Source organism: Taudactylus pleione, unplaced genomic scaffold, assembly GCF_031769625.1.
Source record: "Taudactylus pleione unplaced genomic scaffold, aTauple2 ptg000547l, whole genome shotgun sequence".
Taxonomy (NCBI): Eukaryota; Metazoa; Chordata; class Amphibia; order Anura; family Myobatrachidae; genus Taudactylus; species Taudactylus pleione.
Window position 1 is genome coordinate 3089644 of NW_028284949.1, and position 144179 is coordinate 3233822.

At 45.9% G+C, this 144179-nt stretch overlaps 2 protein-coding genes across 2 annotated transcripts in view; both read left to right on the forward strand.

Annotated features, from left to right (window-relative positions):
- Positions 1 to 5767: 5767 nt before the first annotated feature.
- On the forward strand, positions 5768 to 120525 carry LOC148500781 (uncharacterized). The gene is made up of 18 exons (XM_088451430.1): positions 5768 to 5942; positions 6654 to 6792; positions 8091 to 8276; positions 9582 to 9705; positions 19189 to 21222; positions 27140 to 28235; positions 30161 to 30320; positions 30433 to 30651; positions 30856 to 31117; positions 31205 to 31433; positions 48478 to 48655; positions 49221 to 49338; positions 49455 to 49552; positions 53870 to 53981; positions 56047 to 56144; positions 56307 to 56418; positions 69570 to 71225; positions 118096 to 120525. Exons 2-18 carry the CDS (start codon positions 6715 to 6717, stop codon positions 118683 to 118685), a joined length of 7350 nt encoding a protein of 2449 aa, XP_088307556.1. The 5' UTR covers positions 5768 to 5942; positions 6654 to 6714; the 3' UTR covers positions 118686 to 120525.
- Positions 120526 to 136866: 16341 nt separating this feature from the next.
- Positions 136867 to 144179, forward strand: part of LOC148500782 (uncharacterized) — a 14157-nt gene continuing 6844 nt past the window's right edge. The window contains exons 1-8 of the mRNA XM_088451350.1: positions 136867 to 136913; positions 139593 to 139716; positions 139833 to 139930; positions 140166 to 140274; positions 141085 to 141182; positions 141351 to 141462; positions 143765 to 143862; positions 144022 to 144133. Coding sequence (XP_088307476.1) covers positions 139632 to 139716; positions 139833 to 139930; positions 140166 to 140274; positions 141085 to 141182; positions 141351 to 141462; positions 143765 to 143862; positions 144022 to 144133 — 712 coding nt within the window. The 5' untranslated portion in view covers positions 136867 to 136913; positions 139593 to 139631. The remainder of the gene's footprint in view (positions 136914 to 139592; positions 139717 to 139832; positions 139931 to 140165; positions 140275 to 141084; positions 141183 to 141350; positions 141463 to 143764; positions 143863 to 144021; positions 144134 to 144179) is intronic.

Here is a 144179-nt window from a genome sequence, read left to right on the forward strand (position 1 = left end):
ACCTACCCTGATGGTTAGTGTTAGGTAGGTTTTCCAGGAGGGATGAGGCCAGGGTCTGCATCGGTGGATGCAGATTTCCTGGTCTCGCAAGTGACCAGGACCCCGTCTGGCTGCAGTAAGCTTCAGCTTCTGTAGCCTGGCCAAAAGGGCAGCTTTCACGACCGACGGACGCGATGGTGATCGCAGATTCAGCAAGGAGGTGTCTATTTCCTACAGACACCTCCTGCATTACCATTTTAGATGGACGGAATTGCACAGTTGCTTGTGTGTGGCTTTGCAGTTCCACCCATCTGTGAATCAGGCCCTATGTACGTCCGTGTAGCCACCACCCAAGGAACGCACAATACATTTTCAATACACTTCTGTGTGCATCTGAAATAGCAACTGCGACTCTGTACAAACACGATGGGGGTAGCATACGCAGTATAAAATAATCACTGAACTACGTCTGACATCGCCATAGCGTGCCACACAGAATCCGGCTCTGAGGTTTTCATCATTGCCTTATATCAGATGCATATGTTGCACATAAAATTAATGGTTCATAACATGGGTGCATATGTGATGTAAGTGTCTGACGGGTGGCTTGCAGGAACCAAACGATGGTTAATGGTGCAGAATTCAACTACTCTATTCTGCCTCCCACATACAACACACTCAGGAGAACAGAGATGTCTGTTTATTAGAAGCACTATATGTATAAATCTGAATAAGAATGTATTTCACAACAATCATGTGCATACTGTTTAAAAGGACCATTATAACTATATGTAAATGTATGGATAAAGCAGCATTTAGAACAGAGATTCTATATTATTATATTATATGGTAATTGTTTGTTCTGCCAATACATGCAACGATCCAAGTACGTTAATGGTGGACCATATGCAGCTCAGAATCACTTTCTTGTTTAGTACTATTTTGCGCATTTACTATTGCAGATATATGCCATCTCTTATGGGATCCAACATTGGTATCTTGCGTATATGTCCCCATTGGCAGGGCCGGCTCTAGGGGTGTTCGACCAGTGCGGTTGCACAGGGGCACCACCCATAGAGGGTGCACCCCTCCCCAACATCCCAATTTCAGTGGGACAGTACTGTTCCGCTGTTCCACCCGTGGGCCAAAGTGGCCCGCGGGTGGTCAAATCGGGAGGTTGGGGACCCTGGAGTCTGAATGGATGCTGCGCGCATGTGCGCGGCATCCATTCAGTGACGGGAGAGGGCTGGGAGAAGCCCAGCTAGTGAGGCTTCCCCCAGCCTGACGTTATATGGAGGCGTGTCATGCGGGCACACCTCCAAATAACGTCACATAGGGGGCATGGCCTATGGTAATTAGGCAGGATCTAAGGGCGCCCTCTTAAAAGCCGGCACAGGGTGCTCTGACCCCTGGAGCCGGCCCTGCCCATTGGTCTCTCGTGATGGGATACTAATGAAACTATCCCCATTGGCCTCTCGTGATGGGATACTAATGAAGCTATCTTTCTACCTTACTAATTATACAATGTACACGTGTGGTGTTCTTAATTGTTTCCACATACCAATTAAGGTGTTTCTCTACTTTGTTACTTATGGAATATAAATATGATATATGCTACATTGACTGAATTGCTTCCACCCGAAATGAAACAATTAAACCCGTGCCCTGTAGCACATAATTATACAACCTATGTTATCCTACCAATTACATTTATAATAATGGATCAGCTTATACAAAGAGAATATTTTCTTTCTTGATATATCTCTTAGCTGCTGTATTTCTAAAATAAACCCTGAGGGTACTTGAAAAAGTTTTAAACTGGATTATATGATCATATTTCACTCCATGTGATCTTTGTATATATTATGTATTAGAGACGTGTGGTTCGGTTCTCATGACATCCAAATCCACCCGAATTTTGTGAATCCGGACAGATCCGTGTCGCGGTCCAGTTCTTTTGAGGAGATCCGGGCAGATCCCAATCACAGTTCTGATCGCCTGAGGAGATCTGGACAAATCCCAGTCACGGTACTGATTGCCTGAGGAGAGACGGACAGATCCCAGTTGCCGTCCTGATTGCCTGAGAAGATCCGGACAGATCCCAGTTGCAGTTCTGATGTTCCCACGGTTCGGAGTTTGGATTATAAATCCAAATTCCAGGTTTTATATTGCAAAAATTACATGATTTTAGCTGTTTTTGAAAACTTTTTATCAATTAAAAAAAAAAAAAAAAACACAAAGATTAATCCAGATCCAAAAAGGGTTTTTCTGTTTCATCTCTTGCACTATGCATTTAATACAGTAGTAGCGACATTGCAAATTTTCCAACGCACCTCTATGCGGTGCGAGGGAGAACTCTCCATGCCGCTGGTCACAATATGCCATTCTGGAACATCACATCACGTCCATTGTGTACAATTGAATCCCCCCCCCCCAATGACTAGTGCATTATTGAGATATGGCCTCTCTTGGATCCGTGCCGCACCCAGGGCCTTACAGTGGGACACAAACCCGATGGTTGCCAATTGGCGTATGCACAGGAACTGGCTTGAGCATGTATCGGTCTATGTCTGCAACCACTAAGCCAGGAGTTCCCAACCACGGTCCTCAAGGCACACTAAGAGTCCAGGTTTTAAGGATAGCCATAGTTGAGCACAGGTGACTTAATTAGTACCTCAGTTATTTTGATTTAACCATCTGTGCTTATGCATGATTATCCCTTAAACAAGGACTGTTAGTGTGCCTTGAGGACCGAGGTTTGGAATACCTGCACTAAGCTGTAGCATAATTGACATGCGGCCATTTGGGAGTGGGGAAGGAGCGGCAATGGCCCCAGAAAACGGTTGTTTCGACCCTGCTTTCTGGGCAAGAAGACTCAACGTTACTTGCACTCTTGGGGCGGATCGCCGGCTTACCGCAGGCAGTAATTGAATAGCTCATAGGCGCTTAACCCGAGAGCTAAAGCTGTGCGGTAAAGTCTGCGGCTAATTGAATTTATCATGAGTTTTGCAATAACATATTCACAGAAAAACCAACGTGTTATGTATGTGGTTTAAGGATCATTCAGTCAAACTCACAAGTACATTACTTGGTGGCAAGTCGTTTGTTTATTGGTTGTGAATTCTCTGCTAAAGGATAAATCATTAAAGTATATGTTTAGATCCTTGGGGAGGGGACAAGCCTGATTACGTGATTATATGATAATCATGTCATTTAGCCCCGTCCCCTATTTAAAAATGTGTGAATTGCAGTATTTTGCCACTAAAGACATGGCCTAAGGGCGCAAATAGTCCAGCCCAATCACTGCCCTCCTGGGCCTCCTCTCCGGTCTTCTCTCGGAGAGGAAATTAATGAGGCAGGCAAGTAGGCCTCACTGCAAACAGCAGGACTGAACCGCTTTTGTGGATATTTCTTTTACAGCAATATTTATTTAGCTTGTCCCCCATGTCCTGAAATTTTTCTTGTTTTGTTTGCACTGTTTATGCTTATGTACCATGTAAGGCGCTGCAGACAACTAGTGGCGCCATATTAGTAAAGAATATATTATATAGAAAATTAATGTCTCTTTGTTTGATTGTCTGTCAGTTTATGCAGACACCCCTCCACCAAATGGGATGAAACCAAGACGAGGTGGTCCAGCTGGATCCTGGACAGGTTTTAGGGGCCCGGTCGCACCTCTTGTTGTTGTACGCTGGCCAGAACTTTGACCCGGGGAGCCTATCTGAACCTTCCACTGGATGGATTTGGAAGAAAACTTCACAGAGGGTGGCAATTGGCCTGAAATGCCTAACGGAGTTATTGTGGTCCAGGTCGGACCACACGGCGTAGTGCACCGGGCAGAACTTTGACCCAGGGAGCCTTCCACTGGATGGAATAGGACAACCTCACATAATTTGGATGAAAACTTCACAGAGTGGTAACATTGGATCCCAGAAGACATTCTAGGGGGTTGAGGTCCCGGTCGGACCTCCCTTTGATGTACGCTGGGCAGAACTTTGACCTGGGGAGCCTGTTCTGGGCCTTCCACTGGATGGGTTTGGACGACATCACATATTAAAACGTAATAACTTGAAAATGTAAACCTGGGCAACGCTGGGTACTTCAGCTACCTAATAATATGTTCAACAACATAAAATTACTTCATGACTTCTATTCAGTGTTGAAACAAGCTGCTTATTCAAAAGTGTGGGTTAGTACTATAAGCTCATCATAGGGTTTTAGGCAATATAGAATTTTTAAAGCAACCAATCGCCTTTCAGAGGTCAAAGAGTTGTCCATCCTTTTTGTAAAGCGGAGCTGGTTTATAGAATGTCCCCCGGCCACCCCCCTATTTGGAATTTTAGTATCTGTCATTTTTTTATATGTCTATGTCTTCTTCAAATAAAACGTGTGAAAGTTTGGTAAATGCTTAATAATGTGAAGCATCTGCTCTGGGCTACCGTAATGAGATCCAAACTAAACAGGAGCAGGTGCTCTTGGGTATAATGGTGACAATGTCTCCTTACAAAGACATGGTGCCAGGTCAGGGGTCAAAGTAGGAATTCAGGGCTGAGGTGGACAGACAGTCAGCACTGATGAGCTCAGAGCATGGCATGGGGCCTATTTATAAAGCCTTTCTGCCCATAAAGCATACCTCCCAACATGACCCTCTCCAGGAGGGACACAATGCTCTGGCCCTGGACTTCCCTGGTAAGAGGTGGGGCTGCAGCGCAGTTCAAAAGTCAAAAAGGAGAGCCACACCAACTGTCATTTCACACACTGCCAAACATCACTGGCTGGGACTCACTGGCAGTTGGTGTGACTCCCCTATTTGAATTTTGGACTGTGCTGCAGCCCCACCTCTAGAGCCACCACCAATCATAAATTAACAGGGAAGTCCAGGACCAGAGCATTGTGTCCCTCCTGGAGAGGGTCATGTTGGGAGGTATGATAAAGCATATGAATTCTGCTGTTTATGTATGTTTATGGGCAGAAGAGCAACCATCTCCATAGTTTTCTGTGTTTTACGTTATTTACTAAGATCCGAGATGCAAGAAGCCAAACAGCTAGTGACGGGTCCAAAATGCAAGTTAATAATAATAATCAAGATGATGACATTAATAATAAAAGTGATGGCCAGAGAGAGCAGCTTACACACAGTCCCCCCAAGGCAGAGGTGTCACATAATAACAATAATGTGATAGGGAGAGGAGCTGCTGGTCAGAAATAATTGATTAGGTTAAGGTGTAACAACAATAATTAATACTACAGCCAAGGGGAGGAGCGACAGTTCAGAAACAAAGGTGTCACATATTTATATTAACAATAATAAAAGTGATGGTCAGGGAAAGGATCTGCAGATCAGAAGTCCAGATGTCACAGTCACTATATTATTATTATTATTATTAATAATAATAATAATAATAATAATAATAATAATAATATTAACAATAATGGTGGTATGAATGAACACGTAGCTGCAGTTCTCTAGATGGTCACAAGATGGCGGAGTAACAATGATTAGGGAAGGGTGCAGTACCGATACGGAGCACAGAGGCACTGTGCTACAGAACCCAATAAAGTAAATGAATCACTGTTAAGGTTACAGTTATACACTGGGTGCCGCCTATCGCAATGCATTCTGGATATTGCAGTCCACCTGATACTATAAGGCAACTGAATTGATTAGAAGCGTAAACTACATCTCCCACAATACACTGCTTTCCTGTAACTAACTCGTTGTGTGCAACGCACATTGCGGAAGTTGTCTGGAACGCACAGACCGGAAGTTAGGTGGAAGAGCCTCAGACCGGAAGTTAGGTGGAACGTACACACAGGAGGCAATTAATTATTTACAATCTACAAGGAAATCGTTTGAGCAGGAGGAAATAAATAAAAGACAGTGGTGTGTCTGGCTGGAAGTGATGCTGTTTACCTTATAATACAGGTGGAGTGGAGTTTGGTGTCATGTCAGCCTGATACAGGTGGAGTAGACTCTTGTGCCTTGTTAGTATAATACATGTGCCCTGCTATTATTATACAGGTTGTTAATATTACATACAAGTGGTGTAGACTCTGTGGTCATGTTATTGTTACGGGTGGAGCAGACTATTATGTGCTGTTATTATAATATGGGATACAGACTATGGGATCGTAATGTTACAATACAGGTGGAGCGTGCTGTATTGTCCGGCTAATATAATACACTTAGGGGAGACTCCGATGTTCCATTACTGTAATACTGGTGGGGTAGCCTCTGGTAGCATGAAGTAGACTCTGGTGTTCTGTTATTAATATACTGGTGGAGCAGAGTTTGTTGTGTCGGGAAAAAGTAACTGCGTGATGTGTCCTATATAAGGTTATGGGAGAGGGAGGATTTGGCGCCTTACCCACTAGCGCTAAAAATCTGAAAGTGCTATCAGGTTGTGAGATCCCATGTAAACGCTAAGCGTGTCGGCATGTGATCGGGTATACACGCGTTTCATGTGCACTGCATTTCAATAGCTCAGTCATTTTTGGGTTTTTTTGCCACCTTTTGTGGTACCTATATAACGGTTTATGAGTCAATTGTTCTAATAGTAATTAACTTCTAACTAAAACACACAATTGTTAAACTTTTATACAGGAAGTCTGCCTGTCTTTGTCCAGAGTGGATGAGAAATCTCAGCCCTTATGTTCTTTTTTTTATTTTTTAGGTCGTGAGTTGAAACTTGACTAGCTATTGACTGTACAAGAGTATCTGATCAACACACTAGGATGAAAAAGGACTGGAGTCACATAACTGAGAGGATTTTAAATCTCACCATGGATATAATCTACCTGCTGACTGGGGAGGTGAGGGAGTCAGGGAGTGTCACAGTGACATCACTCTTATCTCTATTACTAACACAGGGACCTGACTGGGGAGGTGAGGGAGTCTGGGAGTGTCACAGTGACATCACTATTATCTCTATTACTAACACAGGGACCTGACTGGGGAGGTGAGGGAGTCTGGGAGTATCACAGTGACATCACTATTATCTCTATTACTAACACAGGGACCTGACTGGGGAGGTGAGGGATTCTGAGAGTGTCACAGTGACATCACTCTTATCTCTATTACTAACACAGGGACCTGACTGGGGAGGTGAGGGAGTCTGGGAGTGTCACAGTGACATCACTATTATCTCTATTACTAACACAGGGACCTGACTGGGGAGGTGAGGGAGTCTGGGAGTATCACAGTGACATCACTATTATCTCTATTACTAACACAGGGACCTGACTGGGGAGGTGAGGGAGTCTGGGAGTGTCACAGTGACATCACTATTATCTCTATTACTAACACAGGGACCTGACTGGGGAGGTGAGGGAGTCAGGGAGTGTCACAGTGACATCACTCTTATCTCTATTACTAACACAGGGACCTGACTGGGGAGGTGAGGGAGTCTGGGAGTGTCACAGTGACATCACTATTATCTCTATTACTAACACAGGGACCTGACTGGGGAGGTGAGGGAGTCTGGGAGTGTCACAGTGACATCACTATTATCTCTATTACTAACACAGGGACCTGACTGGGGAGGTGAGGGATTCTGAGAGTGTCACAGTGACATCACTCTTATCTCTATTACTAACACAGGGACCTGACCGGGGAGGTGAGGGAGTCTGGGAGTGTCACAGTGACATCACTATTATCTCTATTACTAACACAGGGACCTGACTGGGGAGGTGAGGGAGTCTGGGAGTATCACAGTGACATCACTATTATCTCTATTACTAACACAGGGACCTGACTGGGGAGGTGAGGGATTCTGAGAGTGTCGCAGTGACATCACTATTATCTCTATTACTAACACAGGGACCTGACTGGGGAGGGGAGGGAGTCTGGGAGTGTCACAGTGACATCACTATTATCTCTATTACTAACACAGGGACCTGACTGGGGAGGTGCGGGAGTCTGAGAGTGTCACAGTGACATCACTATTATCTCTATTACTAACACAGGGACCTGACTGGGGAGGTGAGGGGGTCTGGGAGTGTCACAGTGATATCACTGGTATCTCTATTAATAAAACAGATGTTAGACTGGAAATATTATGACTTTTGGGAATGTATATAGTGATATCTGTTATGCCTTTCCCAACACACAGGATTATACAGTAATGAAGAAGACATCTGGTGAGCATGTGACACCCAGCAGCCATGTGTCAGGAGGACTGACCAGGACCCAGAGCCCCATCACGGTGCCTCCACCTCACTCGCTGATACATGAGAAACACAATGACCAGAAGATCCTGGAACTCACCAACAAGATCATTCAGCTGCTGACTGGAGAGGTGACTGCTGGGAATGGGACATTATACAGTAACACCAGGGGATGTGTCTGGGTGATGACTGCTGGGAATGGGACATTATACAGTAACACCAGGGGATGTGTCTGGGTGATGACTGGAGAGGTGACTGCTGGGAATGGGACATTATACAGTAACACCAGGGGATGTGTCTGGGTGATGACTGGAGAGGTGACTGCTGGGAATGGGACATTATACAGTAACCCCAGGGGATGTGTCTGGGTGATGACTGGAGAGGTGACTGCTGGGAATGGGACATTATACAGTAACACCAGGGGATGTGTCTGGGTGATGACTGGAGAGGTGACTGCTGGGAATGGGACATTATACAGTAACCCCAGGGGATGTGTCTGGGTGATGACTGGAGAGGTGACTGCTGGTAATTGGACAATATACAGTTATTATTTTTATAGTATGTTTAAGGTACGACAAGGCTACTCTAGTGCCGTACAAAGGGAAAGCAGAAACAACAAGTAGCATATATAGAAACTGATAAAGACATAACTATACACATAAATACAATGTGCAGTTGACATATTTGCCTAGCGAAAACCATGGCAAGGGGCCCTGATCAAGAGCTAGGGAAGATATCGGTGGACATAAGAAGTAAAGCAGAAGAAGAGGAGAGGAGAGCAGAGCCTTGAGTGTTAGCAGGAGGGGTGGTAGGCTTGAGATGAAAGATAAGGTAAGATGAGCTTTAAGGGAATATAGGGAGGAGAAGAGTGATTTAGGGCTTAGTCAGTGAGCAAGTTTAATCTTGCTTCCGTATGTGACGGAGAGAATTACAGACAGTGCAGATGTGATGGCCAATCTGAGTAGCTTTAGGCTCACTGAGATGACGAATGCTGTAAATCCTATCGTCACGATGTTGATCCGATCCTGCATCTTTGGACTCGGGCATCGGATTTGAGATGCTGGCTGGAGGCGTCTTTATCCTTCGGACGCCTCCTGAAGCATTACATGTATGCACACAGGAGCTGTGACCAGGGACTCCCCTTCTGTGTGCATAGTCTACTTCTATTACTCGTAACCAGAGCCTAGAGGTGCCCAGTGTCTAGTAGTGGTGCATGACCGATTCTTCTCTAGGTTTATTCATTTTTTTTATGTATAAGTTATGATGTTGCCCTGTTTCTATGTTGATTTTTGAGCAGTATGTGCCAATTTAAATGACCATTATAATGCCATATTCCACTTTAGATAGAATTACCCCTTTAAAATCTAGAACAACCACTACAGCAAAACCTGTTGATTTGCCTGAATGATGACTGTATCATTGTGTGTGTATGTCAGGTTCCTATAAGGTGTGAGGACGTCACTGTCTATTTCTCCATGGAGGAGTGGGAGTATATAGAAGGACACAGGGGTCTGTACAAGGACGTGATGATGGAGAATCACCGGCCCCTCACATCACTGGGTAAGAGGAATTGCTATGTGTGTACAGTGTGGTGTATCTGGGAGTCACATTCAGCAACAGAGGAATAATTTAGCAGAGCTGTATGTATGGGCTATTTCTGTTCTGATGTCACCGTACATAGACAGGAATGGTGAGAACAATATATATAACTGTCCAACTACCTTTCCTCTCACACAGTACTTGCGTGTTCTGCTAGTTGGGGGCACACGCACTAATAACTGGGCCAAGATGTGTTCGTCATCCATGCCAAGTTATTATCCTTTATTTATATGGCGCCACAAGGCTTCCTCAGCTCCTAACAAAGTACATAAACATATAATCACACAAGAAAACCGTTATTAACAGTACAAAACAATGCAGGAGAAGGACATGGTTTATACACTTTGCTGCAATAGCAATGATAACACTTACATAAGCAGCAGGGAGTCAGCAACCAAGTGGTAGGTGCCGTTGTGGGGAGTAAGTGATGGTGTAAGTAAGGGAAGGAGAAGCACATGAGGGAAAAGGGCCCTGCTCGTCAGAGCTTACATTCCAAAAATCTAAGACTAATAAGACACCGATCAGTACCTATTCCTGCCCTGAGCAGCGTGGCTCCTGATTTGTGAAGTCATGTAGCGGTTTCCCTATGTTCCTAGGACAGCCAATTTATACAGTAAAATAGTCTGGGCTCTCCGATGACATGCTTGGGTTTTTGAAACTCCAGGGGAAAGTCAATATTTACCACAGTCTGCTAAATGTATGTATAAGAGGACTCAGGCATCGATGTAAGTGCTATGTAATGATTAGCAATATTTATGGTACACGGCCCAATATATGTATGCAGGTGTATTAGCGTTTTAATATTTTCTGTGCAAAACCTTAGGGAGCTGGGGATGGGTGGCACTTTTTAGTGTTGCGTAGGGTCTTTGCTGCTAATTTCTCAAACACTCTCTGACTGTCAATCACACTGCGAATAAATCGTCGCTGTGTACCTTGGCGCATTAGCCGTGCGACTTACACACACGCGCAGATTGCTGATTATGGCTCAACTGCAAAAAAAAATCAGCATAGCGTATCCGGGTCAGTAATCCTACGTAGACATAGATAGAGTACTAAGGCCCTCATTCAGAGCCACTCGCTAGCGGCAGTACGCTCGTTCCGAGCGATGTTCGCACATCTGCGCATGCGTACGGATCGTTATACGCATGCGCGAACCAGTCAGTGCGGCCGAAATTCATGTGCTCGCAATATAGCGAATGCCTGCTATTTTGAGTGACAGAATGAGGCGTATGTGGGTGGTAACAGGGGAAGGTGCTTGAAAATGGGGAGTGGAGATCCGAACGCAGGCGTGCTTAAAGGTCAAAACGGGCGTTTTATGGGTGTGCATAATTAATACAGCAGCGTCATTGACCACGTCACTGGGTTATTTTATAGCCAGAACTGCTCGCAAGATTGTGGTAGCAAAAACCAACCACAAGAATAGCGAGCAGTTCATACGCTGGTCGATGTACTCGATTAATCTAATAAATAGCGGACATGACGTATGGTGCGAGCGGCCAGGGGGCGTTTTTAACAAATAACCGAGCGTATGTTTTGCTCGCTCGTTCAGTCTTAGAGGTGTGAACAGACTGCAATTTGCGAACGGATCATTTGAATAGCCACCCCTTGTTTTTGAACGAACGACCGCAAATAGCGAACGGCTCTGAATCAGGCCCTAAATGCATGGACACAATTAGCAGAACAGGTCACATACAGAAACATTTCTGCATTAGACGTGGAGGACAGGCATGAGACATAGGGCAGAGGGCCCTGCCTGTGAGAACTTACACTCCTAGAGGGAAAGGGCGATGAGAGACAATAGGAGCTAAAGGAGCATTAAGCTTAGTAACCCATGCAGTTGCTGAGGAGGTGGAGACTAAACAGTTGAGGTGGAAGGAGGGTAGGTTGAAGTAGGTGAGGGCAGGGAAGATGGGGTAAATGGGGTATAGGACAGAGAAGTAGGATAAGAGGGAGTAGATGGGGCCTTGGTCATACAGACTAATAACATGGTGATACAGGTGAGTAATGGAGTGGACATTCTGATAAAGGAAAGGAGAGACTAGGCTTACAAGCACCTCATAAATCAGCAGTGACCAAGCTAACTGGTCATTAGGCAGTGTACACACCTGGTGCTTGTGGAGGGTAACAGAACTCACTGGTGGGTGACAGTTTTTTTTTAAGCTGTAACCGTGATATCGGGTAGAATGTTATCTTGTTTTAACTCTGGTATAACTGTGAATTCGGGTGTATTAATCGTGATAACACTTGTAACAGAAAACTCTATCTATGTAGCCACTGATGCACTGACTAAGTATAGGTAAGAAAGATGTGATAAATCGGTCTAATGGAATGGTGAGATTATCAATGTAGTTAATTTATCACCTTCATTACTGTCACGTAATTAATTCACATGTTAATCCGATTGAGCTTTTATATCTTAACAATCCCTGGTTGTGGCATAACCGTGACAAGGAAGCGCAGATATTCCATGTTTCTTCTTCAGGGTCCATAGGGATCCACAGAGAGGTGTGTGTGTGCGCGTGCGTCCGTCTCTCCCTCCCCCCCTCCGTCCAGAAGGACCGGTGCATCCTGGGATGCCAGACAGTTAAACCAGACAGTTTTACGTTTGGTGCCGGCAGGACTGGTCGCACCTTTAGGCAGGGGGACTGCTTAGGCAGCCCCAAGCTTTATTTTTTATGAGGTTTGTAATTTTTTTTGTTTATCTGAGCAAGCAGCATGGCGTCCTAATGAGCGCCTGTGCTGTTGCTCCAACTACCTCTGCTGGCTCTGCTAGTCGCTCCACTGGGGACCCAGGGCTGCAGCCAGACAAACGGAGAAGATCAGGTAAGGCGCTTACCTGCTTGCGGGGTATCGCGTTTTGTGCAGTCCTGGCAGAGGACGCTGCAGTGGTGTGACTGGTTCGTTCACTCCCCCACTAGACTACCGGGGCAGTTAAAAGCTGGTGTCGGGGAACAGGTAGAGGCCGGCGGCTGATGCAGCAGCGAGGAGGCAGGCTCTCCCCCTGCAGCCACTCCCCCAGCCCAGAGAGCAATGTCTCACAAGAGGTTTCCCGCATCTGAGCTGCTCCTCACCCTCCTCCTTATATGAGACGCTCAGAGCCATTAATCAGGGATTTTCTGAAGCTACAGGTCTCGGTTGATTCAGGCCTAGTCTCCCTGAATACCTCTCCCTGGGACCAGGTTATACAACACACAAATCAGCCCTTTGAGGCTTGAGAAGTTGATTTAGTGCCCATTATAAGTGACTTATGCTAGCACTGCTGTTGTCATATACTGTCTTAAATCTTTCATAATTGTCAATTATATGTATCCCTGCTGCTATTGTTTAACCCTCAACTACCAAGCGTGTAGGGGTTCATCATTACTTCATATTTACTTCTATTTGTGAAGGGTGTCACACTGCATTACTAGCCATACACTGATTGTGTGCTGCTGGCTGGTTATTACTATGTCTTCAAAGGGTAAACAGGAGCCTGAGGCCTAGTGCTAGTTACTTGCAGATCCTGTTCAGCGGGCTTGTCCCCTCAGGATTTTGTGCAGGATGGTCTGTGTGCCACTCAGTTCAGAATATAGGTCAAACGTCTGTCGCCTATCAGCAGCATCGTTACAGGCGGACAGACCGTTAGCCACCAAAGCACATAGGTGGACTATATCATCCTCTCAGTCCACCCAGCTTTTGGATTCTGACATATCATCTGAGGAGGTAGATGATGCACAAGGTTCTCTCCCTGGGTCGCCCTCGGGCGAGGAGGACTGTCATTCAACAGTGGATGTCCCTTCTTTAGTGAGGCTGGTTAAATCAATCCTGAATATAGAGGAAGAGGAACTGGTCCCTAAGCCTAAAACCCCAGTGTTTAAATGTCAAAAGGTGAGTAGCTTGGGGTACTCCTGGCAAACTGTTCCAGGTTCCAAAAAGACGTGTCTTTTTACCCTCTCCCTGCTGGTGAGCTTACTAAGTAGCAATTCTCTCCCACTGTTGATTCGCATGTGGCATGCCTAGTTAGAAGCTCTACCCTGCCTTTACCATCTACATCCTCCCTTAAAGAATGCCATGGATAGAAATCTGGAAACTTGTCTCCAATCAGTCTACTCGCTTTCCGGTGTTATTACTTGGCCGGCTATGGCTGCGGCCTGGGTAGCTAAGGCTATCGAAGGTTGGACAGAAGCATTGGAAGACAACCTGCCATCAGATGCTACCAGGGAACGACTGACCTACATTTCCCATATTCAGGTAGTGGCCTCTTAATTGAGAGAAGCTGCGTCGGACACTGAACACCTTGCTTCTAAGGCATCTGCGACCTTGGTAGTCACCCGCCATGTCCTTTGGCTATGGTCCTGGAAAGTGGACACGGAATCCAAGAAGGCCCTCGAATCCTTACCCTTCTCTGCAGACAGGCTGTTCGGCGCAGTTGGACAAAATCGCGGATACCGTGGCGGCCTTAAATTCTACCTTTCTGCCATCAGCAGCTGCCCCTAAGCCTAGGCCATTCTCCTTTCGGTCCGTTCGCCCTTAGGGTGCAGCAAAAGGTCAGTCCTTTCCTAGACAGCCTAGTTTTCACAAGACCACCAAGCCGCAAGCCAAGCAGTCTTGGTCGGCCAGACCTCCAGCTTCCAAGTGTGACGGCAAACCCACCGCCTGATAGGGCGGGCCTCCTCCTGAGGGATCCCAGGGTGGGAGGCCGACTTCTTCGATTTGCTGACTCTTGGCGTCAAACAACACACGCCTGGGTCTGAGAAGTGGTCTCTCAGGGGTACTCTTTCACCTTTCTAAAGCGTCCTCCCCAGCAATTTTTTTGTACAGGTCACCCGTCAGACCCTATCAAGGCCCTGGCCCTCCAGGAAGCCATTCACTCCCTGCTGAGTTCATGTTTGATAATAGAGTTCCTTCGGTTCATCAAGGAACTGGTTTTTATCCCACTCTACTTTTGATTCAGAAGCCCGACGGGTCTCATCAGCCTATTCTGAATCTCAAATCTCTCAACAAATTTATCTGTGTGCCCAAGTTCCGCATAGAAACTCTACGATCAATTGTCCTGGCATTGGAGCCTGGGAATTTCATGGTTACTCTGGACATTCAGGATGCATACCTGCATGTTCTTATTACTCCAACCCACCAACTGTTCCTACGGTTTGCTGTTCTACAGCAACATTACCAGTTTCAGGCGCTGCCCTTTGGTCTTTACCAAAGTAATGGAAGTTATGGCAGCCTACTTAGGTGTCAGGGAGTCAGAATCCTGCCATACCTAGACGACCTCTTAATTTTGACACAGTCACCGGCTGTGTTACAACGCCATCTCCAGCTGACCGTGGACTGCCTGCAAACACATGGCTGGATTGTCAATTGGAAAAAGTCCTTCCTCTCTCCAGCACAGCGAATGGTACATCTGGGTGCACTCCTGGACTCTCGAATACAGAGGATCTTTCTGCCAGCGGACAAAATGTCGGCAATGCAATTGCATGTGTGCAACTTGCTTCACAGTCGGAGGGTATCCATTCACTCAGCGATGCAGGTTCTGGGGTCCATGGTATCCACCTTCAATATGGTGGAATACGCCCAGTTCCACTCCAGGCCACTTCAACAATTGATTCTCTCCCAGTGGAACGGCCAGTATCATCTGATCCGGTCCCAGACGATCCTCTTCTCTCCGGAGGTTCGGCTTTCCCTCTCTTGGTGGCTACAGACGTCCCATCTGGACAAGGGTCGCCCCTTCTGGATTCCAAATTGGGAGCTCCTCACTACACATGCTAATCTTTGCAGATGGGGCAAGGTAACCGACCATCATACCTTTCAGGGATGGTGGACAATCCAGGAAAGTCGCCTGTCCATAAACATTCTGGAGCTTCGAGGAGTGTACAGAGCAGGCCAGTCCAAATCCAGTCCGACAACGCGACTGCGGTAGCCTACCTCAGCCATCAGGGAGGCACGCCATGCGGGAAGTGGCAAACATCCTAGTCTGGGCCGAATTTCATCTCTCGGCAGTGTTCATCCCGGAATCCTCAACTGGGAAGCTGACTTTCTAAGCCGTCGGGACATACACGCCGGAGAGATGTCTTTCAACTCCTGGTGGACAGATGGGGCCTATCAGAAGTAGACCTCATGGCCTCATGTCACAAGCACAAGGTCCCCAGGTACGGGTCCAGGACCAGAGACCCCTCAGCTGCCTTTGTGAATGCTCTGGCGGTGAGTTGGGACTTCAGTCTCGCATACCTCTTTCCTCCGATCTCCCTCCTCCCCAGGGTTCTTGAAAGTTCAAACAAGAAGGCGGCACAGTGATATTAATAGCTCCAGCCTGACCCAGGCACCATTGGTTCACCGATGTACGGAGTCTCTCCACAGACACTCCTTTTCCACTTCCTCGATGGCAGGATCAGTTAGGGCAGGCCCTTGCCTGCAGCCAGACGTACCTTGTCTGTCTTTGACGGCGTGGCTCTCGAGTCATCCCTCTTAAGAGCCATGGGTTTATCTCGCTCTGTGGTCCAGTTAATGCTCAGGGCACGTAAGCCTTCCTCAGCTCACATCTAGTACAGAATTTGGCACTCCTACTTTCAATGGTGCTCCCCCAGAGGATTTGACCCTACAGTTTTTAGGGTTTCCCTGGTGCTTGCCTTTCTCCAGGCTGGGTTAGCCCTCGGCCTCCGCCTGGCCTCCCTTAGAGTTTAGGTTTCTGCACTTTCAGCAAAGGATCGCTCCTCTGTCTTTTAGAATATTCCGGTTCCATTTAAATGAAGAGAATATGGTTCCGGCGTTCCAGTCCTCTGATCTCTCTGCAGGTGAAGCCTCTCTGGATGTGGTTCGTGCTCTTCGGATCTACGTTGATCGTGCCAAATCCTTAAGGAATCCGATTCTCTTTTTGTGTTGTATGGCTTTCACAAGCGAGGCTGACCAGCTAACAGACAGATTTTGGCTCGTTGGCTCTGCATGACAATCTTTCAGGCCTAAACGCAAGCTGGTTGTCCTGTTCCAAATAGGATTACAGCACATTCTACTCTGTCTGTGGGACCCTTGTGGTGGTTCGACGTGGCGCTTCTGCTGAACAATTGTTCAAGGCAGCCACGTGGTCTTCTGTCCACACCTTTCTCAGGTTCAACACCTTTGACTCTCAGGATGCTTCCTTTGGGCATCAGATTCTCCTTTCTGCTCAGGAGCGTCCCCACGCTTAGGGGAAACTGCTTTAGGACATCCCCATGGTATCCCTGTGGACCCTATGGACTTCGAAGAAATAGAGTTGACAAATGTAAGTCTACTATAACTCTTAATTTTCCCTGTAATATCATGGTCGGTGGGAGTAATTCTTCTTCCTAAACCCATTGAACCTGTTAATACCACTACTTGCCCGGGACGCCAGACTCTACAGTTTAGTGGTAAAATTCCTTCTAGTTGCTGGACACTGTCACCATTGAACGTAGTTTTCTCTAACAGGTTTAAGGTACCATTCAGGGCATTCAGGGAACAACTTTAGGGGGTAAGTTTACTAACCATCAGGTTTGACATTGGATTGAAACTAACTGGTATTGACGTCGAATTGCAGTCATAAAGACCATCATTTACAATGGATTGGTTATAACTGTAATAGTCTTCATTCTAGCACCCTGCACCTGTCACAGCCTGTGCAGTTCCTCTTTCCTGCCTGGGGTGTCACTCTCTGCTCTGCTGCTTCTAGCACATTCTGGTCTGTATATCGGAAGTTTATTGCATCAGCTGAGTGTGCAAGAAGCACCAGAGCAGGGAGCGACACCTCAGGCAGGAAAAAGGAACTGCTGTTTTGACAGGTGCAGGGTGCTAGATGAAGACTATGTCATTTAAAATCCGGATCTGACGGTAATCCTGCCGTCAAACTTTTGTGGTGTGAATGCCCTGCACAGATCACTATGCATTTTTTTTTTTTTTTGGGGTGGGATGGGTCCCCCCCAATCCCCTAAGGCTTTTAGCCTTGGGCTGGCTGCCATTGAGGCAGGAGGATCCCACACTGTGTGTCCCACTGCTATATCGTTGGCCCCCCAGCAGCCTAAGCCTAGTGCTGGTTATTTGAAAATAAGGGGGACCCCACGCTGTTCCACCCCCCCCCCCTTATTTTCCAATTCCAGGTATTTTTTCTGCTTGAATTAAGCGACTTACTGTAACTACATCTGCCCCTTGTGTTCTTTCTAATAATCCTCCGCTAATAATTTTCTTGTTGTATGCTTCAATGTTACTATACATTTAATGTTCTTTACTGACTAATCTTTTTTTACCAGTCTTGTGTGTTTTTTAATATGTTTATAGATATGAATCAATTATAACATTAGCCGTGTGATTTATTTTCTGTTCTAATTTATTGTGTATGAATTGGTTTTATGTATATATTGTTTTTAATAAATCTATTAGTGCTGACAGTGCTTCTAATAATATTCTGTTTTCCCATACCAGCCTAGGCTCAGAGGCCCGGGACTGGTTATGGATTTTGGGGTAGGTACCCCAACACTTTTTATTTTAACCTTTTTTATGCTTTTTAATCAAAAAAGCCTGCACGGATCATAGTATTCTGTGCAGTGCTTCACAAACTCGCCTGCCACAGACAGGTCTTATTATTTGGGCGGGTTGGCCAGTTTCTGTCGGTATTTCAAGTCGCTACTTGGTATAACTGCGGTTTGTATACTTGTCTATGTAAAATAATCGCTACTTAGTTCGATGTTCTAAAGTCGCTTGTTTGGTCAGTTTTTCGACAGTTTTGACATTAGTAAATGGCGGATTGTAGAACTGATGGTAAAATTACCAAAACGGCAAAACTTTAGTAAGAACGTAGTAAAAATACCCCATGGTCTCTAAAACCATTATTTATCTGGAACACTCAATTATATATGAGAGATAAACAAGTACAGGTCTGTATACTGGATATTAGTGTTCAAAATTACTTCTGCCCTACTGGTGGATACTGAGGGGTAAGTAACTGCAACACAGATAATTGTCTTTCTGGGATAATATTGCTGTGATTGGAAAACTTAGATATTCAGGTGTCTCTGCTCTTAAAGTAATATTGGAAGAACTGTATTGACACTGCAGAAGATGACATTTAGCTAAGGGGGCGTGCCATGAGCAATTCTACAGTGGTTGAAGCCCCAGAATTCCTCAGTCTTTCTCCCTGCAGGGGTGTTAGAATGAGCTGATCTCTGTAGGGGTCACATGTTCACAACTCAGTTTGCGTTCAGTGACTGACTGGTGTCAGAAATGGCTAGAGAGAATAGCTAGAGAGCCATGAGGTGACCAGAGGACGACGATGACTGAAACTGGAAGTTGTCCTTGTCTTGGCCATAGATTACAGCTCCCCCCTGTGCATATAGCATTGTCAGCTAGGGGAACCATAGACTACAACTTACTCTGTGCAGGAATGTCACTCCCAGAAGCCTTTTCTGCTCTGTATTATCACAGTATTATATCATCTAACCACAATGTTCTTCTCTTCACCAGATTTCACTGAGAAATTATCTGGAGGTTCCTACAACCCTAATACTTCACCGGATTGTATGAATGAGGATCACAGTATGGATTTTCATCTCCAAGCAGATAAATACGCAACAATAGATGAACAAGGCACAACCAACAGTCTGGAGATCGTTACAGATGGAGGGAATCTCCCCAACATCGATATTAATGCACCCACAGATCATACACATTACACATCTGGTCATGCTAAGGAGGAATCAGTCTCACGTGATGGAGGAAACCTCAATTACACTGACTTGTATACACCTACAGATCATCCACAACAGTATACATCTACTCATATTAAGGAGAAATCGGTCTCATGTGATGGAGGAGACCTCACAGACCCTGACATTTATACACCCACAGGTCATACACATTACACATCTGGTCATGCTAAGGAGGAACTAGCCTCACGTGATGAAGGGAACCTCACAGGCACTGATATTTATACACGCACAGGTCATACACATTACACATCTGGTCATGCTAAGGAGGAACTAGTCTCATGTGATGAAGGAACCCTCACAGACACTGACATTTATACACCCACATATAACACACAGTATACATCTACTCATACTAAGGAGGAATCAGTCTCATGTGACGGAGGAACCCTCAAACACACTGACATTTATACACCCACAGGTTATACACAGTATACATCTGGTCATGCCAAGGAGGAACCAGTCTCATGTGATGGAGGAAACCTCACAGACACTGACAATTATACTCCCACATATCATACACAGTATACTTCTACTCATACTAAGGAGGAATCAGTCTCATGTGATGGAGGAAACCTCACAGACACTGACAATTATACTCCCACATATCATACACAGATTATATCTACTCATATTAAGGAGGAATCGGTCTCATGTGATGGAGGAGACCTCACAGACACTGACATTAATACACCTACAGATCATACACAGTATACATGTGCTGACTGTGGCAAATGTTTTACAGATAACTCCCTGCTTGCCCTACATCAGGAAATTCATAAAGGAAAGAAAAGATATTGTTGTCCTCTTTGTGGGAATGGTTTTATAAATATTGCACAGCTTAACACACACTTAAAAATTCACGCAGTAGCAAACCCATATTCCTCTAATGAACATGGAAAGTGTCCCACTAATTACGCCGAGTGCGTTACACATCAGGACGTTCACATGGACGTAAAACCTTCTCCTTCCTTGCATGGTGGTAAATATTTTACACACAAGTCATCAGTAACTGAGCACCAAGGAACTCCCACTGGAGAGAAGACATTTTCTTGCTCTGACTGTGGGAAATGTTTCCAACGTAAAACACTTCTTGCTATGCATCAGAAAACTCACACAGGCAAGAGGCCATTTTGTTGCTTTGACTGTGGGTTATCTTTCAATCGCCAAGGACTTCTTGTTATGCATCAGAGAATTCACACAGGGGAGAGACCATTTTCTTGCTCTGAGTGTGGGAAATGTTTTAACCGTAAAGCAAATCTCACTGTACACTACAGGACTCACATAGGACAGAAGCCATTTTCTCGCTCTGAGTGTGGGAAATTTTTTGCCAGTGAGTCACGTCTTGCTACACATCAGAGGGGTCATGTCCATGTGAATCCTATTCCTTGCACTGACCGCAGCAAACCCTTTACACACAAATTATCTCTTTTTAAACACCAGGTATCTCATAGTGTCACAAAGGAGTTTCCTTGCACGGTCTGTGGGAAAAGTTTCAGCCGTAAAGGACTGCTGGAAATCCATGAACGAATTCACACAGGAGAGAGGCCATACTCTTGTTCTGAATGTGGACAATGTTTTACCCAGAAATCCCATCTCATTGTACACCACCGAACTCATACAGGAGAAAGACCCTATTCATGCTCTGAGTGTGGGAAATGCTTTGCCAGTGCCTCAGACCTCCCTATACATCAGAGAACTCACACCGGAGAGAAACCATATCCATGCTCTGAGTGCGGGAAGCGATTTACGCGTAAGGCCCTCCTTGTAATGCATCAGAGACGTCACACAGGTGAGAAACCATAGTCCTGTTCTGAATGTGGAAAGTGTTTTAACTGTAAAGCACACCTCACTGTACATCAGAGAACTCGCATGGGAGAGAAGCCATTTTGTTGCTCCCGAAGAAAAAAATGTTTTGTCAGTGATACAGCTCCTGTCACACATCAGAAATGTCACATAGGTGTGAGGCCTTTACCATGCCCTGACTGTGGCAAATATTTTATGCACAAATCATTCCTTACTAAACACCAGACAATTCACGTTGAAGAGCAGCCTTTTTGTTGCTCGGAGTGTGGCAAGTGTTTCAGACTTAGAGCTCCTCTTGCTATGCATCAGAGAACTCACACAGGTGAGAAGCCATTTTCTTGTTCTGAGTGTGGGAAATGTTTTAACCGTAAATCAAATCTCATTGCACATCAGATAATTCACACCGGTGAGAAGCCATTTTCTTGTTCTGAGTGTGGGAAATGTTTTAACTGTAAATCAAATCTCATTGTACATCAGAGCATTTATAGATGATATATGGTATATTGCTGTTGGCACCAAATGATAATACAGTATTGTGTATAAAAATGGTACTTTTACTGATTAAACTGTCACATTAATAACAAATGACTCTAATGAGAATGCATCACTGCAATCCAATAACAGTGTTTTCCTTAACACTGCTGGTCACAAGACATAAATAAACAATAAACAGAAATATTAATTAAGGAATGCAAAAATAAATAAATAATAGTAAATATAAATAATAATTAAACTGAAAAAAAGTCAAAATTGCATATATGCCAAGGTGCAAATAGACACTGATGCTGGTCTCAACCTGTGATACCGCCGATCCCGACGGTCTTCTTGTCGGCAACGGTGGCGCGCTTTGCTGATTGCTGTTGTTTCCGGTATTCGCAATGATGTACTGGAACAGCTGGCGGCAGGTTTAGGTTGATAGAGACACTGTTAGGTAGCAAAATCCTACCTAACAGTGTCTCCTATCAACCTTGCCGACAAGAAGACCGTTGCCGACAAGAAGACCGTCGGGATCGGCAGCTGAGCATCCGGGTGAGTACCCTCAGTTGTGGAAGCATCCGCGGCCCCCGGCTCACGCAAGCTAGGACCGTAGGTACCCCCATCTGGTGCGGTCTGATACACATAAACGGACCTGCCCCTGGCAACAGGGACAGTGTCCGTGGTCTCGTCATTCAGGACGCCTGCGACGCAGAGTGATCCCCGGCGCTCGCCGTAGCCAGCCATCCCCACACCACAGGAAGGACAATCCCGGGCAACGCACAGACGTCCACAGGACTTACAATACACCACCTAAGGTACCCCACATCAAGTTAGCGGGACACCGCTATATCTCCATATTAACTATTAACTATATCATCTTTGGATTATTCAGTTAGCGGCATCACAGGTTGAGACCAGCATCAGTGCCTATTTGCACCTTGATTGGCATATATGCTATTTGACTTTTATTCAACTTTTTTTTTCAATTCATTATTATTTATATTTACTATTATTTATTTATTTTGCATTCCTTCATTAATATTTCTGTTTATTGTTTATTTCTTGTGACCAGCAGTGTTAAGGCAAACACTGTTATTGGAATTGCAGTGATGCATTCTCATTAGAGTCATTTGTTATTAATGTGACAGTTTAATCAGTAAAAGTACCATTTTTATACACGATACTGTATTATCATATGGTGCCAACAGCAATATACCATATATCATCTATGCATCATTTTCCATATATTTACAATACACAAGTCAAGCCACTTAATAAGGTAGAGGAATAAGGTTGTGCGCAGCATCTGGGTCCCCTCTTTTTTCTGTATTTATGCACTGGATGAGGTCAGGCATCCTCCAGTGCAGCTGCACACTTGTGGTAAGCAGTACCATTTACACAACTTGCGCAGGACCTACAATCCCCTATCAGAGAAATCATACAGTAGAAAAATAATCCTGGCGCTCTGCATCTGAGAAATGCGTTCTAGAACACCTGTTAGAGTTCAGAATATTTGACTTGTTCTTAGAGCGCACAAAAATTATAACCCAGATCCTCCAATACATTATTGTTTTTCAGAAATATTACACTGGTGGAGTTGCGCTAATGGGACTTGTAATTACAAATAAATACTTAACGTGGCAGAAATTAATTCAAGACACCAAATAAATCTAACATATATTTAATAAACACACAATAAGCATGTCAATAGTGGTATACAAATGACATAACAATCACCTTAATATTATAAAAGTCTGTACAGACTATCATGCATTACCATGGAACTTCTTAGTTCCTAATAAAAACCAGCATAACTGGCAAGTTTACTAAAGGAAGCAAAAAAACATAAAAAATATATATAAAAAATTGTATATTTCATATATAATGTGACCAATCTTGATCTGACAGTTCTCACCCGATCAAAGTCCACATATGAGAGTCCTAATATCCCCTTGATTCTACCTCCGGGTTTTAAACAAGGGGTAACGCTGAAATGATTTCCAAAGATGTAAACAGTATAATGTTATTTAGGAAACATGGACTTCACGCTAATTTGAAGCGTACGTGTAATCCACCTGTATATCCTGAAGAGGTGTAGCGGTTATTGGTATCGCCTACCGCCTGGCCAATGGACAAGGTTATCCTCTGACGGGGAAATCCTGAGGCTGTAATATGGTCAACACATGACCGCCTGATTATCTCTCACCGTCCTGAATCCAGCCAGCGGGCACCGTCACCGCAATATATATAGCGCTTATGGCTCTCCGTGGAAATAAGTGGGTGTCCAGGGTCAGCAAAACGACTGTCACTTGATGAAAATCCTCTAACTAGTTTCGCTTCCACTACATGAAGTTTTATCAAAGAGCATGAATCATTATTGTTTTTCACATTTACATAGCGCCAGCAGTGTCTGTAGCGTTTTACATCTTCGCATCCAGACAGCAGAAAATCCATTTTTTGCCCATAATGTGGAATACAGTTTAAATGTAACGCACTCCTTTGTGTCCGCCAGTGGGCTCACGCATTAGCACGCCATAATCTTTTCTGCTCCGAAATATTCTGTGAACGTAAAATCGACTGTCGCCACAGGGCACATTAATGCCTTATAAAACATGGTTTGAGGTAGAAAAAAAACACAACTTTTTTTTTTGTTATAGTTTAATGAGTTGTGATTATTCGATTTAATTATGTACAGTCCAGAAAACTAATCTTTAATACATCTCCTTTAGTTCCTCGGTCACCTCGTTTCCCGATTCATTGCGTTGGGCCATTCCTCTGATTGTATAGGGCAGCCTGTTACTAAATACAGTATTTTGAGCTTTTATTGTGGTGTACGGGACATTTTTTGTGGTCTTTTTACTGTATCAGTTTAGTACAGTTGTTCATATTTTGGTAAACGCCAACGTTGTAAAACACTGCCAATATAAGGCTTTTTTGTTGTATGGAAAGTCCCCCACAAGTGTACAGTTGGCACTGGAACAAACCTTTTAACAGAATAAACCACTGGTAAGTAGCAGACCACCTGTCTGTATCTTAATTTTGGGTTTCTGGTTTTTCCCTTGTCCCTTAAAATAAAAAATATAAAATGGGTTTCATTGTTCTCTGATTTTTTTGAGATAAAGGAATGCAATTGAAGAACTGTGGTGGTTTGTGAGAGGATTTTGCATATCTGTTATGGTGGGTACACACTACACGATATGCTCCCTGAGCGATATCGCCTAGTGTGTCCCCGGCAGGCTGTGCTCAATGTCGTTCATGACATTGAGCACAGCCGCTGAACGATATCATTAACGATATCGTTCAGCACCAGGCTCTCTCCCCCATTCCCTGACATGCAGCAACCTGACGAGATCGTCAGGTTGGCCTGCATGTCAGCCCGATGAACGATAATGACGAACGACCCGCGGGAACGCGCGTCGTCGTTATCGTTCATCTTTTTGGGGTTAAAAATGGACGATAAAGTGGACGACTTAACGATATCGTTATCGTTCAGTCGTCCACTTTATCGCCCAGTGTGTATGCACCTTTATTGTGCGGGGAAGGATCCTGGCTCCTAATCGGGTGCAGAGCAGCAGCCAGGATTACTAGAACTACCTGAGGGTGGACTGTAGGTATTGTAATCTACAGCTGAGGTAATAGTATGGTGGTATACAGGTAGCAAGCATTATTTATTTTTCAAACATAAGGGATGAACAAGAGCGAAGTATATTATATTTGTCAGCCTCCGGCATGTATGACTGTTGCTCTCAAGTGGAGACTCCAGAGAATGACATGTGATGGCTCCATTTAACACTATAGCTCAACCATATATTTTACATCACTGAGCTTTCCTTACAGAGAATATAGTTATGACTTGAGTGACCAGAATATAAAATGTAGAATATTTTGGATTCCAGGTGGTATCGGGTCCATTGGAAAGGCTAGGGTCCTGAAGAGAGATCTTCGGAAATCCTTTACTATGTAGTTGCCAAAAAAAATATCAGAGGCTATTTTACCTGGTGGGTGTGAATCTTTGCTGCGTCGGCTTGACATTACTTGGAGAATTCCGATTTGCTACCTTAGATTTCTTGACCTGTTTTGACTCATTCTGCTTGCTTGCTCACTGCCCTGACCTTATCCAGGATTATAAACCTGGTTCTGTTTCCTGTCTTCCCTGATCTTTGCTTGGATCCTGTACATTCTGTTATTTACCACCTGCCCTGACCTCTTACCTGGACCCTGGCTATTCTTGCTGCCCTTGTATTGGCCATTCCTTTAGGCCTGAGTTTTTATCTGCATTCTTTCTCAGTGTGCCTAGCCATCAGTGCATGCTTTGCCTACCTACACCTAGACTAACATCAGATCTATTACCACCATAGTGTCTTCAATATTCCCTGTGCTAGAACTTCCCTGAGAACAATCCCTTACTGCTGTGCACTCTAGACCTGGGGACAACTGAATACCAGTGCGCACGTCCAGCTTTAAGGGACAGGGATTTGCAAAAGGGATGGCCAACCGGTGGTCATGTATAGATAGGATTGATACAGGATCGATATTTCTGCATTTAATACAGTGAAAAATCAAATATCAATCTTCTCCAAAAATGTGCAGTTAAAAAAAAAAAAAGAAAAGTCACGCAATCCAATACTTTTATGTGGGATGTGTGTATTTTATTGGATTGCATGTCTTCCCTATGTCATGTCATAGATATACTAAGGAATGCTGTGTATAATTTTTGTTCAATAAAAATATTGTAAAAAGAAATAAAAATAATATAAAGCTACCCACTGTTACCTTCCCCCCCCTTAAAAAAAAAAAAAAGTCACGCATTCATACGCCAGCATCAAGAATTAAGGTACAAAAAAAATAATTACACATCATCAAAGAAAGGTTGATTGAGATAATAAATGGAAATATGCCCTATAATCTGATCCTATAATTCGTTGTACACTACACTGGTGTGTTTCATTTGTCAACGAATAATAAGTATGGGTTGCTTGTTGTCTACAGGACCTATTTCCTCTGAGAATTTTTTTCATTTCGTACTTGTGTTTGATCATGTGTATTTCAAAAGTTGTGGTTGTCAGGGTGGGACCACGTTAATCTTTTGAAAGCGGACTCGATTGGATCGCATAGTTTGAGGTTTCACAGATAGAAATTATGTGGGAAACTGTCTATAATATATGTGAGTTATTGAGCTGTTCGTGTAATGGTTGGGGGTGAGAATAGAGCCAGGAGGTGACCTCTGGAGGATAGTGATTAAGACCTAGAAGTTGTTCTTGTCTTGCCATAGACTACATCTCCTCTGTATGCCTGCAGCTTTGTCAGCCAGGGAAACCAAAGACCACAAACTACCCTGTGCAGGAATGCCACTCCCAGAAGCCATTTCTCCTCTTTATTACCCCAGTGTTTATATAATCTAATCACAATGTTCTTCTCTTCACCAGATTTCTATGAGGATGCACAATTATCTGGAGGTTATCACGCCCCTATTTCATCATCGGTTTGTATGAATGAGGATCACAGTATGGGTTTATATCTCCAAACAGATAAATACACAACAGTGGATGAACAAAACACAACCAACAGTCTGGAGAACATTACAGATGGAGGGTATCTCACCAACACAGACATTTATACACCCACAGATCATACACATTCTACATCTGGTCATACTAAGGAGGAACCGGTCTCATTTAATGGAGGAAACCTCACACACACTGACATGTATACACCCACAGATCACAAACAGTATACATCTACTCATATTATGCAGAGATCAGCCTCAAGTGATGGAGGACACCTCGCAGGCAATGACACTTACACACCCACAGATCATAAACCTTATAGACCTACTCATATTAAGGAGGAACCAATCTCATGTGATGGAGGAAACCTCACTGACATGTACACACCCACATATACACCGTTTAAATGTGCTGACTGTGGCGAATGTTTTACAGATAACGCCCTGCTTGCCCTACATCAGGAAATTCATAAAGGAAAGAAAACCTATTGTTGTCCTCTATGTGGGAATTGTTTTATGAATATTGCACAGTTTAACACACACATGAAATTTCACACGTCAGAAAGCCCATATTCTTCTAATGAACATAAAAATTATCCTGCTAATTACTCCGAGTGTGTTGCACATCAGGACATTCACACGGAAGCAAAACCTCCTTCCAACAGTGGTAAATATGTTAGACGCAAATCGTCAATAACGGAGCACCATGGAACTCCCAGTGGAGAGAAGCCATTTTCTTGCTCTGACTGCGGGAAATGCTTCAGCCGTATAGGACTTCTTAACATGCATATGAAAATTCATACAGGCGTGAGACCGTTTCCTTGCTCGGAGTGTGGGAAAAGTTTCAGCCGTAAAGGACTTCTTGACATGCATCAGAGAATTCACACAGGGGAGAAGCCATTTTCATGCTCTGAGTGTGGGAAATGTTGTAACCGTAAATCAAATCTCCTTAAACATCAGAAAATTCATGCTGCAAAAAAAAATGTAAACTCTGTTTCTGAGCAATGTTTTAACCAGTGAGAGAGGTTTTAGAGTATTGGATAATCTCAATAAATGTGAAACAGATCCTTAATCTTGTTTTCCTTTTTGTGTCCTTTTCATGTCATGATGGAGCAATAAATTACTGCTGTGATACTCTTTCTGGAGGTGTGGTGAATGCTATTCTCAGTGCTACGTTAGTCGATTGGCACACGTGAATGAAAAGGGTGTTCAGGAAAGAGCAGAATTATCTAAAGAGAGTTGCAGGGTTAGCATTACTACAAATTCCTCCTGGACACAGGAGAAGGTATTAGCCACTGTGCTGCTACAGCATTCAGCACACACAGCCGACCTGTCCGTCCTGCAAAAATTAAACTACACTCACTAAAAAAACAAACAATAGACACCTCCTTGAGCAATAATATAATAATTATAAACAAATACATTTAGTATTAGACATCCACTAAACTGCTGAAAAATCTAATACACAGGTTCTCAAACTCGGTCCTCAGGACCCCAAACAGTGCTTTTGTTTCCAGGTCTCACAAAATCACAAGTGAAGTAATTAGCTCCACCAGTGGAACTTTTAAAATGATTCAGTGAGTATTTAGGGATAACTATCACAAAGACATACTGTCACAGCGCCGTCGAATCCAGGTCCCTCTTACCTGGTCCGGCGACGCTGGGGTCCGGGCTGGCATGGGACAGCGGGCGGGAAATCCCTGGTGCCCGCTGTCAATTGTTCTCCCTCTCCTCCGGTGGCTGTGTGCAGGCGGCATCCATAGGAGCGCGCGCCACTCTGCATAGGATTTAAAGGGACATGCAGACAAATTAGTGTAAACCACAGAAGGCGCCAAAATCAAGCCCTGCCTATTAAAGGAATTCTAGGAGAGCATTCCTGTGCCAGAGTATAGGCTCCATTATCATAATCCAGCGTTCCTGTGCATATCCTGACTATTGGTTCTAACCTTGGCTTGTTTGTGACTCCGATTCTGCCTGACTCCTGTTTCCGCGTTGATATCTGCTTCTGACCTCGGCTATTCCGTGACCCGTTTATGTCTGCTCCCTGGTACCATCTTGTCTGTTTGGTTCTGACCCGGCTAGTCGACTACGCTAACGTCTCCTGCATTCCAACCAAGTTCACCAGCTCCTGTATAGGGAAACCTAACCTGAGGGCCGCGACCTGTGTGTCAGACACAGCCAAGTCCATACCTTCTTGCGAGGGTCCCTGGTGAAAACCGCCGGTACATTAGACTCCGCGCGTCAGGAATAGGTCTAGCCAATTCCCTGAATAAGGGAAGCGTCCACAATCTATCTGAGAGTTTGTGGCAGAATACTCTGGCCCAAAAACATGGATGCTGCTGGTAACCCATCGCCTCGAGACTTGCTAGAGTCTAGAAACAAGAACAAGATCAAGCTCAGATTATGCAGTGTCTGTAGACCTTAATGCAACAAGTCTGTTCCGCTCAGCCAGCACCGGTACAATCAGCCCCACCTCCAACAGTGACTGTACAAGCGGCCAGTGCTTCTGCACCATTACGCATTCCGAATCCCACAAAGTTTGATGGGAACTCAAAAGACTGTCGAGGTTTCTTGAACCAGTGCTCAATTCACTTTGAGGTTCAAGCAGCAAATTTCCCGGCAGGACGAAAGTGGCTTATGTGTTCTCGCTGCTGTCCGGTCAGGCTCTGGCTTGGGCTTCTCCATTATGGGAGAGAAATGATCCTCTGGGTAACAATAGCGCAGAGTTCCTGAAGGTTTTCTGAAGGGTCTTTGACGAGCCCGATCGAGTATCCTCTGCGGGATCGGCTATTCTATAGCTGAGAAAAGGCAATCAATCTGCAGGACAGTATGTGGTGCAGTTCTGAACCCTTGCTTCAGAATTGGGATGGAACAACGAAGCCTTAGTTGGCGCATTTATGCAGGGTCTGTCCGATCAGATCAAAGATGTTCTCGCATCCAGGGAGCTGCCAACGTCTTTGGATGACCTAATCTCCCTGTGTATCCAGGTGGATCTTTGCCATAGGGAGAGAGCAAGTGAAAATGAACAGTCTCGTCTGTTTACCTTTAAGCTCGCTCCATGTTTCACGGCACCAGTGGAACCTCCAGAAGAGCCCATGCAGGTCATCTCTCCGGCTGTCCAAAACGTCCGGGAAACGGGAAGGCCTAACTGATCGAGGGGTGATCAGATTAGGTACATTTCAACACACCCCAAAGAATCATGTAGTTTCCCAGTTCTCTATTGATGTGACCCTGGTCCTGGGAAAATTCTCTGAAGTCATTAGGGCTTTCCTGGACTCAGGTGCCGATGGCAACTTCATTACGGCTAAGAAAGTTCAAGAGCTAGGAATTCCTATTATGCCACTTCAAACACCTCTCTGTATCATCGGGGTGGATGGGAATAAACTTCCTACAGCAACCATCCACTCTCAGACAACAGAGATTATCATGCAAGTAGGGGCTTTCCATCGAGAATCAATAGCATTCTACATACTTCCATCAGCCGAGTCCTGTCATCCTGGGTCTTCCTTGACTTCGCAAGCATTCTCCTGTGCTAGATTGGGAGAAACCTCAAATTCTGTCATGGGGTCCTTGATGCCATGGTCATGGGGTCCTTGATGCCATGGCTCCTGTTTGTCATCCGTCAAACCTCCCCAGCGAGCCATTCGGAGTTCAGTCATCTCTCCGGAAGTTCAGCTTCCAGCTTCATACCGGTCCTTCCAAGATGTCTTTAGTAAGAAAGCCGCAGAGACACTTCCTGCTCATAGAGACTGGGATTGCGCTATTGACCTATTGCCTTGGAAAGAGCTACCTCGTGAGAGAACTTTCCCTCTTTCATTTCCCGAGTCCCAATCAGTGTCTGAGTATATTCAGGAGAATCTGGAATGCGGGTTCATCAGGGAGTCCAAATCACCCGCGGGTGCCGGTCTTTTCTTTGTCAAAAAGAAGGACGGAGGTCTGAGACCATGCATTGATTACCGGGTCCTGAATGCTATTACCATCAAAGACCGGTTTCCATTACCTCTGATATCTGAACTTTTCGACCGAATTAAGGGAGCCAAGATTTTTACCAAGCTAGATCTTCGTGGGGCCTATAATCTGATCAGGATTCGGGCTGGAGATGAGTGGAAGACAGCCTTCAATACTCATGATGGTCGCTTCGAGTACCTAGTCATGCCTTTTCGGTTAAGCAACGCTCCAGCTGTCTCCCAAAAATATATGAATCACATCTTCAGGTATTTGCTCTATAAATACATTGTAGTATATCTAGATGACATCCAAATATTCTCAGAAGATGTGACAAGTCATCACCTGCATGTATGTGAAGTGCTGACACGACTTCGGGCCAACCAGCTGTTTTGCAAACTTGAAAAATGTTCCTTCGAGCAAAAAGAGCTAACGTTTCTGGGATACATTATTTCTGGTTCCTGCCTTCAGATGGATCCTGCAAAGCTAGCTGCCATTACTAACTAGCCTCGCCCTGTTGGGTTGAAAGTGATACAACGCTTCCTGGGATTCTGCAATTTCTATCGCCAATTCATCAAGAATTAATCATAGCAGCTCCAATTACTGCACTCACCAAGAAAGGACAAGATACTCGGAGATGGTCTCCTGCAGCTGAAGAGGCCTTTGTTCTTCTAAAACAGTGCTTTATATCTGCTCCTATTCTAAGACAACCTGACTGCGATCTGCCTTTCTTCTTGGAGGTGGACGCCTCCATGGTGGGAGTTGGGGTAGTGCTGTCACAGAAGGATGAATGGGGCAAGTGGTACTCCTGTGGGTTCTTTTCCCGTAAGTTTTCTGCTCCAGAAAAGAATTATGCAGTTGGGGATAAGGAGTTACTAGCTATTAAGCTGGCGTTGCAAGAGTGGAGATATTTGCTGGAGGGGGCAAAATTTCCGGTGACAGTTTAAACAGACCATAAGAACCTCACTTATCTCAAGACTGCTCATTGCCTGAATTATCGGCTGTCCAGGTGGTCGCTGTTTTCTGACCGTTTTAACCTGGTTATTGCCTATCGTCCAGGGTGCAAGAATGTAAAAGCTGATGCCCTGTCTTGAGCATTCAATTTGGCCCAGGAAGATGAAGCAAAGGAAGACAAACCAATTTTAAATCCTGGGTGCTTTGTTGCAGTTACTAAGGTCAAGATCCCGCCAGGGAAAACCTTTGTAGCACCCGTACTCCGATCTAAGTTACTCCAGTGGGCCCATTCTTCACGTTTTTCAGGTCATGCGGTAGTAGGGAGAACTTTGGAACTGATCCTCAGGAGCTATTGGTGGCCAATGGTGCATCGTGATGTCAAGGATTTTGTGGCAGCTTGTACCATCTGTGCTCAGCATAAGGTGCCTCCTCAACTTCCTGCCGGGTCATATATCCAAGGACTTTATAACTGATCTACCCTCCTGCCAGGGGTTCAATACAATCTGGGTAGTGGTGGACAGGTTCTCCAAGGTCGCTCACTTTGTCCCATTCAAAGGTTTACCATCGGCTCCGAAGTTGGCTGAGGCGTTTAAATCTTCAAGCTACATGGGTTTCCCAAAGACATTTTTTCCGACTGTGGGGTACAGTTTACTTCCAGGTTTTGGAGGGCATTATGTAAATGCTTTAATATCAACTTAAGTTTTTCATCTGCATACCATCCACAGACTAATGGTCAAACGGAGCGCGTATATCAAGACTAAAGCTGGCCACACACTAGACCAACTTGCATCCAACCAGCCAACTAGTTGATTGGTTGGAATGAAAATCTGGTAAGGTATGGGAGTAACTGATGATCAGCAATTTGCTCCTAAATGCCAGAAAACAGATGAAAATGGATGTCAGACAAGTTTGTTAAATGTTTGATCTAAACAATTTGTTCAAACAACAGTTTTTGTCCATTTTCCGGCGTTTGGGAGCAAATTGCTGATTGTCATTTGCTTTCATTCCTTACCAGATTTTCATTCCAACCAATCAACAAGTTGGCTGGTTGGACAGATAATCTTTAGATGTGTGGCCAGCTTTAGAGAAGATCATTCGGATATATGTCTCAGCTAATGAAGACGATTGAGTTTCCTTATTGCCATGGGCAGAATTTGCTCACAATTTGTACCATGAGTCATCGGGGTACTCTCCATTCTTCATTCAGTATGGGTTACATCCCGTGATACCAGAAGTACCAGCTCTTCAGTCAGTATCTCTTCCAGCTGTTGGTGGCACAGTGAGTCGGTTCTTCAGGATTTGGAGGGAGGTGAAAGAATTTCTGTAAAGCCTCTTCCACATATAAGCGGGTGGTGGACAGGAAAAGAAGGAGGGGTCCTGTGCTGAACCCCAGTGATAAGGTCTGGTTATCCACTAAGCCAGAGGTTCCCAAATGCGGTCCTCAAGGCTCCCCAACAGTTCAGGTTTTAGAGATATCCATAGCTGAGCACAGGTGGCTTAATTAGTTCCACAGTCAATTTGATTTAACCAACTGTGCTCAACCATGGATATCTCTAAAACCTGAACTGTTGGGGAGCCTTGAGGACCGCGTATGGGAACCTCTGCACTAAGCACTTGCGATTAAAAGTTCCTACCATGAAGTTTGCTCCCAGATTCATTGGTCCCTTCCAGATTCTTCAGGTCATCAATCTGGTGGCTGTTCGCTTAAAACTTCCTGGTACTCTTAGGGTTCCCAATGTATCCAATATCTCTCTTCTGAAACCATTGGTGCCTAATCAATATTCGAGATAATGCAACCCTCCCACTGCAATTCCAGTGGACCACCAAGAGGAGTATGAAGTTAAACAGATTTTAGATTCCAGAATGTCTCAAGGTTCAGTTCAATTTCTGGTGGATTGGAAGGGGTACGGCTGGAGGAACATTGTTGGGTTAAGGCCTCAGATATTCATGCACCTCAACTCCTTCGTAGGTTCCATCAGAAATTTCCTGACAGGCCATTTGTGGCGTGTTCGGTGCCCACCCCTAGAAGGGAGGGTAATGTCACAGCGCCGTCGAATCCAGGTCCCTCTTACCTGGGCTGGCGTGGGACAGCGGGTGGGAGATTCCCGGCGCCCGCTGTCAGCTGTTCTCCCTCTCCTCCGGCGGCTGTGTGCAGGTGGCCGCGGCCTCCGTAGGTGTTCGCGCGCTGCTCTGCATAGGATTTAAAGGGACATGCACTCAAGTTAGTGTAAACCACAGAAGGTGCCAAAATCAAGTTCTGCCTATTTAAGGAAGTCTAGGAGAGCATTCATGTGCCAGAGTATAGGCTCCATTACCATACTCCAGCGTTACTGTGCATTCCAACCAAGTTCGCCAGCTGCTGTATAGGGAAACCTAACCTGAGGTGCCGTGACCTGTGTGTCAGGCGCAGCCAAGTCCATAACTTCTTGCGAGGGTCCCTGGTGAAATCCGCCGGCACATTAGACTCCGCGACTCAGGAGTAGAGCTAGCCAATTTCCTGAATACGGGTAGCATCCACAATTTATCTGAGAGTTTGTGACACATACGACCAGTTAATTGAGGCAAACTACAGCCCCTTACTACATGCGAATCAAGAGGATATACAAAGATGTGCCCCGCTTTGTATTTTATGGACAGGCAAAGTTAATTCGGTGAAGATTAATATTTTACCTAGGTTATTATACCTTTTCCATACGATTCCAATTACGGTCCCGGCCTCTTACCTCTGTAATATCCAGTCACTGTGCGGCTCTTTTATTTGGTCTAATAAAAAGCTAGACAATGCAGAGCTTGCTTGGCCAAATCAATGGTGGTTTGGGGCTTCCCATTTTCAAAATATATTTTTCTGCAACGCAGCTGAGCCACAGTCTTGCCACACAACGGAGGGTAGCAAAAAATGGGTACTTGAAAGTGACCTGATGGGTGACCAATTGGTTGGTTTCCTTCCATGGATTCCCCCAAATATGAGACCAGCCTCGGTCCAGAAAGTCCCTTGCGTGAAGGCCGTTTTACAGGTGTGGGACAAACTAAAAGTTTAGAATTAGCGCCTTACCTGTCCCCCTTGACCCCTCTGTGGCGTCATCCACATTTCTCATTGGGATGCATGTCTTCATATATATATACACGTACCTTGGTGCCATGTGGGATAACCAGAATTATGCATAATCAAGGTGATTTTACTCCTCAAAATTTTACAGAATTATGTGAAAACTATGCTATGCTCAATAGCCTTCAGTTTGCATACATGCAAATCTGTAGTTTTGTCCGTTCACTTTGCAAATCTCACAAAATGCGTCAACCCACTACATTTGAACGTCAGTGCATTTACAATCCTGGTTGCAAGGGCTCTATACCATGTTTTTACTCGCTGCTATTCCCCTCTCCGAATTTAAAGAACCATTTGAGCTATCCTGGGAGCAGGACTTAGATTTTACCTTTAGAGGTTGACGACTGGGTGGACATCAGGCAGTGAGTGGGGTGGCTAGAGCATCCATTAATACCAATATAAAAGAAAATTATTATAAAGTGTACTCACAGTGGTATCTGGGCCCTACCAAGTTGCACCAGATTTTTCCAGGGACATCAGATCTTTGTTGGAGGCAATTTGGCCACAATGGTTCTTCAATGCATATGTGGTGTGACTGCCCCATGATATCAAAATATTGGGATGAAGTCATATCCTTGGTGAATAAGGCGATTGGCGTCTCCCCCTCTCCAAGGAACCGTTACCCATGCTTCTTTGCAAACCCTCTAGATCCCTCTCCAAACCTCAGAACAGATTTTGTGCCCAAGTTTTTAGTACGGCTAGACCAGTGGTTCTCAAACTCGGTCCTCAGGACCCCAAACAGTGCACGTTTTCCAGGTCTCCTCACAGAATCACAAGTGATATAATTAGCTCCACCTGTGGATCTTTTAAAACGTGTCAGTGAGTAATGAATACACCTGTGCACCTGCTGGGTGACCTGCAAAATGTGACCTGTGTGGGGTCCTGAGGACCGAGGGCCTGATTCAGAGCCGGACGCTCTGACCAGAGAGGAGAGAGAATCAGGGCCGGCTTACCTTAAATTGGAGCGTCCTCCTGGTCGCTCGCATAGCTGTGGGTGACCACCCACAGCTTATGCGAGCAGCCAAAAAGATGGTCGCGATGGTCAAGACCATCGCGACCGTCGGGCTTGCAACGAGACCCTTGCGGTAGGGTCTCGTCTGCCGCAGGCCCGGAGTGCTTTTGGCTCTATCAGAGCCAAAAGCACTCCCACTGACATCACTAGTGATGTCAGTGGGGCCGGACCCAGACGGTAGGCGTTCCCATGGGAACACCTCCGTCTGGGCAGGCACTCCCACCAAAGTCGATGGTGATTGACAGCACGCCCCCTTTGGTGCGAGACCCCGAGCGACGGCTTCCCCGTCGCTCGCCGGGTCTCGCGCATGCGCATGAAGGAGCAGCCTCTGTCATGCTCATGCTCATTTGGGAAACATCGACCCGCTTGCGAGCGTACAGCGCTCGCGAGCGGGTCTGAATGAGACCCAGAGTTTGAGAACCGCTGGGCTAGACTATTAACTGTTATGAACTGGAAGCAAATCGCCATCAATGCAAGCTCTTATTAACAAAGTGTGCTTCTTCGCCTCCATGGAATATATAAACGCTCTTCTCAATGATTCTGTATTAAAATTTCACACAATTTGGGACCCTTGGTATTCCATATTTCAAAGGCGGCTACCTGGATTAGAGTGATGCTGGTGTTCACAGTGTGGGTAGTACATTGTTTTTTGTCTCTCCCCTGCTTTTCCCCTTTCCCAATTATCTCTACTTGATTTTTTTACGTTTTTTGTTTTATTTTCAGTTATGTCAGTTTTGACAATCTAGATTTCAAATTTAAAACGAATAGCTGAGTAATAATATTGATGTACATGTAATTTATTAGAAAAAAAAAAGTTTTCTTTGTTTTTGCCTATGGTACGATGGTATGATTTTTTTGTTATTTGCTATGATAAATAAAGAGATTTAAAAAAAAAAAATGTGTCAGAGAGTAATGAATACACCTGTGCACTGTTGGGTGACCTGTGTGGGGTCCTGAGGACCGAGTTTGAGAACATCTGCTCTAATACAACAGAAATCCACATCTTGTCTTTGCTTAAACAAGCACATTCTATGCACGATTGATGAAAAATCCATGTGAGGGGAGCCTTCACAAACTGCTAAACAGCCAATCAGGAAAGGTTCTTTTTTTTTTTCTCTGCTTGTATTCGTAATTGCATTAGGATGTCCTCCTTTCCTGCCCAATATTGGTGGTCCAGGCGGAGGAGGCAGCTTTAAGTGGCATTTGCACCTTGTTCTGGGCAGTGCAATTTCCACGCAAGATACACTAACTGGCATAGTACTCCTATGCATCAGACCTGCTAATTAACACAATAAACAACTTGTCCATAGCAAAATGCCATCTGTATCTTTATACACTTTTCTGTGAATATAGATTTAAATTTTCTGATCTTTCCTGGTCCCTTAACAAACGTAAAAGTAGGTGTGATTGGGGGAGCTGACATGATCAGGTGCAGAGGCGGTAATCATACGTGCTCTGGGTGGGCTGTGGATGGTATGCTTCCATCGGAGGAAACTAATATGATGGAATAGTTGGATGAAGCCGTACGGTTTGTCCAACGCACAATAGATAAGTAAGTGTGAGATATGCACCCGGTAGCTACTTTATTAGGCGCACCTTTCTAGTTATAGTACTAGATAGAATGCACCATTGCCTCCTGGGAACAGCCTGAATTCTTTGTGATGTGAATTCAACAAGGGGCTGGAAACATTCCTTAATTATTCTGGTTCATGGTGATATGATAGCGCCAAAAAGTTTCCACAGATTTGTCCATTGCACATTCATGCTGCAAATCTCCTGTCCTCACACATCCCAAAGGTAATCTATGGAATTCCGATCTGGAGGAATATATACAAAGCAGCGGCTTTTATGAGCCACCACTTCTCAGTGAATTTGACCTCCAATGTTTAAAGTGGAACTAATATTAATTGCAAAAGACACCACTCTAAATTTCGAAGGTCTATCCGGCCACTTTGTAAATATTGATATCTTCCTGATGCCTGTGGAGGCCATTGGAGTACACTGAATTTATGGTCATGCTCATGGTACCAGCTTGAGATGATGTATGACATGGCACGGTATCCTGCTGGAAAAGTAGCCATTAGAAGATGAGTAGACTGTGGCCATAAAGGGATGCACATGGTCAGCAACAATACTCAGACTGTGGCATCTAAATTATCCTCAATAAGTATTAAGGGGCCTAATGTGTGCCAAGAAAACATTACCACACCCCATTACACACCACCTGCCTGAACGGTTGACACAAGGCAGAATGGATCCAAGTATTCATATTGTTTGAACCAAATTCTGACCAATCATCTGCATATGGCAGTATAAATCAAGAGTCATCAGTCCAGGCAACATTTTTACAATCTTCAGCTGCCCAGTGTTGGTGAGCCTGTGCCTGCTGTGGCCTCAATTTGCTGTTTTTAGTTGCCCAGAAACCTGGGCCGTCTTCTGATTGTGTAGCCCACCCACTTCAAGGTTCGATGTACTGTGCTTTCAGAGATGCTCCTCTGCACACCACTGTGTAACACACGATTAGTTGAGTTATTGTATACTTTTTGTCAGCTTAAGCAATTCTTACCCTACTTTTCTGACCAATCTCTTTGAAAAGGTGTATTTACCCACAGAATTGGTGCTGACTGGGTGTTTTTGGTTTTTTGCACTATCCTCTGTAAGCTCTGGAGACACGTGTGTGTGAAAATCAGAAGTGTCTGAGACGGTCCAACCAAACCACCTGTTTGACATCAGCAATCATTGCACAGTCTAGGTCTCTTTGAGACAATAGGTGGCAATAGAGCCACATCTAAGAGTATGTAAAAGTTAAACAAGACACAGTAATATTCCCTTTAATAAAAGTGACACCTCTGTTGAACTCATATAGGTGACATCTCTGTTGAATTCATATAGTAATAAATAACCCCAGTAACCGCTTCATCAGTCTCCATGTATATTTTAGGACAACTGTTCTGTTCTCTCTCTTCAGTGCCTCAGTCCAGACAGTATTTTCTTCTTGGTAATAATTTGTAGATTAAGATTTAATTCTCTTCTTGGCATAATGACCTAAGCTGGTGACTGGTTGCATCATGGCAGTGCAGTGGTCACCCATGGTCACTCACGGCAGTGGTCATATTAGTCTAGTTCCATAGCTTGGTGTCAGATACCACCACGAGTACCTTTTAACAATAGCCTCACCCACTGATGGTCAGATACATTATATGGCCTTTCCGGCTTTCAGCTTCCTTTCCTGTATCCTTGTTGAACTGTTCAAAGTCCTACTTGCGAAGTATGCTGTCATAGGTCAAAGTACCATTACGGATGGCAGAAGATCTTTTGTGAGGAACTGTTCCATGTAGTGTGCATCAGTGGTAAACTAGCCTATCGTGTTTAGTTCTGTGGCTGCATATGTACTGATATATGCTCACACAAGGATGTTTTTGCTGCATACAAATACTCTCATACATCACATCACCAAGACACAAAACATCAAACACAGTATAGAAATGTGTTAGCTGCAAGGACACACTAACAACATAAAACCATGTATAATAATTAGTCAACAGTTTAAGCATATTGTAACACTGATTACAGTAGTCTACATTGGTGCCACCAATTTTGGACTTTGAAACCATATATTAAATCAATAGCCACTAGATTACATTAAAAACCCCAAACAGCCACTACATTGCATGAATAGTGCACACACTATACCAGCAGCATTAATCAAATCCTATATATATATATAGGGGGTCATTTAGAGTTGGACGCAAGCCCCCGCTTTTAGTGTAAAATGCGCTTTATCATACTGCGATGTACGCCAATAGTGTGTATCCCTGCGTCCAAAATGAGGACTGAAAAGTGATGATCAATGATGTTTGTTATTATTATTGCTTGATGCTCTTATATGTTTTATTATAGGAAGCTTTGAGAAAGTTTGAGATACTTAGAAATCGTAACAAACTGTCTCTTACAGTAACTGTGTGTTGTTGACTGTGTATGAATCATCAGCCATAATAACATCATATATCTATAGTGCATGATTTGCCACATGTCTGAGTCAACAGACTTAAAGGTCAACTCAATAAGACTACAGGTGTAAGACTTGTTTACTTGGCTCTATTAAAGGGTCTCCATGTGCCCAAGCCTGTCACTTTTATTGAAGCTGCACAGCACTTAGCCCAAGAGAGATTACTACCTTATTCTATTGACTGCTATTTATCTTCTGTATACTGTTATCTTCAATAAAACCTACTCTGTTTTGAAATCAACATGTGGACTAACCTCCTTGTTCACATCCACTATGCACCTACCAACTTGTAGGCTTCTGCTAATAGTGATCCAAGAACACTGGTTGCAGCAATTGCAGAAAGACGAGAAGCAGGTCCACCTTCAAAAGCTGCAAACCGGGCTATAGTAGGCAGGACTGCCTATGCTACAGCAGCATCTACTGGCACTTTAGTACTAAGTAAAACAATAAAACAATATGATAAAAAATTTTTTTTTATAAAATAAAGTTTCCCCCAATTGCTTTTCACTTTATTAATCGCCTAAATCAACACGGATCCTTCTTTCTTCAGGTCTGAAATCCACCAAGAATGCTGAAGAAAAGCCACATGCACATTGAACAATTGCTCCTTGAAAAGCTGTAACGTGAATAACAGGCGGCAACGCCATTGACCAGTCATCATCATCAAGTTTGGTTCTGAATGGTGCCTTGAGCATGCTGTTGCATCATTATACACCTACAGTGGTCCTGATGATGCTTTGCTCTTCATGTGTATGCGTCCAACTCTACCTGAGATTCATAGTGTGTAAGTAAATGAATGGGAATGATCACCTCCTGGCCATATTGGGGTGGAGTTGTACATGTCTGTTTTGTGGATGCATCCTATGTGTTTCAGTATTGTGTATGCTCCGAAACTGAGCATACGGAGCTAATAGTAATGCTGAGTTCTACAAAACTTTGCATATGGTCGACACTCTAGTTCCGTACATGCAAGGCATGGGTAATTATGGACGATAAGCATTCAATTCTGTATTGCACCCAAACAGAGTGTGAAAGTGAATGACTGGGAAATGTGTATAAAAAGTACATGAGAGGGAGAAGAACTTGAGGGTGTTCAGAGAGAGGAGAACATTAGGGCACTGAGAGGGCGGAGAACATGATGGCACTGAGAGGGAGGAGAACATGACGGTGCTGAGAGGGAAAATCATCTACTCATGCACCGCTGAAGTCAGCCCCGACCCCTGTTGCTTCACTTTCTAAGGGATTCACGTCACTGGCAGACATGGGTCTGGACTTACATACCTCTGCTCTTCTAACTACTCAATCGATGTTCCAGATGTTTGCAGCATTCCGCACGGATATACTTGCGGGAGTGGAATCCTTAGTACAATTGCTCAGAATAGAGCTTTTGAGCCTGGGCGGACGCACGGACCATTTGGAGGGAAAGATGAGCGAACTAGTTTCCTCGCATAATGACCTGCTTACTGCTCATGCTGAGCTGCAAACTGAAGTATCAAACATTTGAGATAAAATGGCGAACCTAGAGGACAGATCGAGACGAAACAACGCAAAATACGCGGCATCCCTGATTCAGTCGCTCCTGCAGAGCTACAGGAATATGTGACCAAGTTATTCCAAAAACTCCTACCTTCGGCTTCTGTACAAGATTTACTCATAGATCGAGTTCACCGTCTGCCTAGGCCAAGAGTGAGTACCAACAATTTCCCTAGATACACACTGATGAGAGTCCACTTCTTCCATATTAAAGAACTTATCATGAAAGCTGCCAGACAAGCAGAGGGATCGGACACCCTAGGAGGTCTACAGATATTTCCGGATCTGTCAGCCCACACATTGGCCAAGAGACGTTCGTTTCATGCTATTACAGCAGCACTTCGGGACTGCGAGATTCCCTACCGTTGGGGATTCCCGGTTAAGCTGCTAGTTCATTACGAATCCTCTTCGTATGTTATTTCTTCAGTGGATGCTGGTGTTAAACTGCTGGCAGAATGGGATATATCTATAACCACAGGCACATCTAGATCTTCAAAAAACGCTGTACCCGATTGATCATATGCACGTGAGATTATGTGTAATTTTTGAAGTATTGATAGATGCAGAGATTAATATGAGGAACATGAGGGTGCTGATAGGGAAAAGAACATAAGGGCGCTAAGACGGAGAAGAACATGAGGGTGCTGAGAGGGAGCAGAACATGAGGATGCTGAGGGGGAGAAGAACATTAGGGCTCCGTGAGGGAAAAGAACATGAGGGCACTGAGAGGAAAAAGAGCACGATCGCGCTGAGAGGGAGAAGAACATGAGAATGCTGTGAGGAAGAAGAACATGAGGGCACTGAGTGGCTTATAAAAATGTATGTGTCAGACATCCTGGAGGGGTAGGAAGACAGGGTGTGTGGTATAAGATTGACAGATTTAAAATAGAATCCGCAGCAATCACCAGGCCAAGCTCTTTTTGTGTGTCAGAATCCTTGTGTAGTGCACTTCTTCGTTAAATCAGCTAATTGAGAGAAATACCACAAGACCGACCATCACTTGTGTGTTCCAATATTTCTCTGAGCTTCAATGCGTGTTATACAGTTTTATAGGTTTTTTTACAAGCAGGATGATCTTACAGTACAACATATGTAATCTTTAAAAAAATATAACATTCATTATTTTGTGACAGTTCATTACTGAGAGCCCATCAATTATACAATTGTTCCTCATTATTTCTTATCTATCTTAGAAAGGAGTAAAGCATAGAACTAAAGGTGGGTACACACCTGACAGATATATCTGCAGATGATGGTCGTTCATACACACTGAATGGCCATCATCTGTGTTTTGCTGCGGGTCCCGGCGACCAGGGTGTGTGTCGGGGGCGTGTCCTGTCCCCCTTCTCGCGGCTGCCGCTGTGTGTGTACGGGCGGTCTGCAGACATATCTGTCCATCGGCTGCAGCACAGCCAATGCGATATGTCGGTGAACGTCGGCGGGTACACACTGCCCGACGGGCAGCAGATACATTGGGTGATCAATTGATCAGCCAATGTATCTGTCAGTGTGTACCCAGCTTAAGGAGTGACCTTGTGTTGTTATCTCTTTGTACATTCCAAACTTTTAAGCCTATGAAGGTCATTATAACCTTTTTTCTCAACTCAATTCACAGCTTACTATACACTTTATGAATAACTCAAAGGCATAGACCATTCTGTTACAAGATGGAGTCTTCATGTGGATAGCTTAAGAATCAGATCTGATTTCTCAAATTAGTCAGTAATTAGATAGACAATGTCTAGGTAGACACTAGATGTTAGACAGACAATAGGTTGACAGGGACAAAATGTCAACATGTACAGTAAGAAGGTCCATTTTTCGTGTCGACCTTTTGACCATGTCGGCCGTTTGTACGTGTCAACCTTCGTACATGTCAACCTTTAGTGTGTTGACCTTTTGTCCCTGTCGACCTATTTACTCTCTAACATCTGGTGTCTATTTAGACATTGTCTATCTAAAGGGGCCTATCCATTAGACGACTTTTTAAACAATCCGACCAAAACCAGGAGGCTTTGGATGCATTGTTCAGAAAGTCGTGTAATGAATAGCCTGCAAGGACCAGCGATGCGCGTACACACTGCGTCCTTGCTGACTCCGACTATCTGCCGAACATGCTGGTCCACCTGACGACGCTCGTCGGGTTCCACATGTTCGCAGATAGGGAGGTCGGTCTCCTGCACTGAATGACGTTCAGTTTTTCAGGTCGTGTAATGGATTGGCCCCTTAACTACTGTCTATCTACAGTCCAGGAACCCAGGAAGACACATGCAGGAGATGTGGGATATTCTACATTTTATATGCAACTCCTTTGGTACATTGTAGATTAAATGTGTAAAAAGATAAATAAACATGGAAACTAAACGTATAAAGTGAATTCAGTTGAAGAAAAAAATGCCAATAACACCACAATGTGCTAATATATATAAGAATGTAATTGCAGTAAAATATATACAAATTATACAAATTGGATACTAACATTGTTATTAAGTATGTGAGGATAAAGATCTAGATAGTATAACAACATGAGTGGTTCCCATGTGACAAAAAATATTTACATGTGCTGAGCAACATAATAAAGAGACATATAACATACAACCTGTATAAAATCATGTATATAATAGTGATATAGTAACATTGTGCTACTGCCATACACTGTAAGAATAGTCACAGGATACTGAGAGTCCCCTCTGTGCTGGGGTCCCTGATCTGTAGAATAGTGATATTAATATACACATCCTAATAGTACCGTGCTGATAGGTATTGTCGGCCATTTTCTTGTAGTGCGGCTTGGTGACTATTTCTATGGAGAGATACTGTACTTTGTTTCCGTGGGATAACACAGACGCTGTCCTGTGACCAGAAGAATGTGCATGTTGTCTGACTGGTAACAATCTTATCACTAGAGTAAAACTGTATGTTCTTATTAGAGTATTGTAATAAGGAAGATGGTGGCGGCCATTTTGTTATAGTCTCACAGGCAGCGTTGATGTTACCTTTTCTACTGTATCTCCCGCCTGAAACACGTGACGCTACGGAGGGGGCGGGGCCACACACAGAGGCAGGTGACTGGGTGGATGGGGTGCCATAGTGTCCACTCCCAGTGACCGTGAGTTGCTGCTCATGTTGTTTACATCCTCGACTCCCCACGACAGAGATTTCCCCCCCGATAATGGAAGTGAGACGGGAGCTAGGCAGAGGTAATATTGCGTAATACATGTTATTGCTATATAGGGGGAGAGGGGATTGTGCAGTGATATATGATGATGTATAACACAGCTCCCAGCACCCACTGATATGTGGTGTTATTATTATATAGGGGAGAGGGCACTGTACAGTGATATATGATGGGGAATAACACAGCTCCCAGCACACGCTATGTGGTATTAATATATATAGGGGAGAGGGGACTGTACAGTGATATATGATGGGGAAGCACACGCTATGTGGTATTATTATTATATAGGGGAGAGGGCACTGTACAATGATATATGATGGGGATAACATAGCTCCCAGCACACACTGATATGTGGTATTATTATATATAGGGGAGAGGGGACTGTAAAGTGATATATGATGGGTGATAACACAGCTCCCAGCACATGCTGATATGTGGTATTATTATTATATAGGGGAGAGGAGACGGTACAGTGATATATGATGAGGGGATAACAGCTCCCAGCACACACTGATATGTGGTATTATTATATAGGGGAGAGGGGACTGTACAGTGATATATGATGAGGGGATAACACAGCTCCCAGCACACACTGATATGTGGTATTATGGAATCGGTATGTAATACCGACAAATGGGATCCAGGCAGTCATAATCCCGACGCCTGGATCCCGACAGGGTTAACATACCGACACTTGATGGTCAGTATGCTAACCCTCCCCCTAACCTAACTTTCCCTCCCTGGTGCCTGAACCTAACCTCCCCCCTGGTGCCTGAACCTTACCTCCCCCCTGGTGCCTGAACCTAACCTCCTCCCTAGTGCCTAAACCTAACCTCCCCCTCCCCGCGCCGCACCCTAAACCTAACCCTCCCCCCTAGTGCCTAAACCTAACCTCCCCCTTCCCGCGCCAGACCCTAACCCTAACCCTCCCCCCGTAGTGCCTAACCCCCCCCCCCCCACTACTTACCTTCGGCATCCTGGCAGGCAGGATGCTGGCGTCGGTATCTGACCGGCGTCTGTATTCTGATGCCAGTATTGTAAGCGTCGGCATCCCCGCCGCCGGGATGCCAAACGCATACCATTATTATTATGTAGGGGGAGAGGGGACTGTACAGTGATATATGATGGGGGATAACACACCGACCAACACACACTGATATGTGGTATTATTATTATATAGAGGAGAGGGGACTGTACAGTGATATATGATGGGGGATAACAGCTCCCAGCACACACTGATATGTGGTATTATTATTATATAGAGAAGTGTGTACAGTGATATATGATGAGGGGAATAACATAGCTCCAAGCACACACTGATATTAGGGCGATTCCATGGGGACCCCTTACTTATTCTTGCTGCCTCTCTACTTGGGGACACATGCTGCACATGGCTAATATCCATGCACCCCCCATAAGTGTCGAAGGTACCCAGTTGGTTTTAGTGAGGAAGCATGCAACCAGCTTAGCTGAGATTTCAGGGTCTCTGGAACCCCAGCTAAGCTGGTTGCATGCTTCCTCACTAAAACCCACCTGGTCTCTCACTCTGTAGTAGTCCCCAGTCCCGGTGGCTAGTGTAGGATGCAGACCCCAGTCCCGGTGGCTAGTGTAGGATGCAGACCCCAGTCCCAGTGGCTTGTGTAGAAAGCAGACCCCAGTCCCAGTGGCTAGTGTAGAAAGCAGACCCCAGTACAGTCTGGCTAATTGAAATAGTAGGTGTATAAAAAAAATCAGACCACAATTTATTTGGCTATTATGCAAAGTAGATTGCAGTGCTTTTGACTAGTGTAAAGTGCAGACCCCATTCATGGTGGCTTGTTTAAAAAAACAGACTTCTATGGTCCTGGCTTTTGTAAAAATAAGACTACAAAGAACAAAATTATGTTTTGTTCTTTTGGTGCTTGTGGTTTTTAAATTTAATCAGGACTATATAGTTTTAATTTTGAACTGCATTCTGGTAATAGTCACTGCCCTCCTCTTCTTCCGAGTACAGAAATAAACAGATGCACTGAGTTTTTTACTATAGTGTTTATTCTAGCACCCTGTACCTGTCACAAGCCGTGCAGTTCCTATTTCCTGCCTGGGGTGTTGCTCTCTGTTCTGGTCCTTCTAGCACACTCCGGTCTGTCTCTCAGCAGTTTGTTGCATCAGCTGAGTGTGCTAGAAACACCAGAGCAGAGAGCGACACCCCAGGCAGGATAGGAGGAAATGCACAGATTGTGACAGGTACAGGGTGCTAGAATGAACACTACTATATATATATATATATATATGTGTGTAACATAATTCTAACACCTACAGAAATTGTCTTGAAATTAAACTTTAGAAACCTAATGTATTTGAACATTAACAGGAATGTATATGGATCACTGGAAGGAGGATCCCACCCACTTCTACATACTCCACTACCTCAACAGTCCCCGTCTCTATTAGGGCTGCTTCCAGAAACTTCCCGTGCTGTTTTCCCAACCGAATCCGCCCCCGTTAAGGCGCATATTCAATTTGAAGCGAAAAGTCGGAGGTCGGACTTTTCGCCATCATCGCTGTTTTTCCAGGGGATAAAGTATCGGGCGCGTGCCCGCTTATCCCCGTATTCAATTACGAATCGGCGAAAACGGGACCCAGCGGAAAGGTAAGTATCGAAAGTCCTGTCACTTTTTGGGGAAATCAGCCTGTCATCCCCCAAAAGATGTTCTGACATTGGAGATCACTATGAGTACCCCCGAATTGGCCTGCTGAAAGTAATTGGGGTTTTTAAATAGCTGCGGCAGGTGCATAAATGGGTCTTTGAAGAAGGGTTGAAGAATAGCATTTGGCTTTATTTATTTTTTTAAATAACTAGTCCCATCAAATTTAGGGTACATGACAATGGGTGCAAGCTTATTTTTACATCTCTAAAGTGATTTTTTTTTAAAATCCACCTGCCGCAACCACACGCATTCTAGAAAACACCTGCCGCATACTTGGGACCCCCCTGAGTCAATTTCGCTAGTTTTTAAGTTTGTCCCCCAACTTTTTTGTTTTTGCCCCCAAAATGAAAACACTTTTTTTGGGGTGTCCTATGCTTATTTAAAAAAATATATATATATACGGATTTCTTTAAAGGGACAATCCAAAGGCTGCAGGGTATTTTTTTTAATTCTACACCTCAAAACCCCAATTCTGTACTTTTTTCGCCCCCTATGCAGTGGTGAAAACTTATCCCCGTTTTTTAATAAAGACTTTTCGCACCTGCAAAAAATCTTTGAAATTGAATATGGGGATAAGTTAAAATGGCAAAAATGACGTCATGGGCGATAAATTATCGCCGATAACGGACTTTTCACCCAAAATTGAATATGGCCCATAATGTCTGATTGTCTTAAAGACATTTTAGCTGACAATTTATGCCCAGCACTATAATGATGTCCGTGTGTAAGCTTGGTCTGGTGTAGTGTCGGGGTAGCAGCATACAATGCTATGTGTTATAGTGTGACTATATGGGTGTGCGCTGACAGTGTGACGGACTCCATCTCTCTCAGTCGGGTCATTGCTGTCTCCAGCACTACAAATGAAAGCTTCCTCTACTGCTCTCCCCAGGAGATCGCCCCAGTTATTCTCAGTCCTGTTATATACAGTAACCAGTGGTTTATCTTATTAATGAATTTGATAGCAGAAAAGAGCCAACCGAGCCATCTAAGGAAACAGCAGCTGTCTATGGTAAGGAGTGATCATTGCTTAGATAAATAAATATCAAAATGTATATTAATGTTTATTGCAAAAATATTTAAACGACTAACAAATTAAAAACACAATATAAGCTGCTAGTGCAAGTCAAACCTATCCTCAGAATATATAGCTGGCGACCATTAAATCTGAGAATATTACCAGATAGATAAGGAACACATTGTCCCAAGAGCAGCAATAATTAGGAAAGAGCCAGGGAAATTCCTATAGTGAGTTGTATTCAAATCGGAACCATCACATGGTCCATCCGGCATAATTGAAAAATCTTAGATTATTGACTGATGTGACCGTGTAGCAGGTGCACAGTGGGAGTTGTCCTGTGTGTCAGGAGGACTGAGCAGGGCCCAGAGCCCCATCACGGTGCCTTCACCTCACTCACTGATACATGACAGACACAATGACCAGAAGATCCTGGGACTCACCAACAAGATCATTCAGCTGCTGACTGGAGAGGTGACTGCTGGGGATGGGACATTATACAGTAACACCAGGGGATGTGTCTGGGTGATGACTGTATCATTGTGTGTGTCAGGTTCCTATAAGGTGTGAGGACGTCACTGTCTATTTCTCCATGGAGGAGTGGGAGTATATAGAGGAACACAGGGGTCTGTACAAGGACGTGATGATGGAGAATCACCGGCCCCTCACATCACTGGGTAAGACAAGACTGTCACTTACTGTAATGGGGAGAGCAGCTATGGGGTCACCTATATACACATTATCTGATAATCATATATATACGGTGTAATCAGTCACTGTGTGTCTCCTACAGATGGGGCCAATAACAGGAATATCGCAGAGAGATGTCCCCGTCCTCTTTATACCCAGGATAATACAGAGGAGAATCACAGTGTCCTACAAGGGGATCAGGTAGGTGGGATTTAAGGTCTCACCAAATACCAGAAAAAACTGTGCGCGTCTCATACACTAACATTCTACTATTATTGCATAGAGTAGCTATCCTTGTACAACCTAATTCTACCTCTTTTTATAAGGGCTCTCACATTTTATATAAATAGTAGACAAAGCATATTTGCATGTAACCCAACAATTATACATTATACTTTGAGTTTCTCTTCTCATTTGCTACTGTTAATGATATTAGAGTTTTGCATTCATTTAATGGGGGACACTGGGACTGTGGGTTTAAGGTGAAATGCAGGAGCCTGAGCACCAAGGAGTTAACTTCTTTTTCAACAACAACAGCAGCACAGGCTCCTCCTCCCCTACACCCAGCCTGTTTTTCTTGGTGCCTTCAGGAATAGGGCACGGTTTCTTAGGGCTGCCGCTGACTTCTCCATCACCCCCTCCGGCGGCCGGTGCGCTGACAACGGATGCACTGTCACCAGCCACCTCCTACAGCACAAGGGAACAGCCGCGGCTGGACTCTGGGGCAGGTAAATGGCTCCTCACTTTGTGGGGTGCCGGGTTAGCTGGGGGGTGAGTCGCCAGCGATTCTGGTCAGCAGGTTTTCAGTTCTCTCTGTGCGACCGCCTAGACCACCAGGGACATTACGGCAATGGGGGCTCATATTAAGTGGCATGTTCCTGGGGTTGGCCAGCAGGGGGTGGAGCCTTGCTCTATTCTCTCCACCCCCATTCTTTGGCGTGTTTCCACTTCCGGGCTCACTGCCAAGGGCTGTTCTCTCCTCCCACTCCATGCTGAGCAGCCATATTGCAGCACAGAGCAGCCCGCCTGCACGGAGAGAGGACCTCCTGCCCCCCTATACCTCACTCTTTTGTGCTGCCAGGTTTTTTCCTTATCCCCTTCTTCGCCTATTGGTGTGGATGGCTGGGACTATTGTGCCTGTTTTGTCTATCTACTGTATGACCACTTGAACTGTATGATTGTGTCTCTTAGTTCAGCTACTTACTTTACTAGCAGCACTATTAGTTAAGCTACATTACCACTGATCGTTTAGGTGTGTTTATTGTTTTCTTATTAGATTATTGCTATAAAAAGAACTTTTATTGTCTGTATTTTCCTAGTTGCACATTGTGATATTCTGTGTACACTCAGGTTACTGTTAACTTAGAGAATACATTACTCTCTGCCTTGTTAATCGGTTTAGACGTCTGTTATTTTTCTCACTGTGCCTACTTATTCGTCTATTTGTAGTCACTATACTGTACTTGGGGCCTACAGTAGCTTATTTCCAGTAGACCACTTATTCCTGGTCTCTCAGTTCAGTGCTCTTGCCACCATGCACACACACATACATCCATCATTTAGCAGTGTACTGTTTGTCTTCATTTACAGAGACTGTCTTCCAAGTAAACCTCCCTAAAGGCTTTCTGGGAGAGGGGTGCATCTACATTTGCAAAACCTGCAAAGAAAATTATTCATGCTCGGCTCAGGATCACACTGCCATTTGTGACCGGTGTTCTGCAGAGGCACAGGACGCGTCTTTCTCGGAGGTGGTAACCCCACAAGAACCTGTGTGGGCAGCCTCCTTATCATTTGCCATGAGGGAGATGACGACACAGCTAGCAGCTTCCCGGACGGCTCCACCTTCAACTGTGGCTTCCGGCAGACCCCTGCTATCATCGTCTCAGCCTGTCCTTGGGGACCAGCAACTGACCCTCAGCGTGAGTTCAAGGGGTCCAGGGTTTGGTCTTCAGGTCTTCAGCTATCTGTTGCACAAGCTGGAGCCATCGGTTCACCGCAAGGCATCCCAAAGATGGAGTTCCTTTGAGGTTATGATTCCCAGTCTGTCAACTCTTCAGAAGAGGGTTAGTTATCCTAGACGTCGGAGGTGGATTCCGTTTCAGCTCACGACAAGCACATCGCTCAAGTTGACGTTGATGCTTAGGTCAATGCGGTTAAGTCCACCTTATTAAGGATTTGGATGCCTCTCCGACTTTGGAAGTGACCCTTTCCAAACGAAAGAAGAAGGAGCTGACTGTTTCCCCCCCCCCCCCCTCTGCTCAACTTGAGGGTATTTTGGCGGAAGCCTGGTTGCATCCTAATACAAAGCTCTAGCACGAATCTCATCCTTTTATCCTTTTCTGCCTGAGGAGTGGAAGAAGTGGGAATCACCTCCCCCAGTGAATGCCCACATTACTCGGTTGGTGAAGTCAACCTCACTTCCGATCCCCATTGTGGCCTCTCTCAAGGACCCCATGGACAAGATATTAGAAAATTGCTTTAAATGTATTTTTACGCCCAGCTCTTGCTTCGGCATGGGTTGCCAAGTCCTTGGTCGCTGGTCAAATTCCCTGGAGAAAGGATCGCTCTGGATCTCGTCCATCGGAGCTCCTCTCCCTAGTGGCTAATGTCAGGAAGGCTGGGTCTTATTTGGACGAGGCCACGATCGATTTAAGAATCCTATCCTCAAAGGTGTCGGCTTCCTTCGTGCACTATGGCTTCATCTTTGGAAAGCGGACAGTGAGTCCAAGAAGGCTCTACAGGCTCTCCCCTTCTCTAGTGAGGTTCTCTTTGGCCCTGAACTGGATACGATTGTAGCCACAGTAAAGGCGTCCAAGACTGCTTGTCTTCCATCCGCAGCTCCAAGGTCCAAAGGATTCTCCTATCGCCCACAGGGAAAGGTGAAAGGTCAGCCTTCTTATAGAGTTTAAGGATCTTTCTCCAAAAGCTCCAAATCCAGAGGCTGTCGACAAGCCCCTAAACCAGCTGATAAGCCTGCAGCATGACTGGGTGGGTCCCCACCTGGGATTTCCCAGTGTGAGCGTCCGTCTTCTACATTTTGCAGAAGCTTGGCTGGAAACAACCTCAGACACCTGGGTAAGGGGCATCGTGTCTCAAGGTTATATTTGAACTTTCAGGAACGCCCTCCAGGTCAGTTCTTTTTTCCACTGGGTTACCAGTCGACAAGGTGACTGCCCTTCGGACTTCAATCAGGACTCTCTTGACCAGAGGGGGACAGGTTTCTATTCGAATATGTTCATTGTTTCAAAACCCGACTGCTCCTTTAGGCCCATCCTCAACTTGAAAACACTCAACCTGTTGCTCAAAGTTCCTAGATTCAAAATGGAGTCCCTTTGCTCTATCATGCAGGATCTGGGCCTTCGTCTAGCTTCCCTGAAGGTACAGGTGTTGGCGCTCTCTGTATTATTTCACCGCAGAATAGCTTGTTTGCCTGGTATTCAGACTTTTCTGCAAGGGGCCCATCACATTCAGCCACCATTCGTCCACCCGATGACTCCATGGGGGTTGTCTTTGGTTTTTAGAGTTCTGAAAAAAATCTTACCATGCACCTTTCCTTGTGTTCCATCCTGACTGTGCTGTTCTCCACACACATGTCTGAACTATCTCCCTAGGGTAGTATCATGCTTGCATATCAACCAGGAGATGCTGGTTCCTTCCCTTTCAACCTCAAATTCTTCTGATTCAATGCTGGACGTTGTCCGGGTTCTTCACCCTTATCTTGATCGGACCAAGGATATATGGAAGTTGGACTCTGTTCGTTTTTATGACTGACTTCAACAAGCGTCCAACGTTGGCTCGTTGGTTATGCTTTACCATTCGTCACACTTATCTTTTACCAAAAAAGACGGTCCCGCCTTCAGTGAAGGCTTATTCCACTAGATCTGTGGGGGCTTCCTGGGGGGTCTCCGTGGTGCCTCTGAAGAGCAGCTTTGTAAGGCGACCATGTGGTCCTCTGCCAACACTTTCATTAATTTTAACATATTTGACACCTTCACCTCTGGCGGTGCAGCTTTTGGACGTCTGGTTCTTAACGCAGCACAGGAGCGTTCCCTCCTTTTTAAGGGATGGCTTTGGGATGTTGCACAGTCCAAGTGTACCCCATTGGATGAGTGAAAAAAGGGGATTTTTTAGTTTAGCCTGTAAAATCTTTTTTTCAGAGTGTATGGCGGACATGGGGCACCCACCCGCTTGCTCCTGGCTGGCTGGGAGTTTCATGGTTCTGACATCTGGTTCCTAGACAATTGGTGTGTCTGATTGATTGTGTATGTGTGCTGACTTTTTCCCCTTCTCCATTCCTGTTCCTTGGGTTGTTAAGAATAACTCTCTTCAGGCAGGGTGTACGGAGGGAGGAGCCTGTGCTGTTGCTGTTGCAAAAGAAGTTTACTTTATGGTGCCCAGGCTCCTGCATCTCACCCTACACCCACAGTCCCAGTGTCCCCCATGGACTCAGAAAAAAGGATTTTACAGGTAAGACAAAAATCCCATTTTCTTACAGTGCTGTTTTATTGGTTTGTTTAGGGTGAAGCTCTGAATATTATTAAGGTAGAGAATATCAAGGGAGAAGAAGAAAAGTATACAGGTGGTGTCCTGGCGTATAAGGAGGAGCAAATCCCTACAAATATCAGCACAGGTGAGTGATAAATACTAAGTACAGAGAAGAGTCCCATATTCTCCTTGTTCTATCACTACAGTAATATCTTATCCTACACCTTCCTCTGTCACTACAGCAAATCTCTTATCCTTATCTTATCTCTTATCCTACACCCTCCTGTCACTACAGCAATCTCTTAATCCTACACCCTCCTCTGTCATTACAGCAATCTCTTATCCTACACCCTCCTCTGTCACTACAGCAATCTCTTATCCTACACCCCCTCTGTCACTACAGCAATCTCTTATCCTACACCCCCCTCTGTCACTGCAGCTATCTCTAATACTACAACCTCCACTGTCATTACAGACTAATGAAGACACAGTATTTGCCCAATGGAGTCAGAAGCCACAACCTCTCCTCCCCCACCCACATTGTGTCACTGTGTGTTAGCAGCCCAGAGATCTGACCAGTTTCCTCCCTACACTCTCTGGTGTGTCTTATACATCAGGAGCCATCAGCCGCTATTAGACTCCTGCTCTCCTCCTCACATCATGTCACTGTGTGTTACCAGCCTCCTCCCCACACTCTCTGGTGTATCTCATACATCAGGAGCCATCAGCCCCTATTATACACCTGCTCTCCTCCTCACATCATGTCACTTTGTGTTACCAGCCCAGAGATCTTACCAGTCTCCTTCCCACACTCTGGTGTATCTCATACATCAGGAGCCATCAGCCCCTATTATACACCTGCTCTCCTCCTCACATCATGTCACTGTGTGTTACCAGCCCGGAGATATGACCAGTCTCCTCCCCACACTCTCTGGTGTATCTCATACATCAGGAGCCATCAGCCCCTATTATACACCTGCTCTCCTCCTCACATCATGTCACTTTGTGTTACCAGCCCAGAGATCTTACCAGTCTCCTTCCCACACTCCGGTGTATCTCATACATCAGGAGACATCAGCCCCTATTATACTCCTGCTCTCCTCCTCACATCATGTCACTGTGTGTTACCAGCCCAGAGATCTTACCAGTCTCCTTCCCACACTCTCTGGTGTATCTCATACATCAGGAGCCATCAGCCCCTATTATATTCCTGCTCTCCTCCTCACATCATGCCACTGTGTGTTACCAGCCCAGAGATCTGACCAGTCTCCTTCCCACACTCTGGTGAATCTCATATAGCATAAATCAGGAGCCATTAGGGTTGGATATGAGCTGGAAGGTAGATAAGACCCTGTGTAAGAGTGTTCACGTTTTAGAGAGGGAGGTGTGTAGAGGGACCATTAGCTGTAATGGGATTAAAATAAGAGCTCTTCAACAACCTCTTGGTATTTTAAAGATGATTCCATGTCTGGTTCATTTATCACTCATTTTGATGTTCTATGTGTTTGTCAGACACTTATCTATGGTACGTCTAGAGTTTCTGTTGATGCTGTCATAAATTGTTACAAATTTGAATCAAGTTTTTGGAGAGACTTTATCAGCTTCACAATGGTCTCAGATAGTCTTAATAATGTACAATGTCTCCATCAGTAGTAAGGTGGGAGATACCAGTACACACCTCTCTCTATACAGCGAGTTATACATTACTAAGGTGCTGCCCATAACTTTTCCTCTGCCTTGCCACACTGCTATAGACATAGACCCTAGAACAGGGGTAGGCAATGTGTGGCACTCCACCTGCTGTGTGGCACTCCAACTACACATCCCAGCATGCCCTGCCACAGTTTTACTTTAAGATCATGTTAACACTATGGCAGGGCATGGTGAGGTGGGTAGTTCCACAGCAGGTGGAGTGCCACAGATTTCCAACCCCGGCCCTAGAAATACACTGTTCATATATATTTTTGGGGTATATCATAGAATCACTGTTTGTAGGCCTTTATCCCCTTATTTAAAGGCTTCATTGTGTTGATATTCCCATTGATTGTGTATTGCAGTATTACGGTAGCATTAAGGGTAGACCATATAAGTGATGTCTCCTTATGTACTTAATAGATATAGCACAGGGATTACTTAGGTTACTGTACACAGCATTTATCAGATGATAAATACATGGTTTATATGCAATTGTTACTGTGTGTCTCCTACAGATGGAGCCAATAACAGAGATACCCCAGAGAGATGTCCCCGTCCTCTTTATTCCCAGGATGATACAGAGGAGAATCACAGTGTCCTACAGGAGGATCAGGTAGGTGGGATTTATGGACTTACCAAATGTCAGAATATCAGTGACTGTCATTATATGTTCTGTAGAGAAGCTGCATGTGCGTTATACACTGATGTCATTTATTCACATTAAATAGAAGAATATTAGACATTACTTAAGTGTTATTTTATTGATTATGGGTAGGGGGAATACTTGACTGATTTTAAAGTAGAAGATATAAAAGAGGAAGAAGAGACGTATGTGATGGGTGATCAGCAGTGTAAGGAGGAGGAAATCCCTACAGCTATAAGCACAGGTGAGTAATAATCACTAAGTACAGAACAGTCACATATTCTCCTTGTTCTGTCACTACAGCAATCTCTTATCCTACACCCTCCTCTGTCACTACAGCAATCTCTTATCCTACATCCCCCTCTGTCACTACAGCAATCTCTTATCCTACACTCTCCTCTGTCACTACAGCAATCTCTTATCCTACACTCTCCTCTGTCACTACAGCAATCTCTTATCCTACACTCTCCTCTGTCACTACAGCAATCTCTTATCCTACATCCTCCTCTGTCACTACAGCAATCTCTTATCCTACACCATCCAATCTCTTATCCTACACCCTTTTCTGTCACTACAGCACACTCTTATCCTACACCCTTTTCTGTCACTACAGCAACCTCTTATCCTACACCCTACTCTGCCACTACAGCAATCTCTTATCCTACTGCTATGAATCCCAGGGAGATTCTTTTCAGAAGGCTAGTGCAGTTATTACCCTGGGCCGTAGGTGCTAGACAAAGGTGTAGATCTGGCAGTCGCGTAGTAGCCTTGAGGGCTGGAGGTGCTTGGCAAGATGGCGACCTAATGGTCACGGAGCAGCCTTGAGGGCTGGAGATGCTTGGCAAGATGGTGACCTGATGGTCATGGAGCAACCTTGAGGGCTGGAGGTACTTGGCAAGATGGTGGCAAGATTGTGACCTGCTGTCACGGAGCAGCCTTGAGGGCTGGAGGTATCCCGAGAAGCAGGGCAGCGGAGATACCCTTGGTAAACAATATACTCCACTTCAGACGCTGCACTGCGGTTATTGCCACCAGGATGGTGCAGGAATGTGATGGCTGAAGAAGCAGCACTGTGGTAAATGCCGCCGGGGTGATGCGGCAATTGTGATAACTGAAGTCGCTGTACTGCGGTAAATGCCGCCGGGATGGTGCGGCAGTGGAGAGATAAGGTGTACACACACTGCGGAGGTGGTTGCGGTGTAAGGCTGGAAACCCTCGGACACAGCAGTGCGCACTGTGCCGCTGGAATATGACACAGCACTTGGAAGGCTGGAAGCACTCTGCAGCGGAGATAGCCGCGATGTTATGCTGGAACCTCACACGCTGCAATGCGGTTAATGCTGCTGAGATGTTATTCGACAGGAGACATGACAGACTCAGGACTGGAGACGCTGATAATCACAATGAGAGATACCAACTCTATGGAACCGGAAACACGTGGAAGACGCTATCACCGGCATCTGAGCAACGCACCAGCAGGACAGAAAAAGTAGGAAGAACCAGTCCTCTCCCGGCAGGGATGACGTACAGCCCGATGGGAGGACTTCATGAGTTGACAGCGTGGCGTCTCCGTCTCCCGGCAATAGGCCTAAGAGAATCGCCAGGAGCACCGTTGTCCAACAAGACGAGGCGGCGGCTTGTGACAGTACCCCCTTCCTTGAAGAGTGATTAAGGAACCCCTAGACCGAGGTTTGTTGGGAAAGTTCTGGAAAAATTTCCTTATCATGGGAGGAGCATGTAAAGCTCTCTCGGGAACCCAGGAGCGCTCCTCTGGCCTGCACCTTTTCTAGTGAGCCAGGAACTGAAGACTCCCACGTGACAATCTGGAATCCAGGATCTTTTCATTAAAAAAAACTCTTGATGCCCCCGGATGAGGACAGGTGAAGGTCTAACTGGCCGCCTGGCACCGAACCTGGAATAAGAAAATACTGGCTTGAGCAGAGAGCAGTGTTATTGATTTTAAGGGTGTTGGGCAACTTGAGACGGAAGGCCACCGGATTAATCTGGGAGATGATTCTAAAAGGCCCTATAAGTTTAGGGCCCAACTTCTGAGATCGTTGGCGGATGTTAATATTTTTAGATGATAACCAGACCAGTTCTCCCACCTTGAAATTGAATGGCTTCCGATGTTTATCCGCTCATGTCTTAGAGCGACAGGATATCTTGATGAGACATTGGCGAACCTTCCTCCAAACAGACCGGAGTCTACAGACTGATGTAGAGGAAGGAGTTCCGGTTGCGACCGTCTCAAAGGAGTTAACTCTAGGGTGCAGCCCAGAATTACAGAAGAACGGTGAAACAGAGGATGATGAGTGGCAGGAATTATTGAAGGCAAATTCTGCAACAGGAAGAAGGGAAATACAATCAGCCTGGTATTTTGAGATGAAGCATCGGAGATACTGCTCCAAGGACTGGTTTACCCGCTCAGTCTGTCCATTTGCTGCGGATGGTATCCGGAGGATAGACTGAGGTTGACGCCAAAGGCTGAATAAAAAATCTTCCAGTAGCATATCACAAATTGGGTCCCTTGGCCCGAAACAATATCAGCAGGTAGACCATGGAGTCTAAAGATATGTTGCATGAAAAGAGAAGATAATTCTTTAGCCGAAGGCAGTTTGGTGAGTGGGACGAAATGAGCCATTTCTACTTCAGGGTCCATAGGGTATCCACAGGATACCTTGGGGTATAGGTGTGACGTCAGTCGCAGGGCACCAAAGAGTTAAGCTTTCAGCCTCCCAGGATGCACTAGGTCCCCCTCCTATACCCCGCCCCCAGGCCAAGGCACCTCAGTTTAGTTTGGTGCCCGGCCGGAGTCGGGTGCACCTGTTGGAGTGGGGGCTAGAAGAGCCCCTGAAGCTTATTCTTCATGCAGCTGTGGCTGCACAACTGGATGTACAGCATGGACAGTCAGTCCTGACGTCCATGCTGTCTTCCCTACACCCCGCCGGTACTGATCCGGGGATGCTGGTGGGCGTCTGGGGTCACAGCTAGCGGTGACCCCAGATGCTCCGGACCATGGCCGGATTCAAGGGGGACAGAGGTAAGCAGCGGGGTCCCGCGGTGGGTCCCCGCTGATCACATGGTCCTAAGTCCCCAGGCAGGGGGCTCCCTGGGGACTGGCTGCAGCGTGGAGCCAGGCGACCAACCTGCGCTTCCACTACCCCCTGGGACAGCGGACCGCAGCAGAGCGGTAGCGCTGCGGCGTCCCAGGGGTTAAATGCATGCCAGGGGAGCGCGCCTTCCCTGTCTCACAGCCGGCGCCTCCCCCGCTGCACACAGCCCTCTCTGCATGCTGCCGACTGGTCCTGTGGCAGCGCTCCTCCCCCAGGCCAGCCTCCTCTCTGCTCCTCGGCGGCCATCTTCTCCAGAACGCATGGTGAACGCTGCTGGAAGCGCTGGACGGAAGCATCGTGGTCTGGGTCCCCCCGCATACCTCTCCTCCGCTGTGGTCAGGTCTGTGTATGCAGCGCTGTGTCCTACCAGGCCCTGTGTCTGTGTAGTTGAGTGATCAGCGCTGTTAGTGCAGGAATTGTTATTTCTCTGCATTGTATGTGACTGTGCTAGCGCTGCTGCCTGTAATCTTTTCTTCATCTAAACTGTCAGCTTTATTACTGTCCCTGTTCCTTCTGCTAAAGCCCTTGCGGTGCGGTGCTGCAGGGTGGTCTCTCGCCTATTTAATACTTAATTGGTGAGAGAGGTCACATACGTGGTGCCATCATGTCTGAAAGTGATTTTCCCCTCCGGCTACAGTGTACCACGTGCAAAGTACCGTTAGCGGAGGGGGAGGGTAGCGCGGAGGGCCTTTGCCGGCAGTGTTTGTCCATGGCGCGGCCTATTACGGTTACAGCACCGGTACAGGAGCCGCCCTGGGCTTGTTTCGCTCAGGCGTTAACAGCTTTAGTGGGCCAGTTAGCTCCGCAGCCCGCGTTTACTCCGATGGGTTTGTCCCAGCAGTCTGTGGTGTCGTCACCCATGCAGGGGTTCCCACGACAATTGGTGGTACCCCACAGTCTCCCTATTTCCCCGCTCCCGGGTTCTCAGGAGCCAGCGTGGGTTAACTCCCTGACGAGTTCTGTACAGCACTTGTCGGATGTGTTGCAAGGGGAGTCTGTGATGCGGTCTCATAAAAGGCCGGTGGCGTCTCTGTCCGCTCCTTATGAGGATGACGAAGGGACGTCTGATGATGGGGAGATTCTAGATCCTTACGATCAGGAACCTCTCCATACTAAGGACGCTGATGCTAAGTCCAAAGTATATATTCCTGGACTTATTCGGGCGGTCCGCACAGCCTTGGTGATTGAGGACGAAGTTCCCCCAGCGGCTAAATCTAAGTATGCCTTTTTCAAAGATGTGAAGGGCGATGCCACAGTCTTTCCTCTTTCGGGTCAGTTGGTGGACCATTTAGAGGAGGCGTGGAAACAACCTGGCAAAAGATACCAGCCGCAGAGACGCCTGGCGGTGGCTTATCCGTTCGCGGATAATTATTTTGCGAAGTGGGAATCCCCTCCACAGGTGGATTCTCACGTGACCCGTCTTGTCCGTAGTGCCACATTGCCGATGCCATCCATGTCCTCCCTTAAGGATGCTACGGACCGCAAGGTAGAAATCTGCCTGAAGTCCGCTTATTCCCTTGCAGGGGGGGCAGCACGGCCGGCTATGGCCATTTGCTGGGTTGCCAGAGCGATGGAGCGCTGGGCGGATTCATTAGAGGCTTCTTTTGAATCCGACTGTCCGGCCGATCAGGCGGAGTTGATTGGCAATCTCCGTGATTCGGCCACCTACATCAACGAGGCGGCTCTAGACATTAGTACTCTGGTGTCTAGAATTCCTTCAGCAGCGGTAGCTGCTCGTCGCACCTTGTGGCCTACATCAACGAGGCTGCGATCCTGGAAGGCGGACGCAGATTCCAAGAAAGGTCTGGAAGCGTTACCGTTTACCGGAGAAGTTCTCTTCGGTCCGGATCTGGATAAGATTGTGGCCACGCTGGCGGCAGCCAAATCTGCCTGTCTCCCGTCGGCCGCTGCTCCTTCTGGTTCGGGACCATCGTCCTTTCGGTCATCTAGGGCCCAGGGCAGGCCCAAACCACAGTCGTTTCCTCGACAGGCTGGCCCTAAGAAATCGGTCAAGCCCCGGAAGCAGGCATGGAGTACCAGACGTCCGGCCCCCAAGCCAGATGACAAGCCTGCGGCCTGACGGTCCGGGCCTCCCTTTGGGGGATCCCAGGGTGGGAGGCCGCCTGCTACAGTTCGCCCAGTGTTGGTCGACCACTACGACAGACACTTGGGTTCTGGAGGTGGTTTCTCACGGATACGCCCTCTCCTTCCGGCACAGACCCCCGGCTCGCTTCTTCACCACGGGTCTCCCATCAGACCGGAACAAGGCTACGGAGCTGCGGAAGGTATTGCACACTATGCTCCAGGCTGGAGTTATAGTGGCGGTTCCATTCTCCCAGAGGGGCCAGGGTTTCTATTCAAATCTATTTTTGGTACAGAAACCCAATGGGTCATATCGTCCGATTCTCAACCTCAAAGCACTCAACAAGTCTTTGCGGGTCCCGAAGTTTCGGATGGAGACCCTACGGTCCATCATTCTGGCGCTGGAACCTGGGGACTACTTGGTGTCATTGGACATACAGGACGCTTACCTGCATGTCCCTATTCTTTGGCGCCATCAACAGTTCCTCAGGTTCGCAATCAGCAGCGACCACTTCCAGTTTCGGGCGTTACCTTTTGGCCTGGCAACAGCACCACGTGTTTTCACCAAGGTGATGGCGGTCATGGCGGCTTCTCTGCGGCTGCAGGGAGTCCGCATGTTGCCGTATTTGGACGACCTGTTATTGGTGGCAGGATCTCCAGAGCTCCTGTTACGCCACTTGGACCTGACCATTGCACTGCTGCAACGGCACGGCTGGCTAATCAACTGGCAGAAGTCCACTCTAATCCCGTCTCGGAGGATTCTGCATCTTGGAGCCTTATTGGACTCGGGACAGCAAAGGATCTTCGTGACGGAGGACAAGATCTCTGCTTTACAGTCAAGGGTGCGCAGTTGTCTGCACAGCCGCCGGGTGTCCTTACACTCGGCGATGAGGTTACTGGGCTCCATGGTGTCGGTGTTCGACATGGTGGAATACGCCCAGTTTCACTCCAGACCTCTGCAGCACCTGATCCTGTCCAAGTGGAACGGGCTGACTCAGTCTCTGAAGTCCCAGACGATTGTGCTCACCCAGGAGGTTCGCCTGTCCCTTACGTGGTGGTTACAGACGACCCACCTCAACAAGGGACGTCCGTTCTGGGTTCCAAATTGGGTCCTGTTGACAACGGACGCCAGTCTTCGGGGCTGGGGAGCAGTTTCGGGTCCACACTTGTTCCAGGGCAGGTGGACGCCGACAGAAGCGGAGCTTCCAATAAATATCTTGGAACTCCGTGCGGTCTTCAATGCTCTCCAGCAGGCACAGCGGTTTCTCCAGGGTCGCCCGGTGCAGGTCCAGTCGGACAACGCTACCACCGTGGCCTACATAAACAGGCAAGGAGGAACTCTCAGTCGGGCGGCTCTCGTAGAGGTCTCTCGGATCCTGGTTTGGGCGGAGCGCAATCTTCCGGCCATATCAGCGGTCTTCATCCCGGGAGTGCTCAATTGGGAGGCGGACTTTCTAAGTCGCCAGGACGTTCATCCGGGGGAATGGTCCCTGCACCCGGACGTTTTTCAACTACTGGTGGACAGGTGGGGTCTTCCAGAAATCGACCTCATGGCGTCCCGGCACAACAACAAGTTGCCGGTGTACGGGTCTCGCACAAGAGACGAAGGGGCGTCTCTGGTGGATGCTCTGTCCGTCCGGTGGACGTTCCGGTTCGCATACCTGTTCCCTCCGGTCTCCCTTCTTCCACGGGTAATCCGGAAATTCAAACAGGAAGGAGGGACGCTCCTGTTGATAGCTCCCGCGTGGCCCAGACGGCACTGGTTCTCAGACCTTCAGGGTCTGTCCGTGGACATTCCTCTGCGGTTGCCGCTACGACCGGACCTTCTGTCTCAGGGTCCTTGCCTTCACCCGGACCTGACTCGGCTGTCTTTGACGGCGTGGCTGTTGAGACGGCCATGCTGAGGTCCCGGGGGTTTTCCAGCTCTGTGGTGCGTACCATGTTGCGAGCTCGGAAACCGTCTTCCGCGAGGATATACCATCGCGTGTGGCATACGTTCTTCCAGTGGTGTCGACCGAGAGGTTATGCACCGCGGGAGTTTCGTCTGTCTCGGATTCTCGCCTTCCTGCAAGCGGGACTAGATCATGGGCTTCGCCTTGCTTCTTTGAAGGTACAGGTTTCGGCCCTATCTGTCTGGTTTCACCGTAGGATTGCTACAATCCCGGATGTGCGCACCTTTATGCAGGGTGTTCTCCGCATTCAGCCGCCCTTTGTTCCACCTGTGGCGCCTTGGGATTTGGCTGTGGTCCTGAGGGCTCTCCAAGGACCGCCGTTTGAACCACTGGGCTCAGTGGATCTTAAATGGCTAACAGCTAAGACTGTTTTCCTTCTGGCCATTGCTTCGGCCAGACGTGTTTCTGAGTTAGGGGCTCTTTCTTGTAGACCCCCTTTCTTGGTTTTTTATGGGAACAGGGCAGTGCTCCGCACTCGGCCCGAGTTTCTTCCCAAAGTTGTTTCCCAGTTTCATATTAACGAGGAAATAGTTGTTCCGGCCTTTAACTCACCGGGTCTTTCCGTGGGTGAGGCCTCTTTGGATGTTGTGCGGGCCTTAAGGACTTATGTTGACCGCACTTCTTCGTTTAGGAAGTCGGACGCTTTGTTTGTCCTCTTTGGCTTCCGTAAAAAGGGTTGGCCTGCTTCAAAGCAAACTTTGGCAGCCTGGATCCGTATGGCTATTTTTGAAGCTTATCTTCATGAAGGCCTACCGGTCCCTCCTTCTCTGAAGGCTCATTCCACTAGGTCTGTGGGTCCTTCGTGGGCAGCTCGACGTGGTGCCTCGGCAGTTCAGATCTGCAAGGCTGCTACGTGGTCTTCTGTCCATACCTTCGTGAGGTATTACAGGTTTGACACCTTCGCCTCTCAGGATGCTTCCTTCGGGCGGCGGATTCTCCTTTCTGCACAGGAGCGTCCCCACCCTTAAAGGATACTGCTTTGGGACATCCCCAAGGTATCCTGTGGATACCCTATGGACCCTGAAGTAGAAAATATGAGATATGGTAAGAACTTACCCTTGTTATCTCTATTTCTACGAAGTCCATAGGGTTCCACAGGACTCCCGCCCTGTCGCACCTGTGCTGCAGATGGGCTTTGCTCTGGTCACCGGTTTTCCGTCTCCCTCTGGTGAGAATGTGATTCTTGTATGTGTCCAGATCTTTGTTCTCTCTCTTCCTTCTCCTCCTCCGGCCTATGGCTTGGTAACTAACTGAGGTGCCTTGGCCTGGGGGCGGGGTATAGGAGGGGGACCTAGTGCATCCTGGGAGGCTGAAAGCTTAACTCTTTGGTGCCCTGCGACTGACGTCACACCTATACCCCAAGGTATCCTGTGGAACCCTATGGACTTCGTAGAAATAGAGATAACAAGGGTAAGTTCTTACCATATCTCATATTTTTGCTAAAACGTTCAACAACTGTCCAGATGACCGAACAACAAGAGGAAGATGGAAGATCCACAATTAAATCCATGGCGATCTGGGTCCAGGGCTTTGAAGGAGTAGGAAGAGGAAATAGAAGACCGGGAGGAACAGTACGAGGAGCTTTGTTCCGAGCACAAATGTCGCAGGCCGACACAAATTCACGGACATCTTGGGGACCATGGATTGACACCAAACAGAGCGAGATATTATCTCAGTAGTTTTGGCGATACCCGGATGACCAACTGCCTTGGATGAATGGAAATCCAACTGGAAGGCCTTACGAAATCTCTCAGACACAAACAACACTCTCGGAGGCATCTCAGATGGAGCTTCAGACTGACAGCCATTGAGAGAATCCACTAAACTCCTGGTCAAGGCTAAATGGAACTTGGAAGTGGGAACAATAGTTTCTTCGAAGACCGTGAGAGGCTGAATGGGTTGAAAACTACGTGACAGTGCATCCGCTTCGGGATTCTTGGAGCCGGGATGAAACAAAATAACGTAGTTGAAGCGAGTAAAGAACATCGCCCACCGCACCTGTCTGGCGTTTAACTCTTAGCGGTCTCAATATAGGACAAGTTTTTATGATCTGTTAGCATGGTGATAATATGATTCGCTCCTTCCAGCCAGTGCCTCCAGCCTTCGAATACCCACTTGATGGGCAAAAGTTCTGGATTGCCAACATCGTAGTTTCTCTCGGCTGAAGCGAATTTCCGGCAGAAAAAGGCGCAGGGATGCAACTTATTCTCTCTGGGATTTTTCTGAGACAAAACAGCACCCACGCCAACCTTGGAAGCATCCACCTTAATAATAAATGGAAGATCTGGATTGGGATGACGGAGGACAGGAGCAGAAATGAAAGCAGACTTCAATGACTTGAATGCTTGGAGAGTCTTGACTGGCCAGCTGACACCATCCGCCCCTTTTTTGGTAAGCTCCACAATAGGTGCGTCAATGGATGAGAAAGATTTGACGAATCTCCTGAAATAATTGGCAAAGCCAAGGAAATGTTGCACAGCTTTCAAGGTGGTAGGTTGAACCCAATCTAGAATGGCCTTGACTTTGCCTGGATCCATAGAGAACCCTTGGGACGAGATGCTATACCCCAGGAAGGATACCTCCTTGGATCTCAAATTCACACTTCTCTGGTTTAGCGCATAAATTGTTCCCCAGGAGTCTCCGTAGCACTTGCCTCACGTGCTGAAGATGCTCTTGCAGAGAGTTTGAATAAATCAGGTTGTCGTCGTCGTGGTAGACAACTGCAAATACTCCCAGGAAATCCCTCAATACATTGTTAATAATGTCCTGGAAGACGGCTGGGGCATTGGATAGACCGAATGGCATCACGAGATATTCATAGTGACCAGAGTGGGTGTTGAAGGCCATCTTCCACTCGTCTCTCTCCTTGATCCAGACTAGATTATATGCTCCCCTGAGATAAATTTTGGAGAAGATGGACACTCCACAAAGCTGATCGAACAAGACTGAAATCAGAGGCAGCGGAGAGAAATTTTGTATGGTGATGTTGTTTTAAACCCCGAAACTCCTTACACGGTCGAAGGGATCCATCGTTTTTCTGCACAAAATAGAAGCCTGCCCCTACTGGTGACTTAGATGGTTGAATTAACCCCCTCTTCAAAACATCCTGAATGTACTCCTGCATCGCCTTGCTTTCCGGTATTGACCATGCGTATAGCCTGCCTTTGGGCAGTCTCGTTCCTGGAAGTAAGTCAATGGCAGTCATACGGGCTATGAGGAGGAAACGTATCTGCCTTTTTTTTTTTTTTATGAAAAAACCTTGGCCAGATCATAAGGTGCAGGAACCTAGAAGACACTTCAGACTGGATTGCGCCAGCCAGACGAACAGCTAGAGTGATGCATTGAGAAGAGCAGGAAGTTCCCCAGTTAAGAATCTCTCCAGTCTGCCAGTGAATGGCTGGGCTATGTCTTCTGAGCCATGGTAGCCCCAAAACCAGCTCGGGGTGCTTGGCAAGATGGTGACCTGATGGTCACGGAGCAGCCTTGAGGGCTGGAGGTGCTTGGCAAGATGGTGACCTGATGGTCACGGAGCAGCCTTGAGGGCTGGAGGTGCTTGGCAGAATGGTGACATGATGGTCACGGAGCAGCCTTGAGGGCTGGAAGTGCTTGGCAAGATGGTGACCTGATTGTCACGGAGCAGCCTGGAGGGCTGGTGCTTGGCAAGATGGTGACCTGATGGTCACGGAGCAGCCTTGAGGGCTGGAGGTGCTTGGCAAGATGGTGACCTGATGGTCACGGAGCAGCCTTGAGGGCTGGAGGTGCTTGGCAGAATGGTGACATGATGGTCACGGAGCAGCCTTGAGGGCTGGAGGTGCTTGGCAAGATGGTGACCTGATTGTCACGGAGCAGCCTTGAGGGCTGGAGGTATCCCAAGAGGCAGGGCAGCGGAGATAGCCTTGGAAAACAATATAGTCCACTTCAGACGCTGCAATGCGGGTATTGCCGCCAGGATGGTGCTGTATTGTGATGGCTAAAGACGCAGCACTGTGGTAAATGCCGCCGGGATGATGCGGTAATTGTAATGACTGAAGACGTTGTGCTGTGGTCAATGCTGCCGGGATGGTGCTGTGACCACCCACAGCTTTTGCGAGCGGCCAGATGATGGTTGCGACCATCGGGGCTTGCGACGAGACCCTTGTGGTAGGATCTCGTTCACGTAAGCCCCAGTGAGCTTCCTGCTCTAAATAGAGCAGGAAGCTCACCACTGACATCACTGGTGATGTCAGTGGTGCCTCCCACAAACGGCAGGCGTTCCTTTGGGAACGCCTCTGTGTAGCCACACCCCCCTGCCCGCCTCCAAAACGGGACGAGCTGTCAATCACAATCGACAGCCACCCCATTTTGGTACGAGACCCATAGCGACGGAGCGTTCATCGCTGGCCGGGTATCGCGCATGCGCACACCGGAGGCGGCGCATGCGCAGGGGGCAAACATCGGCCCGCTTGCGAGCGGGTCTGAATCAGCCCCTTGTAGCAGTACTCAGCGAGGATAAACAAATGTAATAGTCTGCAAGATTTCAACCACCAGATTTTAAGCAGCATTTTTTTTTAATGCCTGCTGGATGAGGTAAAATATTTAGCAGGAGCAGGTCTTGCATATGATAATGCTGACGCTACCTCGGGCTGGTAATGAGAGTCCTGTAAAAGTTCTTCTACAGAAGCATAGGTTGACGCGTTTTGCTGTGGTAGGTGCCAACAGGTTCTGCAAGTTGCTGCTGAGGAAATTGTGAGCACCTACCACAGTGAAACGCATCAAGGAAAGTACATACCTATTGGGCCTTGTGGCATTATTGTACCTTTTAGCATTATTTATCCATCCTTCTGGACCATCACTTTTGCAGGATTCTCATTGCCAGCTGACAGATGGGAGTGGATGTAGTAGCAGTCTCACGGACAGATGGGAGTGTATGTAGTAGCAGTCTCACGGACAGATGGGAGTGGATGTAGTAGCAGTCTCGCGGACAGGGGGGAGTGGATGTAGTAGCAGTCTCGCGGACAGGGGGGAGTGGATGTAGTAGCAGTCTCGCGGACAGGGGGGAGTGGATGTAGTAGCAGTCTCACGGACAGATGGGAGTGGATGTAGTAGCAGTCTCACGGACAGATGGGAGTGGATGTAGTAGCAGTCTCACGGACAGATGGGAGTGGATGTAGTAGCAGTCTCACGGACAGGGGGGAGTGGATGTAGTAGCAGTCTCACGGACAGGGGGGAGTGGCGCTGGTAACAAACTCGCGGACAGAGAGGAGTGGCGGTGGTGACAGTTTTAGCTGGCAGAGAAGTGATGGGGGTGTCTCACAGATGGGGAGTAGTGGTGGTGGTGACAGTCTTGCAAAGAGGAACCTCTATTAGGTGCTTTGTGGGACCTCAATCTAGTTCATGCTTAATGCTCTTAGATTCCCCCAATATAACTGAGATGCTGACACTGAATGTAGTGACCCTGGGGGCAGTTACTGCCAGAAGGGATGGATAATAACCAGCACTTAGAGGATGATTCTGAGTCAGATGTTGCAGGGCCCCGTGTGTGCATCTTATTTCGATATTGCTTCTGCGACTATTTGCAATTACCGCTCCACGCCCTTACCTGGTGCACATCCAAATGTGCAAGGACCGAGCCGCCTACTTGGAGTTCTTTAGACGCTCATATACCACTTAGTTCTTCTTTAGACACACAGATCAAAACTTGCACCAGCCCCCGTCTAGATGCAGAGGCTCCATCAGGGTATGGCCTCCACTCTGACCTATTATGCATCTGAGTTTTTAACCACATCTGCAACATACCCATAAAACGAACCATCTCCGGGCGTACGCTTACCCACCTTCCTGTCACCACTAAAGACATTTTTGAGACTGTGTCTCAATCACAACTGCGCCTCTGCGCACAGACTCTGGACGCAAGTATCTACAATATTAAAATGGTTCCAACAGCCAATCCAGTTTTCTTCCCAAAAGTTGTATGTAGAGATCACCGCAACCAGCGTGTCGTGTTTCCATCCTTTTATCCACAACCGGTGGCTGAGAAGGATAGAAAACTGCGCTCACTAGTTTGGTGAGAGCAACCTCTATATATCCAGGACAGAGGGTCTTAGGAATACACAACAGCTATTCGTAGTTCCAAAGATTCAGGGTAAGAGGAGGAACTACATTCAAGTGTCCTAGTTATTGTAATAATCATGTAAAGACTGTTATACATATAGTGGTTATTTAAATTTGCGGGAAACATCCATATTGCTATACACTTATTTTAATCCCAGCAGATGGACACAGAAGCAGGAATATCGCAGAGGGACATCTAAATTTATCTCCTGATGGTGAAATAAAAGATAAAGATGTTGGACGAGATTCTCCAGGTGCAAACCCTGTTACCCCAATTATACACTCAGTACCTCAGGAAGCAGCGATCTCCTCTGTTCCCTCTAATCCTGCGGAATATTCCTATAACTGTGAAATTGGTACATCTATTACAGAATTTAGGGTAGATAAAGTATTTCCCTGTCCTATAGATTCCAGATGTTTTACACAAGACACAAAGGTTATTACCCCTCAGCCAGCTAGGGGTAATAAGAGAGGTCCAAAACTCTTTCCATGCTCTGAGTGTGGGAAATGTTTTCCACAGAAATCCTATCTTGTTTACCATAAGAGAATTCACACAGGTGAGAAACCATTTTCTTGTTCCGAGTGTGAGAAATGTTTTACACAGAAATCAGCTCTTGTTACACATCAGAAACTGCATGTAGGTGATAAACTCTTTCCATGCTCGGAGTGCGGGAAATGTTTTCCACAGAAATCTCTTGTTTACCATAAGAGAATTCACACAGGTGAGAAGCCATTTTCCTGCTCTGAGTGTGGGAAATGTTTTACACAGAAATCCAGTCTTGTTATACATGGAAGAACTCACACAGGCGAGAAGCCATTTTCCTGTCCTGAGTGTGGAAAATGTTTTGCACATAATTCAGCTCTTGTTACACATCAGAAACTGCATGTAGGTGATAAACTCTTTCCATGCTCTGAGTGTGGGAAATGTTTTCCACAGAAATCCTATCTTGTTTGTCATAAGAGAATTCACACAGGAGAGAAGCCATTTTTCTGTTCAGAGTGTGGGAAATGTTTTACGCAGAAATCCATTCTTGTTACACATCAGAGAACTCACTCAGATGTGAAGCCGTTTTCCTGTTGCGAGTGTGGGAAAAGTTTTAAAGCTAAATCAAAGCTTATTATACATAAGAGAACTCACACAGGCGAGAAGCCATTTTGCTGTTCAGAGTGTGGGAAAAGTTATACGGATAAATCAAGTCTTGTTCAACATCAGAGGACTCACATAAGGGAGAAGCCATTTTCCTGCTCTGAGTGTGGGAAATGTTTTATGGATAAATCACATCTGGTTACACATGAGAGAACTCATACAGGTGAGAAGCCATTTTCTTGTTCTGAGTGTGGGAAATGTTTCGGATATAAATCAACTCTTATTGCTCACAAGAGACTTCACACAGGTGAGACGTCCATTCAGTGTTCTGAGTGTGGTAAATGTTTTATAGAGAGAGCAAACCTTATTAGACATCAGAGACTTCACACGGGAGAGAAACCATTTTCATGTTGTGAGTGTGGGAAAAGTTTTACAAACAAATCAAATCTGGTTTCTCATAAGCACCATCACACAGGTGTGAAGCCATTCTCTTGTTCTGAGTGTGGGAAATGTTTTGCACATAAATCAACTCTTGTTACACACAAGAGACTTCACACAGGTGAGAAGAAGTTTCAGTGTTCTGAGTGTGGAAAATGTTTTATCGAGCGATCAAACTTGATTAGACATCAAAGACTTCACACGGGAGAAAAACCATTTTCATGTTCTGAGTGTGGGGAAAGTTTTACAAACAAAGCAAGTCTGGTTACTCATCAACACCATCACACAGGTGAGAAGCCATTTTCTTGTTCTGAGTGTGGGAAATGTTTTTCACGGAAATCCTATCTTGTTACACACCAGAAATCTCACACAGGTGTGAAGCCATTTTCCTGTTGTGAGTGTGGGAAATGTTTTATAGATAAATCACAACTTACCATGCATGAGAGACTTCACACTGGAGAGAAACCATATTTGTGTTCTGAGTGTGGGGAAAGTTTTACAAACAAATCAAATCTGGTTACTCACCAGCGCTATCACACGGGCGAGCAACCATTTTCTTGTTCTGAGTGTGGGAAATGTTTTGCACACAGATCCAGTTTTATTACACATCAGAGATTTCACACAGGTGCAAAACTATTTTCTTGTTCTGAGTGTGGGACAAGTTTTACACAGAAGCCCAATCTTGTTAAACATAAGAAAACTCACAGGGTCTGAAGCCATTTTCTTCTGAGTGTGGGGAATGCTTCATGTACAAATCAGATTTGGGTACACATGAGCTAATTCACACAGTCAATAAGCTGTTTTCCTGCTCTGAGTGTGGGAAATGTTTTATGCAGGAATCGGATCTTGTTACACATCAGAAACACTCACAGTTTTTAAACCATTGTCTTTTTCTTAGTGTGGGAAATGTTTTAGCCATCATCTCTTGTTACATACGAGGCTTCACACAGGGGAGAAACCATTTTAATGTACTCATTCTGGGGAAATGACTGAAATCAGATCTAGTTAAGCCAGACGTTATTCTGACACATGTACGGAAGTGAAACTTTGTGATTGCATGTGAGTCCACGGCCAATTCCAGCTGATAGCTGACGCGTTTTTCTGCTCCAAAATCTGTTTCATCAGAAGAAGATGAGGCATTAATCAAGTGTGTCCTTTTTACGTTGCTAACATACAATCAGCTTACTGAGTAAAAAATTGAGATGAACCTCAATGATCGATAACTTGTTTGCCCTTCTGAAGGAGATTACAAAAAATAAAACTTGTCGAGAGGAAAATATTAAGATCTTGGTCATGTTCATAGTCCATATCCTTCCGCCATTTCTAAATACAGATATGTCCACATACAGCTAACTTCCTTGTGTGGTAAACAGCCCTTCTAGAGACTCTGTAGCGCCAAGCACCTTTTCGTGCGACATTATACCTTCGAATGCGTCTTATTCGCAAAGCTTTAGGACGCACAAGCAGCTTCTGCTGATTAGAATGATATGCGGCATGCCTATATTCTGTGTATGACTGCTGCTGTATCTGCATGCGAAATGCTACGTTACAGTGTCACAGCCGCTGACACTGAAACGTAGCATTTCACATGCAGATACAGCATATCTTCTAATCAGCAGAAGCTGCTTGTGCGTACTGCTCGTATCACTTTGCGAATAAGACGCATTTGAAGGAAAAAAGTCACATGAAAAGACGCTCTGCGCTGCTGAGTCAAACGCCGCTGACACGTTATGTTTAACGCGACTTGTATGTGAACACATCTTTAGTTCTTAATCATAGTAATGATAGATTTTTCTACCTAATCATAGGCAAACGAAGGGGGGGTTCCGTCTGCCTGGAAACCCCCTCCCCAGCCCACACCATGACCACAATAGAAATAGTAATATAATAGATTGTTACTAGTGCTGCATGTTCTTCTCAGTATCACAAATGAAATAATTAGCACCACCTGTGGATCTTTTAACATGTATTAGCCAGTAATAAATAACCTGTGCACCAACTAGAAGATCTGGAATGCATGCACTGTTAGAGATGCACTGCTATAGAGACCAATATGTATATATACAGTATGCCCAGGGCAGTGCTAGGTTCTTCTGTTGCTCCTCCAGGCTCCCGAACTTTCTCCAATAGTCTGGAATGGTGCCCACATCTAAAATTAATACGTTCAGCTCAGGCAGGATGGCCCTACTGACGCATCTAATGGGTTACTGTGATCACTGGTCCTGTATATGCTGGAATTATTACACACAATACACTTTGTATGATGCTTATTAAAACTGGTTAGACACTAATTCTGCCCTCTTCATTGACACACTCACTCTAAAATTAAGCCTTTGGAAACCCCCCTCTGGAAATCCTGCGTTTGCCACTGCTAATGTAGTTTTAATGTTTTTGAAAAGTGGTTCTCATCTCAAGTACCCCAAACAGATCAGCTTTTCTGGATTTCTTTAAACATATACAGGTGATTTTATGTATGCAAGGTCAATAAATAGGCCCCCTATTTACACAGAAATCCTGAAACATGACCTGTGGTAGGCAAAAACTAATTGTAAATTCCCGACCTATATATAATTAATATATGTCAAATATTTATCAGTCTGGTTAGGAGGTGCTCCTGGAATAATGTACAATATATAACTAGAATGGATTGAGTTCCTTGCCAAAAGAAAATCCCCTATAAGCCACTCTTAGACAAATCCAGTATATACAGATATTAGTTATCCAATAAAATATATATTTTTAAGTATCTTTTAAAACAATAACATCCTGTTACTGACAAAGTATACCACATAAACAATGCGAAATTTGATTAAATGGAAACAAGACTCAAAAAATATTGAAAATTAAATAAATGAACAATGATGAAGACTAGTGAGCTATAAAAGTGATTACAATGATGTAGATCAGTTGACACTATATTATCAGTTAGCTATGATGGCAGAATATATACTGTAATATGCCAATCTAATATGACTAATAAATCCTTTGTAAGTAATGTGGTGTCGCTATTGAATATGCTCTCTGTAATCTATCATCTGAAAACCTGCTCTGTAAATGTGACTAATAAATAATTTATCAAATAAATGGCGTCACTCCTTCATGTGTTCTATAGCGTATTGTAACCAAGGTTTATCGTATTACTGGCATGCACCCTAAACCTAACCCTGAGTCCCCCCGGGAGTCCCTAAACCTAACCTCCCCCCCCCATCGCAGCTAACAGCTTCCGACGTCCGGCTTACCTACATTCGGTATGCCAGGCTTCGGGATTTCGGTGTAGGGCTAATGATAGGCGTCGGTATTCAGACGCCTTTCATTAGTCCCATGCCGGGCTCTCACTGTCGGGAAGCCGGCGGTCTGCATTTCGACCACAGGCTTCCTGCGTACATCCCAGAAAATAATACTATGTAGACTAAAACCTATATAGTTATTTGGTATGCAGTGTCAGCTGGGTATTAGCTGTTCTATTATGCACAGGTATTAAATGGAAAATTGTCTGCAATTATACAGTATAACACCCTGGCATAAATCATTGCTGATACACAATTGCTGTATGATGCAGCAACACTTTTCAATGCTCTGTGTCCATCTAGAATGGATCTATTGCTAATTAAAAAAGTATATACAAAGAATAGATGCAACAATGCTCCCTACATACACATCAAAGACCAGAAAACTGCACATTGGGCAGATTAATATATTTATTTATATATATTTAAATATATCCAAGGGGACTGAGGACACATGCTGTAAATACTGATATAAAACAGCCCTGAGGAAGTCACAGTAGACAAAACGCATTGGGGGTTTATGCAGGAGTGACCACGTCTTGGAGCTACTGCTGTCAAGAGCTTTCACCGTGTAGTGGGGTATGACAGATAGTGGATTCCATCTTGCCCTAGAGAAGCCATAACTGTATGCTCCCTACATACACATCAAAGACCAGAAAACTGCACATTGGGCAGAATGTGCAGTTGAATAGCTGTCTCTGTGAGATCCGCTGCACTGGTTAATATGTGCAACCTTGGAAGTCAATTGCCACTTCAGGCAGATATATCACTGCCGATATAATGAATAGCACTTAATAGAGATGTATCTATAATTAGAACAGGCGTGCTATTTGTAAGCAGAAGTATACCTGCCAATATACAGACTGCAGCACTTGTGTTCAATATGATTTACAAGTGATTTATGTATAATTAAAGCAAGCGCGCTGTTCTTAGACAGAAGTCTAACTGCCAATATGGAAGCAGAGCACGCTGTTCTTAGGCAGGTATGTGCCCTTTAACCAAGCACATGCAGTACACTCATGAATGGAAGTTGACACCAAGGGCTAGAATTAAAAAAGCTTGGAGAGAAGCTTGGTCGGTACTTTATCTCACTCCACTTTCTCCAAGATTTGATAAATCTCCCCTCTTGTATTTAATCGCAATTGGCACAAACTAATTACTCATCAGAAACAATTCCCTTTAATAGCGTTAGCAATGTAGCTTGTGTATATAAAAATTATCAGTGCCTGCACGGACTTCTCATGACATGCAGTGAAAGAGTACGTAGCTGGTATTCCGACATGAAATCTATCATTGACAGCGGCTGTGCGCTAATCAAGTAAGTAGATACAATAGCACTATTATAGTTGTATGTTAACTGAGCATATGAGTTTGGTAAGGTCATCTGCGGGCTGACCCCCTAAACCTGATGCGCGTTTCGCTAGACTTTTTCAGAAATGTTGATGTTCAGGTGATCAATAAAAGTGGCAAAGTCTTCTTTAGTACCTTCCCAAATAATAAGTCATCTATTTATTGAAGCCACAATGTGACAAATATTGGTATATTGAGAATTTTCTGGGGATAAGACAATCACCCTAAATAATTTGCATAGATCATGTCCATAGTCCATTTTCAGCCCCCGGCCATTTCATAATAGTTCACTTGTTGTATCATACTACTGATACATATTTCTACATAATGTAGTTTTAATGTGTGACAAGTGGTTCTCACCTCCAGTCTTCAAGTACCCTTAACAGGTCATGTTTCTGGATTTCTTTAAACATGCACACGGGATGTAATCTTTATTGCTGGGTCAGTAATTATGCCAGTTATTTACACAGAAGTCCTTAAAACATGACCTGTGGGGGGAACTTGAGGACTGGAGTTGAGAACCACTGTGATAGACAAAAAGTAAAGCAATGTAATTAAATATCGCTTTTGCACGGGATACATAAAGGCGTTTCCTAAGCAGTGGTTCTCATACAAGGTCCTCAAGTCTCCCTAACAGTCCAGGTTTAAAGGATATCCATGCTTACACACATCTGACTCAATTCCCCAGTTTGATTATACCGTCTGTGCAAAAGCATTGATATCCTTAAAACCTGTACTGTGAGGGTGCCTTGAGGACCAACTTTGGGTTATCCGACTCTAAGGCATGCATGAGTCTTGTTATCTTGATGGTATCATGCTCTAAGTTGATGGCTGCCTATATTTCTGCCGTCTTAGTTCTGTGCCAAAGGTGAGTGGTATCTTTTGAAGTCTCAGTGGAGTGCCTGGGCAGATGTCTAGTCACTCCTCTGGAGTCACTGAAGGTCTTTTCTGGAGGTCTTCCTTTCTTCACCACAATAGCGATCACTTCAGTGGTATCGTGTTTAAATTGCTCCTGAGATGGGTGTTTACTTTTTAGGTCCAGGTAGTACCACATACAGTATAGGAGGCATTTTGGAGTTGATATCAATAGCATTCATCAGGCAGGATACTTCAGTGTCCTAGTGTCGGTGCCAGATAACCTGGTCATTATCCATGTGACATTATTGGGATGATGTATCAAGCAGTAAAAGTAGTGGACTAGTGGAGAGTTTGCCCATAGCAACCAATTAACTTTGTGGTAGCATTTATCAAGTAAATTCTATAAAATGATACGTAAAAGCTTATTAATTCCTATGAGAAGTTGCCCATACATCAAATCTTAAATGGAAGGTGCTGCGTTCATAAAACTTAAATAGAATAAATTGATTTATTAAATATTTGCCTTGGCTGAAACAAACGGTGGACACGTTTGTATATAAAAAAGTAATGGATTTATTCCAAATTCCAATGATATTGCAATCTATATTGTAATAAATATGTGATCACATTAAATAAATAATATCTTTCAACAATTATTTGATACAAACATTTGAATATGAGAATGGGTATAAAATAGAGGATTTTAATCCTTATGATTGTATTCTAATCCTTGTAAAATAAAAATCTGGACTTATCTTTAAACTCCACAAGGAACAGTTCCAACATGTGAATCCGCCAAGCAGCACTGAGCCTTATAATATGGATGCAATATCTCAATTTGTTGTAGCTATAGGCTTATTAGTTGGCAATGACCGTATTAAACAGCCTGTGGTGGTTACGTCTCCAGTGAGTTGAAATAGAGACTTACATTGTCCTGCTCAAAAGATTGTAGTTATCAGCCCAGCGAGTCCGCTCTTACCTGAAGGTGTCAGCGGCTGTAGTAAGGTCTCCCCTGCCGACAACAATTTGGGACCAACATGGTGAACAGGTAATTGAATACTTCAGATGTGCACTGTGTGCTGGCTATATAAGAACTTGAAGCTCACCCTACAACACCACTCCTTATCCAACTGGTGCCGTGAGATATAACGATCACAGTGGGCAGCAGGCGGCAGCTGCAGTAATCACGTCCGATGAAAGCAGCAGGTGACCACCTGTAAATGCCAATCTCTAACATCAACCCTAGTATGACCTACTGGCATCTCCAATAACCATTTATGTCAAACCGATATACTCTGTGACACTTCATAGGTTATTAAGGGCTGGATTCAATTAGATGCGAAAAGCCATAATCAGCAAAAAAAACCTTTTGCCTATTGTCACTTTTCGCATGTTAGCGGCTAATCTCCATATTCATGTGGAAACTCAATGCACTGTAACAGGCGGAAAAGTTTCTCCCATGAATGGCAGGCGGAGAAAAAAGTGCAAAATCTCTATTTTGGGGTGCAGATGTGGGGAAATGATTCAGAATCCTTTGGACACACCCCTAAAGGACAAATCAGCCAAAACATTGAAAAAGAATTACCTCAGAACACCCCCAAAAAAAGACATGTCATTTTTGGGGTGAAAATTGAAACAGTGGGGTAACAAGGATAAAAAGTAGCGAAATAGGGCCCTCATTCAGAGGCGGTAGCAAGAAGCGACCGCTCGCTCTGAATGAGGGTGGCCGCTTCACTTTTCAAGTGCGGCCTCCTGGTCGCTAGCTAAGCTGTGGGTTACCACCCACAGCTTTAGCGACCGACCAAGCTGATGGTCAAGACCATCGTGACCATCGGGGCTTGCAACGAGACCCTAAGGTTGGGTCTCGGCAACCGCAAGCCCCAGGGAGCTTCCTGCTCTGATCGAGCAGGAAGCTCCCCACTGACATCACTGCTGATGTATGTGCAGCCGCCCACAAAACGCCTCTGTTTGTGTAGCCACCCCCCTGTCCCGCCTACTAAACGGGGCGAGCTGTCGATCAACATTGACAGCCGCCCCTTTTGTAGTGAGCTCCGGAGCGAGAGATTTTCTCTCTCGCTCCGGGGCTTGCGCACGCGCAGTGCGGCCGCTGCGCGTGCGCAGGGCCTAAACATCGACCCGGTTGCGAGTGCTCGGCGCTTGCGACCAGGTCTGAATGAGGTCCAAGGTTTCTTGGGGGGCTGTTTGGATGGGGCAGGTGTGTTTAGGCTTGCAGGTGCATGCAGCAGGTGGAGTTTTCACTTTTTTTAAAAGTGCACTTTAGAGACTCAAAAAATACGCTAGCACCCATTTTGAAGTACCCCAAATTTGACTGGACTATTTGTTTTCACAAAAAAATATTGATTTATATCATTTTTCTATGCTCCTAGAAAGCTTTTAACAGAAATGAAAGACACAAATTATGTTTATTAGGGCTAATAGTACACATCTGTAATGATGTCAGTGCATCTTATTTTGGGGTACAGACTGATTCCCACAATGTATTCAGTACTTTCCGCCTGTTATGCATTCGCCTTTTTGCATTTTTGGCTGTTGTGCGATTGAATAGGGCGAAACGCGGGGACGCGCATACCGCAAATTCGCCTCCCAAACAGGCCAATGCGGCGGAAAGTACAACAGGCGAAAAGACCGGGACTTTTCACGTCTAATTGAATACGGGCCTAAGTCAGAAAATGTGGAAGAAGAATTTTACCTCCAGACATGAGAAAATCAAAGCGCAAAGTAGTGTAGTCCTCCTTTTCTCTAACAGAAAAGAGCTGGAGAAGAATCAGTACGAGCCAATATCTTGTAACCATGCCAATGCGTGAGCCACTAATCAGTGTTACTCAGACCGTGTGGATGTAGTTGTCCCCAAACTTACAGATGTGAATTTGTTCATAAATAAAATGCAATTGTGTGTTTACATGCAGAGCTCTAGACCTTGTGTCTTGCACACAGTTCTGCATTAGTAGCGATTATACCATGTCAGGCACATATCAGATACATATACACAGTACATCTAACGATATCATGTATGCAAGGGAAAGTTACTTGGCTAAAATATTAATCCAGAAAGTACTTATTAGCTTCAGAGGGGAATCGGTTAATCAGAGGCGGATAACTAGCCCTGGCAATCGTCACCAATATGAGCATGTCATTGCACCCGTCCATCTGAACCAGCGAATAATACAGCATATATAGCTCTCCTTGCCAGTCTGAGGCCCCCATTTATCAACGATGGTAAACACCATTTTCATTTAGTGTCACTGTGATACAAATGTGCCCAGAGTCTACTGCGCATGCGCAGGTCACCGGGAAAATGGAGTGGCCAACATTTTCCCGGCGCTGGGAAAAGGGGCAGCGACTGCCATTTTCCAGGTGTTTTATGCAGGGTTGCGACACCCGACTCGGCACTTCAAAGAGGTAATTATTAGAAAATAATTGTGCAGGGTATAGCACACCCTGCACCCATTAAAGATGCGCCCCTAGTTTTGTGGATGTATGCTGTGTGTTTCAGTATTGGGCATGCTCTGGAGCCGAGCATACGGAGCTAATAGTGATGCTAAGTTGTACCAAACTCTGCATATGGGCGACTGGTTAGTCCCGTACATGCAAGGTGTGAGTATGGCCAACGTGTATTCAACTCTGCAACGGACCCATAAAGACTGTGAAAGGGAATAAATGGGGAATGATCATCTCCTGTGTATATAAAGTGTATCAGAGGGAGAAGGACATGAGGGTGCTGAGAGGGAGGAGAAAATGAGGGCGCTGAGAGGGAGAAGAACATGAGGGCGCTGAGAGGGAGAACATAAGGGCGCTAAGAGGGACAAGAACATGAGGGCACTGAGAGGGAGAAGAACATGACGTGGAGAGGGAGAAGAACATGAGGATGCTGAAAGGGAGAAGAACATTAAGGTGCTGAGAGAGAGTAGAACATGAGGGCGCTGAGAGGGAGAAGAACATGAGGGCGCTGAGAGGGAGAAAACATGAGGGCGCTGAGAGGGACAAAAACATGAGGGCACTGAGAGGGAGAAGAACATGAGGGCACTGAGAGGGAGAAGAACATGAGGGCACTTAGATGGAGAAGAACATGACGCTGAGAGGAAGAAAAACATGAGGACGCTGAGAGGAAGAAGAACATTAGGGCGCTGAGAGGCACAAGAACATGAGGGCGCTGAGAGGGACAAGAACATGATGCTGAGAGGGAGGAGAACATGAGGACGCTGATAAGGAGTAGAACATGAGGACACTGAGAGGGAGAAGAACATGAGGGCACTGAGAGGGAGAAGAACATGAGGACACTGAGAGGGAGAAGAACATGCGGGCGCTGAGAGGGAGGAGAACATGACGCTCAGAGGGAGAAGAACATGGGGACGCTGAGACGGAGAACATGAGGGCGCTAAGAGGGACAAGAACATGAGGGCACTGAGAGGGAGAAGAACATGACGGCACTGAGAGGGAGAAGAACATGATGCTGAGAGGAAGAACATGAGGACGCTGAGAGGTAGAAGAACATGAGGGCGCTGAGAGGGAGAAGCACATGAGGGCGCTAAGAGGGACAAGAACATGAGGGCGCTAAGAGGGACAAGAACATGAGGACACTGAGAGGGAGAAGAACATGAGGGCGCTGAGAGGGAGAAGAACATGACGCTGAGAGGGAGAACATGGGGACGCTGAGACGGAGAACATGAGGGTGCTAAGAGGGACAAGAACATGAGGGCACTGAGAGGGAGAAGAACATGACGCTGAGAGGAAGAAGAACATGAGGACGCTGAGAGGTAGAAGAACATGAGGGCACTGAGAGGGACAAGAACATGAAGGCACTGAGAGGGAGAAGAACATGAGGGCACTGAGAGGGAGAAGAACATGAGGGCACTGAGAGGGAGAAGAACATGAGGGCACTGAGAGGGAGAAGAACATGAGGGCACTGAGAGGGAGAAGAACATGAGGGCACTGAGATGGAGAAGAACATGACGCTGAGAGGAAGAAAAACATGAGGACGCTGAGAGGAAGAAGAACATGAGGGCGCTGAGAGGCACAAGAACATGAGGGCGCTGAGAGGGACAAGAACATGATGCTGAGAGGGAGGAGAACATGAGGACGCTGAGAGGGAGAAGAACATGAGGGCACTGAGAGGGAGAAGAACATGAGGACACTGAGAGGGAGAAGAACATGAGGACACTGAGAGGGAGAAGAACATGAGGGCGCTGAGAGGGAGAAGAACATGAGGGCGCTGAGAGGGAGGAGAACATGACGCTGAGAGGGAGAAGAACATGGGGACGCTGAGACGGAGAACATGAGGGCGCTAAGAGGGACAAGAACATGAGGGCACTGAGAGGGAGAAGAACATGACGGCACTGAGAGGGAGAAGAACATGATGCTGAGAGGAAGAACATGAGGACGCTGAGAGGTAGAAGAACATGAGGGCGCTGAGAGGGAGAAGCACATGAGGGCGCTAAGAGGGACAAGAACATGAGGGCACTGAGAGGGAGAAGAACATGAGGACACTGAGACGGAGAACATGATCGCGCTAAGAGGGACAAGAACATGAGGGCACTGAGAGGGAGAAGAACATGACGCTGAGAGGAAGAAGAACATGAGGACGCTGAGAGGTAGAAGAACATGAGGGCGCTGAGAGGGACAAGAACATGAGGGCACTGAGAGGGACAAGAACATGAGGGCACTGAGAGGGAGAAGAACATGACGCTGAGAGGAAGAAGAACATGAGGGCGCTGAGCGTGTTATTTATAAATGTTTGTGTCAGACAGACATCCTGGAGGGGTAGGAAGACACATGCAGGAGATTCTACATGGATTACGTGTCTGCTTTGGAACACTGCAGGTGAGGATAAAGAAGTTTGATAGAAGAATGTGACTGGTTTATTTGTGACATAAATGATCTTAAGGTGCTGTGAGACATATAATAGAGACATATAACATACAACCTGTATAAAATTATGTATCTGATCGTGATATAGTAAAATTGTGTTACTGCCATACATACACTGTAAGAATTGTCACATGATCCTGAGAGTCCCCCTGTGATGAGTGAGCCTGGGGCTGGGGGTCCCTCTGATCTGTTACTGTAAAATAGTGATTTTACTTATTATTTTACATGATATCTTATTATTACTATGTAACCACTAAGGAAGAGAGAGTGTGTGCGTATGTGTGATAAGTACAGGCAGCCATTTTCTTGTAGTCCGATAATGACATGCGGTGCTTTTTTTCTGTGGGATAATACAGACGTTGTCTTGTGAATAGCAGAGCCTGCAAATGACTGGCATCAATGATATCACTAGAGTAAAGCACCAAATTATTAGTGTTCTGTACTCACACGGAAGACAGTGGCGGCCATTTTGGTATAGTTTCCCAGACAGCGTTGATTTTACCCATTCTATCTCCCACCTGTAACAAATGACGCTACGGAGGGGGTGGGGCCAGGTGACTGGGTGAGCGCCATATTGTCCCCGGTGACCGTGAAAGGCTGTTCTCTTCTCGGACCTGGTTACACGGTAGTGGCTAGATTCCTTCCCGTTTCTGTCCCGGTTGTGGTGTGAGACGGGAACTAGGCGGAGGTAACATATCTGTAATACATATTATTATATAGAGGAGAGGGGACTGTACAGTGATGGGAGATAACACAGCTCCCAGAACACACTGATATGTGGTATTATTATTATATAGGAGAGAGGGGACTGTACAGTGATATGATGAGGGATAACACAGCCCAGCACACACTGATATGTGGCATTATTATTTTACTAGCTGAAGTACCCGTCTTTGCCCGGGTTTAAATCTTCAAGTTATTAAGGTTTATTATGTAATGTTGTCCAAATCCATCCAGTGGAAGGCCCAGAACAGGCTCCCTGGGTCAAAGTTCTGCCCAGTGTGCTCCAACGGGAGGGCCGATCGGGACCCTATCCCCCTAAAACCTGGCCAGGACTCAACTGAACCACCTCGTGTTGGTTCCATTCCAGTTGGTGCAGGGGTGTCCGAATGCATAACTGGACAGACAAACAAACAGACCAGTGAATTTTGTATATAAGATAGGGGAGAGGGGACTGTACAGTGCTATATGATGAGGGTTAACACAGCTTCCAGCACACTTTGATATGTGGCATTATTATTATATGGAGGAGAGGGGACTGTACAGTGATATATGATGGAGGATAACACAGCTCCCAGCACACACTGATTTGTGGTATCATATATAAAATTCAATACAAAAAATGGGAAAGGTCACCAAGCGCTGGATTCTGTTCATATACTCAAAAAAGAAAGAAGTTCTTTATATGTCAACGTTGATTCAACAAATACTTTAAACTCTTTAAGCTTCTATTGTGATTCTCACCTTAAATAGGTTAAAGAAGTTTCTTGAAAGGTATCTTTATCAACATATATCCACATATGGGGAGAAGACTCTATGTTGATCTTTAATACTAGACACCAGTATTCAATATCCATATGTATGAAGAAAGAAAATCTCTCATAGTGTTTAAAAGTTTTAACAACCAATTTTATTTGACATAAAACAGATAAAAGTTACTTCGTACCATATAAAGCCTTCTGAGAAAGGCACACATGTAAAGAATTTGTGGTGACAAAAAGCACCCGGTTTACCACTCCTCCTTTCCACGTGGTCCTTCACAGGAACTCCTGTGGTCTCCAACAGAGTGCACACTTCCTCCACCAACGCGTTTCGGACCCCAGTCTTTTGTCAATGGATACCATAGGAGTTCCTGCGAAGGACCACGTGAAAAGGAGGAGTGGTAAACCGGGTGCTTTTTGTCACCACAAATTCTTTACATGTGTGCCTTTCTCAGAAGGCTTTATATGGTACGAAGTAACTTTTATCTGTTGTTTTATTTCAAATAAAATTGGTTGTTAAAACTTTTAAACACTATGAGAGATTATCTTTCTTCATGCATATGGGTATTGAAAACTGATGTCTAGTATTGAAGATCAACATAGTCTTCTCCCCATATGTGGATATATGTTGATAAAGATACCTTTCAAATAACTTCTTTCACCTATTTAAGGTGAGAATCACAATAGAAGCTTAAAGAGTTTAAAGTATTTGTTGAATCAACGTTTACCGATAAAGAACTTCTTTCTTTTTTGAGTATATGAACAGAATCCAGCGCTTGGTGACCTTTCCCATTTTTTGTATTGGAACATATGATGTGGTGAACCTGGGTGTGGACTCTTGCGAAGGAAGGAGCGCAGGTTACATGGTCTTTTGTTTGATTCATATATAAAATTAATTGGTCTGCTTGTTTGTCCGGTTATGCATTTGGACAACCCTGCACCGATTTTGATGAAACCAATGCGAGGTGGTTCTTGAATCCTGGCCAGATTTTAGGGGGGTTAGGGTATTGGTCGGAGCTCCCGTTGGTGTACGCTGGGCAGAACTTTGATCCAGGAAGCCTGTACTGGGCCTTCCACTAGATGGATTTGGACGAAAACTTCACAGAGTGGTAATATTGGATCCCAGAAGACTTACAAGGGGGTTGATGTCCCGTTTGGACATCCCGTTGGTGTGCGTGGGGCAGAACTTTAAACCCGGGGAGCATGTTCTGGGACTTCCACTGGTTGGAATTGGATGAAAACTTCAGAGGGGTGGCAATTGGTCTGGGATGCTTAATGGAGTGGTTGGGGTCCTGGTCAGACATCACAGCGTAGTGCTCCGGCCAGAACTTTGACCCAGGGAGCCTATTCTGGGCCTTTCCCTAGATGGATTTGGACAACATCACATAATTTTAAAACAAATATAAATACATGTAAAATTTATTAAACTAATATCTGTTCAGTCAACGTTAAGTCATTATTTTCAGCCCATTTTATAGATAAATAGCATCAAGAACTTTTTGATAAAAATTTTTTTTTTCAGTTAATGGGGTAGATGTATTATAGCGGCACTTAACGTGCCGCTATAACGCTTCCCACTTCACCTTTTTACAGAGGCAAAGCAGGAAGCACTACCAATGAAATGTATAAACATATCATCGACCGGAGAGGGGGAGCATTAACTTCCCCCTCCGGCGCTACCTGCTAGTGACCACAGCGCATCAGCCTAGTGCTGATGCACTGTGTGTCAGTCCCGGCCGGCTCCACTGAGCATGCGCGGGATCTCACAAGTATCGCGAGATCCCCGCACGCAGCCTGGAGCCGGCAGCTGCCACAGCAGGGACAGCGCTGTCCCTGCTGTGGGGATAGGGCAGCGCCAGGCTGTAGCTGTCGATAGCGACAGCTACAGCGGGCCGAACGGTCAGGCGATCTGACCGTTCATACATGGCCCAGGCTAACTGTGCTGCTATCTTGTAGATAGCATCTTGTAGATAGCAGCGCCGATAATGACAGGGGCCCAAACCCCGATCATACATCGGGGAAAAGCGGTATCAGCGCACATAACGTGCACTGATACCGCTTCTGAGCATCATACATCTCTCCCAATGCAACTAATGTTGTTTTCTCAAATTCACTAAACATTCTTAACAACAAAACATTTTACGAAATCACCACTTATTAATATTCTTAAAAGTTTTTGGTTTTTTTTACATGTAAATTGACAGCAGAAACTGCAAAGAATTCAAAAACTCGATTACACAATAATGTTTAAAGTAATATAAATAAATAGAGAAAATACTTTTTAGGACTCCTAACACTTAGAATGCCTCCAAAAAGAAATGCTTCATTGGGCAGAGTGTCTGATGCCAAGAGAAAGGCAGCAGCAAGAGCAGCTGAGACTCCACAGCAGGTGCAAGCTCGACTTGCTGACCAACGAGCAAGACAGCTTTAAGAGCAGCTGAAACTCCTCAGCAGACACGAGCTCGACTTACTGACCAACGAGCAAGACAGCTTTAAGAGCAGCTGAAACTCCTCAGCAGACACGAGCTCGACTTACTGACCAACGAGCAAGACAGCTTTAAGAGCAGCTGAAACTCCTCAGCAGACACGAGCCCGACTTGCTGACCAACGAGCAAGACAGCTTTAAGAGCAGCTGAAACTCCTCAGCAGACACGAGCTCGACTTACTGACCAACGAGCAAGACAGACAGCTTTAAGAGCAGCTGAAACTCCTCAGCAGACATGAGCTCGACTTACTGACCAACGAGCAAGACAGACAGCTTTAAGAGCAGCTGAAACTCCTCAGCAGACACGAGCTCGATTTGCTGACCAACGAGCAAGACAGACAGCTTTAAGAGCAGCAGAGACTCCTCAGCAGTCACAGGCTGGAGTTGCTGACCAACGAGCAAGACAGAAAGCTTTAAGAGCAGCTGAGACTCCTCAGCAGGCGCAAGCTCAAAAGCAATCTGGTCAAGCAAGACAAGCCTTGGAATAGCAACATTGATATCATAAGGAAAACTTTAAACCCACCTTGCAATGTAAAAGTGATTATAAAACTGAACAGAAAGGAACGCTGGGGATTAGGGCTACTGGCGACACCCCAAAAACAAAAACGACACTGGGCAGCCACCTCATGGGTGTGTTGGAAGAGCTGCTAATTATTTTTAAAATGTTGACCGTTACATCCAACTCATTCATAACTTAATAACTTAAAGATTTAAACTAGGGCAACGCTGGGTACTTCATGCTAGTTATTATATAGAGGAGAGGGGAATGTACATTGACATATGATGGGGGAATAACACAGCTCCCAGCACACACTGATATATGGTAGCTCTGACAGAGTGACCATCGGGTTCTTGGTCACCTCCCTGACTAGGGCCCTTCTCCCCCGATCGCTCAGTTTAGACGGCTGGCCAACTCTGGTGGTTCCGAACTTCTTCCATTTATGGATGACGGAGGCCATTGTGCTCATTGGGACCTTCAAAGCAGCAGATATTTTTCTGTACCCTTCCTCAGATTTATGCCTTGAGACAATCCTGTCTCGGACAATTCCTTGGACTTCATGCTTGGTTTGTGCACAAGTGTGGAACCTTATATAGACAGGTGTATGCCTTTCAAAATCATGTCCAATCAACCGAATTTAAGACAGGTGGACTCCAATTAAGCTGTAGGAACGTCTCAAGGATGATCAGTGGAAATAGGATGCACCTGAGCTCAATTTTGAGCTTCATGGCAAAGGCTGTGAATACTTATGTATATGTGATTTCTTAGTTTTTTTTTTTGTTTGTTTTTTTTTTCAAATTAAATTTGCAAAAATCGCCAAAAAAACTTTTTTCACGTTGTCATTATGGGGTATTGTGTGTAAAAATTTATTTATTCCATTTTGGAATTAGGCTGTAACATAACAAAATGTGGAAAAAGTGATGCGCTGTGAATACTTTCCGGATGCACTGTATATAGAGGAGTGGGGACTGTATAGTGATATATGATGAGGGGAATAACACAGCTCCAGCACACACTAATATGTGGTGTTATTATTATATAGAGGAGAGGGGATTGTACAGTGATATATGATGGGGAATAACACAGCTCCCAGCACACACTGATATGTGGTATTATTATTATATAGAGGAGAGGGGACTGCACAGTGATATATGATGAGGGAAAACACAGCCCCCAGCACACACTGATATATAGTATTATTATTCTTATATAGAGGAGAGGTAACTGTATAGTGATATATGATGAGGGGAATAACACCGCTCCAGCACACACCAATATGTGGTATTATTATTATATAGAGGAGAGGGGACTGTACAGTCATATATGATGGGGAATAACACAGCTCCCAGCGCACACTGATATGTGGTATTATTATTATATAGAGGAGAGGGGACTGTACAGTGATATATGAGGGGGAATAACACCGCTCCAGCACACACTAATATGTGGTATTATTATTATATAGAGGAGAGGGGACTGTACAGTGATATATGAGGGGGAATAACACCGCTCCAGCACACACTGATAATTATGTAGTATTATTATTTATGGGAAGGGGACTGTACAGTGATATATGATGTGGGATAAGGAAGCTCCCTATACAGACTGTGACCTGCTGATGACTGCTGTGTGAGGGGCGGCATAGCTGCTGCTTGTCTTCACATATTTCCTATAGTGGAGAGAGAAGAGGGTAAAGGGAATGAAGTAAGAAAACTGACAGTGAAATAGCTTGGGCTGGGATGTAGAAAAGACATCGTTTTGATTTATCTGATGCTGATACAAGTATCATTATGTGCAGGTTGAATAGCAATAATTATAAACCAGGATGTGCATGGTGAGAGCAGCCCCCTGGAGATTATCCCACCAGTGTCACCATCTTCCATGTAACACGGGTACTTGTACAAGGCAATATCACATGGACATTTCTTTATTATTTGTTTTATGGCAGACCCAGCAGAAGTTCAGCCCTGGATGGAGGCCGGATGTAAAGGAGACGAGATAAAAGCAAGCTGGAGGAAAGAGAAGAGAGCAGAGTTCTCCCAAAGAGACAGAAGTGTAAAGAGCTGTTGGAGGAAAGGACAGCAATATGTGCTGCAGAGAGCAGTGAGGATGGGTGAGTTATTATTAGGTAGCATTGCATGCAGCACTGATGCGGTAACATATGGGGGGGAAGGGTGGTAGAGGATGGGCAGGAGAGGCATCTGCGATTGTTTAGGCAGACAGAAGAAGATGGCGAACCCGACAGTGGAATACAGGAGCACAGCAGGGCTGTGGAGGGGGTACGCCAAACCTTCTACTCTGACTTCTTTATTTTACTACTGTCTGAGTCCTTCACATGTTTTCCCTGTTTATTGTTTTGAGATCAGAGAACAAATACTGCTGTGCTGGTCTTTTTTGCCTTTTAGCTTTTCTTTTTCTGCAATATTATGTTTAGGAGTGCCTGGGGAATGTACATGAGTTAATGCAAATACTGATATTTATAGCTCTTTTATCTTCTCCCCCCCCATCTCTGTTTCTCCCATCTTGTCTCATCCCGTTTTCTCTTCCTCCATTTTTTTCTCTCCCTCCCCTGTTACTGTAGCCTGTGCACATTACACTAATCATGCAAATATGCTATGTGGTAGACTGCTACTCTGAAATACTTTTTATATGTGTTGAACAATAAGCATAACAGATTGGAGGTGCAAATGTTACCAGGGTAATACCTTCTTATAATCTAGATGCATTTTCCCTTTCAAGTTGTTTCTAAAGGGTTCAGACAGCTAACCCCGCAGTTAGTGTCTGTCACCCGGTATAGCCGTGCCCCATAATACATGCAGAATATATTCAAATATATGCCCACAGCTCAGCGTCCCTTCTTCAGTGGTGGCGTTTACGGGCAGTGCATGGTCATCACGAACGCGTAGATGCGTCCTTCATTTGCCTCCTTAAAGTGGTCACACCATGGTTTGGTAAATTGGTTGAGTAGCCTGACCTAGGTCAGCGGTGGCGGCGGCATAGTCTATTACCATTCTCGGCGGCTCGCCATTTCACTCTGCCCCCATCGTGTTTAAGCCATTGGCAGGGAAGTGTGTGTGGTTGGGTGGGGGGAGCGCATGTCACAGGCACGTTCCCCTGCTCCTACTGCGCATGTGGATTTAAGGAAATGCTTTGTAGATTTTAGTAGTATTTTTATGTTGAAGCTGGATACAATTCATTTCTTCTGATGCCAACTCCACCCTAAATGGTTGCCAACTCCACAGCCCCGTGAGAGATACATATCCATGCTCAGCTCCAGTATGTATTCTTGATAATTTGCCTTCTGAACTAACGCCTAAGCTGGGCATTGATTATGCAATTGTCAGAATGATCCGCATATTATCGGCAGATTGGTCCGATAATTACATAAAGTATGTCTGCGACCATTCATCCATGATTGGACATTTAGGTGTGCTTAAATTTTCCAACGTGCCCGACTGATAAAATCATTGGTTGGCTGCATCTGGCAGTGTGTGCACTGCTTCGGCCTACCGCCCGACATTTCCCGTTACTTCACGGGAGAAAGGTCTCCTCCCCAGGGGAGGAATGCAGATATTGTGGCCCATACACAGTGGAATATCGCACAGTGTATGGCCACGATATCTAGCTGGTTTCAGGACAATGTATGCCCATCATTAGTATAATGAGTCCTGTGTGTAGGCACACAATAATATGGTGTAGTGTTGGGGTAGCAGCATGCAGTGCTATGTGTTGTAGTGCAATGATATGGATGTGTGCTGACAAACGGCCTGATTCAGAGATGGCTGGTAATGCAGCTTCACCCGCTCGTCAATGGCGGTTGCAGAAATACGCAAATTGTAATCTCGGCCTTCCTTTTGTGCTCCACCATGCGATGGAGTGTGCGAGTGCTGAGATTCCCACTTTCAGGCCGCATGGTCTGTGCAGTTGCGATGGAGATTGTAAATATACTGCAACATAGGTCGCACCATCGACATTTGCGATTGCCTAGGGTCTACTCTAGCTCTCTCAAATACAACTAAACATTGCCTCTGAAGCTTTGGATCCACAATTGGAAACGCAGCAGCGCTCCAAGATGCACCCGTGACCAGGGTCAAGTCTCGGGCCTGGAGAAAATAGAGAGCGAATGGGGCCCGGGTAGCCGCGCTGCTGCACCAGCATCTAGGATGAATAGCGTTCCCGCTAGGCTGTTTTAGCGGGGCGCGGCGCCCTGCCCTCCTTCTGGAGGGCAAAAAGCACCCTGCCCTCCAGGAGGAGGGCAAAAAGCGCCCTGCCCCAACAGCCTGCGGGAGCCGTTCTCACCCGCGGGACGCAGTGTCCCGCGGGTGGACAAACATGCGGTGACCCGGTCACCGCCGGAGAATAGACGCCGGGCGCATGTGCCCGGCCTCTATTCTCCCTTTCTGCAGCACTTGGGGGCTGCCCGGCATGTCCGTAAGCGCCAGGCACGCCCCCAAGTATGACGAAAAGGGGACGCGTCTTATAGACACGCCCTTTTTCATAACCACGCCCCCTTTTCGGACGCGCACGCCTGAGGCGCGCGCACAAGATTGCCCTCTCTAGCTCCGGCGCCCTGCCTGCCGCCTGAGCTAGAGGGAACACTAAATGAATAAATTGATATATAACGCCGGCGGCATTGCACATATGGCGCCGACTGCAAGCCATCTAGAGCTTGCGGAATGGCAGCCAATCAGGAGCCCCCCCCCCCCCCCCGTGACTAAATCCAAATACGCCTTCTTTTAAGGATGTTAAGGGTGATGCCACTGTTTTTCCTCTATCTGGTCAGTTAGTGGATCATTTAGAGGAGGCGTGGAAAATTCCGGGTAAGCAGTGCCAGCCTCAAAAACGTTTGGCCTTCGCATACCCCTTTGCAGGTAATTAATTCTCTAAATGGGAAACACCTCCACAGGTAGATTCGCATGTCACACGCCTAGTGAGGAGTGCTACATTGCCCATGCCCTCCATGTCGTCCTTAAAGTATGCTATTGATTTCAAGGTTGAAATATGCCTGAAATCCATTTATTCCCTTGCTGGGGGGCGTCCAGACCGGCTATGGCCGTGTCCTGGGTGGCTAGCGCCATGGATCGCTGGGCTGATAGCTTGCAGGCATCTCTGGCTTCAGACTCATCGCCTGAGCAGGCGGAGTTAGTGGGCAATCTCAGAGACTCAGCCATGTACATTAACGAGGCAGCCTTGGATATAGGTCTCCTCACGTCCAGAATCTCCTCGGCAGCAGTGGCGGCTCGTCGCACCCTATGGTTGCGCTCTTGGAAAGCGGATGCAGATTCCAAAAAGGGATTGGAATGCTTGCCCTTTAATGGACAGGTCCTGTTTGGCCCTGATCTGGGAAAAATTGTGGCCACTCTGGCAGCAGCTAAGTCTGTGTGTTTGCCATCGGCTACAGTCCCATCAGGGTCTGGTACTTCGTCCTTTCGGCCCTATAGGGCCCAGGGTAAGTCCAGAGTGCAGTCTTTTCCTAGGCATGCAGGGGCCAAGAAATCTTCCAAGCCAAATAAGCAGGTTTGGAGTACCAGACGTCCTACTCCCAAGTCGGACGATAAGCCTTCAGCCTGACGGGACGGGCCTCCCCTTGGGGGACCCCAAAGTGGGAGGCCGGCTTCTTCAGGTCGCCCAGTGCTGGTGTCTCACAACCGTGGACACTTGGGTAAGGGAAGTGGTCTCTGAGGGGTACGCCCTCTCCTTCTGGTGGAAGCCTCCCAGCCGGTTTTTCACCACGGGCCTTCAGTCGGATCAAGACAAAGCCTTGTAATTCTGGAAGGTGATCCACTCTATGCTCCAGGCTGGAGTTATAGTGCCGGTTCCTTTGTCCCAGAGGTGGATCTGGGTATTACTCCAAACTCTTTCTGGTACGAAAACCGAATGGGTCTTACAGGCCCAACCTCAAATCACTCAACAAGTTCTTGAGGGTTCCTCAGTTCAGGATGGAGACCCACCCTGTATTCCATCATTTTGGCGATGGAGCCTGGGGATTTCATGGTGTCGCTAGATATTCAGGATGCTTACCTGCATATCCCTATTGTCTCAGCGCACCAACTTTTCCTCCGGTTTGCAGTGGTCAACAAACACTTCCAATTTCAGGCACTGCCCTTTGGTCTGGCCACGGTGCCTCGAGTATTTACCAAAGTTATGGCAGTTAAGGCAGCCCACCTGCGGATGCAGGGGGTCCGCTTGTTGCCCTATCTGGACGACCTCCTGTTGTTGGCAGGGTCTCCAGAGGTACTTCAGTGCCATCTGCAACTGACAGTCTCTGTGTTGCAGAATCACGGCTGGCTGATTCTGGGGGTGCCAGTTTTGGACTGGGTCCTTCTGACGACGGACACCAGTCTCCGAGGCTGGGATGCAGTGACGTGTCCACACTTCTTCCAGGGAAGGTGGACCATCTTGGAACTTCGGGCAGTATTCAAAGCTCTCCAGCAAGCAAGACGTCCTGCACAGAAAACCCGTTCAGGTACAGTCAGACAATGCCACCATGGTGTCCTACATAAACCGCCAAGGAGGGACAAGCAGCCTGGCGGCCCTGACAGAGGTGGCCCGCATTCTAGCTTGGGCGGAAGGTAGTTTCCCTGCCATATCGGCAGTGTTCATACCAGGAGTTCTAAACTGGGAAGCAGACTTTTCTCAGCCGTCAAGACGTGCATCCAGGAGAGTGGTCTCTTCACCAGGAGGTGTTTCAGCTACTGGTGAACAAGTGGGGCCTTCCAGAGATAGACCTCATGGCCTCCCTACACAACAACAAACTGCCTGTGTACGGGTCAAGAACAAGAGACGCAGAGGCACTTCTGGTGGGCGCGCTGTCGGTCAGGTGGACCTTCCAGTTTGCGTACCTCGTCCCTCCGTTCTCCCTGATTCGCAAATTCAAGCAAGAAGGCGGCATGCTCCTGTTGACAGCTCCAGCGTGGCCCAGACATCACTGGTACTCAGATCTTCGGAGTCTCTCAGTAGACACTCCGATGCTGTTGCCTCAACGTCCGGACCTATTGTCTCAAGGTCATTACCATCACCCGGACCTGGGTCGTCTGTCTTTGACGGCGTGGCTGTTGAGACTGCCCTCTTAAGGTCCAGGGGTTTTTCTAGCTCTGTAGTTAACACCATGCTCAGAGCTCGGAAGCCGGCTTCTGCAAGAATTTACCATCGAGTGTGGCATACTTTTTTGAGTGGTGCCGTCCTAGAGGCTATGATCCCCAGGTCTTTAGGATATCCAGGGTGTTGGCTTTCCTACAGGCAGGCTTAGATCATGGTCTGTGCCTTGCTTCCCTGAAGGTGCAGGTTTCTGCCCTGTATGGTTTCAGCGTAGGATTGCTACACTTCCTGATGTCTGCACCTTTATGCAAGGTGTACTTCGCATACAGCCTCCCTTTGTTCCACCTGTGGCTCCTTGGGACTTGGCTGTGGTCCTGAGGGCTCTCCAGGGCCTCCCATTTGAATCATGGGCTCAGTGGATTTAAAATGGCTTACAGCTAAGACTGTGTTTCTTCTGGCCATTGCCTCGGCCAGAAGGGTGTCAGATTTGGGGGCTTTGTCGTGTCGCCCTCCCTTTCTGATTTTTCATGTAGATAGGGCGGTGCTCTGCACTCGCCCTGGGTTTTTACCTAAGGTGGTATATAGTTTCCACATCACTGAGGAAATCATAGTGCTGGCCTTTAATTCCCCAGACCTATCTGCTGGTGAGGCCTCCTTGGATGTGGTACGGGCTTTAAGAATTTATGTTGACCGTACCAGTTCATTTCGGAAATCGGACTCTTTGTTTGTCCTCTATGGTTTCCATAAAAGGGGTTGGCCTGCCACTAAGCAAACTTTGGCAGGTTGGATTAGCATGGCGTTTTCGGAGGCCTATATCCATGAGGGCCTTTCTGTTCCATCCTCTCTAAATGCTCACTCCACTCGGTCTGTGGGACCTTCATGGGCAGCTCACCATGGCGCCTCTGCAGTTCAACGCAGCCACGTGGTCTTCTGTCCATACCTTTGTGAGGTATTACGCATTCGATACCTTCGCCTCTCAGGATGCTTCCTTCGGACGGCGGATTCTCCTTCCTGCACAGGAGCGTCCCCACCCTTAAAGGATACTGCTTTGGGACATCCCCAAGGTATCCTGTGGATGCCCTATGGACCCTGAAGTAGAACATATGAGATATGGGAAGAACTTACCCTTGTTATCTCTATTTCTATGAAGTCCATAGGGTTCCACAGGACTCCCGCCCTATCGCACCTGTGCTGCAGATGGGCTTTGCTCTGGTCACCCGTTTTTCGTCTCCTTCTGGTGAGAATGTGGTTTTTGTGTGTTCCAGACATTCTTCTCTCTCTTTCTTCTCCTCCTCCGGCCTATGGCTTGTTACGTAACTGAGTGGTCTTTTGCTCGGGGACGGGTTATAGGAGGGGGACCCCAGTGCATCCTGGGAGGCTGAAAATTTAACTCTGTGGTGCCCGATGTCTGACGTCATCGCCTATACCCCAAGGTATCCTGTGGAACCCTATGGACTTCGTAGAAATAGAGATAACAAGGGTAAGTTCTTACCATATCTCATATTATTAACGTTTATTGCAAAAAATATATATAAATTGCTCAAAAATTATAAATGCATTAAAAAGGCACAGGTTAACACAGGTCATAAACTATCCTGAGAATATATAGTTGGCGGCAATTGAATCTAAGTAACACATTGTCCCAGGAGCAGCTATAATTAGGAGAGAGCCAGGGAAATTCCTATAATAAGTAATAGTGAGTTCTATCCAAATCCGAACCATCACATTGTCCATCCGGCATAATTGAAATCTTAGATTATTGGCTGATGTGACCGTGTAGCAGTTGCACAGTGGGAGTTGTCCTGTGTGTCAGGAGGACTGAGCAGGACCCAGAGCCCCATCACTGTGCCTTCACCTCACTCACTGATACATGAGAGACACAATGACCAGAAGATCCTGGAACTCACCAACAAGATCATTCAGCTGCTTACTGGAGAGGTGACTGCTGGGAATGGGACATTATACAGTAACACCAGGGGATGTGTCTGGGTGCTGACTGGATAGGTGACTGCTGGGAATGGGACATATACAGTAACACCAGGGGATGTGTCTGGGTGATGACTGTATCATTGTGTGTGTCCGGTTCCTATAAGGTGTGAGGACGTCACTGTGTATTTCTCCATGCAGGAGTGGGAGTATATAGAAGGATACAAGGGTCTGTACAAGGACTTGATGATGGAGAATCACCGGCCCCTGAAATCACAGGGTAAGAGGAGACTCTCATTTATTGTAATTGGGAGAGCAGCTATGGGGCCACCTATATACACATCATCTGATAATCACATATATACAGTGTAATCAGTCACTGTGTGTCTCCTACAGATGGGGCCAGTAACAGGAATACCCCAGAGAGATGTCCTCGTCCTCTTTACTCACAGGATGATAGAGAGGAGAATCACAGTGTCCCACAGGAGGATCAGGTAGATGGGATTTATGGTCTCACCAAATACCAGAATATCAGTGACTGTCACTATGGGGGAGATTTAATAAAGCTTGGAGAGAGATAAAATTGGAGATAAATAGAACCAACCAATCAGCTCCTAACTATCACTTTACAGACTGTGTTTGAAAAATGACAGTTAGGATGATTGGTGCTATTTTATCTCCTCTTTATCTCTCTCCAAGCTTTATTAAATCTCCCCCTAAATGTTCTGTTCTGATATTCTTCTGTTTAACCTGAATAAATGACATCAGACATTATATAAGTGTTATTTTTGTGATTATGGGTTATTTAGGGGGAATACTTGACTGATTTTAAAGTAGAAGATATAAAAGAGGAAGAAGAGATGTATGTGATGGGTGATCAGCAGTGTAAGGAGGAGAAAATCCCTACAGAAATTGGCATGGGTGAGTAATACACACTAAATACAAGGCAGTCATCTATTCTCCACGTACTGTCACTACAGCACTCTCTTATCCTACACCTTCCTCTGTCACTACAGCCATCTCTTATCCTACACCTTCCTCTGTCACTACAGCAATCTCTTATCCTACACCCTCCTCTGTCACTACAGCCATCTCTTATCCTACACCCTCCTCTGTCACTACAGCCATCTCTTATCCTACACCCTCCTCTGTCACTACTACAGCCTTCTCTTATCCTACACCCTCCTCTGTCACTACTACAGCCTTCTCTTATCCTACACCCTCCTCTGTCACTACAGCAATCTCTTATCCTACACCCTCCTCTGTCACTACAGCAATCTCTTATCCTACACCCTCCTCTGCCACTACAGCAATCTCTTATCCTACACCCTCCTCTGCCACTACAGCCATCTCTTATCCTACACCCTCCTCTGCCACTACAGCCTTCTCTTATCCTATACCCTCCTCTGTCACTACAGCAATCTCTTATCCTACACCCTCCTCTGTCACTACAGCACTCTCTTATCCTACACCCTCCTCTGTCACTACAGCACTCTCTTATCCTACACCCTCCTCTGTCACTACAGCACTCTCTTATCCTACACCCTCCTCTGTCATTACAGTACTCTCTTATCCTACACCCTCCTCTGTCACTACAGCACTCTCTTATCCTACACCCTCCTCTGTCACTACAGCAATCTCGTATCCTACACCCTCCTCTGTCACTACAGCAATCTCTTATCCTACACCCTCCTCTGTCACTACAGCAATCTCTTATCCTACACCCTCCTCTGTCACTACAGCACTCTCTTATCCTACACCCTCCTCTGTCACTACAGCACTCTCTTATCCTACACCCTCCTCTGTCACTACAGCAATCTCTTATCCTACACCCTCCTCTGTCACTACAGCAATCTCTTATCCTACACCCTCCTCTGTCACTACAGCAATCTCTTATCCTACACCCTCCTCTGTCACTACAGCAATCTCTTATCCTACACCCTCCTCTGTCACTACAGCAATCTCTTATCCTACACCCTCCTCTGTCACTACAGTACTCTCTTATCCTACACCCTCCTCTGTCACTACCGCAATCTCTTATCCTACACCCTCCTCTGTCATTACAGTACTCTCTTATCCTACACCCTCCTCTGTCACTACAGCAATCTCTTATCCTACACCCTCCTCTGTCACTACAGCAATCTCTTATCCTACACCCTCCTCTGTCACTACAGCAATCTCCTATCCTACACCTTCCTCTGTCACTACAGTACTCTCTTATCCTACACCCTCCTCTGTCACTACAGTACTCTCTTATCCTACACCCTCCTCTGTTACTACCGCAATCTCTTATCCTACACCCTCCTCTGTCATTACAGTACTCTCTTATCCTACACCCTCCTCTGTCACTACAGCACTCTCTTATCCTACACTCTCCTCTGTCACTACAGCACTCTCTTATCCTACACCCTCCTCTGTCACTACAGCAATCTCTTATCCTACACCCTCCTCTGTCACTACAGCAATCTCTTATCCTACACCCTCCTCTGTCACTACAGCCTTCTCTTATCCTACACCCTCCTCTGTCACTACAGCACTCTCTTATCCTACACCCTCCTCTGTCACTACAGCAATCTCTTATCCTACACCCTCCTCTGTCACTACAGCCATCTCTTATCCTACACCCTCCTCTGTCACTACAGCCATCTCTTATCCTACACCCTCCTCTGTCACTACAGCCATCTCTTATCCTACACCCTCCTCTGTCACTACTACAGCCTTCTCTTATCCTACACCCTCCTCTGTCACTACTACAGCCTTCTCTTATCCTACACCCTCCTCTGTCACTACTACAGCCTTCTCTTATCCTACACCCTCCTCTGTCACTACAGCAATCTCTTATCCTACACCCTCCTCTGTCACTACAGCACTCTCTTATCCTACACCCTCCTCTGTCACTACAGCACTCTCTTATCCTACACCCTCCTCTGTCACTACAGCACTCTCTTATACTACACCCTCCTCTGTCACTACAGCACTCTCTTATCCTACACCCTCCTCTGTCACTACAGCAATCTCTTATCCTACACCCTCCTCTGTCACTACAGCAATCTCTTATCCTACACCCCTCTGTCACTACAGCAATCTCTTATCCTACACCCTCCTCTGTCACTACAGCAATCTCTTATCCTACACCCTCCTCTGTCACTACAGTACTCTCTTATCCTACACCCTCCTCTGTTACTACCGCAATCTCTTATCCTACACCCTCCTCTGTCATTACAGTACTCTCTTATCCTACACCCTCCTCTGTCACTACAGCACTCTCTTATCCTACACTCTCCTCTGTCACTACAGCAATCTCTTATCCTACACCCTCCTCTGTCACTACAGCAATCTCTTATCCTACACCCTCCTCTGTCACTACAGCAATCTCTTATCCTACACCCTCCTCTGTCACTACTACAGCCATCTCTTATCCTACACCCTCCTCTGCCACTACAGCAATCTCTTATCCTACACCCTCCTCTGCCACTACAGCCTTCTCTTATCCTATACCCTCCTCTGTCACTACAGCAATCTCTTATCCTACACCCTCCTCTGTCACTACAGCACTCTCTTATCCTACACCCTCCTCTGTCACTACAGCACTCTCTTATCCTACACCCTCCTCTGTCACTACAGCACTCTCTTATCCTACACCCTCCTCTGTCACTACAGCAATCTCTTATCCTACACCCTCCTCTGTCACTACAGCAATCTCTTATCCTACACCCTCCTCTGTCACTACAGCAATCTCTTATCCTACACCCTCCTCTGTCACTACAGCAATCTCTTATCCTACACCCTCCTCTGACACTACAGCAATCTCTTATCCTACACCCTCCTCTGTCACTACAGTACTCTCTTATCCTACACCCTCCTCTGTCACTACCGCAATCTCTTATGCTACACCCTCCTCTGTCATTACAGTACTCTCTTATCCTACACCCTCCTCTGTCACTACAGCACTCTCTTATCCTACACCCTCCTCTGTCACTACAGCAATCTCTTATCCTACACCCTCCTCTGTCACTACAGCAATCTCTTATCCTACACCCTCCTCTGTCATTACAGCAATCTCTTATCCTACACCCTCCTCTGTCACTACAGCAATCTCTTATCCTACACCTTCCTCTGTCACTACAGCAATCTCTTATCCTACACCTTCCTCTGTCACTACAGCAATCTCTTATCCTACACCCTCCTCTGTCACTACAGCACTCTCTTATCCTACACCCTCCTCTGTCACTATAGCAATCTCTTATCCTACACCCTCCTCTGTCACTACAGCAATCTCTTATCCTACACCCTCCTCTGTCACTACAGCACTCTCTTATCCTACACCCTCCTCTGCCACTACAGCCATCTCTTATCCTACACCCTCCTCTGCCACTACAGCCTTCTCTTATCCTACACCCTCCTCTGTCACTACAGCAATCTCTTATCCTACACCCTCCTCTGTCACTACAGCACTCTCTTATCCTACACCCTCCTCTGTCACTACAGCAATCTCTTATCCTACACCCTCCTCTGTCACTACAGCAATCTCTTATCCTACATCCTCCTCTGTCACTACTACAGCCTTCTCTTATCCTACACCCTCCTCTGTCACTACAGCAATCTCTTATCCTACACCCTCCTCTGCCACTACAGCCATCTCTTATCCTACACCCTCCTCTGCCACTACAGCCTTCTCTTATCCTACACCCTCCTCTGTCACTACAGCAATCTCTTATCCTACACCCTCCTCTGTCACTACAGCACTCTCTTATCCTACACCCTCCTCTGTCACTACAGCACTCTCTTATCCTACACCCTCCTCTGTCACTACAGCAATCTCCTATCCTACACCTTCCTCTGTCACTACTACAGCAATCTCTTATCCTACACCCTCCTCTGTCACTACTACAGCAATCTCTTATCCTACACCTTCCTCTGTCACTACAGCAATCTCTTATCCTACACCTTCCTCTGTCACTACTACAGCAATCTCTTATCCTACACGCTCCTCTGTCACTACAGCCATCTCTTATCCTACACCTTCCTCTGTCACTACAGCCATCTCTTATCCTACACCCTCCTCTGTCACTACAGCAATCTCTTATCCTACACCCTCCTCTGTCACTACAGCCATCTCTTATCCTACACCCTCCTCTCTCACTATAGCAATCTCTTATCCTACACCCTCCTCTGTCACTACAGCAATCTCTTATCCTACACCCTCCTCTGTCACTACAGCACTCTCTTATCCTACACCCTCCTCTGTCACTACAGCAATCTCTTATCCTACACCCTCCTCTGTCACTACAGCAATCTCTTATCCTACACCCTCCTCCGTCACTACAGCACTCTCTTATCCTACACCCTCCTCCGTCACTACAGCAATCTCTTATCCTACACCCTCCTCCGTCACTACAGCCATCTCTTATCCTACACCCTCCTCTGTCACTACAGCCATCTCTTATCCTACACCCTCCTCTGTCACTACAGCATTCTCTTATCCTACACCCTCCTCTGTCACTACTACAGCAATCTCTTATCCTACACCCTCCTCTGTCACTACAGCAATCTCTTATCCTACACCCTCCTCTGTCACTACAGCAATCTCTTATCCTACACCCTCCTCTGTCACTACTACAGCAATCTCTTATCCTACACCCTCCTCCGTCACTACAGCAATCTCTTATCCTACATCTTCCTCTGTCACTACAGCCATCTCTTATCCTACACCCTCCTCTGTCACTACAGCAATCTCTTATCCTACACCTTCCTCTGTCACTACAGCAATCTCTTATCCTACACCTTCCTCTGTCACTACTACAGCAATCTCTTATCCTACACCCTCCTCTGTCACTACAGCCATCTCTTATCCTACACCCTCCTCTGTCACTACAGCCATCTCTTATCCTACACCCTCCTCTGTCACTACAGCAATCTCTTATCCTACACCCTCCTCTGTCACTACAGCAATCTCTTATCCTACACCTTCCACTGTCACTACAGCCATCTCTTATCCTACACCCTCCTCTGTCACTACAGCAATCTCTTATCCTACACCCTCCTCTGTCACTACAGCACTCTCTTATCCTACACCCTCCTCTGTCACTACAGCAATCTCCTATCCTACACCTTCCTCTGTCACTACTACAGCAATCTCTTATCCTACACCCTCCTCTGTCACTACTACAGCAATCTCTTATCCTACACCTTCCTCTGTCACTACAGCAATCTCTTATCCTACACCTTCCTCTGTCACTACTACAGCAATCTCTTATCCTACACCCTCCTCTGTCACTACAGCCATCTCTTATCCTACACCTTCCTCTGTCACTACAGCCATCTCTTATCCTACACCCTCCTCTGTCACTACAGCACTCTCTTATCCTACACCCTCCTCTGTCACTACAGCACTCTCTTATCCTACACCCTCCTCTGTCACTACAGCAATCTCTTATCCTACACCCTCCTCTGTCACTACAGCAATCTCTTATCCTACACCCTCCTCTGTCACTACAGCAATCTCTTATCCTACACCCTCCTCTGTCACTACAGCAATCTCTTATCCTACACCCTCCTCTGTCACTACAGTACTCTCTTATCCTACACCCTCCTCTGTCATTACAGTACTCTCTTATCCTACACCCTCCTCTGTCACTACAGCACTCTCTTATCCTACACCCTCCTCTGTCACTACAGAAATCTCTTATCCTACACCCTCCTCTGTCATTACAGTACTCTCTTATCCTACACCCTCCTCTGTCACTACAGCAATCTCTTATCCTACACCCTCCTCTGCCACTACAGCCTTCTCTTATCCTACACCCTCCTCTGTCACTTCAGCAATCTCTTATCCTACACCCTCCTCTGTCACTACAGCCTTCTCTTATCCTACACCCTCCTCTGTCACTACAGCAATCTCTTATCCTACACCCTCCTCTGTCACTATAGCAATCTCTTATCCTACATCTTCCTCTGTCACTACAGCCATCTCTTATCCTAAACCCTCCTCCGTCACTACAGCCGTCTCTTATCCTACACCCTCCTCTGTCACTACAGCCATCTCTTATCCTACACCCTCCTCTGTCACTACAGCATTCTCTTATCCTACACCCTCCTCTGTCACTACTACAGCAATCTCTTATCCTACACCCTCCTCTGTCACTACAGCAATCTCTTATCCTACACCCTCCTCTGTCACTACAGCAATCTCTTATCCTACACCCTCCTCTGTCACTACAGCCATCTCTTATCCTACACCCTCCTCTGTCACTACAGCAATCTCTTTTCTACTTCAGGGTCCATAGGGGGTCCACAGGGTTGACCTTGGGGTATAGGTTGGGAACCAAATCCGGGCACCACGCAGTTAAAGCTTTTAGCTCCCAGGATGCACTTGGGTCCACTCTCCCTATAACCCCACCCCCAGCCAGAGGCACCTCAGTTTAAGTTGTGCCCGGCCGGAGTCGGGTCACCGTTTAGTGCAGTGGGGAGCTGATTAGCAGCCCCTAAGCTTTATTTTTTCTGAAGGACAGAGTTTTTTATTTTTCCTTTGGATTCTTCATAGCGGCAGCGTCAGACTGTCCATAGGACGTCTAAGCTGCCGCTCCGTCACCCCGCTGGCGCTGAGACGCCAGTACAGATCTGGGGATCTCAGCGGGACCCCAGAGTCTGTACTAGCCGGACTCTGCGGGCGCCCAGGACTGCTGCCGGATCCACGGGGAGCAGGTAAGGCGCAGGTCACCGCTTGCGGTGATCCGCGCATTTGAAATGCAGTCCTGTGCCTCCGGTCTCTGGGGACAGACCGGAGGCGCCGGCAGTGGCGGCGGGCCCCCCATACCCCGTGTGTCCACTAGACCACCAGGGACTTAGTGTTCGGTGCAGGGAGCCGGCGTCCCGGGGGTTAATAGCCGGCCAGGGGAGACAGCCTTCCCTGTTACAGCGGCTCCTCCCCTCAGCTCAGCGCGCCTTTCAGTATCCATAGTCTGGCGTCGCTGAGCTGCTTCCTCCGCGGGCCACGCTTCCTCTGAGGTCTCCAGCGGCTATTTTCTCTGTGGTGCAGCAGAAATCTCTGGAGATGGCAGTGAATCCAGTCCCCCTGCCTACCTCACCATCAGGTCAGTGTACACAGCGCTGTAGCCTTCCCAGACACTGAATCTGGGTAAGTTGCATGCAGTGTAATAGTGCAGTATATTATATGACATGTTTATGTATATATGTGTATATCTGCATGGTATGTGACTTATGCTAGTGCTGACTGTACTTTATTCTCTCACCTGTCAGTGTATATCTATCCCTTTTCTTTATCTGCCCTAATACAGCTGTACTTGGGGTGGTTCTGAGACCTCACATTTATATACTTGTTAATATCTGTGAGGTTTGTCACATACTGTTGCGTGCTGCACGTTGCCATATTTTGAGTGGAACTGTGTGTTGCATACGCTGAAAATGGGTCCCTGCAGCTAGTTTTTAGTTTCAGTCAGGACCAGTATAGCGCTGCTTGATCACAAGGCTTGGTCAGATATGTCTGACCAGGAGATAGAGCGTTATACTGCACCCATTTTTACTATCCTGCAAGCCATGTGCTGCAGGTGTTAGTGCGGAGGATTTAACTCTTAAAGGGTTCTGTATGTGGCGTCATCGGGTGCCGGTCCCTTTCACGACCCCCTTGGGCGGTTTGTTTTCTCGGGATCCTCTTAATTGCGGATCGCCGGGCGGGCCCCATTGTTGTACCTCACTTGGGGTTACTTCACCATACTGCCCTTTTCATCTCAGGGTATCTCGCAGTTTCTTGCACTCTTCCCCTGTGACACAGACTACCGCTCCCTACAGGGGTTTTTTCGAGTATATGAATTCCCCCTGGTGCCACAATAGTCTGTCATGCCCCTTGCAGGGATTACCACAACAGCCACCCTGGGTGGAAGTCGTTTTTCTATGAAACGCAAATTGGCGTGGTGGACGCCCTGTGCTTACTTCCCACTTGGCTCTACCGTGAACTGGATACTGTTTTGGGCTCTTTCCCTCTTACACGGGGGGGAAGCCTATCTCAAGTATTTTTATCCCTGTTTTAGGGCTGGTAGCAGGTCCATTCTGGTTAGAGTGAATGTTGACCTGCACCTGTATCATACACCCTCAGTATTACGTGCCTTCTGGGTCCCTGTTGCTGACTAGCGGGTGGATCGCAGGGCGGGACTCTGGCTGTTGCCAGATATGAGGTATTACAACAGTGTTTGGTCTCCTGTCCCAAATTCCCTGAGGGTCATCATGAGCCCCTCCTGGGGTGGATGGGCGTGTTACTCGTCGGATTACAGACGTTACTACGCATCCCATTCCTGCGTGGTCGGATACTTCTGATCCGTAGGTGGTAACTCTGCCTGAAATCAGTATACTCGCTTTCAGGGGTTGTTACCCATCCTACCATGGCGATAGCATGGTTGGTTAATACTATTGCATACTGAGCTGATGTATTTGTAATGTTTTTCCCCTCCAACACGTCTGGGGTTCAAGTGTATTTGGTCGCTCACGTAATATATGCAGTTGTCATAGGTGGACATGCCTATATTGGATACCAGCTCCAAACTTTCAGAGTTCCGGCTGCGACGGTATCCTCCGTAATACCCTATGGCTGCGCTCTGGGAATGCAGAGGTGCAGATACCATCTATAGGGTATATCTGACCTTGACAGTGGCAGTACAAATTTCCCGCCGTCAGCTATGCTCACTACGGGGCCTCAGACTATTAAGTCTTTTTGTCCTCTGGGTCAGCCTAAAGGTCTGTTTCTTCATAGACTGTCGGCCTTTACAAGGGCCGACATATCCAGTTCCGAGCAGGCCTGGACTGCCAGCCGATCCTGCTTCTGAACCAACGGATATATCGTCAGCCTGACGAGACAGGCCTACCACTGGGAGATGGCGATTTCTCAGTTTGCCCGGTACTAGTGTCTAGTTGCCGCGGCTACGTGGGTAGGAGGGTACGCCCTCTCTTTGCTCAGGCGGCCTATTTCCATGTGATGGTACGCAGGCCCTTATTCGGAACAGGGCCTTACAAATCCAGAAAGCTATACAGTTGTTGCGGTAAGCGGAGCTAATTGGGCCATCCCCACTTTCTCAGCGAGGGACTGGTTGTTCTGCTTTCTTTCTGGTGCGGTGGCTGAATGGTCCTCTTTGGCCTATTCTCTGTCTCAATTCCCCGAACCAGTTCCTAAAGCTACCTGGGTTCAGGAAGCAATCCCTATGCTCCATCATACTATGTTTGGAACCCGGGGACTTTATGGTATCACTGGATATACAGGACGCGTGCCTACGGGTACTTACAGAGACCTTACCTCAGCATGGACTGAGGTTTGCTGTATCACAGCACTTACGATTTTTCGGGCTCTGCCTGTTGGGACTGATCTCAGCCCCACAGGGGTTTACCAGCGTTTTGGATTTTCTGACAGTTCTTCTGTTCAGTATATCCCAATGCTCCTGTACCTGGATGGCCTCCTGCTCTTAGCAGGATCACCGGGGTACTTTACAGCCGGGTCTGGTTGACTGTGGGTTCTTCAGGGTGCAGACGTTTAATCAAGGGGAAAAAAGTCCTCCCTGCATCCCTCTCTGGGTATTCTTCACCTAGGAGCCCTGCTGGATTCTCAAAATCTGAGAATTCTTCTGGCTTAAGACGGCATCTCCACTCTTCCATTAGGAGTACATGGATGTCTGCGCAGTCGCCATATGTCTTTACACTCTGGGATGCATGGTCCACTATTCAGTGTCTGCCTTTGGAAGGGTGGAATGGGCTCAGTTCCATTCCAGGCCTTTCCATAATTGGCTTATCTCCAGATGGAACGAGTTTTTTCTGTCGGATCACTGTTCAAACGATGATGCTCTCCCCGGAGGCAAGTCGGTCCCTTTTCGGGTGACTATGGCCATCTCGTCCAGGGTATTCTTTGCTAAGGACAGTGTCTGGTTCGCATCCATTTCAGTGCAATTGGATGTCTGTCGATTCCACCCTGTCAATTAACTTGTTGGAACTTTAGCCTGTCTTGGGCTTCACTCTGGCATAGCCCTTGTTTCCAGGTGAACCTGAAAAAGTTCAGTCCGACAGGGTCAGAACAGTGGCTTCCTTTTTAGCAATACTGTTCGTTGGGTGGCAATGTCAGGTATGTCATACATTCGGGCATTGTCTGAGGGTCTCCTCCCGACCATCTCGACAGTGTTCATTTCGGGTGCTCTCCATTGGGAAGCGGGAGTCCTCAGCCGTTACGACGTGCATCCCGGGGACTAGTCTCTTCCCCAAGAGAGGTTTCATCTCCTGGTGAGCAGGGGGGGGGGGCCCTCCTGAGGTGACACTCATGGCCTTCTGACTCTATCACACTATGGTGTTACAGTCCAACTCTGGGGATTCTGAAGCAACCTTCAGTGACTCTTTGTCGGTGAAGGGGTTCTTCCAATTTGCGTACCTGTGTTCTCCAGTCTCCATTCTTCCTCGAGGGAAGTGTTTCAATAGAGACAGAGATGCTTTCCTGCTGGTGGCTCCTGATTGCCCCAGATGTCAGGGGTACTTGGTTTTTCGGAGTCTCTCCATCGATACTCCATTCCTGATGCTTCGCTACCCAGACCTGTTGTCTCAGGGTCCTGGGGTTTGCCTTGGACCTGGGTCGTTTGTCTTTGACTACGTCCCTATAGTGGTCTTACGGCTTCCATGGCTTTGTCATCGTTGGAATGATTGGAGCACATGGATCAGCTTTTGCTGGGACCTACCACAATCTGTGGCAGCCATAATTCTTATGGTATTATACTTATCAATACGATCCTCTGGTGTCCAGGATTTCCAGATTTTCTGGCATTCCTTCCGGCTGGCTTGGGTTTCTCCCTCGGCCTGGCCTTCCTGACAGTGCAGATCTCTACACTGTCAGTATGATTAGGTTATGGAATTGCTCCGCTCTGATATCCAGTTCATCCTTTGGAGTGTTCTCTGGATTATGCCTCCATTTGTCCTCCCTAGGGTCTCCTTGGGAGTTAGTAGTGGTTCTTCGTTAACTCCGGGGAAAGTTAATGGAACCGCTGGTTGTAATAGCCATTACATGGTCTATTGCTTTGGCTTTCTCTCTTTCTATCAGGGAGTTTATATCAACCAGGTGAGTGTCGGAATTGGGAGCGTTCTCATGTGGTTCCCTCTTCTGGAGGGCATCTTGTTAGGGTGTGAGTTGCTCTCACCCTGTGTTTCTTCTTAGTGATTTTCAGGTTCCATATTATTCTGGAACTTATGGTGCGGCCATTCAGTCCCCAGTCCTCTCGGCTGGTGTGGCCTCATTGACTGTGGTCCGGCCTCTGTGGATTTATGTGATCCATTCAAGTTCCTGACGGAAATCGGACTCCTTATTGGTGGTCTGAGATTTCTGGTTTTAACAGGAAAGGATGGCCGGCCTATGGCCATATGTTGGCTGGACGGCCTCGTATGTCTTCTTCAGGGGCCTACCCATGGGTAGGCCTTTCTGTTGTTGCTGCTTGTTTTTTTTCTCGGGCCATGTAACCCTCGTGGGTGGCTCGCGGTGGCGCCTTGGCTGGTTTGCCTTGCTAGGTGGCCACCTGGTCTTCTGTCTACACATTTTTAAGGTTCTAGGCATTGTTTTCCTTTGCCTCTCAGGATGCTTCCTTTTTGGCGGCGGATTCTCCTCTCAGCACAGGAGCGTCCCCTCCCTTGGTTGAACTGCTTTGGGACATCCCCAAGGTCAACCCTGTGGACCCCCTATGGACCCTGAAGTAGAAAACAAGAGATATGGTAAGAACTTACCTTTGTTATCTCTGTTTCTACGAAGTCCATAGGGTCCACAGGGCGCCCGCCCTGACGCACCTGGCTTCAAATGGGCTGTGTGACTGGTCACCGGTTTTCCGTCTCCCATTTCTGTGAGTATGGTTATCGAGTGTTCCAGTTTTCTCTCTTTTTTTCTCCTCCTCCGGCCTTTGGCTACTTACAAACTGAGGTGCCTCTGGCTGGGGGTGGGGTTATAGGGAGAGTGGACCCAAGTGCATCCTGGGAGCTAAAAGCTTTAACTGCGTGGTGCCCGGATTTGGTTCCCAACCTATACCCCAAGGTCAACCCTGTGGACCCTATGGACTTCGTAGAAACAGAGATAACAAAGGTAAGTTCTTACCATATCTCTTGTTATCCTACACCCTCCTCTGTCACTACAGCCATCTCTTATCCTACACCTTCCTCTGTCACTACAGCAATCTCTTATCCTACACCCTCCTCTGTCACTACAGACTATTGAGGACAAAGTATCTGCCCAGTGGGGGAGTCAGGAGCCATCAGCCCCTATTAGACTCCTGCTCTCCCCCCTCACATCGTGTCACTGTGTGTTACCAGCCCAGAGATCTGACCAGTCTCTTTCTGCCTACAAATATGATGAAAAAGACATTGGTGAATTATTATTAAACGCCCAGTGGAGGCACTTGTTCTGCTGTGTGAGCCTTGTATGCCCTGAGAGCCTTACTGCTAACACGCAGGGGTCTTTGTTAAACTCTCGCCTTTCTTCTGGCATGGTGTGGCTGCTGTATCGGCTCAGACGCTGGGTCCTATATCCCTCTTCATACCACCAATGCTTAGGAACAATCTGACTTTTTATCATAGCGGTGCAGCTTCTGCATAGTTATGCACAGGCTCAGTTAATAACCTGCTTCGGGGGAATGGCCTAACGACCTGCTGCTGCTGTTATTGGAGGCGTTACATTCATAACAATAGTATTCATGATTAAGAGAACTTATCCAAGGAGATAGAAGCCATAAAGGGGCATTAGTCAGTTGGTCTAACATATGATGTGTTATTGTTGAATTCAATTGTATGTGTATATCTGTATACACATAAAATTAGATATAAATCGTACTTGAGCATTTTGTACTGTGTTGTTGCCCGAGAAGGACAAGGAGAAGCCAATTTCAAAGACTTGACCATGTCTGACACCTGTCCTCTACTTCTTATTATTGCTTTGTTCCATCAGGAACTGACAAGTTACTACCTGTTTGTTTGTTCTTCTTTAATCTTTATTGTAATCTGAAAATAGTATAATCAGAGCACCAAGACCTTAATCTAAGTATGAGTATTCGTCGCACCATGATGATAAAATATGATAAATATACATAATGCCTGGATAATACATGAGTCAAAATACCTAGAATAGATTCGGAAAGAACTGATTTCAAAATAATAAACCATCACAATTGGGGTGGGGGGAAATAATTATGAATAAATAACAAAAAGTTAAGGTATGGCCTCTACTGTGAACTATTATGCATCTTAAGTTTTCAACCACATCAGCCTGCGAGACAACATAAGACGCACCATCTCAGTATGTTCACTAAGCCACCTCCCTGTCACCGCCAAAGACATTTCTGAGACCGTGTTGGTGTTCATTCTAGCACCCTGCACCTGTCACAACATGTGCAGTTCCTCTTTCCTGCCTGGGGTGTCGCTCTCTGCTCTGGTGCTTCTAGTACACTCTGGTCTGTATCTTAGCACTTTGTTGCATCAGCTGAGGGTGCTAAAAGCACCTGAGCAGAGAGCCACACCCCAGGCAGGAAAGAGGAACTGCACGGGTTGTGACAGGTGCAGGGTGCTAGAATGAACACTACCTGTGTTTCAATCGCAACTGCGACTCTGTGTATGGACTCTGGGCCTGATTCACTACGGATCGCAATATTGCGTGCGCACGCAGTTCCACCAATCCATTGCGATGGCAATGGAAACTCGGCACAACGTAAGGACGCCCACTTTACCTTACACACATCCGTAATGCTTAGCAGAATAGCGAAACCATCGGTACAATCGAGTACCATTGCAGCCTGACGCGCACTTGCACAAGCCCTGACCTTACTCAGGAACTGCTAACAACCACGCACGTTGTCAGGCCTCACACAGCGTATGGCATTGCAGTGGATAATATATGCACACCCCTGCAGCGGCTTGCGAACGCACTGGCACGCCTGCGTTTCCCTGACCCGTCACCCCCTCACCACTCAAAAACTGCTTCCTGTCAATCACTCTGCGAGGGATCTTCTTAGTCTCTGCGATCGCAGTCCCGGTCGTAATAGCTAGTTCGCGCACTGCGATGCATACACCTGCACAGGACGCAACAATCGGCTGATTGCGTGCGTATTAGCAACTGCGACCGCTGGGATGCCGATCGCATCACGTAGAAAATTATGCTGAAATGGGTCCAAAATAAACATGGCTTGTTGCTCAGAATCCAGGCTCTTAGAGTGCAAATTATTATTTTTGAATATTATTATTAGTCTCCTTTATTTATATTTTCTGCACAAGGGTTCCACAGCGCCATACACAGTACATAAACAAATGAGCACACAAGAAAAGTTATTAATAGTACAAAACTATGCAGGACAAGGACATGGTTATAAACATTACTTCATTAGGGATCATAACACTTACATAAACAGCAGGGCATCAGCAACCAAGTGCTAGGTGCCCTTGTGGGGAGCTAGGAGTAGATGATAGTATAAGGAAAGGAAACGGGCGTATCTATAATGGGTGCGGGGCCCCTGAGTCTAGGGGAGCCCCGCACCGCACACCCTGCACCGATAGTATTACTTACCTCTCCGGAGTCCCACGTCTGCTCGGGGGTCCGGCCGTGTAAAAACGACTGTAAAATGGCCGCCGCGGCCATTTTCACGTTGTATGCGCAGTACAGGGAAAATGGTTGCCACGGCCATTTTCCCGGTGACCTGCGCATACTCTCTAGACTCTGGGCGCACTCTAGTGCCCTTAGTCTGTAACTCCGGTGCTGGCTGCGCACAGCTCAGTGGACAGAGAGGAGTGGGCCCGTGTTGGAGATTGCAAACTGGCCCCCTCCTCTCTAGAAACGCCCCTGTAAGGAAAGGAGAAGCACATGAGGGAAGAGGGTCCTGCTTGTGAAAGCTTACATTCTAACGGGGGAGGGGCAGACACAGCTGTGACACAGATGAAGGAGCAGTAGGTTAGGATGAGAGCTGGAAAGGTTTGATGAAGAAGTGGGTGGTTCCCAAAAGTTGCATGTACATATAACAACAGTTGCATGTACAGTACTGTGCAAAAGTTTTAGGCAGGTGTGGAAAAAAATGCTGCGAAGTAAGAATGCTTTTCAGAAATAGAAGTGTTAGTTTATTTCTATCAATCAACAAACTGCAAAGCGAATGAACAGAAGAGAAATTAAATTAAATCAATATTTGCCTTCAAAACAGCATCAATTCTTCTAGGTACACTTGCACACAATTTTTGAAGGAACTCGGCAGGGAGGTTGTTCCAAATATCTTGGAGAACTAACCACAGATCATCTGTGGATGTAGGCTTGCCCAAATCCTTCTGTCTCTTCATGCAATCCCAGACAGACTCAAGATGTTGAGATCAGGGCTCTGTTGGGGGCCATATCATCGCTTCCAGGACTCCTTGTTCTTCTTTCTTCTTCAGGTTCCATAGGGAGTCTACAGGGATACTATGGGGTATAGTTGGTTGGAGTCAGCTGTGCACCAAACAGTTAAAAGCTTCAGCTCCCAGGATGCACCGGTCCTCCTCCATATATACCCCAGCCACAGGTAGCCAGTTTCTTTGTTTGGTGCTAGCAGAAGCAGTCGCACCTTTAGAACAGTGGGACTGCATTAGGTAGTCCCAAGCTTTTATTTTATGCTTTGAAGTTTTTACTTTGTTATAGAGCACCAGCGCTGAGCGTCCTAATGGATGCCTGCGTGCCTTGCTCCAACTACCCCCGCCAGTGCCGCAACACCAGTGAGTGGTCTGGTGATTACGGCGGGCACCAGCGGGGCTTGGCTAGCCGCTCCACTGGGAGACCTAGGGCGGCAGCCGGACGCACGGGGATGTCAGGTAAGGAGATTCCCCACTTCCGGGAAATCACGTCTTAATGCAGTCCTTACCTCCGGCTGTGGAGACCTGCCGGAAGACGTTATTGTGGGGTGTCCGGTTCTCCCGCACCCTTACTACACCACCAGGGCAGTAAAATCTGGCTCTTGGTGCCTTTGTTAAGCCAGTAGACCCGGGGGTTAATACAACAATGGGGACGTAACCTCTCCCTGACAGCCCCTCCCCCAGCTCACAGTGTGATTTCTCAGGTTAGTCTTCCCACATCTCCTTCCCTCCTTCCTAATGAGACGCTTGGGTGCGTAGGGGTACAATAGTACTTTGTATTTACTTGTATTTGTGAAGGGTGTCACATTGCATTATTAGCTATACACTTTATTGTGTTCTGTTTACTGGGTATTACTATGTCTTCCAAAGGCAAAGGTACTAAGGAGGCTGCGGCCCCTGTGCTGGTTACATGCAAAACCTGTTCAGCAGGCTTGTCCTCTCAGGATTTTGTGCAGGATGGTCAGTGTGTTAATTGTTATGAACCTCCTCACCAGCCTACCGTACCAGACCATCGAGGAACCGGTTTTTATTCCACTCTCTTTTTGATTCAGAAGCCCATTGGTTCTCATCGGCCTATTCTGAGTGTCGAATCCCTCAACAGGTTTATTCGATGTCCTAAGCCATCAGGACGTACACGCCGGAGAATGGGCTTTCAACTCCTGGTGGACAAATGGAACCTACCAGACTTAGACTTCATGGCCTCATGTCACAACCACAAGGTCTCCAGGTACAAGTCCAGGACCAGAGACCCCTCAGCAGCTTTTGTAAATGCTCTGGCAGTGCGATGGAATTTCAATTTCGCATACCTGTTTCCGCCGATTTCCCTCCTCTCAAGGGTTCTCTGGAAATTCAAACAGGAAGGTGGCATGGTGATACCGATAGCTCCAGCCTTGCCCAAGCACCACTGGTTCACCGATCTACGGAGTCTCTCCATAGACATTCCTTTTCCACTTCCTCTATGACCAGATATGTTAGCACAGCATCCTTGTCTGCACTCAGACCTACCTCGTCTGTCTTTGACGGCATGGCTCTTGTTATCCCTTTTAAGGGCCAAAGGCTTCTATAGCTCTGTGGTCAGGATGATGCTTTGGGCGAGGAAGCCTTCCTCAGCTAGCATCTGTCACAGAGCTTAGCACTCTTATTTTTAAGGGTGCTCACACAGATGTTATGACCCTATGATTTTAGGGGTTTCTGGGTGCTTGCTTTTTATTTTTTATCTAGGACAGAGCTGTCCTCAGTACCCGGATGGTTACCTTCCAAAAGTGGTATCCTGGGTTTTTCATTTGAGTGTGGTTTCGGTTTGTCGGACCTTCATGTACGGTTTGCCGTGGCGCTTCTGCTAGACAATTGTGTAGGATGGCCAGGTAGGCTTCCGTCCACACCTTCCTTAGGTTCTTTGTCTTTGATACTTTTGCCTCTCAGGATGCTTCCTTTGGGCGCAGGATTCTCCTTTCTGCTCAGGAGCGTCCCCACCCTTAGGGGAAACTGCTTTAGGATGTCCCCATGGTATCCCTGTGGACCCCCTATGGAACCTAAAGAAGATATTAAGATTAAAACTTACCCTTGTTAACTCTTATTTCTTCGAAGGTGCCCACCCTGACGCACCTGGCTTCATTGGGTATTTTTCTCTCGGTCACTGATTCCCTCATCCTCTGTGAGTGTTTCTAGTGTGGATTGATCTTCCTTCTCTCTCTCTCTCTCTCTCTCTCTCCTAGTCCTGCCTTTTGCTTGCTTACAAAACTGGCTGCCTGCGGTTGGGGGCGGGGTATATATGGAGGAGGACCGGTGCATCCTGGGAGCTAAAGCTTTTAACTGTTTGGTACACGGCTGACTCCAACCAAATATACCCCATGGTATCCTTGTGGACCATATGGACTTTGAAGAAATAGTTAACAAGGGTGTAAGTTTTACCATAACTCTTAATTTTCAATGAAGATAGTTTTTTTTTTTTTTTTAAAGATTATTTATTGGGTTTCTGTAAAACACAAATACATACCACAAACATCAGGTGACCGAGCCTACAGGCGAAACGTACATCCTTTGAGCTGCTTGCTCCAAGCAACATTACAGACACACCACCCCTTCAGCTCTTGCCCTTTTGACTTGTGGACCGGATGTACTTTTCTGTCCCCTCTTTAGCACTCTCTCCTCTGGGTGATGCCTGTGACCTCTCCTGCAATTCCAATAAGGTAACAGGGGAGAGACACAGCTGGCTTCCCAGACTGCATAAGTGCTCACTGTTGTTTCTACCAGGGACTGTATTTTTCCACTCTCTCGTCCCTGGTTCAGTGTTTTCAGACTAGGGAAAGTAGAAGTGGCAGGACATTTTCTCTGCCCTGGGCTTTACTTCCTTCCATTGAGCTAATCAATATGTTTATAATCACAATGCTGCAGCTGCTTCTTTAATTGATACACTGCAGGCTATCTCTCTATATATACTGCACACTAGACTGGCTCCAGTTACTATTTTATGTTGGCTATTGCATAACTGTGGGTTTCGTTCTGATCGAAATGAAATAGTACACACACGTGACCATTTGAGTGAGAACAAATGAACACACTTTATTTACAAGTAACAAACAAACAATTAACATACTAAGTATACAGTATACTCAACTTCTGTTTAGGTATTCAGGTGACTCCAGTAGTTCATCATCTTCAACATAAGACGTACTTCATCTTCTTCTAGGGAGCCCTCGTTTCAATAACGCCCAGGTCTTCCAATATACATTGCAGGCACCCTATTGCAGTTTCAGGTCCATACACGAGCCAAAGAACCTTTGTCTAGGTCTTCATTTATATACCCTAGTATGGGTTGTTGGCTTTCCGGATATTAAGCCCATATTCGTTACAAACTGGGTATCAAGCACTGATTGGTAGAACATAGCATGAACCATACTTATCTCTTGCACTAGCTCTGTAAGCACTATCATATACTACCAGACAAGAAATACAGTAATGACGTGTCCTAGTATGTCTGGAGATAAACTCTTTCAAAGCCCCTTTGTGTGTAGAATATGGACATCACTATTAGTTACCCATAATGCTTAGAGTCTCTACACATCTTACAATGGTCACCCTATGGGAATGTGGCTCACTGTCTATTGATAACACCATATAAGGTATGAAGGGCTCATTATACATTTCTGATAATGACAGGTACAAGTTAGGGCCCCTCAATGTATGTCTTGTTTGACCTCAAAAGGTTATCTGACCAGTATGTGAATAGACTGGTTGAATACAATCTCTTTTCAAACCTCAATGGGGCCTAGCACAGGCTGTGTGTTACAACTTATATGCCCATGTAGAAATTAATTATTTAACCCACTGGTTACAACTACAGGTTGAGTCTCCCATATCCAAAATGCTTGGGACCAGGGGTATTTTGGATATCGGAATATTCCGTATTTTGGAATATTTGAATAAAATAATGAAATATCTTGGGAATGGGACCCAAATCTAAACACAGAATGCATTTGTGTGTTATATACACCTTATACACACAGCCTGCAGGTAATTTTATACTATATTTTTAATAATTTTGTGCATTAAAAATTTTTTGTGTACAGACATGAAATTCATTTATGTTTCATATTTACATTATACACACAGCCTGAAAGTTATTTGTGCTTTAAACAAAGTTTGTGTACATTGAACCATCAGAAAGCAAAGGTTTCACTTTCACAGCCATGCTAAAAATATTCCGTATTTCGGAATATTTGGATATGGGAGACTCAACCTGCATTAATACTTGTACATGTGCATACAAGCCTTCATGAGGAGCCTCACAGGTTATTTAAAAGACATCTGTATTGAAATCAGACTGCAATAATTACTACCAATCAACCGCATAAGGTTGCATGGAATTGTATGTTTCTTTATGGACCAATGTTATGCCTGCCATGTACAGAGCAGGAGTGAGACACATTCTGTCACTATATGCTGTTTGATTTCAGTATGGAATTGTTTTTAAAGGGATGTCTATTTTCATGTAATGTTATAGCTGTTCATGGTGAGTCCATTTAGCTATTTAATTGATGCTCATTTTAATAGTTGCGTGAATTAACATTTTTTTTTAACTAAAGCGTCATCCTAATCATTCTGCAATAATTACCTGTGATTGATTGTATAAGGTATTATTTATTACATGCTCTATTGCCTTAAGGGATTCTCTATCATATAATGCTGGCAAATGATCATCAGATTTACTACCAATTAGGTTTGCAGTTTCTTAACAGACTGTCAGATAAGTATGGTTATTGAACCTTTACTTTGTCAACTATAGTATATGATTTGATGGAGATAATATATTTTACGTAGAATACATTTGCTGGTGTTTATATTATACCCTCTAACTTCAGCTTATTTATTTGGGACATATTAAGTACCATAACACAAAATCTAATTTGATTCATGAGCCAATTTGGGGTGTTTTCCGGCATAACTATATGGTCGTGAAATTAATGAATGTAAGTGGCTCATACCTACATAGACATTTTTTAATGTAGGTAGGTGGTGTTTGTCTATATCCCTGTTAGTCAGTGACCAATTAATTCTGCTAACCAGGAATATATTTAAGATATTTTCACTGATCTGCATTTGAGTAATTAATTTGTGATTTGACACAATTATTCTTTTTATATACATTTATTTTTTTTTTGTATTGCGTGCATCAATTATCACTCTTTTTATTATCAGGGTTCGCTAATAATAGTTAAGTTTTATCCCCTTTTTTTCCCCCCATCCATGCTTTATTATTCGAAGGCTCATTTCAGCTCTGGTAAGCCAGCATAAGTTTTCAATGTGGCAAATAAAACTCCAGATCAAGCGGCCTAGTTATTAGAATAATCATGTAAAGACTGTTATAAATATAGCGATTAATTTAACTTCTTACGAGAAACATCCATATTTCCATACATTTATTTTATTCCCAGCAGATGAACACACAAGTAGGAATATCACAGAGGGACATCTCATTTTATGCCAAGATGGTGAAATAAAAGATAACAGAAGACGAGATTCTCCGGGAGCAAACCCTGTTACCCCAATTATAGAGCCAGTATCTGAGGATGCAGTGATCTCCTCTGTTCCCTCTAATCCTGAGGAATATTCCTATAACTGTGATATTGGTACATCTATTACAGAACTTAGTGCAGATAAAGTATTTCCCTGTCCTATAGATTCCAGATGTTTTACACAAGTTATTACCCATCAGCCAACTAAGATGGCTCAGAAATCCATTCAGTGTTCTGAGTGTGGGAAATGTTTTGCACAAAAAAGAGATCTTGCTTGCCATAAGAGAATTCACACAGGGGAGAAGCCATTTTCCTGTTCTGAGTGTGGGAAATGTTTTACACAAAAATCCCATCTTGTTACTCATCAGAAAACTCACTCAGATCTGAAGCCATTTTCCTGTTGCGAGTGTGGGAAATGTTTTAAAGATAAATCAAAATTTATCATACATAAAAGACTTCACACAGAAGAGAAACCATTTTCCTGTTCTGAGTGTGGGAAATATTTTACACAGAAATCCAGTCTTGTTACACATCAGAGACTTCATACAGGTGATAAACTCTTTCCATGTTCTGAGTGTGGGAAATGTTTTGCTCAAAAATCAGCTCTTATTTACCATGAGAGAGTTCACACGGGGGAGAAACCATTTTCCTGTTCTGAGTGTGGGAAATGTTTTACACAGAAATCTATTCTTGTGACACATCAGCGAACTCACTCAGACGTGAAGCCATTTTCCTGTTGCGAGTGTGGGAAATGTTTTAAAGGTAAATCAAAACTTATCGTACATAAGAGACTTCACACCGGTGAGAAGCCATTTTGCTGTTCAGAGTGTGGGAAATGTTTTAGGGATAAATCGCATCTGGTTGCACATAAGAGAAGTCACACAGGTGAGAAGCCATTTTCATGTTCTGAGTGTGGGAAATGTTTCGGCTATAAATCAACTCTTCTTGCACACAAGAAACTTCACAAAGGAGAGAAGCCATTTTTGTGTTCGGAGTGTGGAAAATGTTTCGGATATAAATCAACTCTTGTTGCACATGAGACTTCACACAGGTGAGAAGTCTTTTTGGTGTTTTGAGTGTGGGAAATGTTTTATAGATAGAAACCTTTTTAGACATCAGAGACTTCACAGGGGAACAAACTTTTTGTGTTTTGAGTGTGGGGAAAGTTTTACAAATAAATCAAATCTGGTTACTCATCAGCACCATCACACAGGAGAGAAGCCATTTCTTCAGAGTCCATAGGGGGTCCACAGGGATACTATGGGGAATGTTATTGGAGTGATCCAGGCACCAAACAGTTAAGCTTTCAGCTCCTGATGCTTCGGGTCCTCCTCCACATATACCCCGCCCCTGGCCACAGTCATTCAGTTTTTCATTTGGTGCGGCAGTATTCAGATGCACATTTATAATGGGGACTGCTCAGGCAGTCCCAAGTTTTTTATTTTATGTTTTATTTCGTTTTTTCTACTTCAGAGCAAGCAGCGCTAGGCGTCCTAAAGGACACCTGTGCTGCTGCTCCACCTACCCCCACCGGCGCTGCAACACCAGTATCCAGACTGGTGATTTCAGCGTGCACCAGCGGAGCTTGTGTAGCAGCAATGCTGGGACTGCAGACGTAAGCACGGGTACACAGGTAAGGTGATTCCCTGCTCGTGGGGAACCACGTGGCAGTCTGTACCTCCGGCGGTTTGAGACCTACAGGAGGTTGCAGTAGTGGGGCGACCGGTGCGTCCGCTCCCCCACTGGACCACCGGGGCAAGTGAGTCTGGAGCCGGGTACAGTGGCGGCAGCCATGTTTATAAGGCCAGCGCACCCAGGGGGTTAATACAGCATAAGGGGGAGGAAGGCTCTCCCCGGCAGCGCTTACCAGCCCAGATCTGGTTACACATGAGAAAATTCACGCAGACAAGAAGCTGTTTTCCTGCTTTGAGTGTGGGTAATGTTTTACGCAGGAATGCTATCTCAGGGTTCCGTCATTACTGCATCACTCACATTTGGCATCACGCACGTATAGTATTTACATTACTTTTATTGGGGCCAAGAAAATATTAAGACGTGCCAGGGTCACTCTTTTAGTGAAAGATTTGTGAATGAAGTTAGTTTTTTTTAAACTCCATGGTAAAAAAAAAAACCAAAAAATTGTGAGAGGTGCCCCAATGGTCATCAACTCTCAATTTGTCCTGAAGGAAATAAAATTTGTCAAGAGAACAATTTAAAGCTCTCGATCATGTTCATAGTCCCTATCCCTCATAGATCTTACTTTGCTGTATCATAGTACTGTTATTTTTCTATACTTAAGTACCCCAGCAGGTCATGTTTTTTGGATTTCTTTAATCATGCACAGGTGATTTAATCTATTGTGCTGGATCAATAATTATGCCTATTTACAAAGAAATCCTGAAAACATGACCTATGGGAGGAAGACTGGTGTCAATATATGTCAAATATGTATCAGTCCGGTCAGTAGGTGCTCCTGGAATAATATACAATCTATAACTTACTGGAATGGATTGAGTTCCATACTAAAAGAACATTCCCTATCAACCACTCTTAGACAAATCAATAAGTATATACTGATATGAGTTACTTAAAAATATATATTTTATCTTGTTTAGATATCTTTTAAAATAATAATATCCTGTTATTGGCACAAGGTATAACACCACATAATACAAAGCGAAATATCAAAAAGTGTAAAAAAATAAATGAACAATGATGAAGACTATAGTAAACTATAAAAGTAATCACAATAACATAGCTCAGTTGACACTACTGATATCAGTTAGCGATGATGACAATTTATACTGTGATATGTTAATCTATAAATCCTTTGTAAGTAATGTGGTGTCACTATTGAATATGCTCTGCGTAATCTATAGTCTGAAAACATGCTTCGTAAACGTGATTAATAAATCATTCATCAAAAAAATTGTATCGCCCCTTCATGTGTTCTATAGCATATTATAAACAAGGTTTATTGTATTGTTGGCATGCAAAAATATCCTGAGACCCAACATGATATTCTATTAGTATAAAGCTGATTAATAAGTATCAAATTATAATATAGTTACATTAAATCATTATATAACAGGTGCTTGCCAAACAGTTAAATATCTATATAATAAGCAAGAAAGCGTGTCTGTTTGTCCTATATGCGCAGCCAGAGTTTTGGACCTAGCTCCACCAAATTTGGTAGGGTGGTGTAGTTTGACCAGGTTTAGGTTTTTGCATAGGTTTATACTTCGTCAAGGTCACACAATCCCTAAAAATGGGGACACTTAAATTACACAGATTCCGCTGGCTCAAGTGGAAACTGGCAGTCTGCCAAAAACCTGTGTGAAAGCTACAAAAATATCCTTTTAATCTTACAGTCTAGGCAAGTGTCAAACTACGGCTCATGCGAGTTCATATTAAATCCAGAGTTAGTCCTTTTTAAAGTGACCGTATATATTAGAAAGCCCTATGTGTTTGCATGCTAGAACTTTGGGGGCCACATAGCAAGATCTTAAAAGGGTCCCCCCAGAGGTAAAAAACACATTTGCACCCTCACAGAGCCCATTCATGTTATGCCACACAGTAGTACCCCTTATACACAGTATGCCATGCAAGTAGTAGTACCGCCTATATACATTATGCCACACAGTAATGCCTCTTACACATACTGCACAGTAATGCCCTTTACAGATTATCTCAGATAGTAGTAGTGCCCCATATAGCACATTATTTCACACAATAGTATTGCCCCTTACACATTATGCCACACAGTAATGACCCTTATAACATGCCACACAGTAATACCCCTTATAACATGCCACACAGTAATGCCCCTTGCACATTATGCCCCCCCAGCATCTCACTGCCCCATGTCCCTACAGCAGCCTCTCGCCTCCTCGTGTGCAGACATGGACAGACAGCGCTTGCGCAATTTGAATCTGGTGCCGGGTTGTTTGGCTGCAGGTCTGTGAGCTCTGATTGCCCATCAGGAGCCGCCACTACTGATTGGCTGCCGGTCCACGAGCTCTGATTACCTCATAACCGGCGGCGCCATCTCTCCATGTCTGCCTGCCATAGCGCCATCTTGTGTTGCGTGGGGAGCGGCGGGCCACAGAGGCAGCTCGAGCACCATAGCAGCCGCACCCACGGTAGTTATGCCACTGTTTGCATGCATGTTTGCTAAGAGTGGGGTCCTTTTCAGGATCAATGGAATAGGGTTATAGGCGAGGACAATGTAAACAAATAAATGCTGCTGGTGTACTTCAGGTTCCAGTCTTCCACCCTGGCAACGCCGGGTATCCCAGCTAGTTGTTTATAACACAAGAGGAAGTTACAGTTTAATCATAGTTGTCAGATAATTATGTTCTAAATATGAGTCTATTGGGTAAATCATGTGTAAAATAAACTCTGCAGATACCTTTTTAGCTATTTGGAATGCGGTGTCAACTGCGTATTAGCTGTTTTATTACACACAGGTATAAAATGGAAAGATTGCTGCAATTATATAACACCCTGGCATAAAGCTGATACACAACTGCTGTAGATGCAGCAACACTTCTCAATTCTCCAGTGCTATCCCACATACACATAAAAAGAATATTGCACATTGGGCAGATGAATATATATATATATATATATATATTTATTTAAATTACCCAAGTAGACTGAGGACGCATGCTGTAAATACTCTCTTGATATAAAACAGCCCTAAGGAAGCCACGGTAGACAAATGCGTTTGAGGCTTATGCAGGACTGACCACGTCTAGGAGCTACTGCTAGCAAGAGCTTGCACCCTGTATTGGGGTATGACAGCTAGTGGATTCCATCTTGCCCTAGAGAAGCCATAACTGCATGATTGTGTGTTAGGTAAGTGTATTTCATACAATTTTATGTATTAATAAAAAATCCGTTGTATATTGCATAATGAGTGGCCCTTGGACGATGTTTTCAGGTGGTTTCGGTACAAGGGTATCGTTTTAGCTCACAAGTGAAGGGGTCTTCCATTCCTCTGGTTCACCCAAAGAAGACTTTTGGGTTGGAGATGGTCTGAACGGCTAAAGAGCGCAGATATTTTCAATAATATTATTGCATAATTATTGACGTTGGGCCTGATTACAGACATTAACTAGGGATGGACATTGGAAGCAGATGGTTAGCAACCATTGATGTTTCAGAATTGTTAGAAATACTTTTTCCATTGAATACCAGGAATTTGATGGTTTCCAGCCATCGGATACAGCATTCCGATGCCCAACCGATGGGTGACTGTGGGAGGGGGAGCCCACACCGCTGCTCTGCATAGCTGCGTGGTCTTGAGGCTCCACCCCCTTTCACACAGTCACTGCCCCCTTTTTGTGGAAAGTGGGGACCAAATCCTCAATGTTCCAGTCCAATCTCAAGGCTAGAAATCCAGACTGCACTGCGTATACTAACCCGAAGTCAGCCACATTGAAGACCGGCAGGTGCAGATGACATCTGATCTGGTTTTGTCCAAGAACGCCAAAATAAGAAGAGAACAATTGGATGTGAAAGGAGAAGCCCAGGCTGAGGTCTGACTAGAAAATAATGAAATGATAACGGTCACTGACACCCGATGAAAGACACGGGCTAATGCACGGAGAGATATATGGGCAGAAATACACTCAGCGTCAGCTGCTAAATCTGCTGGCTGAAATGTAATGGACACAGATTGGGAAAATGGAGAGGGACTAAACCTAATGGATAGATGTTCGGACAAGGGGATAGACACTATTTGTTTTTTGTTTATAAGATTTTATGTCATCAATATACAAACTGTATGGGAATACTGTAGTACAAAAATAAAATGTTCTCTCAAATAGCATACTTCACATCAAATACAGATTGATGGGGGTGTTGTATCAAGCCATGGAGAGAGATAAAGCTGCACAAAGTAACCAATCAGATTCTGTCATTTGTCTGGCACAGTCTTTGAAATGACAGAAGCTGATTGGTTGGTTTGGGCAACTTCTTTATCTCTTTCCAAAAGACTTGATACATCTCTCCTTGAGGTAAATTTGCTAAAGGTCAATTTTAATCTAATTGTTTTTTTTGTTTTGTTTTCAGTCCAACGTTGATACTTTTACTTAACTGACTGTAGAAACACCAGATTTACTAACTTCCATTTTGAATATCAACTAAAAATTTACCACAAAACCGACAGACAAACGACCCACACAATAAACCTGCCTGAGGCCGGCGAGTTTGGGAGAAGTAATGCACAGATCACTATGATCTGTACAGGCTTATTTTCCTATAACCAGCCAGGGTGGTAATGGCATAGCAGGGGGACACACAGCGTTGGGTCGGGTCTCCTGCCATCACATTAACCAGCCCCAAACTAGTCATCCCACGGTTAGAAAACCTCAGAAACAGGGGACACCAAAAATAATTTGGGGTAACCCCTCCCGAGGATCTATCAGCCCTGGTCTTTTACATCTCTGGTGGTGGTGGATGCGGGGTAATGTGTAAAATATAGATTTAATATTGTACTTTACAGTGGAACTACAGGTCCCAGCTAGACTGCCCAGGCACACACCCACCTATAGTCCCACTGTAAAGAAAATATTATTGTAATAATAATAATGACAGGAAACGCACACCGATTGTTTTAACCCTTTATTAAACACACTTACACTCTTGTTTCATGCTTACATACTCCTTGGATGTGCTTGGTCTCCTTGTACATGTAGTAGTTCAGGGTCTTGCTAAAACAAATAAATGCAGTCACCCGAGCCCATAGACATGCTGCAGTGGCGTCACTAGGGGGTGACTCCAAAACGGCAGAGCTCTGCTATTTTGGTGCCATCCCTTCGGATGCTGTCAGTGTCACTGAGCAGCGCAGCAGTGGTGAATGATGACGCACGCATGTGTGTGTCATACATAATGTCCAAAGAAACGGGGGGCTGCCCGTAAGCTCCCGGATTGCTGGGCAAGCCCCCAGCATGACAAGAACGGGGGCATGACGTGGTCATGCCTCCAAAATGTTACACATTAGGGGCATGACCTCGTGTCCCCTTTTGCGTGAAAAATTCCGCACTGGATGTCTCCACCTATAGTGATACCACTGACCTGCTGTACACTATGGGGGGTATTCAATTAGGCTGCGAAAAGTAGATGATGTCATTTTCGCATGTTTCAATTATCCCCGTATTCAATTTCAAAGACTTTTCGCCGGTGATAACTTTTTTATCCCCGTTTAAAAACGGGGATAACTTTTCATGTTTTACATGGCGAAAAAAGTGCAGAATTGGGGTTTATGGGTGCAGGCTTAAAATAAATAGCCTGCACCCCTGGGAATAGCCCCTAAAAGTTTTTTTTTTTTTTTAAATAGGGACACCCCAAAAAAAATAATTTTAATTTTTTTGGTTAAAAAATATAAGAAATTAGGAACACATTTTTAAATTACTAAATTAATTCAGGGGAGGTTCACAAGTATGCGGCAGGTGTTTAAAAGAATGCGGGTGGTAGCGGCAGGTGCATTTTTGAAGAATTTTCAAAATGCACTTTAGGGACTTAAAAATATGCTTACCCCCATTTTCATGTACCCCAAATTTGATAGGAATAGTTATTAAAAAAAAACAAAAAACTAAGTGCTATTCTTCACCACTTCTTCATAGCCGCAAATATGCACCTGCCGCGGCTATTACAAACCCCGACTTTTTTCAGCAGGCAAAAATGGGGGTACCCATAGTGATCCCCCATGTCTGGACATCTTTAGGGGGGTCCAGGCACATTTCCCAAAAATTCCCATTTTTTGTCGTAGATGGTGCGAAAAGTGAATGTAAAAAAACAGGCATAATTTTTTGCCTGCCTTAGCAGGCAAAAAAAAGTGCAGAATTGGGGTTTAGGGGTGCAGGCTTCAAAAAAATAGCCTGCACTGATTGGAATTGTCCCTAAAAATAAGCTGTGTTACAAAAATATTTTTTAAAAAAATAGGGACACCCCCCCAAAAGAGTAAAATTTTGGGGTTTAAAAAAAAATAAAATAAAAGGGAACACCCTTATAAATTAGCGGAATGGAGTCCCGAAGGGTTCCCTTATATGCGGCAGGTGTTTTCTTCATTGCGGGAGTAGCGGCAGGTGCATTTTTGTAGAATTTAAAAAAATAATTTATGGGACTTAAAAATATGCTTGCACCCATTTTCAAGTACCCCAAATGTTATGGGCATAGTTATTATTATTCTAAATGCTCTTCTGCATCACCTTCTTCAAAGCCGCATTTATGCACCTGCCGCGGCTATTTAGAAACCCGACTTTCTTCTGCAGGCAAAACGGGGGTACCCATAGTGATCCCCCAGGTCTGGACATCTTTAGGGGGGGTCCTACAATTATTTCCTGAAAATCCCTGTATTTTTCGCCGATCAAAGTTTCGCCGGTTCCCGATTTCGCCTACTTTGGAATTGAATACGGGGAATAGCGGGCACGCGCGCAATACTTTTCCACCTGGAAAACAGGCGAAGGAGGCGAAAAGTCTGGACTTTTCGCCTCAAATTGAATACGGGCCTATGTATAGCACAAACGTGGCACCATTTAACCCCAATACTTTGCAAATGGTCACTAACAGCCTTTTACACTGTACTGCTATCTTATTTGCCACTTTTTTGGGTTCAGGATGATATCCAGTGCAGCCCCCCAGTAAAATCCACCACTCCCCTGTGAGCCCCCAATCCCGGCCACTACATGAATTAGCAGTTGACTCCCATTGGAAGTGATTTCTGTTAATCACACTTCAGACAGGCAGCCCCAGGAGGAGGTGTCTTCTCCCCCATGGAACTGCCATTAGCAGAGAGAGCACTTCCCAATGGGAAGCCTCTTCTGCTTTATACTAGCAGCCTTATTTGGCCTCTAGGGGCTGCAGCTGATGCAGCCCTTAGCCGATGCTGAGTTTTCTGTGCCTGCGAGGCCAGGTGCTGCTGCAACCCGGGCATCCCCTCCACAGAAGGTAGGAACCGCCGCTGATGGTAGAGCACTCCTTCAAGCACTTCGCATAGGTGGCACACTGCAGAATTAACGTATGACATTGCTGCGATGCCCGGGACTTGCCGTTCCTAATTGAATTGTGCTGGTGTCGGGTGCAATGCGAATTCGGGACTTCACACTACAGAAATTAACCCTTGATATCAGTAGATAAGGATTAAATATAAAGCCTACGGTGGAAACTTATCGGCCTGCTCTTGTGTGCTGTATTCAGTACCAAACCTCAGCGATGTGTGGCGTTTATAATACGTCTAAATGACATGCAGTTTAGGCAACACCACATGGTAAAACCAGAGTTCCAGATGGAAATCATCAGCGCTAAAGCAGGGCTCAAGTCGGCCCTGTGCTGCCCCTGCCCCCAAACACATTATGTCATTCAAGTGGGCCGGGCTGCTGGCTGGAGAAATGATTATTTACTAGTTAGCAGTCCGTCAAAATGGCGGGACATTGTCGCGCCCGTGAAAAGTCCCGTTGGAGCGCTCAGACGGGTCATTTTTCGGTAATTTCTGCTTGGGGGACTGCGAGTGGAAATGTCAGTGCCAGTGGCTGTGCGTGCCTGAACAGAGCATCAATTCAATTGCTTCATCGGGCGCCATCTAGTGGCTGCCGGTGTGCAACACACTTGAATTCCCCCATAGATGTGAGGAGCAGCGCTAGCCTTTTATAAATGTAATCGTACATGAAAACAAGCAGATTAAGGGCCTATGTAAATCCGATATCTACACAAATTATATTTTTACGCGATATTTACGCAAATGTTCTATGTATACAGTATGTGCATATCAGGTCCAGCGATGTCAGTTGCAGTGCAGGTACAGAGGTCGGGTGACAGTCTGCAGCCATTTGCGGCCAGGGTTCTAGAGTTGGTTCTAGACCAAGTTGAGCGCAGGGCGAAAATTTTCCTTTGGCGTTCCCCCCTCACTGCTATCACATAGCCTCACACACATGCTACCCCCATAACCTCAGACACATGTTGGACCCTCAAAGATCACACTGCTCCCACACACAGCCTCCCTCCTCACATAGCACCACCTTACTGTACATATCACACTGCTCCCCCTCCCTCACAGATCACACTACCCCCTTTCACATATCACACTTCCCCACACAGGCCCCCTTACAGATCACAGCCCCCCTCACAGATCAAACTGTCCCTCTAACAGCCCCCCCACACAGATCACACTGCCCTCATTCACAGATCGCACTGTCCCCTAACACAGCACCCCCCTCAAAGATCATGCTGCCCACTCTCATAAATAATGCTGCCCCCTCAAAATCACACAGACCCCGCTTAAAGACCACACAGACCCCCCTCATATATCACACTGCCTCCCTCAGATCACACAGCTCCCCCATACAGATCACACTGCACACACACAGTCACCCCTCACAGATCACACTGCTTCCCCACACACAGCCCCCCTTTCAGTTCACACTGTCCCCACACACAGCCCCCCTTAAAGATCACACTGCCCCTGGGCCTTCACACAGCCTCCTTACAGATTACTGCCCTCACATTCAGCCCCCCCTTACAGAACACACAGATCACACAGCCCCCACAAAGCCCCCTCTTTACAAATCACACTGCCCCCTTACAGTCCCCCTTACAGATCACACTGCCCCCCCATACAGCCCTCCGCTTTACAGATCACACTGCCCCCACAAAGCCCCCTCTTTACAAATCACACTGCCCCCTTACAGTCCCCCTTACAGATCACACTGCCCTCACATTCAGCCCTCCTTACAGATCATACTGCCCCCACTCACAGTCCCCTCTTACAGATCACACTGCCCCCACACACAGTCCCCTCTTACAGATCACACTGCCCCCACACACGGTCCCCTCTTACAGATCACACTGCCCCCACAAAGCCCCCTCTTTACAAATCACACTGACCCCGCAACAGTCCCCCTTACAGATCACACTGCCCTCACATTCAGCCCTCCTTACAGATCATACTGCCCCCACACACAGTCCCCTCTTACAGATCACACTGCCCCCACACACAGTCCCCTCTTACAGATCACACTGCCCCCACACACGGTCCCCTCTTACAGATCACACTGCCCCCACAAAGCCCCCTCTTTACAAATCACACTGCACCCGCAACAGTCCCCCTTACAGATCACACTGCTGCCCTCACATACAGCCCTCCTTTACAGATCACACTGCCCCCACACACAGTCCCCTCTTACAGATCACACTGCCCCCACACACAGTCCCCTCTTACAGATCACACTGCCCCCACATACGGTCCCCTCTTACAGATCACACTGCCCCCACAAAGCCCCCTCTTTACAAATCACACTGCACCCGCAACAGTCCCCCTTACAGATCACACTGCCCTCACATACAGCCCTCCTTTACAGATCACACTGCCCCCACACACAATCCCCTCTTACAGATCACACTGCTCTCACATACAGCCCCCCCTTTACAGATCATACTGCCCCCACACACAATCCCCTCTTACAGATCACACTGCCCTCACATATAGCCCCCTCTTTACAAATCACACTGCCCTCACATACAGCCCCCCTTTACAGACCACACTGCCCACACATATAGCCCTCTTTACAAATCACACTGCCCCCACAACAGTCCCCCTTACAGATCACACTGCTCCCCCCATACAGCTCTCCCATCCAGATCACACTGCTCTCACACACATCCCCCCTGCTCACAGGTAGCTCTGCACCCTCCCCTCACACCTCCTTGAGGTCTCATCTCCTCTCCTGCCGGCGTCATGCTCTCCTCACAGGCTCACACTGCAGTGACACATGGTGAGCCTGTGAGGAGAGGAGAAAAGTCTCTCTTCTCATCACCACTACTCCGCCTAATCCTGTGGCTCCACCCATCGCCTAAAGGAGAGGTCCTTCAGGCAAAGGGGATCTGTAGTGACAACAGTTCAGGTGACGCTGGGGGCACTGAGTTGTGCCCTTCAGGCGATGGTGCTCCGGGCAACAGCCCTGTCAGCCCGCGCCTTCTTTTTTTTTAAACAATTTTTATTGAATTCAAAGAGGTCAAAACAAGGACAATAATATATAGTATTACATTCACGGCAAGAATTATGGTTGGCTAATACAATACAAGTGGGTTATACAGTCAAGATTGTATATTTGCCCTGTTCCTCATGAATTCTAATTTTATTTTATTCAAAATTTATATAGTTTAACTAAACACCATGTAAATGAGTCCAATTAAAGAAATTGGTGTGGGGGGGGGGGGGTCCCCTACATTTATAGTGCGTTCAGGGAATATTTTGTGATATCGTCCATTTGGTGTTTTCAAACACCATTGTAATCTGCTCATAAGTCTGAGTGGGTAGATAGTTGAGGTAAGTTTCCCATTTGTTATAGTATCTAAAAACACCTTTTTCAATATCATACATCGCCGTACGTCTGTCATAATAGAGTATGTTAATTGTTAAGCAATTCCAATTTAAGCATTTCTAAAGAAGGAGCTACCTTAGAGATCCATTTCTGCAAAATTAGTTAGTTTCTTTGCTAGAGTAACCATTACAGTAAGAAAAGGTAACATTGAAGGGGAAATATGTGTTGGTGACCAAGAGGTGAAATCCGCAAAAAGGAAAGCTTCCCAAGAGAATGGTAATCTAACTCTAGCAATCTGAGTAATAAAAGTGTGTATTTTATATCAAAACTTATTTATTTTAGGACACTGCCAAATATTATGTAAAAAATTTGCTGAGGTTGCGTGACATTTTGGGGACTTGCTCGGTTCCAGCCCGCGCCTTCAGCCGCCCCTGCCAGGGAGAGCTAGCATTTAAAAAAACAGGGACATGTCGGCCCCATTTTCGGGGCGTGCTGAAGCCACTGGCCCTGGCTACGTGCTCTGGCCGTCCCTAAGGGTTACGCTGATGGGTGTGTTGGTTAGCCAAACTTGCCTACTCTCCCGGAAGGTGCGGCAGGCTCCTGGAAGGTGGGCGGGATTCTCCCGCATCCCGCTCACTTCCCAGTAGGGAGGGGCTGAAATGACGCGAAAGCCCGGACCCGTCTCTCGGTAGCCAGCTGTATCTCCTCTCCAGGCTTCTCCTGGAGTGGTCAGCCAGGTGGGAGAAGCGGGGCACGGCACGGCCAAGTGTGCTGTGTATGGTGTGATGGCGCGATTGCGGTTTTGTGGCTCTGCCTTGAACTATACACTGCCATGATTACCAGAATTACAGTATAAAGCAGGAGGTGGGGCCACAATGACACAAATCACTGTGAAACACGTCAAGCAGTTTAGACTTCATTCAAGAAGTGGGCAGCTACGAGCAAAATCGTGCAATTTACATTATACAGACTGGTGTACTCACTCTGCAGCAGTGACTCTGTGCAAGAGATCTTGGATGGCTCCTCGGCACCACCATAAATCTCCCACTGCCTTCGCAGTCTTTGCGGGAAGATGATTATATGGAGTTAGGGCACCCATCTGTAACTGCTGTCCGCGTGCCAGAATAATGGTATATTAGTCATGTGTTCTGAAGTGATTAAGTTTAGCAATAGACTATTATTCTTATATTAATGGACTTCCTCATATTAGGGTCAATATCACATGACTGGTATGATGATATCAATAGGAAATAAGGCACCAGGCAAAATCTGAGCCAGGAAATTATAGGCCGGTAAATTCTTATATTAGACTTCTTATATGTCACTTTATATCATAAACATTTAGGATTAAGGAGATTATATAATTCTTCTTTTCTTTTTTTCAAATATATCTCTTCCATCACAATACCCATCACATGCCAATCCCCACACACTGATTCCCACATGTCAACCACCCAGGAAATGAGCACAAACACCACATGAATCACAAAAGGGCTACTGACAAGATAATGCATATATGCAAGTTATTTTGCCTACAATGCACCACAACAGCAATGCCTCTGTCCTCCATAATCATTCAATGGGTGGAATTCAAATGAGTGCGAAATTGAATAGCGCCGGGAGGAAGCTCCCGAAGCTGTTATGTCGGAGAATGCCGGTTCTCGCGACTTAACATGGGTATTTAGGGCATCATTCAGAGGCGGTCGGAGGATGAAAGCGGTCGCTCAGAAACTGGGCGGCCACTTGCATCCTGACCGCCCGCCTCTGTTGCGGTCGTTAGGCTGTGGGTTTACACCCACAGCTCTAACGACCGCTCCGGTGATGGTCGCGATGGTCACAGACCATCGCGACCATCGGGGCTTACGACGAGACCCTAGGGTAAGGTCTCACTTGTCGTAAGCCCCGGAGAGCTTCTTGCTCTGTCAGAGCCGGAAGCTCTCCACTGACATCACTAGTGATGTCAGTGGGGCCTCCCCCAAATGGTAGGCGTTCCCATGGGAACGCCTCCGTTTGGGCTGCCACCCCCCCGGCCCGGCTTCCAAACGGGGCGAGCTGTCAATCAACATCGACAGCTCGCCCCCTTTGGATCGAGACCCGCTATGACCGGCGCTGTCGGTCGTAGGGGGTCTCACGCATGCGCACGACGGCGCCGGCGCGCGCATGCTCTGTGGGGAGCCATTGACCCGGTCCGAGCGCATCGGCGCTAACGACCGGGTCTGAATGACCCCCTTAGTCTCAGTAACCGGCATTCTCTGACTAAAGTGCCGGGCGCGCGACTGTTAGTGCCACACTAAGCTGGAAACAGCTGCGTGCCTGGCACTTTTGTCGGATTTCTCCTCGCGTCACCAGGGGAGAGTGGGAAGAAATCCTTAGCCCGTCCAAATACCGTGTTGAATTGAATAGCTTCAGGAACTCCCTCCCGCAGCTAGTCAACATCGCTTTGAATTGAATTCCCCCCATTGTGGCACAAATTGTGATCTGTGGTGGATGTGCTTGTCTGGCTGGATCGCTGCTCATCTTGAACGTCTGCCCTGCCTTTATCAAAGCCAGTTCACCAAACCTGTTTCCATGACATTATGTTATCACCATACACCTCGACAATGAATTTCAGCTGCTGACGTGTCCATTATGACACTAAGCACCATAATGTGTGACCATGTTTCCGCCAGCTCTGCCATCTTATAACTGATGTGGAGACAGTATGACTGATATGAGGCACAGTCTAATGGCCGTGAGGGGAAGCAGTGGTCTACCTGCTCTGGCCTGGCAGGAAATTAGAATGAAATAGAGAACATTACACATGTGAGACGTCTTGATACCTTACATATTGAACCGCCCTTGTATATTTTAGTACAACTGTTCTGTCATCTCTCTTTGAGTAGCATACAAAAACCATACAAGATTGGGGGTTAAATAAAATAATGTAGAAAATACAATTTCTGCATAATTTTATGAATTGTACTAACACTATCACAAGGCACTGAGCAGAAGAAGAAAATGAGGGTGCTGAGAAGGAGAAAAACATGAAGTTGCTGAGAGAGGGAGAACATGAGGATGCTGAGAACATGATGGCAGTGATAGAGAGGAGAATATGAGTGTGCTGAAAGTAAAAATAATATGAGGGCACTGAGAGTGAGAACATGAGGGCGCTGTTTGGGAAAAGCACATGAGTGCCAAGAGGGAGAACTTGGGGGCACTGGTAGAGAAAAGAACATGAAGGCACTGAGAGGGAGAAGAACATGAGCGTGCTGAGAGGGAGGAGAACAAGAGGGCACTGAGAACACAAGGATACCTAGAGGAAAAAGAACATGAGGGTGCTGAGAAGGAGAAGAACATGAAGGCACTTGGAGGGAGCAGAACATGAGGGAGCGGAGAGGAAGAAGAACATGATAGCACTGAGACAAAGGAGAACATGAAGGCACTGAGAGGGAGAAGAACATGAGGGCACTGAAAGGGAGAAGAACACGAGGGCGCTTAGAGGGAGGAGAACATGAAGGCACTGAGGGAGGGGAACATGAGGGAGCTTAGAGGAAGAAGAACATGATGGCACTGAGACAAAGGAGAACATGAAGGCACTGAGAGGGAGAAGAACATGAAGGCACTTAAGAGGGAGAAGAACATGAGGGCACTGAGAGGGAGAAGAACATGAGGGCGCTGAGAGGGAGAAGAACATGAGAGCGCTGAGAGGGAGAAGAACATGAGGGCGCTGAGAGGGAGAAGAACATGAGGGCGCTGAGAGGGAGAAGAACATGAGGGCGCTGAGAGGGAGAAGAACATGAGGGCGCTGAGAGGGAGAAGAACATGAGAGCGCTGAGAGGGAGAAGAACATGAGGGCGCTGAGAGGGAGAAGAACATGAGGGCGCTGAGAGGGAGAAGAACATGAGGGCGCTGAGAGAGAGAAGAACATAAGGGCACTGAGTAGGAGGAGAACATGAAGGCACTGAGAGGAAGGAGAACATGAAGGCACTGAGAAGAAGGAGAACATAAGGAAGCTGAGAGGAAGGAGAACATAAGGAAGCTAAGAGGAAGAACATGATGGCGCTGAGAGAAAGGAGAACATGAGGGTGCTGAGAGAGAGAAGAACATGAAGGTGATGTGAGAGATTAGAACATGAGGATGCTGAGAGGGAGAAGAACATAATGATAGTGAGGGGGAGAAAAACATGAGGGTGCAGAGAGAAAAAAGAAGATGAGGGTGCTGAGAGGGAGAAGAACATGATGACGCTGAGAGGGAGAAGAACATGAGGGTGCAGAGAGAAAGAAGAAGAAGAGGGTGCTGAGAGGGAGAAGAACATCAGGGCGCTGAGAGGGAGAAGAAAATGAGGGCACTGAGAGGCAGGAGAACATGAAGGCACTGAGAGGAAGGAGAACATAAGGAAGCTGAGATGAAGAAGAACATGATGGCACTGAGAGAAAGGAGAACATGAGGGTGCTGAGAGGGAGAAGAACATGAAGGTGATGAGAGAGATTAGAACATGAGGATGCTGAGAGGGAGAAGAACATGATGCTGAGGGAGAAGAACATGAGGGTGCTGAGAGGGAGAAGAACATGATGCTGAGGGAGAAGAACATGAGGGTGCTGAGAGGGAGAAGAACATGAGGGCACTGAGAGGGAGAAGAACATGAGGGCGCTGAGATGGAGAAGAATATGAGAGTGCTCAGAGGGATAACATGAGGGTGCTCAGTGGGAGAAAAACATGAAGTTGCTGAGAGAGGGAGAACATGAAGATGCTGAGAACATGATGGCAGTGATAGAGAGGAGAATATGAGTTTGCTGAGAGGAAAAATAATATGAGGGCACTGAGAGTGAGAAGAACATGAGGGCGCTGTTTGGGAAAAGTACATGAGAGTGCCAAGAGGGAGAACTTGGGGGCACTGGTAGAGAAAAGAACATGAAGGCACTGAGAGGGAGAAAAACATGAGCATGCTGAGAGGGAGGAGAACAAGTGGGCACTCAGAACACAAGGATACCTAGAGGAAAAAGAACATGAGAGTGCTGAGAAGGAGAAGAACATGATGGCACTGAGACAAAGGAGAACATGAGGGTGCTGAGAGGGAGAAGAACATGAAGGCACTGAGAGGGAGAAGAACATGAGGGCGCTGAGAGGGAGAAGAACATGAGGGCGCTGTGAGTGAGAAGAACATGAGGGCGCTGAGAGGGAGAAGAACATGAGGGCGCTGAGAGGGAGAACATGAAAGCACTGAGAGGAAGGAGAACATGAAGGCACTGAGAGGAAGGAGAACATAAGGAAGCTGAGAGGAAGAAGAACATGATGGCGCTGAAAGAAAGGAGAACATGATGGTGCTGATAGGGAGAAGAACATGAAGGTGATGTGAGAGATTAGAACATGAGGATGCTGAGAGGGAGAAGAACATGATGACGCTGAGAGGGAGAAAAACATGAGGGTGCAGAGAAAGAAAAAGATGAGGGTGCTGAGAGGGAGAAGAACATGACGACGGTGAGGGGGAGAAGAACATGAGGGCGCTGAGAGGGAGAAGAACATGAGGGCGCTGAGAGGAAGGAGAACATGAAGGCACTGAGAGGAAGGTGAACATAAGGAAGCTGAGAGGAAGAAGAACATGACGCTGAGAGAAAGGAGAACAGGGTGCTGAGAGGGAGAAGAACATGAAGGTGATAGAGATTAGAACATGAGGATGCTGAGAGCGAGAAGAACATAATGACGCTGAGAGTGAGAAGAACATGAGGGCGTTGAGAGGGAGAAGAATATGAGGGTGCTGAGAGGGAGAACATGAGGGTGCTGAGAGGGAGAAGAATATGAGGGTGCTGAGAGGGAGAACATGAGGGTGCTGAGTGTGTTATAACAATGTTTGTGTCAGACAGAAGTCCTGGAGGGGTAGGAAGACACATGCAGGAGATATGGGATATTCTACATGGATTACGTGACTCCTTTTGGAACATAAAAAGATAAATAAAAAGATGTATAAAAAGATAAATAAACATGGCAACTAAACGAATAAAGTGAATTTAGTTAAAGTAAAATAATGTTAATAACACCAATAATGTTGTTGATATATAACAGGCCTGGCCAACCTTTGGCTCTCCAGCTGTTGTGAACCTACAAGTCCCAGCATGCCTTGCCACAGTTTTGCTATTAGGGAATGCTAAAACTCTGGCAAGGCATGCTGGGACTTGTAGTTTCACAACAGCTGGAGAGCCACAGGTTGGCAAATGTAATTGCAGTAAAAATATTTAAATTGGATACTAACATTGTTTTATTAAATACGTAAGGTAAGGATAAAGATGTAGACAGTATAAGAATGAAGGATTCGTCTGTGACAAAAATTCTCTTCAGGTGCTGAGCAACATAGATATAATAAATATACAAATTATAACATACAACCTGTATAAAATCATGTATATAATAACATAATAGTGATATAGTAATATTCTGTTACTGCCATACACTGTAAGAAGAGTCACAGGATCCTGAGAGCCCCCTTTGTGCTGGGTGAGCCTGGGGCTGGGGGGTCCCTCTGATCTGTTACTGTAGACTAGTGTGATGTTATGCTTATGTTATAATTACGTATCCATTCCTAATAGTACTGTGTAACCACTAAGGGAAATGTGCGTGTGCTGCTAGATACCGGCGGCCATTTGCTTGTAGTACAGATGGTGACTATCAATGGAGGTATAATATACTTTGTCTCTGTGATAATACAGACATAACCTGCATGTGGTCTTACTAGTGATAATATTGTCACTAGAGTAACACAATGTGTTCTTATTAGTGTAACTGTACTCAGGGAAGACGGTTTCGGACATTTTGTTATAGTCATCCAGAGAGTAAAGTGCTGATTTTATCTAGCCATTCAACCTTCCCCATGTGACAAGGGACGCTACGGAGGGGACGAAGCCATACAGTCATGTGACAGGGCGGGTTTTTATTGTCCCATGTGACAGATGAGAGAGAGAGAGGCTGTTTCTCGGGAACTAGGCAGAGGTAATATATAACATGTTATTATTATATAGGGGAGAGGGGATACCACAGTTCCCAGCACACACTGATATATGGTATTATTATTATATAGGGGAGAGGGGACTTTACAGTGATATATGATGGGGGATAACACAGCTCCCAGCACACACTGATATATGGTATTATTATATAGAGAAGAGGGGACTGTACAGTGATATATGATAAGGGATAACACAGCTCCCAGCACACACTGATATATGGTATTATTATATAGAGGAGAGGGGACTGTACAGTGATATATGATAAGGGATAACACAGCTCCCAGCACACACTGATATATGGTATTATTATATAGAGAAGAGGGGACTGTACAGTGATATATGATAAGGGATAACACAGCCCCCAGCACACACTGATATATGGTATTATTATTATATAGGGGAGAAGGGACTGTACAGTGATATATGATAGTGGATAACACAGCTCCCAGCACACTGATATGTGGTATTTTAATTAAAATCACAAAGAATAGAGAAAAAAATATCTAGGAATCAGTTAAACACAGTATATAACCAATTCCATGACAAGGAAAAACAATAGAATATACATACAGTTGTACCCAGAGTCAGATGTCCACATACAGGAAGCAAGTACTCACAGGAGACTGCCCCAGTAAAACGAAGCCAGAAATATGGGAACCATTAAGCACATACTTGTATGATGGCAACCGTTACAATCACAGAATGTTACACTTATTGCCATGCCGTCTCGCTAGGTGCCATAGTGGTGCTGACTCTTCCTGCGGTGGATCAGCGGAAATATCAGGCGTCCTGCAGATTTTTGGAAGTGGTGCGGGGACTCTGTATATTTCTTGTAGACCGGTCCCACATTTAGGAGGAGCAGACACTTGTTCATAATATTCCATCTACAAATGGTGTGGGCCTGCCTCCGAGCAGAGGATGACCCGTCTGATTAGATTTATCTTCCGTCGGGAATCTCTTTTTGTGATTGCCTCTTCCGAACTCACTGGTGGCCCGCTTGACCTGCTCACTTGGTTTCTAGGGGCAATGTGGGAACCTCGGTATAGCAGTTTTCCAGTCCTACTTTGTGGTCCTCCTTCGCTTCTAGAAATTGACACCTTCACCTAGGTTCCGCTAGGTTAGTGTGATTGGTAATTCGCGGAGCCCGGGACTGTTCCCTTCCTTAAAGAGACATTTTTGGGATGTCCATGTATTACAGTGTCCCACATGGACTCAGAGAAAATGGGATTTTGGTTCTTACCTGATAAATTATTTTCACTGAGTCCATGGAGGACACTGGACACTCGCCCTTACGCTCCTGGCTTTCCTCGAGACACCAGGGTGTTGGCAGTCCAGGCCTCTGCACTCCCTATCAGTGTGGGTGTTCGGTGAGTCTGGTTTTCCTCCTCTACCTCTCCTACTCTCTGTCCTTTGGGCTATGTAATAACTGAAAGCTTCAGGCAATGGGAGGGGAATAGTGAAGGAGGAGGAGTCCGGGCTGTACAAAACATAACCGATTGGTGCCCGGATTCCTCCAGCTCCACCTATAACCAACATATAATGGTACCCCCATGGACTCAGGGAATAGGATTTATCAAGTAAGAACCAAACTCCCATTTTATTGCAAAAATATATATAAATGACTCAGAAATGATAAACGCTCTAAAAAGCACAGGCTAGCACAAGGCATAAACTATCCTCAGAATATATAGTTGGTGGCAATTAAATGGAATTAAAGTTGGAATATGAACAGATAGTTAAGGATCACATTGTCCCAGAAGCAGTATGAATTAGAAGAGAGACAGGGAAATTCCTATAATAAGTAATAGTGAGCTTTATTCAAATAGGAACCATCACAATTGTATATCTGGCATAATTGAAAATAAACTGTTAGATTATGGGCTGAAGTGACTACAAGACACGTCTTTGCTGCAGTAGCACCAAAACGCTAGCAACGAAAATGCGTCTAAATTGTAATGCGATGCAACTAGGATGCACCAGTGAGACGGAGTCTCTGAATCTGTATGCTAAGTGCTACAATGTAGAGGCCACAGCTTTTTTTATTCTACGTTCTGTGCTTCATATACAGACTCGTGTGAACACAGATATACAAGTGTTGCATATCAAATTAACTAGCACAGTCTGCTGGTGCTTCCTAGTCACATTGCATTGCTAGTTAGACACATTTTCGGCAAAAAAAAAAGAAAGCCGTCTGACGCTAGCAGAGTTGCACAGGACCCGGCTCACTCATGCCAGGCAAGTCGCATCGGTTGGCGTATTGAGGCTAGATGTATGCGGACACATCTGTATTTAGCAGTTGCACAGTGAGAGTTGTCCTGTGTATAATTAGGACTGAGCAGGACCCAGAGCCCCATCACGGTGCCTCCACCTCACTCACTGATACATGAGAGGCACAATGGCCAGAAGATCCTGGAACTCACCAACAAGATCATTCAGTTGCTGACTGGGGAGGTGACTGCCGGGAATGGGACATTATACAGTAACACCAGGGGATGTGTCTGGGTGATGACTGGAGAGGTGACTGCTGGGAATGGGACATTATACAGTAACACCAGGGGATGTGTCCTGGTGATGACTGGAGAGGTGACTGCTGGGAATGGGACATTATACAGTAACACCAGGGGATGTGTCTGGGTGATGACTGTATCATTGTGTGTGTCAGGTTCCTATAAGGTGTGAGGACGTCGCTGCCTATTTCTCCATGGAGGAGTGGGAGTATATAGAAAGACACAGGGGTCTGTACAAGGATGTGATGATGGAGAATCACCGGCCCCTCACATCACTGGGTAAGAGGAGCCTGTCATTTATTGTAATGGGGAGAGCAGCTATGGGACCACCTATATACACATCATCTGATAATCACATATATACAGTGTAATCAGTCACTGTGTGTCTCCTACAGATGGGGCCAGTAACAGAAATACCCCAGAGAGATGTCCCCGTCCTCTTTATTCCCAGGATGATACAGAGGAGAATCACAGTGTCCTACAGGAGGATCAAGTAGGTGGAATCTGATATTCTACTAGTATAGCATAGAGCAGCTATCATTGTACAACATCATGCTGCTTCTTTTTATAAGGGCTCTCACCGTTCATATAAATAGTAGACAGTCATGTTGGTATATTTACATGTAACCCAAGGACCTGTAGCATCACTATATATTTCTCTTCTCATATTCTGCTGTTTAATAATGAAATTGGAGTATCTTACTGTGCTGTTTTATTGGAATATTTAGAGTGAAGCCCTGACTGATATTAAGGTAGAGAATATGGAAGGAGAAGAAAAGTATACAGGTGATGTCCTGGAGTATAAGGAGGAGGAAATCCCTACAGGTATCAGCACAGGTGAGTGATAATCACTAAGTACATAGCAGAGGGCCTGATTCATAGGTGGACACAGCCCGGGTCGCTGTTGGGTCTTCGGTAGCAGCAGATCTGAGTATTTCTGCTAATGCTACAGGAGACGTCTTTTGTATAAAACCCCCACTGCCGGCTTCTCTGATCCGCTCCTTGCGCCCAAAGACGCAGCTTCGTATCCACATTGCGATCATCAGGCATTTCACACTTGCACGACATCGGGCCGATTTGTCTTTTCTGGACAAATCTGGCATATTGTGCAGTGTTTATGCCCAATTGCGAGCTCCCGCTAGTCGATTGGCCATGCGGTATGGTCAATCACACAATATCGTATGCGGGGCTGTGCAGTGTAATGGAAGATGGAACGATACCTCGTTTATTACATCGGGTAATGTGTACCGCCAATCTTGCATGGTCTGGGGCATAGGTAAATCGCACCGACCAACGGCAAGATTGCCGGTCATTTAGATGTGTACCTAGCCTAAGGTTGCTCAGAACGACCGCCACACCTAAGCTGCTGGGGCCAGAGAATCTGCGTCTGGCGACATAGTTGCTAGTTTCGTCACGCCCCAAAAACGGAAGCAACACTACTATTTCCAAAGCCACTTTCCGTCTCCGCTCCCAAACGTCTGTAGTAAACTCCACACTGTGACTGGAGTCGTAGCACCATCGACATTGGATATGAGATACAGGGTAGATTAGACATTGTCTTTGAGAGTTTACATTCTAGTGTGGTGGGAGGAATGTGTATACATTAACCTATGTACAATGTAATCAGTCACTGTGTGTCTCCTACAGATGGAGCAAGTAACAGGAATACCCCAGAGAGATGTCCCTGTCCTCTTTATTCCCAGGATGATACAGAGGAGAATCACCGTGTCCCACAGGAGGATCAGGTAGGTGGGATTTAGGGTCTCACCAAATGTCACAATATCACTGATTTGTCACTATATGTTCTGTAGAGAAGCTCTGTGTGCTTTATACACTGATAATTGTCTATTTAATCTGAATAAATGAAATCCGACACTATTTAAGTGTTATTTTATTGATTATGGGTTATTTAGGGGGAATACTTGACTGATTTTAAAGTAGAAGATATCAAGGAGGAAGAGGAGACGTATGTGAGGGGTGATCAGCAGTGTAAGGAGGAGGAAATTCCTACAGCTATCAGCAGAGGTGAGTAATAAGCACTAAGGCCCTAATTCAGAGCCGGACGCTCTGAAAGAGCGCTCGCTCTGAATCAGGGCGTTTTTTGGGGGGTTTTTTGTGCCGCCTCCTGGCCGCTCACATAGCTGTGGGTGATCACCCACAGCTATAGCGAGAGGACCGGTTGATGGTCGCGATGGTCAAGACCATCGCGACCATCGGGCTTGCGACGAGACCCTTGTGGTAGGGTCTCGTGGCCGCAAGTCCCAGAGAGATTTCGTCTCTAACAGAGCTGGAATCTCTCCACTGACATCACTCGTGATGTCAGTGGGGCTGCCCCCAAACGGCAGGCGTTCACATGGGAACGCCTCTGTTTGGGCAGCCACACCCCGGCCCGCCCACCAAAGGGGGCGAGCTGTCACTCAACATCGACAGCTCGCCCCCTTTGGTGCGAGACCCGGAGCGACGGATTGCCCGTCGCTAGCCGGGTCTCGCGCATTCGCGGCTCCGTCGTGCACATGCGCTGTGGGCCACCATCGACCCAGTTGCGAGCGCTCAGTGCTTGCGACCGGTTCTGAATCAGGCCCTAAGTACAGAACAGTCACATATTCTCCTTGTTCTGTCACTACAGCAATCTCTTATCCTACATCCTCCTCTGTCACTACAGCAATCTCTTATCCTACACCCTCCTCTGTCACTACAGCCATCTCTTATCCTACACCCTCCTCTGTCACTACAGCCATCTCTTATCCTACACCCTCCTCTGTCACTACAGCAATCTCTTATCCTACACCCTCCTCTGTCACTACAGCCATCTCTTATCCTACACCTTCCTCTGTCACTACAGCAATCTCTTCTCCTACGCCCTCCTCTGTCACTACAGCACTCTCTTATCCTACACCCTCCTCTGTCACTACAGCAATCTCTTATCCTACACCCTCCTCTGTCACTACAGCAATCTCTTATCCTACACCCTCCTCTGTCACTACAGCACTCTCTTATCCTACACCCTCCTCTGTCACTACAGCAATCTCTTATCCTACACCCTCCTCTGTCACTACAGTAATCTCTTATCCTACACCCTCCTCTGTCACTACAGCAATCTCTTATCCTACACCCTCCTCTGTCACTACAGCCATCTCTTATCCTACACCCTCCTCTGTCACTACAGGAATCTCTTATCCTACACCCTCCTCTGTCACTACAGTAGTCTTATCCTATACCCTCCTCTGTCACTACAGCCGTCTCTTATCCTACACCCTCCTCTGTCACTACAGGAATCTCTTATCCTACACCCTCCTCTGTTACTACAGCAGTCTTATCCTACACCCTCCTCTGTCACTACAGCCGTCTCTTATCCTACACCCTCCTCTGTCACTACAGTAATCTCTTATCCTACACCCTCCTCTGTCGCTACAGCATCTCTTATCCTACACCCTCCTCTGTCACTACAGCAATCTCTTATCCTACACCCTCCTCTGTCACTACAGCCATCTCTTATCCTACACCCTCCTCTGTCACTACAGCCATCTCCTATCCTACACCCTCCTCTGTCACTACAGGAATCTCTTATCCTACACCCTCCTCTGTCACTACAGGAATCTCTTATCCTACACCCTGTTCTGTCAGTAAAAACTAAAAAAAAGCATCTGCCCAGTGGGGGAGTCAGGAGCCATCAGCCCCTATTATACTCCTGCTCTCCTCCTCACATCATGTTAGTGTGTGTTACCAGCCCAGAGATTTGACCAGTCTCCTCCACACACTCTGGTGTATCTCATACATCAGTAGTTACACATCCCAGCATGCACTGGCACAGTTTTGCTGTTAGATTATGTGAAACCACTGTTTGTAGACATTTATCCCCTTAGTTAAACAGCTTCATTGTGTTGATATTCCCATTGATTGTTTATTGCTGTATTACCGTAACATTAAGGTTAGAAAATATTTATTATTATTATTTATTACCAGTTATTTATATAGAACACACATATTCCGCAGCGCTTTACACAGAATATTCAGCCATTCACATCCGTCCCTGCCCCAGTGGAGTTTACAATCTATATTCCCTACCACATGCGCACACACATACACACCAGGGGTAATTTAGGAGCCAATTAACCTACCAGTATATTTTTGGAGTGTGGGAGGAAACCGGAGTACCCAGGGGAAACGCACGCAAGCACAGGGAGAATATACAAACTCCACACAAAATATGAGGGATGCCTCCTTATATACTTAGTAATTATAGCATAGGAAGTAGTTAGGTTACTGTACACACATCATCTGATAAATACATGGATTACATATGATTGTTGCTGTGTGTCTTCTACAGATGGAGCCAGTAACAGAAATACCCCAGAGAGATGTCCCCATCCTCTTTATTCCCAGGATTATACAGAGGAGAATCACAGTGTCCCACAGGAGGATCAGGTAGGTGGGATTTATGGTCTCACCAAATGTCAAAATATCAGTGATTTGTCACTTTATGTTCTGTAGAGAAGCTCTGTGTACTTTATTCACCGATATTCTTCTATATAAATGAAATTAGACATTATTTAAGTGTTATTTTATTGATTATGGGTTATGTAGGCAGAATACTTGAATTATTTTAAAGTAGAAGATATAAAAGAGGAAGAGGAGACGTATGTGATGGGTGATTATCAGTGTAAGGAGGAGGAAATCCCTACAGCTATCAGCACAGGTGAGTTATAATCACTAACTACAGTGTCACTTATTTTCCTTGTTCT

Excerpts from the sequence above, each read along its gene's own strand:
- LOC148500781 (XM_088451430.1), top strand. The coding sequence starts at position 6,715 with ATGAAAAAGGACTGGAGTCACATAACTGAGAGGATTTTAAATCTCACC. Across the intron at positions 9,706-19,188 it reads CCGGCCCCTCACATCACTGG|ATTTCACTGAGAAATTATCT; the intron begins GTAAGAGGAATT and ends TCTCTTCACCAG. Across the intron at positions 48,656-49,220 it reads GGAAACAGCAGCTGTCTATG|ATAAGGTGTGAGGACGTCAC; the intron begins GTAAGGAGTGAT and ends TGTCAGGTTCCT.